Source organism: Aulonocara sp. 'chitande type north' Nkhata Bay, linkage group LG5 (assembly GCF_057382095.1).
Source record: "Aulonocara sp. 'chitande type north' Nkhata Bay isolate Kocher_YH1m ecotype deep benthic linkage group LG5, A_spYH_male_GT1.1, whole genome shotgun sequence".
Classification (NCBI taxonomy): Eukaryota; Metazoa; Chordata; class Actinopteri; order Cichliformes; family Cichlidae; genus Aulonocara; species Aulonocara sp. 'chitande type north' Nkhata Bay.
This window is the reverse complement of record NC_141348.1, coordinates 48,934,042-49,078,220: the sequence shown is the minus strand read 5'-3', so window position 1 is coordinate 49,078,220 and position 144,179 is coordinate 48,934,042. Positions and strand designations below refer to the sequence as shown.

The following is a 144,179-nucleotide window of genomic DNA, read 5'->3' as shown; positions in this document are numbered from 1 at the left end:
CGCACTAAGAAACTGCCCCAATCTTTATTTATACTTCAGTAGGTGTGTGTGTGTGTGTGTGTGTGTGTGTGTGTGTGTGTGTGTGTGTGTGTGTGTGTGTGTGTGTCCTGCTGATCAAAGGGTCATGAGAGCACAAAAGGTACATCCTTGGTCAGGAAAGGGGGTAGTCTCCCCCACCCTAGATAACATGGTGAGGAAGTCCAGCAGTTCATCTATATGTAAAGAAGCACTTAAACTAAAACAGACATAGCTACGTTAATCCTGCCGTAAAACAATAAAACAAGGTATGAGCTCTCATGCTCCCAGACGTGGGGGTGCATTCCTGGGATGCACCCCAAGCCTGCAGCCTGTTAGAGATCACACACAATTAATTATATGCCTCTAAGTATACATGGTTGAATATTTTCTAATACAAATAACTACATGCAGTATTCTACCATATGCAAACTTATATCACTAAAAGATTATACTGACTACTAAATACAATTTTCCATTGACAAGATGGATCAACCACCCTCAGGTAAAGTCCAAAATACCAGCCAGTCAGCAAGGTAAATGACAAAAAAAAAAAAACCAACTCCAGGAACCAGCACAATAAGTCACACAAAAAGATCTGTTAGGAACATAAAGAAGTCATGGTAAAGTTAAAAAAAAAATCGAATAATGTAATGTTTAATTTTTTAGAAGTACAGGAGAAATATTTGTTGTTTAAAAATATTTAATTTACTTCAGCAGTTGAAATTACAAGTTATGCAGGCACAGGCTTTTAGATTAATGAAGGCTAGAAATGTAAAAAGAGAAATAGGGAGGAGTGCAAAGTGAGCAGAAATTATAAAGTCAAAGAGGAATGACGTTAAAAAATGGAATTTGCAACTGTCAGTTTTATATTTGATTTGCTTCACTGACTTCTTCAGAAGGAGACAAAACACTGATGGCTTTATTCTGACTTTATTTAAAGATTATACATAGCTTCTCCTGAGCGACAGAATATGTTCTACAGCAGTTTTTACAGGCAGAGTGACACTGCTCAGGACCTGCATATTTCCATGTGTAAAATCAGATATCGATCCCTTTACAGAAATCACAGTGCAGGTTTACCATTTATCATATTATAATTTGTTGGATTTGTTCAGAATGCCATATTTATATTGTGCAAAGGAGTTAATAGATTTCAGTAACTTTGTGTGTTGTGTGGGTCACAACATTAGGAGTACCAGTCATTATAATTTAATGCTGTATGATATATCAACATTTACTCAGCCTCAAATACCTTTATAACAATGTCAGAAAAACCTTAACATTTAATTTAAATGTAATTTAAACTTTATAACAGATGAGACTTTATGGTGCTGAGTTATAAATGAAGTGATTCTAAAAACTTTGTCTCACTTCACTTGTTCCAAATTTTGTCCTGTTACAGCTTTATTCCAAAATGGATTAAATTAATTTTTCAATTCAATAAGAAAAATGAAAATTTGGTAGAAGGGTAGAAAAAAGTGACTGCAACACTGAAGGACCCAGTGAGCACAGAGGCATCAGTCATCTGTCAGTGGCAGCGCTTCAGCATTGCTCTGTGGAGAGGAAACTCTTCAAGAAGAAACATTTCTGCAGCACTTCATCAATCACATCTATAAGCAATGTTCCCTCTAAGCTGCATGCGCAATTGCACACTGCTGGCACGGTCTCTGCGCACAGAAAATCTGCGTTGCGCACAAAAAAAATCTTAAAACGATGCCACCTTATCCCATAGTTCAGCCAATAATGCAATTCACATTCGTATATACGCAGCTAATCAACGTCGTTGACAGGCCATGAAAGCGTCCTTATCAATGTTTCCTCTAGTTTTTCATGTGTCTGAGCGAACATACAAACTCCCTGAGCGGCCCCTTGTGCCGGCTTTATTAAAAAAAAAAGTTGTGTTTTTAAAATTGGAGTTCAAGTTATTTTTACTTCCAATAGTGTTAACATACTACACAGGTCATGAACAAGAATTTTTTTTTTTTTACATTTTCATTGTAAGTGGGCTAAAGCAGTCAATTAAAAGTAGTCTAACATAAATGTAAATGCTGTAATTTGATTATTTTAATAAACCATGTGACTTGGATGGATTGGATGCTGGCGTGACCACAGTGCACACGTTTGATGTCGCTCACAGTGGTCCAAGGGACCGCTCAGGGAGTTTGTGTGTTTGCTCAAACACATGAAAAATTAGAGGGAACATTGCCTATGTGGTAGAATGGCCAGACAGAAGCCCTGTAAAAGTCACATGACAGCCTGCCTGGAGTTTGCCAAAAGGCATCTGAAGGACTCTCAGACCACGAGAAACAAAATTCTCTGGTCTGATGAAACAAGATTAAACCCTTTGGCCTGAATGCCAAAAATAATGTTTTGAGGAAACCAGGCATCACTCATCACCTGACCAACACCATCTCTATAGTGAAGCATGGTGATGGCAGCATCATGGGGCCGAGGGGGAGGGGGCTTAAGTGTTAAGCAAGGAAGAAAGAAAGTATTAGCAAACTGAAATGTTATATAAGCCAGCTGGTAAAGCGTGAGACATCAGTCACCCCGTCTGTCCCCCGTGAATATGTGCGCAGGTCCTCACAAACATCTCACCCCCAATATCCTGAAAAACCATCTACCATCAAAGAGGGCAAAATACACCACCATGAAATCCAGAAACCAAACACCGTAGCAAGGACAGACAAAACAGCAAGTAGTTTGGTGGCTCATGTTTGTTGCATTCCAAATTATCAGAGCCTGAACACAAACACACAGAATTGTGACAGAAACCCACACAAGCAGAAACTCCAAGTAGCTGCAACCTACAGCAAAGACCAAGCCGCTGTGGGCACCAGCATGCCAAGCTAGAAACATGCAAGAAGGCCTCACCAGTGTTCAAGGCACCTCCCAAGATCCAACAGGTGCAACCAAGGCACAAGTGTCACAGAATGACCCAGCCCACAGAGTGCCCATCCAGCTCGCCACCTCCTGAGAGAGTGGAAGGTTTCCACCCAACTCTAGAGGACTGGGCATAGCACAGGGGGTTAGATCAAGGGGAAAGGAAAAGAAAGAAGAGGAAGTTCCCAAAGCCATCAGACCTTGGCATACCATTTCCCATGGAGCCACCAGGAGAGGCACACTGGGCGAGCCCCCACCACCGAGAACCACAGACAACCAGATCCAGTGAGCACAGAAGGAGGAGAGAGAAGCAGGGGAGAAATGGGGAGAGACACAAGGGGGCAACAGAACAGCCTCTGGTTGGAGGGAGGGGATGACATTAATGCCAGGCAGCCCGATCTGTGATTATTTTGGTGGTATTTAATTAGTTGTTGTTGTTGTTGTTGTTGGTGTTGTTTTAAATCACATTCTAATAGTCTGAGGGTTAAGGTCACTGATGACGACTGAGACTTTTTAGGGTTAACCTTCAAAGAAATTCACTTAATTTAAAACAAAAAAACAGACTCTGTTTTAATGATGCGGTTGTAAGAGGAGGAATGAGTCAGTATGAAGTGACATGAAAGACATTTCTTCTGTGAAATCACTCAAACACACTCACAGTAATCTCATACACTTCACAATAATTTAGTGATGAATTTAGAAAAAGCTGGTGTGACACAATTGTTAAAGACATAAAAAGACATCCTTAGGAAATAAGATCATGACAAACAATTATATGTTCTAAACCACAAGTGAAAAGAAAACAAACTCATTGAGCCAAATGTACCACTGAGTGTTTTAGTGATAACTCGGCAGATTAGATGGAGGGAAAAAATGTAAAAACCCAGCAATGTTACAGTCACACATGTGGAAGAAAATAAGGGCACTAATACAACTTTGGTTCTACTGTTTTTATTTTTCAATTAAAATTATAATGAAGCTAAAAGATAGGACACTGTCTTCATCATAACAAATTATTAGAGTCAAATGATATTAATCCTATTTGAAGATTTTGGATTGCAGGATAATATAAACCTGTAATTATTCATTTTACACGTTTCAGTGAGGTGATAAATATGTTTGTCCAGATGAAGCTTCCATGAAAATGCAACTAAGACAAAGTTAGAGTGTCACACGTAACTCTTCTCCAAAGCATACGCCACACAAGATGGTTAATTTGGGTAGCAGCCCTTTACTTGCCACACACAAATACACTGTGGTTTTTGCTCATTCAGCCTGGGACACAGAAACTCCCCTGGTGGCTCACTGCTGCCTTCTGCCTCTCTGCTTCTCACTGACAACAAAAAACACAAGTCCACGTTAATCCCCTGCCCAGGCACACATGCTCTTCGCTCCACCCCGTGAGCACACTGCATCACCCCTCCTCTGCAGCAGGTCAGAGACCACGCCCCCGCCACACAGAGATTTAAGGGTTGTTGTTTTTTTCTCGTACCTACTTGGTTAAGATTCCAAGCAAGTGTCGAAAATGTGATGTCAACAGACTGGATGCCACTGATTGGCTAGTCAATGGCATCACCCACTAAGACGTGAGAACATCTCCTTCACAGAATTATCTATGCTGACATCACTCAGGTCGCTGTTTAAACCTGCTGTTTGTTGCTGACATGTAGTCACAGTTGGAATTTTTTTTCTCTTCTTCTTCAGGGCTCCCCGTATGGGCTGCTGCACTCATCGGTGTTATTGGTGTTATTGTTGGTGTTGTGGCTGGGCTTACATTTAAAAAACACTGTGTGAAGAAAGGTGAGTTTTACTACTGTACTATAATATCACAAATTCTTCATGACTCCCTGATGTTAGGTCTTAACCTTTTGATTTATGTCAAAGAAGATAAATACTTTGTTTGCTCCATTCAGTGGGTGACCAGTGTAGTTGTGTGCTTCTTGAATATTTTGATTTCCTTCCTGCAGGTTCACAAAGAAGAGAGAATGGTGTGGTGTAAAGTGCTCTTGATTCTAAACAACCTTCAAAAGTGTGAAGTGGTGGTACTTTAAATCTGTTTTTCCCCCCTTTGATACATCTGAGATTTTAATCAGGACAGGTGAACAAGTTGGTTTGAGTTAACTCTTCTTCGTCTTGGCTCAGGACATTGCTCCTCCTGACTCCTGACTACTTTCCCATTTTCAGCACAGATCTGAGCTGCATTTGAAAGCTTTGCTAATGACATGAAGATGTTTCAAGAAATCCTCTTTTAAATGCACCAAAGTACAAGGTTTTACTGTAGTTGCCTAACTTTAAGCTTAAAGTAATCAAAGCGTGCTTCCAAACAGTAATTATACTGTCTTACTCAGATATTGTTAGAAGAACACATTTTGACTTTTGGCAAAATGGCAAAATGACTTCATGTCATTGTGATATGTGTTCTTACATAAAAGTGTGCAGCTCTATAAATAATTTGCTGACCAAATTTTCTCTGACATTTCTTGACACATGCTGACCTCCCAGCCCATTGTTCCTTCAGTGGGCTGGTTTCAGTCATTATGCAAATGTACTGTTTATAAGATTGAAACCTGCAGTCAGCTGAGACTGAAGACGTCACCTGATGATGACGAAACGTTTCTCCCACTGAAAACGTCCAGATGAACAGAATCAACTTTTGGAGATTTCTCTGACATTTATGTTATTAATACGGACAGTGATGGTTTGTTTTCATCATAACAGATTAAGATAATTGTAGCTCTAACAAAAATTGATAAATAATAAGAAATGCAAAATTAAATTTACCTAAGATAAAAGGGACCCATAATGTTAAGACTTGAGATGTTAAAATATCAGGTTTGTCAGTCCAAAGCTGTCATACAGATGGTGAAGAATATAAACTCATATTTAACTCAGGTTAGTTAAACATGTGTACTCATGTTGGAATACTTGATTAAACTGAACCCGCAGCACTTCTCTTGTAAATCAATGTGAGTATTTTGCAGTGGCAGGGATAGTTCAGTAGGTAGAGTGGTGGCCCCATGATCGGAAGGTCGTGGATTCAAATCCACTGAACGGCTACTGTGTGGTATCCCTGAGCACAAGGTACCGTCCCTACACACTGCTCCCCCAGCGCCCAGTGGCTGCCCACTGCTTCACTGAGTGGATGGGTAAAATGCAGGGAGGAATTTCCCCACAGGGAACAATTAAGAATACATTATTGTCATTATTATTATATAAAAATATTTCTGTTTGCCAAGCAGGTCTGTCAGGTACACTTGTGCTGTAGTATGTTGTTGTTGGCTCCGTTGAATTTTTTTTATTTATTTATTTTTTTACAAGTTATATTTATGCTGTTAATTGTTGGCAGATTTTTTTTATATTCATGCCATTTCAGAGAGCGCTTAAGGGTGCACAAGTCTGAATAAGAGATGAAACAACAAACTTCTGTGTCTACTATTTTGTTTTTGGTGTATGTGTTTCTTTAAAGATTCATAAAGAGAGGAAATGTATTAATGTCTTAGTCAAATTTCAAAAAAATTCTTATTTTGAAGCAGCTGTGCTTTGATAAAAGACATTTTGAGGCCAGGAAACCATTTTAATAAAACATATAAACCCAGGACTCTTATCCTCTATTGACTGATTTCATACACAAAATAATATCTGGTATATGTAGTGCCTCTAGTCAAGACCAGTACAATATCAATTTCAGTAGAGATCCTAGACATTGAGGTGGTTTTGATTTAGAGATTTACAAAAGGGGGTTGTCTCGGAAGTGAACAACTGGGATCTTTATTTCCTCCTTACAAATTGTCAACAACATATACAGTCACAGTCAACAAGTTTGCATTCTACACAAACAGTGCAGAAGAGTGAATTTCCTTTTTATCTTTTGTTCATTTAAATCATTTAACCTCTTTCCCTCCAAAAAGATCATTATGAAATATTATCCATCATATATAACCAAATATTTCAGGGTATTCTTAAATTCCAGATGTATTGATAAAAAATGGTATTTCCTATTAGCTCATTTTCTTTGTGGAGCTAAGCTGGGCATACACTGCGATTTATTTATTTATTTATTTATTTATTTTTCCCCAGTTGCGTTATTCAGCTCCTGCTCAAACTGTACAACAGAATCACAGAGTGCTCACATTTTGCATCCAAATTTGAACTTGGTGATAAAGTGTTACCAAAATTTATATTACAAAGCTAATATGTAACACAAAATCTGTCTCTCGCTCTCCCTCTCTGTCTTTCACTAACACACACACACACCATCATAACCATCAACTTTGCTAAATTGCTGATGAAAAACATAATTGAGCAGCAATGTCCATCCAGCTCTTTTCACATTTGGTGCAGTCGTGATCATTTTGTGAGGCCAGATTGAAAAGGCTAGGATGAGCTTGCCAAAGCTCTACAAGTTGTGCCTCCATCGCTTGTGTCCAGATCACACGCTGCATTGTCATGCTACTCTCTTTTTCATTTCCATTTCTGTGTTTGTGCATGCTTATTTACTGTCCGTCTCATTCAGCCAGTTACTTAGACAAACTAGCCTGTTCACATTTCGCAAACTTAAATAGCAACCCAGGCACACAGTGGAGAGTGAGTGGAGTGGAGAGGAGAGTGACAGAGAAAACAAAAACACACCACATGGTCAGAGGGCCAGGGTGCGCCAGTGTCCGACAGCGTCGCCTCTGTCAGTGCGCCCCAGGGCAGCTGTGGCTACAATAAAGCTTGCCATCACCAGTGTGTGAATGGGTGGATGACTGAATGTGTAAAGCGCTTTGGGGTCCTTAGGGATACAGGCCATTTCACATAGCGATAGGTGGCGCTAATGCACTGGGAAGCTGGTTTGTCAACCAAACTCAAAGAAGAAGAAGGAGCGCTTCAAACCTGTTGAGAAGACGCTCCAGTTCTTCAAGAGACGGTTAAAATTATTCAGAGACGAGAAACGACATGTGAGAGGACTTGAATAAGGACACGAGGTAAAGATTGGCTTGTTAGCTGCTCACATTTTAACTGACGAGTAAGGTTGTTTACAAGACTTTTAGGGTTAAATTCCCGTTGTTGGGATAAGCGTATTTGTAATCACTGTGTTGTTCGATGCTTTCGATCCAGCGATTAATATCAATCTGTGCTAAAATCATAACAATGAAGTAAGTTTTATCTCAAAACAAGTCTAATTTTCAATCAACAAATTCCACCAAATTTCTCTAATTAACGCATTAGAATAGAATAGAATAGAATTCAACTTTATTGTCATTGCACATGCACAGGTACAGGGCAATGAAATGCAGTTTGCATCCATTCAGAAGTGCTTTAGTGATATAGATATATTACAATATATATTAGCAATAGTATAGATATGTAAGTATATTACAGAAATGGGTCTATTATGTTATAATGTACACGGTATGAAGTATGTTGTGAATATTCTATAACTATAAGTATGTACAGGCTGTAGTGAGTACAAGCTATGTACAGGCTATGAACAGGATATAAATATGAAAAACTATACAGAATATGAAATAAATAACTTTACAGAATCTGAGATATACAGCTATACAGAAATGGGAACTGTGCAAGTTGTAAACAGTTGTAGGGTTGAAAATTATCGTATGTACAGAATGATTATTTACACAGAGCTATACAGTAGTGCAGTTAAGATAAGTGAGGGTGTAGATAGTTTCTACAGAGGCTATATAAAGTGCTAGTGGTTGTGAGTGGTGGTTCAGTCCATGTTATTATTGTGTTTGAGGGTACAGTTGTCCATTGTGGGTGTGTGTATGTTCAGTCCATGAGTTTAACGTGGGTCAGATGTCAGGAGGCAGAGTTCAGGAGTCTGACAGCTGTGGGGAAGAAGCTGTTCCGGTACCTGGTGGTCTTAGTCCGGAGGCTCCTGTAGCGCCTCCCAGAGGGCAGGAGGGTGAAGAGTCCATTAACGACTCTTTGTGATGGCTTTCATATTTTACAAAAACTAAAAGGTAAATGCATAATACACTAATATACAGACACATTTACTCATTTCAAATAATATGATCATCACGCTGTTCTCAACTGTTGTCGGTTATTAACCAAATATTCTAGTTTAAGCTGTGTTCAGGTGGCTCTGTGTGTGAACCCTGGCATGTCAGAAAAAGTTTGAGAACCACTCCTATAAAACGTCCCAACCACACCTTTTTTACAGGGTTCCTTATGGCTCTGACAGTAAACGAAATAAAAATCTTTTCATGTTTATTAAAATGGAAACAGCTAATTTTTAAAAACTTTTTTTCATTCTTGTAAGTGATCATTTTTATTCTGGCATTAAAAATGTGCATCCCATACACCTAATGCTTTAAGGTTTCCTCAGCTAAAACTTACGACACATTCTGTCTCCGGTTTCCTTATACAGCGGTGATTATATTGGAAGTACACCTGTTATTGTAAATAAAACAAACATGTATACACATAAACTGTTTAGGATTTGTCTCTTAGTGGTAAAGGGACTCCTGATATATTGTTAAGTAGTTTACAGTGTCAGAACTGAGCAGTGAATCCTTAAATGGAAGAGGTCGCGATTTACATCATTGCCATGCGACCAAACAGTCCGGTTGTAGAAGCAAATTGTGCTGGTTAGCTTTTTGTTTTTTATAGCAAAACGCTGCAGTTTAAAATTAGGAAAATTAGTTTAAGCTTTAGTTTAGTTTAATACCTGCTTGTTAAACCCTGGGATTTTTCAAAACTACTTTCAACAGTGGTGCGCAGAAATCTGGCTGAGTATTATCTTCAGAGCTGTAAGGAAACGGGGATTGGTAGGGGAAGAGGGGTTATGGATCCGGTTTACGCCTGGTGGGTGAAATTAGGAACACAGGATAATAAAGAAGTTGCTGTGTTCTTTGATGTAGAAAGGCATGTGATATGCTCAGGAGAGAGGGTTTAATGATTAAATTGTATGGTGTAGGAATAGGAAAAAGGATGTTTAATTGGATATGGGCTTTCTTATATGGCAGAATCATTCAAGTTAAGATAGGGACACGTGTCAAAGCCATGCAAAACAAAAAATGGAACCTCGCAGAGAAGTGTAGAAAGTCCAACGTTGTTTTCTGTTATGATTAATGATATTTTTAAAGATATATCTGATAGTTATGGTAAATCACTTTTCGCTGATAACGGAGCGGTATGGGTAAGGGGGAGGATTGTTGTCTATCTTTTTAAGAAACTTCAAGAGGGGATAGATAAGGTGGAAAAGTGGAGTTGTAAACGAGCCAAAATTTGTCAAAGAGCATAATTCAGTTGTTTCATGTTCTGAACCTGAAAGCAGGGTTTGATCTTTGCTTTCATTCTATAACACTGGGCGTGTTTTTCTACAAAGGTTTGAACTTTGAGAGTTTAAACAAGAGAGAAAAGTGTGAAAATGTTCATGCCTGTCTGAGAAAAGCGTATAAAGGTTGTAGTGAGGGGTTTTACAGCCTTAAAACATCTATAATCATTGTAAAAAATAAAGTTGACTACTTCGCAGATTTCACCTATCGCAGGTTATTTTTAGAACGTAACTCCCGCAATAAACGAGGGAGCGCTGTAGATATAATCTCACAGAAGTTAGTATCACTCTGCAAACATGTATATAACAGAGTAACTATATTTAATGTAACTCACCTGAACAGATAACACCAGCATATTTATGGAGTCTGCTGCTTTTTATCTCAGATCTTCTGCACTCAGTTAGAGATGTTTCATTTCCTGAACACGTCACATTATCAAACCAGATTTCTCCGGATCCTTCACCAAAGTGCGTGACATTAACTGGTGTTCCATAGTCCAGCTCATTACAGACTACCTGAGCATCAGTGAAGTCCCAGCCATCATCAGAGACTGTTCTCCACGAGTTTCTGTGGTAGATTTCAACTCTTCCAGAACACAGAGTCGACCCAGCTAGCCTGACCCCTGAACACAAAACACAACGAACATGTGTGTATGTCATTGTTGTCATTAGTGGCTGTAGCTCAGGAGGTAGAGCAGAGCGCCTACTGATGGGAAGGTTGGTGGTTCGATTCCTGGCTTCTCCAGTCTGCATGCCAAGTATCCTTGGGCAAGATACTAACCCCAAGTTGCTCAGATGCATCCATCGGAGTATGAATGTGTGTGAATGTGGTTAGAGAAAGTGCTTGTGTGAATGTAGCATGTTGTATGCAGTACTTTGAGTACTCCGGGAGAGTATAAGAATGTATAAGAATCAGACCATTTACCATGTTGTTTTAGGTCCCAACTAGGGATGGGTGGCACCGGTTCTGACATAAACGGTAGTAACCAGACCGAAAAGCAGCGCACGTTTCGGTGCTTTATTTTCCTGAGATGTCAGACACTTTGGATTCTAGCCAATCATTTTACCTTTCCAAGGATAGTGGGCGGGCCCAGGTACGTACGTTCTTTTAGAGCAGAGCTACAGATTAAAAATGCCCAAGGCGAAGCGGTCAAAAGTCTGGCTGTACTTCACAGCAAAAGATGCAAACTCAGCAGCAACAAGTGCTTTAAGGTGCTACTGTGATACTGTCAAAGGAGGTAACACCTCGAATCCGATGAAGCACCTGGCGACGCATAGCGTTTTTTAAAAGCCGAGAAATGCGCCGTATTTGATAGCTTGCTGCGAGACCTCACACCGAGCACATCTACTGTGGGTGTGGTGCCTGTTATCAACCCGGAGTTAGCAACATCCCCCAAGAACCCGAAGAGGAGAGTCCTGGCCCTAGCCCTGCCAGTGTAGCAGAAATGATGAGGATGATGATGCAGCAGCAGCCGTTCTTCTCTGCGTGAGGAGCTTAATGTTGTTCGTGTGTAATTTACGTTGAGTAGGCTAACCACGTTATTACATTAATGCATGTAAGGTGAACTAGCAAACATCATCATAGCTACATGCAGCTGTCTTCTTGTTTGATGGCAGATGCTCCCTTCACCCTGGACAAAAAGGCTAAAATGACCAAAGAAAAAGTGGAAAACAGCTAAACATGAGAGGTTTTTGGACAAAGTTTGTGTTTTTTCCATTGTTTAAGCACCGGTTCAAGCGCCATTTCAAAAGTACCGGTTTGGCACCAGTATTGGATAAAACCTAAACGATACCCATCCCTAGTCCCAACGCACCCGAGCCACAACTCAGGCCTGCAACGAGGCGTTTGCTAACAGAAAGACTGTTGCAGTTAAGGTGTGTGTGTCAGTGAGAGTGTGTGTGTCATGGCCCTGTGTCGGTGACCCAGTGTTTTTGAGTTTTGGACACTTCCCTGTGTTTCCTGTTTTACTTTGAAGGTCCTGTATTCTGTTTTACTTCCTTGTCTTGTCTAATTAGGTTCAGCTGTGTTCCCCTGTGGTGCGTCATTCCCTCCTTACCTTGTGTGTATTTATAGTGTGTGCCTGTGTTCCTTGTCGCGTCGTCTGTGTAACCTGGTGTAATTTCTGCGTCTCTCTGCCCAACATTCTCCGTGCCATTTTTGCTCTTCATCCCGTGTTTCTGTGGTTTCAGGTTTGTTCTTTAGTTGTTCCCAGTTTAGGTTGTGTTTTAGTTTTGCCCTCACTTTGTTATGTTCACCTTCTGTAATAAAGCTCACTCGCATCACAGCCAGTGCAGTTTGGGTCCTTCCTTCACTACACCACATGACTGCTGCCACAGCCATGACAGAGTGGGCCCACACTATTATTTAATTATTTGGTTTCAGTTGATGTTAAATACTTTACCATTGCTCAACCAACTTTATTAATTTTACTTCTTTTCTTTTGTGTTTTTGGAACTAATCAGTCACTAAAGCAGTGTTAACTTTATTAACCTGCTAGTGTGTGGTTTGTTTCCATATAGTGTAGTTTAGTGCATATTTCATTTCACAAGCATCAGAAAGGGGGAATCAGCACTAAGTAACAACAGGAACCCAGGGCCCCTCTCAGTAGAGACAGGTGTCACATAATTATAACATAGCTGTGTGGACAAAGTTGTTTTCAGTTTTATAGCTTAGAGAACAGTGGATGTTTTTCTCTGTGGATTACAGCTGCATTCATATTGAATAGGAAACATTTCATACCTGAACTGCTGGATAATAAAACAGATTTGTTTAATGTACAGTGCAGCCAAAAACATGTGTTTACAGTATCTGACACACCGTGCGTAATCCAAACATCTCTCACCTAAACAGATGACACCAGCGTCCTCATGATGTCCAGTCTTGTTACCGAAAGCCTCCATGATCGTACTTACGTAGAGATGTTTCAGTTCCTGCGCAGCCCAAATAATGAAGCCAGATCGGCCCGGTTCCTTCACCAAAGTGAGCTTTTGTAGTGGCTCTCAGTGCTGTTCCACAGTCTAACTGTCTGCAGACCACCTCAGCATCTTTTAAGTCCCAGGCATCGTCACAGATTGTTCCCCAGGAGCCATTGTGATAGATTTCAACTCTTCCAGAGCAGCGAGTCGACCCAGACCCAGCTAATCTGATCTGACCACCTAACAGAAGAGAGAAGAGCGTGCACAGTATTTATGTCGTGTTATTTACACCAAACTTTATCATTTAGACTCATTTTGTCAAACACGACTGACCTGCAGCAGCTGACACATAAGAGACTGTAGAAAAGAGAAATAAGGCTGATTATTCTCTGGACTGTAAAGTGAAACATGCTGAGATAAGAAAACTACTCAGTGATGTCAAATGCATCTCACAGGTAAAGACAGTGACCTGTGCTGTCTGAGGAGCATCAGAGTGAAGGACGTCAGAGTGCTGCCATCTTGTGGTTTAAATGTGCGCTTACATAATCCTAAATCTTAGCACGGAGCTTCAGATGTTTGTTTCTGGCCTTCTTCACTGTTTTTTGTAACTAAGAGTAAATGAGTTAAAAGTTGGGGGCAGGTTTTCTCTCCTCTCTCTGCCAGGTGAAATTCTTGGTGAGCTGAATTGTGGAGCTGCTCTGTTTCTGTAAAAAACCAAAGAGATGTATCAAAACGTATCTGCCTGCTCGCCTTCAACCGCATCAGCCTTCTGGAAAACTCGTGCTCGCCGCTCCTGACCCCCCTCAGTTCTGGAGAAACAGTAAAGTAAGAATTCAGACTCAGTTATCAGCAGAGGCGGAGCCAGACATTTGAAACACCCGGGGCTTAGCCCAAAGAGTAGTATGCATGTGGGATTTTTTTTTTTTTTTTTTTTTTTTTTTGGGGGGGGGGGTGTAGAAATGACTGAAAGATTAATAGGCTCTGTTCAAAAAAGAATGACTTCATATAGGGAAAAATATATATCACATGTGCAGGACACCTTAAACTAGTTTTTTAATTAAGCAGCAAGGCAGAACAAGGTCAGGGCTGTATCAAGACACGAGGACTAAACCCCAATTCAACCAGACCCAGAACTGATCCAGAATTAAAACAGGACTACAACAGTTCAAAATCAGGACTACTGAGGACTTAACCAAGACAGAACCAGAATCAGAACTAGATGATAGTAGCACTAAAAATCATCATAGACCTGCACTACACTTATTTTTTAATTCTACCAAAGTACACTATTTAGATTGAGAAACGTTTATATAATTATTTAGCCTTGTTGTGCAAACAAGCCTGCATAACTTAATAAATATAGAATTTGAAAAATAACAAACCTAAAAAGAAACACTAGGTACGAGATACATGAGGACCTATGATACGGTGATACTTTTGGTAAACGACCATGTGACTAACATGTGTGTCTCACCTGCTCTTGTTCATCTGTTCTGTCCTCGTTCTCCTCTCTCTCCCTCTTTGTGCTGACAATCATCAAATATACAGTTGAAACCAGATATTTACAAACTCTTCAGATAAAAACACTTTTTTAATTGTAACATCAAATCAGACTAAATGTTTATTTTTTTAGATTGATAAATATAAAAACATATTTGTTAACTTTAAGAGTAAAGAGAGAAACTGTCTGTATTTCTTAATTGCAAATGGCACCAAATTGTATTCAAACTTGAGCCACACTTATGGAGCTCCACAGTTCTGTTCCTGGTGTTTTGGTTGATATCTCTTGATTTTCCCATGTCACAGAAACAGGCTCTGTGTTTTGCCTTATATGCATCCACAGCTGTGCCACCAGTTTACTCACATGGACTCTACTAACCTATCAGAAGCTTCTTCAGCTCAGAATGGAATCGTCTGCAGTTTTCTTATTAATTAACAATAAATTTAGTGTACATGTACTCCTACATTTGATGAAAGTGATAAAAATAGCTCTGTCTCTCTTTATTCTGAAATTTAACTAATTCAAAATATATTTCAATATTTATCTAAAACAAAAGTTTACTCTAAATTGATGTTGTACAGTAAAAATGTTTTATGTTTTCTCCCTAAAGTGTAAATATCTGGTTACAAATGTGAATATCCTGCTGTGTACTGAAATTCTTCTTGTTTTGCATAGAAATATACTGAACAACATACAAAGCATAATATATAAAATAACATTTACCTGAGTTTTTTCTTTGAAAGAAGCCTCTAATGTCCATTCTTATGTTTCAGTACATAACTGAAACCGATTTAGTCGGGGAGGGTAAGAACTGAAAATATGAAATAAACACACGTAAGCTAAGACTCTAAAAAAATAGCATTTGTTCGGCTTTTCATTTCGCCATTTGTTGATTCACTTGAAGAGCGAGTAACGTAATATTGGTCAAGTGATCAGTTTGATATCAATCTTTCGTGATGCACCGTCATATTTACATTATTTGTACGGTACGAATGATTTGCTTTGGTACCTGCTCAAACTTAAGCTCTCCTTAGTATGGCTGGCTCCGTTTCTCCAACAGCGCACTCACGGGCAGCAGCTGCCCCGCCCCCTCGCTCAGTCGTTTAGTGCCTGAGCTCGGATCATACCAATATCAGGGGGGGATTCACGCACAGTCGTAAATTCCCACAGTGTGCACTATGTGCTTCGAATATTGTGTGTACTTTTTGTTTTATACAGTTGTCAGCCAGGCATCTAACTATGAAAAAATTACACTCCAAAATACCCCGGGCTTCTGACAAAACAACCCGGGCTTAAGCCCCGTAAGCCACCCCCACGCTCCGCCCCTGATCTACGTTCTTTGATTCCCGTTGAATGAATCTTCTGCTGTGGCTCACTCTAAACACTGAGTCACAGGACTGCTTGGAACACTGCAGATTATCTGCACAGGTCACTGTGGGCCGTCCTCACAAACACTCACCTGTTGGAGTCCTGGTTGTTTCCCTCACTGCTCCGTCAGCTTTGCAGAGCCCTCGCCTACCCTCCTCTGCACAAGTCAGACAAAATGTAACCCAGCCTCCCATTTTTGAAATATTGTAATTCATTACTATTACTGAAGGTTACTCTCCACACCAACACCAACCAGATGTTTAAATCTTAATATAAATGAGTAACAGTAGGTGCATATTAGGTAAGGCTGCACTTTTTGCAGCGACCTCGTATATAAAACAGGTCCGCAGCTCTGAAACGTAGTAAAGGGACCTCTGGCTGATACGTCGGGTTCGTAGCTGAAAACTAGCTTAACTTTGTTGTGTTGGTCAACTTTGCTAGTGAGAGACAGAGAGAGGCGTTGAAAGGCTGCTCCAACTGAGCTTATTGTTTCAGAGGAAACACGAACACAGCGTACAGTCGAGTCTTAACAGCTTATTTACAGCTGGACTGGTCAGGCTCTCTGTTTGGCTGCAGTGGTTATTATTATATTTACATGCTTCCAGCTCCTGTTTCTGCTCCGTGACAGCTCCTACTTTTCCTTTTTCTCCCTCCCTCGCTCACAGACACATCACGGGTATGGCCCCAAAAGTTGATTCTGTTCATCTGGATGTTTTCAGGTCAGTTCCTGATCCTTAATATGCAAATTCTCATGACCTCCCAGCCCATTGTTCCTTCAGTGGGCTGGTTTCAGTCATTATGCAAATGTACTAATTATAAGATTGGGGAAACCTGCAGTCAGCTGAGACTGAAGAAGTCACTTGGATGAGTGATGAAACATTTCTCCCACTGAAAACGTCCAGATGAACAGAATCAAATTTTGGAGATTTACTTACCTGGATGACTGAGCATCAAGACGTAATAACGGGTATGGCAGTCCATTCTCCCTCCCTTCAGGGCGATGCCTGTTGCCTTCAAATCATTTTTTGAACAATAATTTTTTTAAATATTTCTTCACGACATTGTGAGACGTGAGATTGAGACACAGGCATCAGAGCCTCTTAATGTGTGTTTTGTTTGGGTTTCCACCTGCATGGAATTACTAAAAATAGAGAGGACACAGCCGAGCATATGAAACAGGAAAAGAACGATGTGTAATCCATTTATTTCAACAAAGTAACTGTATTCTGAATACCACCTTTTTAAACAGTGACTGTAACAGAATACAATTACTCATATTTTGTATTTTAAGTATGTAACGCCGGCACATGTACTCCATTACTCCCCAACACTGTTCATCTCCTCCCTATTAGCTTATTGTAATTCTTTTTTCCTGTCTGTCAAAGGTTTCGTTAAATCACCTTCAAGGGGTTCAAAAAGCTACAGCGAGGCTTTTAATCCATAGTCATGAATTCTCTCCAATCACTCAGTTGTTAAAGTCCTCGCACTGGCTTCCAGCTGGATACAGATATCAGTTTAAAATCCTCACTCAAAGAGAGGCCCCACTTATATCATCGAGTTTCTTCATCCTATTGCACGGACCTATTTGAAAACAAAACAGGAATCATGCTTTCCAAACCGTAGCACCAAAACTGTGGACCAGTTGACCTCCCCCTCTACGCACCATTGACTCTGTGGCTTCTTTTAAAAACCAGCTGAAAACTCCTCTATTCAGACGGGTTCTTGTGTAATGTGTTGTTCTGTCTGATGTCTTTAAATTCCCTGTAAAGCACTTTGTAATAGATTCCCTTCTTAAAAAGTGCCATACAAATAAATTTTACTTACTGCTTTCAATGACCGGCGCACAGTGCAAACACTCAGATTTGCAGATTTTTCAAAGTGGTCCGATTGATCTCGAAGTGAACTGACGCGTGACTGCAAAGATTCAAAGAGATGAAAAGCAGTGAGTAGCTCTGTGTCAGGTTTTTAGAGTCAAACCTGAAGTTGTCTCCTGCTGCAGAGTTCAGATCGACGGTGGATGTAAATCCAGTGTTCTCTCTTTTAGCTCTGTTTTTGGTCTCCACCGGCTCCTTTCCTCTGTCGCTGCTCCGCTACAGCAGCTGGGCTAATTACAATAAATAACTATTACCGTAGCTTTAACTACATCTCTCTGTGTGCAGATGTTTGTCTGTGGAAAGCTGCACTTATTCTTCAGTTTGGAGGGAAGAGACGTGTCAGGAATGAGTTCAGTAGGTCAGCGCTCAGCTGGAAGCAGCTCCCGTCTGTCAGACTGTAAAAAGAGGAAAATGTTTTTCATTTGTCTGACAGGTGTGTTGATTTCACGCTTCCACACCACACGACTGCACACACTCCTTTGTGAACGTCAGCTCACACTGAAGGCAGAGGTGAAGGTTCTGTCTGCTCAGAGCAAATCCAGCATTAAAACCACTTCCTGTTTAAGAACTTTGTACATCACAGGGAAAAATAAGACAGGCGAGGAACCTTTGTCATGTTTGCAGGTCTTCCAGCTCTCCTGCTGCATGAGCAGCTGAAATCTTACATTTGACTCAGACTGAAGAAGTCACCTGGATGAGCGAAAATGTTGCATTTATTAAACCGAATCAACTTTTATGGCATTTCCTTCCCTAAATTATCGAGCGTGCATCAAGAACTTCTTGCAGTTAGCATTTCGTTCCCTTTACGAGCAGCATTTTTAACAAGAAGGAAAAAACTCTAAAACAGGTGTTGGTCTGTTCAGTGAGCTTTAGACAGGCGTTCATACAGTGAAAATAAATACTGGGACAGGTGGATAATGTTCTTTGCTGAATGTGTAGCTCTACAAATAAGTTTATTGATTTATTTTTTAATAAATAGGTATAAGTACTTGAACTCTTCCACTTGGGGCAGGAACTTGTCCTGCCCCAGGAACTGGTTCTCATTCCCATCTGTTCACACTCGGCCACGAACCATTCCAGTGCGAGCTGGAGGCCATCACCCGATGAAGCCAACAGAACCACGTCATCTGCGAAAAGCAGAGATGAGACCACCGTTCCTAACCTCATCTATGGTCACGAGCTGTGTGTAGTGACCGACGACAGAAATGAGCTTCCTCCAAAGGGTGGCTGGCCCTTAGAGATGGGGTGAGAAGTACGACCATCTGGGAGAATCTCGGCTTCCCCTGGACCGGCTGGAGGAGGCGGCTGGGGAGAGGGAGGTCTGGGCCTCTCTGCTTAGGCTGCTGCCCCCCGACCCGGCCCCGGATAAGCAGAAGAAGATGGATGGAGGTATAAGTAGTTCACAGCTTTGCAGTGAAGCTCTTACTGGCCAGACTTGGCTTTACTCACCTGGCTTGTGCGTCCCGTCATCAGTGTGACTGCAGTGATTTGACCTGTTCTTTAACCTTCAGTCTGTTCATGTTACATATACAACATGACGGACTTCAACTTTATGACAGTAAAACATTTACAGGTTCCAAACTTCCTTCTTAATTTTGCCAGATTCTGTGGGAATGATTTGTGATTTACAGTCAAACATCACGGAGGCGGTCTCTCCTGCATGAAGTCCAGTTGCTGGTTTTCCTGAGTGGGTGCCTGCTGCCAGCAAGCTGACTCAGTGCTGTCAAAGCCATAACATCCTCCACAAACATGGTGTGGAACAGCTGTGGGCGTGTCCTCATCTCTCCAGGCTATCATCCACACACAAATACATTTAACCATGTCACCCAAAATACCAACAGTCATTCCATAACTACATGGCCTCTATGACACGTCACGACATTCAACAACAGAGCCTTTATAGGCACAAAGGAAGTTAATAAAACATGTAACACACTGAGTCTATTTCAGGTTTTTGCTCTTTATGTACTGAATCACACTTGTTATTAATCCACAGCATGTCTTTATCCTGTCTTCCTTCTCTCACCCCAACCAATCACAGCAGATGGCCCCGCCCCTCCCTGAGCCTGGTTCTGTTGGAGGTTTCTTCCTGTTAAAAGGGAGTTTTTCCTTCCTACTGTCGCCAAAGTGCTTGCTCAGGGTCATGTTTCCCGCTGTGGAGCGCACAAACATTTATGGATAATATTGTTACCTGATTGTTACCTGACATTTGATCAGTCCTGTAGGTGCGGTGAATACTGCTGCAATATGATTGGACAGTCGTTGTTTACAGCGAGCATATCATATTGAGCAGGCCGAGCTTTGATAAATCTGAGCAGCATCCAACTGTTCTATATCCGTCCGTCCAAGTCAGGTCGATGGAGGGGGGCTGAAGGCTGTCCCAGCTGTCATGTCAAAGATTTTGTACCTGCAAACATTTCATGGCTCAGTCGGCGTCATCATGTTTTGGTTTTGTGGTCGATGTTGAGTCACGATTACAAAATGCTTCCAAAATCGTAGAGTTTGGTTTGAGGTACTTACCAGGCGTTGCCTCTGCGTCCAGGTTAGAGTTTCTCTCCAGGGAAAGTTTGTGTTTCAGAATTGCTTTCCACCGTCTCCTTATTGATTAGACGAAAGCGGCATAAACAAAACCTGGTAGGTAGAATGAGAAGAAAAACAGACTAGTGGTGACTCAGACTCACACACTCGTTTTCTCGCCGAGCTAATTAAATTCACACTTGAGCGCTCACATCCCTGACTTTACGATGCCGACACCGGGAACAGAAATAGGGTGGCTGTAATAGTCCAACCGTCGTTCACCCTGCAACAAATGAAGCTGGATTTAGACGTACATAAACATACCTCGCTTAGAAGTGTCCTGTTTGTTTTTATACCATCTGTATGGCCGTTCTTCCTGAGTAACACTGAAAAGGAAGAATTAACCCTGAAGCGAGCTCACCGAGCTGCAGGCCTCAGGACCGACCTCAGCAGCTTCCTGTTCTCACTGCTCAGGCTCTCATGTCTGAGTGGACGGGGACGGCGTGTGACTCATCAGGTCATGTGATTGGATGTGTTACGTGTCACTTTGATGTGTGTCTGAAAACATACTGTAAATGATCTAAAATAATTCCCACAGAAAAGAGCTGCACAGTATCAAACAAAAGCCCAGGTTTGTGTTGCTCGTCTCTGCTTTTTATTTATTCACTGGTCGCACCGTTTGCAGTCTTCTGCTGTGATCCGTGGATCCTGAATCCTGCCAGAGGGCATCGGGGGAACAGCTGCCGTGTCCTTTCAAGCTCTCGGGGTCTTCCTGAGGCAGCGCCGGGTGCACGCCTCCTGTCAGCGGGGCAGATTAGGCTCAGTGATGTGCTGAGCTGTGTTCGTGGCCTTATCGTCCATGCTGTATCACACGATGAAGCCACCTGTCAGAGGGAGCTCCAGAAAAGTCACCTGGGGTTTAAGGGGTCAGTATGAAGGTCTTTAAATGCCTGAGGTACAAAATCCGTGGTGGACTCGCAGTTTGAAGCTACTCACCACTGAGTTGTTGATGAACGTCAGAGCTTGATGCTTCATGGTGTGGACCAAGTGTAAAAACCTCAGGCTGAAACTGACACCGGTGATCTAAGGAGGGCAATAAAACGCCGGCTGTAGTCCTGCTGAAATGTCAGCTGCATAATAAGTGGAGCGTGGAGAGCGTTCGCTGGATACTCGTTAGTGTTGTCACACACGGAGCGCTAATGAAAGGCTGTTAACTGTAAAAGGCTGCGGAACAAAGGGAGTCGTGGTCGCGGACCAGAGCGGGGAACACGCCTGCTGCAGGAACGTGGGTCAAACCCACAAACGAGAAACTGTTCGACATGAACAGGCGGGAGAGAGAGGCGTGAAACGGCCGCAAGACAACAGGAGACGATGGAGAGTGAAGAGAGCATGAGTGTGAAAAGTCAGTGAGAGCAGAGAAAGGACAAGTTCCCTCTAACAAAGGCAGGAAACCAGAGCGAGGACGACTGCGGCAGACTGATTTATGGAGCTCACAGATGATGCAACCAAGTGATGCGAAGGTGGACAGCTGAGGTGAAGAAGAGTGGCAGGAGCGAGTGTGTGATGACGAGCCAGAGAATGGATAATAATCTGAATAATGTTGGCAACTGGCTTCTTCTCAGATAGTGTTTATTCACACGCCGCCTGCCAGTGAGCACAGAGGATTGTGGGTAAGGACTATGGCACAGTAAGATCCTGAACACAGACACGTTAAAGGCTGCAGAAATCCATGAGAGTGAGGATGATGCAGAGGAGTCTGTTTATGTTTAGGCACCTGAAGTCAGCACGCCACAAACTGCAGTTCCTCTGATGACCACACGAGGCTGGCCCCCAGAGTGCGTCCACCCCACAGACCCTCACGTTAAAATGTTCAACTTTACAGCAGAAATGTAAATGCTGTGAAGCATTTGTTGTTGTCGTTTCGTGTCTGCTGTCTTTTTGCACCTCTTTGGCTTTTTTCGTGTCATTTAATACACGTTTCTTGTCGTCAGCGCAGAGGAGGGAGGGTGGATGAGCTGGACAAAGGATGATGACGATGAAGATGTCAGGCGGGAGGAAACGAGGAAGAGCTCAGAGGAGGTTCGTGGATGTAGTGAAGGAGCACAGAGGAGGATGCTGGGAGAGGAGGTGGTGACGCCTGCGTCTGAGGTCATTTCCTGTTTGTTCTGTTGTTTATCTTTTCCAAGCTCGTGTTTTATTTCGTTTTCAGGTCATCTTCAGTTTCTTTGACATTCTGTTTGTGTTTTTGTATTTCTCATACTGATGTTTTTTTTTCTCTGCTGACATTTTGCATCTTTCTGTTGTTTTTGTGACTTTTGTGCATTTTTCTTCCTTCTGCTGTTTTGTCTCATTTACATCTTTTACCTCTTAGCCGCTGAGCTGTGTCTTTTTCTCGTTGGTGTCTTTTTCTTTCTTGTGTCGTTTTCTGCTTGTAGAGTCGCTGACTTTGGTGCTTGTTTGTCTTCTTGCTGTAATTGTGTTTCTCCCACTCACCGTGTGGTTGTTTCTGGGTTGTTTAGAGTCTTTTGTGATAGTTTTGCACCTTTTCTTGCATTTTCTGTCTGCCTCTGGTCACTTTGTGCAGTTTTGCGACTCAGACATCAGAACAAAAAAAAATGGCAATAAAAGCAAAAAAAAGTGTTCAGAAACTGAAGGAGACACAAAATAAAATACTGTGAAACAACTGGAGATGTTATAAAGGGAAAAGAAATGCACGACAGCAAAGCTGAGAACTACAGAGGCGGTCAGGTATATATTTTTGAACACACATATAACCTATGAGCTCGTTCATAATTTAAGCTCCTGTGGAGCAGGTGGAGGAAAATGTCTCCGCAGTGACGTCAGCAGAGTCTGAAACTATAGATTCAATTATATGGTTTGAACCGAGAGCCGGCTGGACACGACTGTCATTACATTGATTCTGCTCCTGCAGCCACAGTCCATTTAAAGTAAAAGGAAATTACGGTGCACTGCGAGCGGGGCGCTGTCATTTCTGCTCTGCTTGTGTGTTTGACACACGTGCACGCACTGTCACATCTGCGTGCACGTGCAGCACGTGTGGATTTACGGAAATTGCTCAAACCCGCCGTCGCGGGCGTCCGAGCGAGCCTGTCAAATGATGCCAAGTGACGCACGGCGCAGCTGTAGTCAAGGAGATTTGCTTCAGATTTAGCACTCTGTGGATGCGAGCAATAAATAAATAAATAACAGCAGGGCGGCCGGGTGGTTCAAGAGGCCATCGGTTACATTAAAGGTCACCCCGTCGCAGCTTCGATCCGGCTCAGCCATCCGTCCCATTATTACCACAGCAATAATCCAGTAATCTGCTAATCAGGAGCTGTTCGGGCACAGCGTGGAAAACTGAGAAGCAATAAAATGGTAAGTAATTTGCAGATAAACACATGTGACTCAAAGTGTTACTATAGCCTTCTGTCTCACTGAAAAGATGCCCACTTTCCTCAGAAAATCCACAAATAAAGCTGGAAATGTTTTCCAGAGGATCGAACACAGAAACGGGAAGCAGTCCAAATCCTTTTCTTTTAAACAAACATCTTCCAAAGTGTCTGCATCAAACGATTAATACCCCTCTGTGATATTTGTAACGATACTTAAAGCAGACTGTCATCTTTAATTAGGACCACGGCTGTCTTCAGTTTATAATCAGCCTCTTTAAATGGAGACGAGTCCTCTGTGGGCGAATTTCAATCAGTAAAGACTCGTTTGAAAGGCATAAATATACATTAAGTGGTTTATTTGATGGCGCATATGATGAAGAAGGTTTTGGTGATCAGACCACACAGTGAAGTCCTTATTTTAAGGCGACGATGGTGGTGGAGCTGTTTTTTATTTCAATTTAAATTATGTATGACATTAAGTCTCTTCTCACCTGAATGAGTGATGATTGAACAATTGAGCAATAATTGAACAGCACTCTGAACGCTGCCTCACTTACTTCCGTCCGACTTTCATCACAGAGCCAACGTCTGCACACTCGAGCTCCGAGATCTTGACACGTTCAAATATCACAAGATACTCGGCGAGTTCAGCTCAGACGCCGTCCCAGAGGTGAGCTTGGAAATCAGGCTGAATTCAAAGTGAAATTAATTTCACTGACTGAATATTCTGAGTGGAAACAGCCTGGCTGATTTTCTTTCTATTACCAACCACAGCAGTGCAAAACAGACTCGGCAGCTAATTAGGACCAAGCGTAAAAACATATTCATGCATTCATATTCATGTGGTAATGCAACACACAGTTTGCACTTCGTTTGGTGGCATCATTAATGTGCTGCTTACACACAGGTGTCAAACCTCCACACCTCATGCCTTTAGATTTTGCTTCCAAAGAGCCGGACTGTCTTTTTTGTTTTTTGTTTTTTGTTTTTTTTAAGTGAGTTCTCCAAATTTCACAACTCTTTTCCCGTCCTGACTCATTTGAAAGTATATTCTTTTGTTTATGAACCTTTGAGTCATTCAAGGTCAAAACGCCTAACTCACTGGAAGAGCCAGTGTTGCATCTACGCATAAGATCAACCTAAAACCTAATCAATGTTAAATTAGATCTAAATTAGATCAAAGATAACGCAGTTTGATGAAAAATAGTATTTTTGCACCAACACAGTGACTCCCAAAGAGCTTTTAGCCTGTAACCTGTTATATCTCTGCAGCGTGTGCAGTGTGTCCTTAAACACGTGAAGAAACTGAAGACGTGGAAGAGTAAATGAACAGCATCTGAAATTCATGTTCTTAAGAAACGGGAAGAAATCCGGCAAAGCCCTGACACAGGACCTGAGAGATGATCTGCACGTTTAGCTGATTATCAGAAATGTCTCAGTGACTGGCAGCTGTCAGGAAGCCGTTCTTAATAAAGGAAAACTGAGGCATGAAAATTATACAAGAACTGAACTGAAGATCAGAGGAACAGGTCTGATGGAGAGATGGATCCACATAATGGTCAGTATGTAGGAGGAGGTCCAACACTGAGAGTCTGCAGCCATCTGTGAGGCCGGGCGGAGGCTCTGTCATGGTTTCAGCATCATGTCAGTCAGTGGTTTTGGAGATCTTTAATAAACTGATGAATTATGAACTCAGAAAAGGACCACCAGAGTCTGATCTGCTATCTGTAAACTTTGATTTTCAGCAGGACAATGATGCCAAACCCTGGCAGTGCAGTGAAATAAAGTGGATATAAAACACACACAGTATCAGTCGTGGATGGGCCCCCCCAGAGCCCGGGCCCCAGCATTACTGAAGCTGTGTGGGATCATCGTGACAGAGACATCCTGTCCTTGAAAATGTTTCTAGGCGACCTTCACGACTCTGACTTTAAACACAACGCCTCTCATCCATTGACCGCACCTCTCAAGCATCATCTTTGTGTAATGTGTGGAAATGTAAAGTTTCCATGACTTCTTTATTACTTTTTTCCATTAGAAACGAGCCCACTTCAACCCCAACGTCAAATCAAATCAAATCAAATCACTTTTTATTGTCACATCACATGTGCAGGCACACTGGCACAGCACATGCGAGTGAAATTCTTGTGTGCGAGCCCCACAAGCAACAGAGATGTGCAAACACAACAACACAAACGAGCAAAATACAAGAATGGCCAACCTGAAACTAATAAATATATGTACAATATATAATAGTGTATGCATTTCTGGATGTGTATACTAAATATTTTCCTACGTGTGTGTGTGTGTGTGTGTGTGTGTATACACATTTTTACAAATTAAATAGTAAAAAAATAAAATAAAATAATAATAATAATAATAATAATAAAATATATAAAATATACAGAGTTGAATATGTGCGTCCAAACCAGCTTTCTGATTCTGAAATCTCGACCCTCTAAGGGACGATAAAACACGCGCAGACGAGTCCTCTGCGTCTGCAGCGCTCCTGGTGTGGGCAAAGAGGTACTGCAACAACATCCATCACAACATCCATCTCTCTCCTCCTCTCTCTCTCCCTCTCTCGGTCCCTCCCCCTTCTCCTCCTTGCTGTTACCGGACAGACCGGAGCAGCATCCCCGCGTTACTGTAGCCAGGCTTCCTTCAGCTGTTCCCGCTGCACCTGCGTGAGCCGCTCGCCCCTTAAGTGAAGCGAACCCACAGCGCGATCACAGCAGCGGTGCGTGGAACCCGGAGAGGAGGAGACGCGAGTGACCGTGGCCGGGATGAAGCAGGAGCGCACGGACCGTTTCCTCCGGTAAAAGAGCGTAGCAGGAGCCTGGACATCACCGGCGGGAAGCGGAGGCGGAGGAGGGGAGGAATTCGGGGATACAGCCATGGCGACGGGAGGAGGAGGCGGAGGTGGAGGAGTGAGGCGCAGGAGGAGGAAAGCGGGGCTCCCGGGGTTCTGCTGGAAGACCTGCTACTTCCCGCTTTTGTTCTGGGTCGTTTCCGCGTGCGGGGAGGAGAAGACGTTCATCGTGGAGGTGAGTGAGGAGGTGTGCGTGCGTGTGTTAACGTGGGGTAAACACCCACGCCGTCATCACTCCCCGCGTTAACGCGCGCAGGCTGGAGCAGAGAGTCGTGCGGTCCTCGGGATGTTTTTCACGTCCGTGCCCCCCCCAAAAAAAAAAAAAAAATCATCTCCCTCCCCAGCCTCGAACCTCACTCTAAAGTGACAGCCCCCCACCCCCCGGGAGTCAGAGAGGGTCTTTTGTTCCCATCCTGGGGGGATGCCCGCTGCCTTTACTCGTGAACGCTCCTGGTAGTTTTTTGTCTCGTCACGCGTGGATCGCAGATATCTGGCTGTCCTCCTCCTCTGGCTGTGCGGAGGAGGTGGAGGAGGAGTAGGTCCTAAATGATGAAGCAAGTGTGAGAAACTCTCGGCTGGGACACGCGCGTTTTGGGGGAGCTGATGGACAGCTGTTAACCCCCCCCCCATCATCCCCTAATTAGAACTGAGGGTGAATGTGCGCGTGCAGGAGAGCGCGCGTGGCACCAGTCAATAAATGATGAGCGCGTACAGTGAACAAAGCTCCAGCAGCACAGCGAGCCCCTTCCCTCGGCCTCCACACTCCAAATATAGCCTCCCTCCATAATTCATGGAGCTGGCTGGGAGTCGGAGGAGAGGTGCGCGCGAATGCTCAGACCTGTTCTGCTCGTGCACGAGGGCCGGGCTTTGTCTCGGGCCGCACAGAAAGTTCAAGTGTGGAGAGCGCACGTGCGGTCCTGCGATGTTTGCTGAGAGGCAGGATGATACCTGGCTGAGCGTTTGGGTCACGCGTGATGAGAGTGGGTGTTTTCGGCGCGTGGTCTTTGTGAAGTGACACTTTGGTAGAGACAAAGGGGCGCCCGTGGCTGTGCCGCGCGCGGCTGTGAAGTGACAGACCCGTCTGAGCTGCAGCGGTTCCAACTGAGACAAACAACCAATGAGCCGCCGCCGCCCCCCCCCCCACACACACACACACAAACCCGCACCATCGTGACGTGTCGCAGAGCTGAAGGTGAAGTCTTTGTTTAAGGCTCCACAAACCCGAAATATTGTAATGACGCTGATGTGTGATGAACAGAAACACACGTCTCCTCTGACCCGCGGAGCTCTGCAGATATTTGTCTCTTTTTATTTTCCAACATTTTCTTATAAAGAAATAAAAATAACAAAAATGAATACGAGTTACTCAGGACGGTGTTTGTTTCAGCTGCGTTTACTCAACACATGCTGCAAAAACATTATCAGTACTCTCAGAATAGTTGTTCAGTTTCATTTGAATGCCTTTCCACAAATGTTCCGCTCAGGGTGATGTCCCCTAACATCTCGCTGAAAACTTAAAAGCCCTCTAAATTTTAAATGTTAGTGACTTCATGGAATAAAATGGAATCTGGTCTTTTTCATTGTTTTTTCATGGAAAAAATAAACATCAACGACTTTTTATCAGTTTTTAAAAGTCACCGCTGTTTGCCTTGTTTAAGTTTCAGCTGCCTTTGGTCAACATTAAATGTTCGATGTGACATACAGTCTGTACCAAACACAGACTGTATGTAAAAGATGGAAGCAGCCACAGCATTTTTAAGCTGTGGCTTTCTGACTTCGCCATGTTAGTTTTCATGGAGCCACAAGTGGCCACATGTGTTTCGCAGTAGTGGATTACTAAATTATCAATACTAGCTATCTTAGTTAACAAGCTGCATCCATAGGCTGTCAATCAGAGAGGCCACGCCTCTAATAATGCAAAGTTTAAACCTTCATTCAATCTAAGCAGATGAAAAACAACAGATGTTATTTATAAAAACATTTTCAGGTCCTCTACAGTTGTTCTGAAAGTATTTATTTATTTATTTATATATATCAGGCTGTAAACAAGTTTATTTGAGCCTATTTATTGCAGCCTCTGCTGGACGTTGGAGGAACTGCAGTTTTTGGCAGTTCATCACGTCATTTGTTTCTTACTGTTAAAATCGATGCATTGTTTATATTGTTTGCTAAGTTTTTGGGGGTTTTTTACATTTTGAGGCTTAACAAACAACATGTTTGTGCAGCAGCTTATTGCAACATGCCGTTAAGTTTCAGGTTTAAACGACTTCTAGCAGCGGTGTAAATAAGTGCACGTATGTGCCCTGAACTCTAAACTGGTACTTTCAGGATTACAGGGTTATTTTAGAAACAACTGTCAGATATGAGTGTTTAGTTGGAGGACGCGGTCGGGGCTGAGAAAACCACTGAAGCTCGAACTACTGAAACCCCTGCAGGGAAGACGTGGGGAGGCAGCGGACGTGGAACCGGGTGACTCCTAACAGCTTCGGTCTTGAAGCTCCAGCCGTCACATGGATTGTGGAAGTTGTTTGATTGCTGATGTTGTGTGCGTGTGTGTTTCTGCCTGAGCATGCTGAAGTCTTTGTGTGACAGCTGAGGCTGCAGAGGTCACATCTGTGCAGGCCTTCATGTTTTTCTGGGAAGCTTTCGATCACGTCACAGGTGCCGTTTATTCATGTGTCTGCTTCACATGCTGCTGCTCATCATGTGAAAGTTTGAAATTGTGAGTTCTCCTGCTGGGATGTAATGAGGTTTGCAGTCTCAGTACTTGGAGGTTTGGGAGGAAGGCTGTGCCGTGAGTCTGTATTAGCTCGTTTGATGAAAACGATGCGTTTCCTGATATTTCTAATCCCGCAAAGAAAAGCGAAGCTTATTTTTGATTAGTGAACACACAATGTTAAAATTAAAGCTAATTCTAAAACAAAAGGGCTTTACTTTAATTTCATTCTCATTAAACGCCCTCTCAGGGTGAAAGAGAAGCAAACGAAGCAGAGGGTTATTCTGCACACTTCTGTCAGCAAACCCCCCGAACACTGGTGCAAAATGTAATAAAGAAATTGCAAGTTTACGCTGAATCACAATTTCCAAGTTCTCCATATTAAAAACATTTGGTCTCACCCTGAAATACACAGGCACATTTATTTTGTCTTTGCAACTTAAAGTGACTGCCTTCAAATAAATACTGATGCCTTTAAATAAATGAATGACATTTAGCTACTCCAGCCTTAAATATACTTCTCTATGCAGGAGAAATCCTGTGACATCACTGATGTGAAAACAAAACACTAGAAAGCTTCGTTTTGCTCATTTCTAACCATGAAATGTTGCATATTGATGACTTCAAAGAGAGCAATTAATAGATGAATTAAATAAATAAAGTTTTTAAATGGATTGTTTTGCATGGATGAACTTTTTCTTCATTATAGAGACATTAACCTCCTAAGATCTTCCACTGCATTCATTTTTAATTTCTCTTTGATATTTGGGCTGATTGGGGCCCGATGAATGTAAAAACAAAGAATTACCAGATTTTATTTTTTACCTTATTTTTGTTTTTAAGAAAAATAAGAGCCACATATGAGGATATTCGTTTAAGATTTTGATAGAACAGTAGCAGCATAATGTCCTCGTAGGTGGATATCAGGCCCTTCTAGAGCAAAATTGAGTATTTTGGTCTAAATAACCCAAAATGTGTGGACGCCAGGTCCTAGGAGGTTAAAGCTCTTAATGACGTTCTACCTTAAATGGTAAAAACACGGAATTGAGTTTTTATTTAACGGTTCTTCTTGAAAAAATCTTTTAAAAATGCAAATAAATGAATAAATGCAGATGTGAAAACCACCACAGAAGCACTCATTGAACTAGTATCAAAGTTATCGATCTCTCGACACTCAGCCGTCACTCCGAACCCTTCGGCGCCTCGTGGCCGAGCAGCGACCTTCAGGCTGCCGCGGTGACACAAACACGCAGCCCTGCAGCGGTGGGCACGCCGCCGCTCAGGAGTGAAAACACAGATGCTTCTCTGTGCAGACAGGCAGAGAAAGAGGGGGAGCGGAGGCAGAAGGAGGCTGACTCGCTCGTCCGCGCTCCTTTGTCTGTTCGCCTGTTTACACAATTGGTCAAATTTCTGCAGCCTGCAAACCTACAAATGTGTTTCAATCCAAGGATTTGCGACTAGAAGAAACAAACAACTGTTGTGTGGGCCGGCGCTGCTGCTGCTGTTGTGCTGCTGCTTCATAAACAGATGATTAACCCAGTGTTAACCAATGTCAGGTTAGCAGCCAATCAGCTGAGTCACTGTTAAACAAAAGATGTTTCTGGGTGCTGAAGACACTGAGCGGTGCAGCGTAACATTCATGCCCCTTTGATTCAAAGTATCTTTGCTGGGATTATAACGCTGTGGATGTGGATAATGACACCAGTGGTGGTGACGTGGCAGAAATAATGTGAAGATGACGATGAGGAGAACGTCCAGGCCTAGTTATCGTGATGGCAGCGGTTTGTTGTTATGACGGGGAAAGCACGTTTCCAAACCTCTCTAGGCTGGTTTTTGTTTTTCTCTTCCCTCCCTGGAGGAGAGGAGCGCTGGGGGGGAGCGCCGTCCCTGGAGGCTTATAAACACCACATTACACCTGAGAAATGGGCTAAACGAGCCTGCTGTGCTGTACTTACCCGAGCCCTGTGTGGGCGGGTGTGAATTCGCACCTGTTATCGATAAGCTTTGTCCCGATTTGCCATCGCTGGAGTGAAGTGCCGACGTTATTCTTCAGAGTTTCCCGATCCACAGTGTTGCCTCGGTCTTCCTCTCTCCCGTCCATCTCCCTCCTCAGCCATTGTCTTCCTCACCCACCCTTTGCCGCTCGCTCGGTGCGAGCTGCAGCTGTAAATAAGAGGAGTTGTCACTGTGCATTTGATGAAGGTATTGTTCTGTCGGGGTGCAGCGAGCCGAGGACAAACTACATTTGAGGAGCCGTTTAAAGGACTTGGAAGCAGAGATGCGGTGGATGGTTGGCTCAGCTGAACTCAATCAACCTGCCCTGTTTAATAATTTACGTGCTTTTCAAACCGCCATGATATAAATTCATAATATGCACGACTGCCTGATGTGCTGCTCCTTCTGTGCACAGTCTGATGTGTCACTGGCAGAGGAAGGACTGTCACCGGTCCTCGCTGTCGTGATTGACTGGCAGAGCTTCTTAATGTTCTCAGCAGGATCACAGCGTGTTCACACATAAATGCCTTTTGCCAAACCTTTCCAGGTATACATCAGCAGCAGTGTCTTGACACATTAGCCATGTTTACATGGACGCGCGTAACCGGATCAAAGGTCTGATGGGAATAAAAATGCTTTATGTAAACAAGCCAGTCAGAAGATTTTCAACATTTCCAGGTGGTTGCGTCAATCATTAATTGGATTTGTGCAAACACTTCTTCTCATGTTTGGAGAGAATTTATCCTTACGGTGCAGGTCAGTTAGTTTAGTGGTAGACGTGGTGGGAGTGACAGAAAACTGGTCTGTGTTAGTGTGAGAAATCCTGACAGTCGGAAATCACAACTTCTACTATTTCTGGGAAGATGGACAATTCTGCACGTATCAGAATTATTGAATCTGTTGAAACCTTTGATCCACAAAACGCTCGTCAGGATCGGATCACCTTGGAGCTCTAATCTCAGTTTTAATCAGATTGTGCACGCGTAAACATGGCTGCCATCCAGGGAAACGGCCCCCGGCGGGAGCTAACGTCTACAAAGACGCATCGGTCTCACGACGCGAGAGAGGCGGCACAACGACGTCTGAAAGTTCCAAATATTTTCAGATCTCGATTAATTGCTTGGATCATAAATGCGACTTCCAGGAAGTAAACTGTAGTTTGTAATGCGACGATTGTGGTTGCACCAATGCACAAAAACCGAGACGTGCTGTTGACATCTCAGCTTCTTCGTTGTGTTTCCGTAAATGTTCATGAAATGTGAAAATGTGAAGTTTGATCTGTTTTTACTCCATATTTTTATTTTAACTTGTCATTTTACACCATGCACGGTCCCCTAATCTGGAGCTCTGAGCTGTTCCCTTATTTAATGCTGCAGAATCATTTGTCCCGTGCTACGGTCACATGGGGGGAAAAGGTCAGTGATCACAGTCAGATCGAAGGAGACAGGTGGAGACAGTCTGTCTCCCATCAGTTAAGTCAGTTTGATAATATGATTATTAACTGTGACAATCAGTGAAAACCACAAATCAGCAGTTATATGGAACCTTAAGCAGAACCCAGCTGTGTGGAACCCGTTCAGTCGAGTGCAGAGATGAGTTGTGTTCATCAGCACAAACTCAGATTAACTGCAAACCGTTTCCAGCGTGTCTGCGAGTGATTGCAGTCGGTCTGAGTCGCACCATGATGTTGTGGCGACAGGTTGCCTCTGACCTGTGCAGCTGCTTTATGATTGAAAGTATTAACTCAGAGATTGAAGATGCTGCACATTCAGATCTTTTAATATTCTGTTTTTTTAGCATCTTATGAACTTTTTAATGAAGGTTTATAAAATCAAGTTGCACACAAAGGGGCCTAACAATATTACAGAGGTTTTTCAGACACGATTCCCAGCACAGAGGCCGATTAATTCTCAGTCAGGTGGCTAATTGATTAAATCGAGTAATTGTTTCAGCATCCAGTAAAGCTGGTGTCGTGATGTAATCACAAGCGTAAACAGCAAAACACCAGCAGGACTTTAATGGAAAGCCATTGTGTAAGACATACAGCAGTCAAGAGGCTGTTAGATGGCTGTTAATACCACAGCACTGTGTTTTCTTGCATCATTAGGCTGCAGCTTTAGATGAGAGTCCTGCAGCGCGCTGGAGATGCTGAGCAGGACAGAAATGTGAGTGCCGTTCTAATTATAAATGAATCCGTGCGTGCGGCGAGTAAGAGCATCTTGCCTCTCCGCGAGTTCCCCGGGTGCGCCGCCGAAGGATTACGCTTGATCAGTGTGGCAGCGCAGGAAGAGGAAACCATTTCACACCAGGATGTGAACTTAATTACGCTCTGCGCCTGCAGCTGGGCGCATCATCCTGGTGTACCTCTGCAATGTGCATCGCTATCGTAAACTAACTGATCTGTTTGTCAGGAATTTTTACTGTGAACTTTCAAAAATAAAGCGAAAACACAGGCGTGACGCGCAGGGCTGTAAGCCTGTTATCTGATTATGGTGCGTCTGAACAGAGCTCAGAAGACTAGCATTTGGAAGCTGACAGCAGTTTGAACAAAGCAGAAGTACTTCCCACATCCCGTTGTCCATCACTCAGACCTCCTCTTCCCTTCTGCTTCATCCATCCATAAAATCTCCATTGATCTGTTGATAAATCTGTTCATCCATCTGTCCATCAATCCTGAGACGGCACTGCTGACATCGAGCCTTCGCTGCATGCTGAAACGATGCTGAAGTGATGCGGTCACATCTTTGCTGTTAGACGTTTTGGATCTTGCGTTATAAACTGGATTAGCAACGTACGCTTTGATCCGATTGATCCAACCGAAGTGCAAAAATCAAATCGCATAAAAATACCAGAGAAGCCGACCGTTCATCCCCACAACCCAGCGATCCGCCCCTCACACCGACCTGATCTACAATCTGAAGACCGAGGAACACATTTTAAGAAGTGCCTTATTTGGGGAAAACATAAAAGACGGTAGCTGCAGAACGAGAACAGCTTTGCTCATCGAGGCAGGAGGAGAACAGCAGCTTGTATAGTTGAACATGTGACTCGGCGGAGTGCACGTTTAAAATGAGCGTGAGCTCCATGGACCCTGTTGAACAGCCGCCCTGAACCCTTTTACATTCTCAGCCATTCCCTGCAGGTTGTGCATTAACTTTTTATCGAGTGGACATGAGCAGCTTCAGTCTTTCATCGGTTTTTATTTTTTAAAGCGGGCGCTTGGATTAAATTTAAATTTTCATGCAAATGACCTCTGAGCTGCTTTGGACCTGTTTCACTTTAGTTCTACGAACCTTTAATTCTTTATAACATTTGGTGTAAAATAATTCACTCTCACATAAACACAGTAGCCACTTCATCTAATAATGCATGGCTGCAGATACTTTATTAAATCTGATCTCAGTTCAGCGCTGTGTCTTTCATCATGTAATAAACGATTACTTTTTATGATGGCCTGTTCCTCAAACATCAGCGGGATCACATGTTTTATTGTCATGTGAGCACCAGCATGCATCAGAAGCATAAAATGATGCCGTCAGAATATACATGATAACTACAACAATAAATAAATGGGTAATAATCCTCGTGAGAGCAGCTTTAGGCAGTGAATGGATGGATACACCTGAGGCCTGTCAGACACCAAAATCACATTTTTATGTTGGTATATTTTAAGTTGCTTTGAAGTTTGAGAGCCGCGTTTTTACCATAACAGCTGAACTTGTTTCTTATTCATGCAATCTGTAAACAACGCTTAATAAAAGCTCAGCTGCTTAAAAATACGCTTATAAAGTTTGAAGCTTCAGTCAAAAGAAAAATGAAGTTTCGTTCCCGTTCCTCTCGTCATATCTTTCTCATCTGTAAATCTTCTGATTAAAAGCACCACAGAGGAGCTCGGCCTTTTCAAGCAACAACAAACATTTTACCAGAAATGACGCCTCAAAACGATAAATCTGCCGATGGTTGCTGATGGCTCCCCCGTCCCGTCTTCCAGTTGGATGTGGCCGGGATGGCCTGACAGGAGCATCACCGGTATAGCTGCGCACCTGAAGGGCTTTTTAAATTATTGAGGATGTTGTGGAGGTAAAGCTTCTGCTCCCGTTGACTCACGAGTCTCCTCCGTTTCCACAGCTTTGATTCACACCCTGACTGATGCTGGATTTTCGCTCACGCTCGCAGCTCTAGGGAAGTCGATCCATCGAGGCGGATGCATCTGAACGGCTGCTGGCCGCATTTCCACGAAACGTTTCTCAGATGTACTCGTGTGTGTTTTGCTGTTGTTGCGCAGCTGCTGCAGAGGTCTTCACTGTGCAGCGGGGAGAGGTACCTCCAGGGTTACCCCTGTGTTTTTGGTGTTCGCCCACATTACAGGGCCACATCTGCACAGAGACTTATGCTGCACAGCTAAGACTCACTCCATGTACGTCCAAACATATGAATATACATTTGTAATTATGTGACCAAAGCACTTGACGCGAACATTCAAACAGTGCTTATTATCGTGTCTGTTGCTGCTTTTCTAATATTACACTTCTGATTATCTAAGTGGACCTGTGCATTTTAGTAATTGGTTATATTCTGTCTCTTAGTTAGATTAATAAGCACCGGGTGGATTTATTAAGTTGATAACCAGCTTCATGTGACCACTTAGCCTGATTGCTGATGTTAGGATCAGTCAGATATATCCCGTGTATCTGGAGCCTGCTGTGTATTTCCTGTGGTGTTTTTCTTTTGTTGGTTTTGCAATGAGGTGATGATCCAGACACCAAAGGGGGCAGAACAACAGTTACAAAATCAAATACTTTATTTTCTGAAGTCTTGCAGTAAACAGAAGGTGCTGTGGGTGCGAGGCGGGATGTCCAAAGGTGGTGCAAAGGATCCGAACTCTGCAAATAAATTGGAAACAAGACAAAGACTGAGGGAGCGCGCTCAGACTAAACTCTCAGAGAAACAGAGAAAGGCTCCGGTGAAGTCAAAGGAGAACAAAGGATGTAAAAAAAAGAGAAGCCACATGAGGAGCTACCCTTCAAAGGAAGCGGATCCAAGATCACACAGAGGAGCAGTAAGAGGCAGACAGGAAGCACAGGAAGAGGAGCAACACCAGCCCTGGATTGGAGAAGGTGGCGATGTAGGAAAGCTGTTGTTTAACATCTCCCAGCTCTGCGTCTCCCTCCTCTCTGTCTGACAAAGGCGAGCAGCTACGCTACATCCTGCACGCTCTGATCGTCCGGCACGTGTGTCGCCGTGTACGGCGTGTGAGCGTTATATGAAACCACAGACATGAGGTCATAGCTGTGAGCCCATCAGTCCCACCTGGGCGTTCCTCAAAAGGGTTTCATATTACATAAACACGAGTGTTTTCTACGTTAGACGTCACGTTGAAGTGCAGCGTGTGAGTCCATGTGTGCTGCAATTGGTGTGATGGAGGAGTAATTATTTACTGTGAGATGTAAACAAACATTTCCTGAACATTCACAAACCTGTGAAAAGCTGCCGGCTCTGGAACATCTGACAATTTATGACCCTTGTTTTTGTGCTGGAGCGTCTGTAGCCTGCTCACTGTGGATGGTGCTGATCACAGTGTGTTTACATGTAAACGCAGAGGCACATAAAACCAGACCTGTTTTTCTGTGAGGGCAAAAAAGTGGCAATATTTACATGACTAAAAATAGGACAAATATGAGAAAACAACAAAATCAAGCAAAAAAAAAAATGTTGGTAACACTGACCTGTTTTCAGCACTAAATTTGTTTCCTCATTTTTAACGTGATGTCGCACATTTGTGTCTGGACTCATTTCAAAGTCACACTTTGAACATTTTGTCCGAAAATGACCATATTTGGACAGGAAGCCATGATAACTGCCAATCAGTGCTCAGGAACATCCAAATAAATCCACGCCTCACAGTTACCATGGGGCGTGGCCTTTTGTAGGACCCGCCCCACAGTAACTGTGAGAATCTGAGCTTCAGACTCACGGGGATTCTTGTGCATGCACTGATCTGATTATCTAAAACTTTGACCTTTCACATGAATGTTAGTTATGGAAGTCTTTATCAACAAATCGATCCAGCTGTGAGCTGAGCCGGGAGACGGCTGAGTGGAAAGAAAACCTCTCAGGTCCCACAGGGGGAACCTCCCAGAATGCATCGTGCCTGAAGAAGTGCTGTTATTTTCAGTTTGTGAAAGTTTGGCATTTGTGAGTCTGAGCACACTCGCCAGCAAACCCACTGCATACACCTGAAGCTCGGATTGGCCCCGTGGGAGTTTAACCTTTGACCTCTGCTGTGTTACTCCTGCTTTCTATCAGTACAGCTCAGAGTCAGCATTTCTGAAGCTTGTGCTCACGCTCTCCTTCGAGTTGGCTTTCTCCTGAAGTTCTTCAGCTCACCGAGTCCGTCACTGAGTGATCGACAGATCCGACAACAGTTTGCATTGTTCTCTCTGAGCTGCCCTGCAGGGTGTTGGATTAAACCACTGACAGCGCTTTTGGCTCAGTCACGGATTTCTCTTCACGCGTTTAATGCATGAAGATGATCATCTTCAGTTTAATTTGATTTTTGGCCTCAAGGTCCGTTTATTCATGTCGTCTGATTTCTGTTCGTGGTGTGTGGGAAGAAGGGGAATTTAGTTTGCCCATCCCTGTGAGCACAGACGCTGTTACTGAAACATGAAGCAGCAGCTTCTTCAGGCTGATCTGATGAACAAACGTCACAGAATGAAGCTTCACGGCTCAAAGTTAAGACATCAGGCCTCCACAGTCAGGGGTGAGAGGTGTTGTCCATAAAGGACATTAGCTCGGCTGACATCGTCCACTCACCAACCTCCTCTGTGGAGTCTAGGGGCCTGGCCAGGACAGAGCTGGCACTCATTACTAGTCTATTAATCTGTGTCTTGTCCCTCTCCATCAAACAACCACATAGAAGCCTGCAGAGGCCGTCGCTGTGTCGTAAAGTGTCCTCAGTCCCGACTCCCTAAAAGACGTCAGCGTGTCCTGCAGACAGAGCAGACCTGCAGATCTTTCATGCTGGTTTTCTGAAGCTTGAAGTGACAGTATTTGGAGGGTGGAGTACACAAGTACACACACACCTTTTAATCACCTCTAAGCAACAGATAATTAAAATCCTAGAATTTCGCCAAAACTGGAGGTCAGACTTTGTGGACGTGCTTTAAAATTTACTGCACAGCAGCCACATTATAGGTCAGATCATTTAATTACAAAGGCTCCAACAGCACAAACGGTCCAGTTCAGGGTCTCCAGTTAGCTAGCGGACCGCTAACAGCTACGGCCATCTTTGTCAGCACACCTGCCTCTCTCTGCGGTCATGCCGGCATCTTTCAGCCTCAATAAAGTTTAAATTGGGTGAATGAAATCCCGCTTTGCCACCTGAGATGTTGTATGAAGGGGAAATTAGCTACAAAGACCAAAACATGTTTATTTCTCCTGTAAATTTCAGGCATTTTAACATTGGGTCTGACTCACTGCTGCAGCCAGCCTCAAGTGGACATTAGAGGAACTGCAGTTTTGGGCGGCACAGCGTTGGCTCCATTTTTGAGCCCCAGAGGCTGCTTGGAACTGACCGAATGTTACTGCAATATGTTTTAGAGAGAGGCTTGGAAAGAGACGCGCGTCCTGCAGGGAAGTGTGTCCCTAATCAAAGTTGAGTGATAGATTTGTGTGTTTTCAACAAATCCGGGCATTTTATCAAGTGGAAAATGGAACCAGGATTTCTGTAATGAAGGTGCCAGTGTAGGTGTCAGGAGAGGAAAACAAGCACAGAATATAAAATATACCTTTAATTCTGCTAATTTGATTGTAATCTGGCTTTTGATGGTCCATCAGGGGGTGGGAGAGGTACAGGAGTACGGCGTGTGCTGGTTTTCTGAGGAAGCAGATAAACGAGCAAACCTGGTGATGAACATAAGTGAATACTGTCAGCTTCAAACACTGAAACATAGAGAACAACAGGATGTGAGTAATCTGTAAGTCTCTGCACACAAGAGAAAGCTTCGTTCCATATTTATTTATTTTTCTATCAAGTCACATCAAATCAAAGCTTCCATCGAGGCTGCACGGCACCAACGGTTGGAGCTGGTGCCAGGAAGCCAAAAATAAAGCCCCCGTTCAGGCTTTTACAATCTCTTCAGGTGCCCCCTTCAAGCCACAGCACTCATATTCAGCTGACGGATGAGAAGCCACAATCAGACCGACCCCCGAGCTTCCGAAATATTAGGAGAAGCTGTTTGGAATTTCTTTTTGATCATCTTCGGCCTCGTTGCCCTCATCTTTCTAAATTTCAGTTGTTTATTTGAATCCTTTATTGTTGCTGTTTTAAATCTGTTTTTGTTTTTTGTCGTTCTTGTTGTTATTGTGTTGTTCGTTGTAGTTTTAAGTGTCTTTGTTGTGTTTCTGTGTCTCTGCGTTGCCATTTTAAGTCTTTGTTCCTGTAATTTTGGATTTCTTTGTTGTAGTTTTCGGTGTTCAGAATTTCTTTGATGTCTGTTTTTATTTCAAGCGTTTGTTGCTGTTTGAGTCTTTGATGTTGTTGTTTTTCTTGTCTTTGTTCTTTCGTTGTTCTCTTGTCTGTTGTTGTTATTTTTGAGTCTTTGTTGCCGTATCTTTGAATCACGTTGCTGTCTCTTTGTTTCTGAGACTGTTGGATTTTGAGTGTGGTCATGTTTTGGGGGTTTCCTGTTTCATTTCAAGCTTGTTTCTTGTCACTTTGATTCCTTTAGTTGGCAGTTTGAGCGTCTCCGTTGTTGCTACAAACTGTAGTGGTTGACACATTTCCATGAAGAACTGGGACTGATGTAAAAATAATCTGCTAAATCAAACGTGGGCTGACTTCCTGTGGATAACAGAGTAGCTGAAAGCAGTTTTTTGTGGCTGGTTGAGGCTTTGTTGGCATTTTGAGCCTTTTTGTTACCGCGTGAGGTGCCTGTTGTGTTTTTGGGTTTCTGTGCTGACATGTTGAGTCTTTGTAGTTTTAAATCTGTTGTTTGGAGCCTCTCTATCATCATTTTGTGTCTCATTGTAGTTTGATTCTATCTGAAGACTTTTTTTATGTCACTAACGTGAATTATTTGAGTCAGTCTGGTTCCTGATGGTTGAACAGTTAGTGAGGGAGACGCATCGTCCTCATCCTGGGTGGAAATGATGTCCTCTTGTTTGTTTCTCGACTCAGTCGGTTTTTACAGTTTCCAGGGTGAAAGCCCTGACTTTGTACCACATGATGAATCTGATCGCATCAGGGATTTGTCTCTGGATCGTCTCCTGCTGCGTCTCGCTCGTCTAATCAGGCTGAAGAGGCAGAGTGCAGAAATGATGGGAATAAATTTCATTACCAAACATCTCAAATTCTTCCTCTTCACTCCGATCTTTGTTCTCCGAGGGAATCCTTTCTGACAAGACACAATGCCGACTTTTCATTTTCTGCACAAATATCAAATTGCAGCAGCAGACATTAGCTCTCTGGGACAGCGAGCGCTGATTTCATTCATTAATCACTCACCGCACGGCACCGCGCTCTGTTTTGACTCATAAATTGTGCTGTGGAATCATATTACTGAGCGTGGTGTTTGTAAAAACAGCAGAAGGTGAGTCCAAAAGGATTCACTTCCCTTTCCTGACATTTCTGATCAAACATCATCCCTGAATATTTTGGTGCTTTCATTTTCATGCTACAGTGAAAAGGGAAGCACTGGACCTCATGCTTTAGTGCAAACTGACGCTATCGTCTCTCTGCCATAGCTCAGACAGACTCACTTCCTTCCATTATGTGCATCACTGATACTGAACCAGTGCACGGTGCCAGCCGGTATGTGATGGCACCATGGGGAACCACTTTAAAACAGTTCTATGAGAAAGCTCCAAGTCTTAATAGGAATTATGGAAAATTTCCCATAGCATCAAAAAAATAATGATTTATTTTTTTAGGGGCATTTTAGAACTAAAATGCTAAAACATCTGCTTTTCAGATGTTTTAGGGTTAATATCAGGTCCTGTGGCTCCATGAATGTGAACTCTGTAGAGTGGAATATGTGTGTGATCTCTCACAGTGGACTCTGAGGCCTGTGGAGACCACATGTGTGATATATTTTACTTACAGCTTCTCATACACAGAGAACACAACAGTCTTTAAAACAGTCCAGATTAAGTGAATAGCTTCAGAGAGATTAAAGCTGCAATATGGAAAACCTATATGAACGTCAGTGTGATATTCCTGACCACCGAGTACAAATGCAAACTAGAAAGAGCAGCTTTCTCCTAATAATACAGGCCTCTCGACTAACCTTTTGTCACGGCTGCACCAGCGTTAGGTGCACCCAAAATTTTCAGCCTTCATTTAATAGCTGTCCATAAGTTACCGTATTTTTCGGACCATAAGGCACATTAAGCGAAACAAAACAGTCAGATGAGATAGCATAGGTAAGCATGTCTCCGAACAGGAGCCATTTTGTGGTCCTTATACACACATAATATAATATTACGTTGAATCACAGTACGTATCACTCCGCGAGGCTCCGTAATGCTCCAACAATCCATCAAGCGGTGCGGCTTCGTAGCTTAGCAAAGTCGAGCTAAAATGTTTTGACAGATTTCTGAGCGCCGTGTAGCACATGACATCAGTTCGAGGTCAGTAAGCACAACCAGAATTCATACATAAGGCGCACTTTTGAGGAAATTAAAGGATTTTAAGTGAGCCTTATAGTGCGGAAAATACAGTACTGAACATGTTCTTGTGCTTCACTGAGCTGAAACTTAAACTTAAAATATTATGAGATGTATCAAATAAAAAGAAAGTCAAAATTAAAAGTGCCTCAAAGGCTTCGAACTGAACATCTTAATATCTGAACATCTTACCGTGGGCGTGGGCATCTGAGAGGCTCCGCCCTTGACTATCTCTGATTGGTTTACACCACGATATGGGCATAATGCATGTCTGCTGTTGACCACACAGAGACTTTCAGAGTTGCAGAGACTGTTTTTTCAGGATGTTTAGTGCAGGGAAAGATTTGACGGAAGAACTGAGATGAATCTGAGCTCTCTGCCAGACTATGCACAAAGTAAAATGTATGAAGAAAATGGCAGATTAATAATCGTCGGCTTCTCCTGGTGATCATCAGAACAAGTAAAACACGCTGGTCCTTTTCACAAACTAATATTAGAGAAAATATGCAGCATGCTAAACACCCGCTTATCAGGCCGTGCACGGTGTTCGGACGGGGGAAGCGCCTGGCGGGTTGCACCCATTGCACTCAAGCTGCGACGGTAAATAGTTTAGCCGGGGGAGACGAGGTCTATTTTTATCGCAGCAGACAGACGGAGGAGACACACTGGCAGGCTGACGCACAGGTTGAGGCTTCGGGGAGAGACGGCCAATCAGGCTCCGAGACGGACAGGGACGCAGCCAATCAGGTGGACGGGCAGACAGGTGGACACAGATGCAAACAGACAGGCTGTTACAAACCAGGAGGAAGAAATATCAGCGCCCACAGCACATTTTAAGTGGCTTTAGTGTTCCTGCAGGGCCGGCGTGGGCACATATCAGCTGTTAGTCAGTTAATCAACGAATCAATCAGAAGAAATGTTCATAAAGACAAAAATATCTGAAGACTTGCTTCCACCAAGATGTCTCATTTTGTAGTTTTTCTTTGTTGTGTGTGGCTGCAGAGTGAATCTGTCGAGGTTTCAGGCAAACACTTTAATGATTATGAGGCTGCGGTTTGAAGTGCCGTTGAGAAATTACGATCTGTCCCGGTTCTCGTTCCGGGCCGTAAAACAAACAGCACATTAAAGAGTGAAGCCTCCTCTAATATCTTATTCTAATCTTGCATTAACAGCGCATTAATGCAGCTGTGCCTTCGCTTTGGCTGCGTCTCATGCTTACATTAGCCGATCTTTTCATTACCTGTCTTTAGCGTTAAGGAGCTCACTGTGACTAAAGTGGTCTGCATGAGAACCCTGACCCAAACACGGGGCCCTAATGGAGTTTCATTAAAGGTCAAAGAAAGTATTTTCTTCCTCTTTCCAGGCAGATCGATCCGTGTTTGGAGTTAAAGATGGATCCAGACAGACCCTAGAAGACTGGCAGCTGTAATTGCAGCAAAAGCTGGTTCTACAAAGTATTGACTCAGGGGGCTGAATAATTGCGCACACCCCACTTTGCAGTTATTTATTTGTAAAAAATATTTGGAATCATGTATGATTTTCGATCCACTTCTCACGTGTGCACCACTTTCTTTCACGTGGAATTCCAATAAAATTGATTCATGTTTGTGGCTGTAATGTGACAAAATGTGGGAAAGTTCGAGGGGGTCGAATACTTTTGCAAGCCACTGTACATCAGCGGGCCTGAACAGATTCACCTGTATTTGATTAGAGTTGGGCATAAACAGCTTGGTTGGCTCCTTTTCACCATGATACTGTCGTTCATTATTATTATCATTATTACAGCTAAAAGGAGAGCTTGATACAAACAGCTGATGAAGATGAGTTCATGGTCATTTTTGAAGCATAAACTGTAAGTAAAGAAAAACCTCCACCCTTAGAAATGAGATAATTTCTTGCTTTTTTGAGAAAGATGTCACACAAAGATGTTGCACAGTCCTCCACTGATAAACAAATAGACAGATTAATTTATATTTAAAAAAAGAGTTATATCCATGGTCGTAACTGAGGAGCGGGGTTTGTCCGGCCCAACTGTTGTTTTATGAGTTCGTCGAGTTCCTCCCATAAACTGTATTTAAAAGCTGGATGTTTGTCATTGTTATTGGTATTTTTTTAAACCTCATGTTGGCTTTTTCATTTTTTTTATTTGTTTAATTAGACGTATGAATTTGGCAGCTACAATTTAGTGCAGCAGGTAAAGGATTACGAAAACGTCCAGACGGTCTGTTGTATCATCAGTAGGGATGGGTATCGTTTAGGTTTTATCCAATACCGGTGCCAAACCAGTACTTTTGAAACGGTGCCGGTGCTCAAACGGTGCTCAAACCGGTGCTTAAAGAATGGAGAACACAAAATTGGTCCAAAAACCTCTCATGTTCAGCTGTTTTTTTGTAAAAAGATAACAATGTTAGCCTTTTCTGCAGCTATGGGGCATATATGGCATCACTCTTGGCTGGAAGCAGTGCTTAAACAATGGAAAAAACACAAACTTTGTCCAAAAACCTCTCATGTTTAACTGTTTTCCACTTTTCCTTTGGTCATTTTAGCCTTTTTGGCCAGGGTGAAGGGAGCATCTGCCATCAAACAAGAAGACAGCTGCATGTAGCTATGATGATGTTTGCTAGTTCACCTTACATGCATTAATGTAATAACGTGGTTAGCCTACTCAACGTAAATTACACACGAACAACATGAAGCTACTCACGCAGAGAAGAACGGCTGCTGCTGCATCATCATCCTCATCATTTCTGCTACACTGGCAGGGCTAGGGGCCAGGACTCTCCTCTTCGGGTTTTTGGGGGATGTTGCTAACTCCAGGTCCGATAACAGGCACCACACCTGCAGTAGATGTGCTCGGTGTGAGGTCTCGCAGCAAGCTATCAAATACGGCGCATTTCTCGGCTTTTAAAAAACCCGCTATGCGTCGCCAGGTGTTTCATCAGATTCGAGGAGTTACCTCCTTTGACAGTATCACAGTATCAGCTTAAAGCACTTGTTGCTGCTGAGTTTGCATCTTTTGCTGTGAAGTACAGCCAGACTTTGACCGCTTCGCCTTGGACATTTTTAATCTGTAGCTCTGCTCTAAAAGAACGCACGTACCTGGACCCGCCTACTATCCTCGGAAAGGTAAAATGATTGGCTAGAATCTAAAGTGTATCACAGCTCAGGAAAAAAAAAAGCACCGAAATAAAGCACCGAAATGTGCGCTGCTTTTCGGTCTGGTTACTACCGTTTATGACAGAACCGGTACCCATCCCTAATCATCAGATATTTGCATTAAAATGTTTCAGAGCAGAAATGCTTTCCAGACGTTTCGTTTATTTCTGCTGTAAAGGTGGATGTTTTAACGTGGGACTGACTTGCTGCTGGAGCCTCCAGTGGACATTAGAGGAACTGCAGTTTTTGGCTTAATTTTCTTAGTCAATGTTGTGGAGACATGAAAATAAAAATGTGGCATTTTTGAGCCAACTGAAGACGAGTTTTGGCATCCTGATATCTGCCCTCGCATCCTCCTCTGAATATCTCAGAGAACAGTCACGATTTTCTGCTAAAAATGGTATGAAAACGTGATTTCTTCTGCTAAAATATCTGATCATGCTGTCTAATGTTCATCTAAACACCGTGTTTAATCAAAGCTCAGTGGAAGTGTTCATGTTGCGTCTCGTTGACAGGAGCCTGGATGTGAATCCCGGTGTCTCTGCTGTAGAGCTGTGTGCTTTGTATACATACATTTCAAAGCAGTAATCCTTTAGCCGGCAGCCTCCTTCTTCGTTTTTCATAATTTAATGTCAGAGTGAAAGATGAGTCACCTTCTGTAAGCCGGACACTTTACTGTAGGCTACACCTTCTCATCAGCGAGCCGAGCAGAGGGTGACTCAGCTCAAAGTGACTATTGACCCCTGAATAATGGCTGCAGAAATTAGAGTTCACGCTTCATTTTGTTTTGATTTGTATTTTGTTCTCTGTCATCTTCAGCGGCCTGCGGGGGGTTTCTGAAGCTCAGGTTCAGAATCAGCCGCCCCCCACAAGCAGCAGCAGCAGCAGCAGCATTAAAACGGGCTGCTGCCTCAGTGAGGCCTGAATCATCAGCATGCAGCGCTCACTTGCAGCCTTCATGCAAGTACAATATGATTTAGCACCATTAAAATATTGAAATTAAAGCACTTCTCTTGTTGTTATTGTGTTACCCTCGTGGTTTTTATTTGCGCTCATATTTATGGCTTTGTTATTTTATGCTCCAGTAGCTTCATCTTACTTTCCTTCCTTCGTTCTCTCCTTTTTCCTATTTTTCTTCCTTCCCTTAAATGTCACCTGCATTTACTCAAAAACTGACAAAAGCATGAACAGTGAACAGCTTTTCAGTGGGTGGCAGGTCCGCTGTATCCCTGCAGAATGTGGTTATGGCTCAAAGAGACGTCGTCTGAATGCAGCATCTCCAGAACGCCCTGATCTCAGCATTAACGGAGGTTATCCGTGCCGGGTAGACTGCACTGTTGGAAATAGTTTATTTTGATGCTGTTTTTTTGCAAATTGTGCACAATAGCATTTATTTTCATTTTTCCCACAGTTTATAAAAATTAGTGTTAAACTATGAAGACAGATTTCCTGTGGTTGGAAACTATTTTGTGCAATTTTTGTGTTTACAGTTTTGAGGGATAAACCTCTGAAATTTCTGTAACTATGTGTAGAAACCAAATGATTTTCAGGTTTTTGTAGTTTATTGCACTTTTTTCCAGTTTATCTAGTTACTATGGACTTAATGCATACATGTTATTAAAACTTGTGATATAACGGTTGTATTGATACAGCAACTTGAAATGCTCCAATAACTGGCACTACAGCTGTTAAAAAGATAAAGATAATGTTGGACTTTAAAGAGTTAATTGTCATAATGTCCCACAGAGGAAACTCAGACTATCCTCAGCGAATCATCTGCCTCCATCTCACCCTATCCCAGCATCCTCTGTGGTCATCCTGCCTGTCAGCTCCATTTGCCCAGTAAATCCACCGTCTCTTCTGTGCACACGTCCAAACCGATTAACTTCAAATTCAAAATGAACCGCTATTTCTCCAAAAGAAAGATTTCCCAGTTCTGGTGTCTGATATTAAAATGATTTGCACATATCAGCATTTAGCACAGCGTCACGTTTCTGTCTACATACTACAGCAAATACTACAGCGGTGGTTAAAAAGGCCCAGCAGCGTCTCCACTTTCTGAGAGTGCTCAGGAGGAACAACCTGGAGGAGAGGCTGCTGGTGACATTTTACAGAGCCACCATAGAGAGCATCCTAACGTACGGCATAACAACATGGTATGCAGGGTGCTCAGCTGCAGACAGGAAAGTACTGCAGAGGGTCATCAACACAGCCCAGAAGATCACTGGCTGCTCTCTGCCCAGCCTGGAGGTCACTGCAAACTCTCGGTACCTCAGCAGAGCTGGCAATATCATCAAGGACCACTCTCACCCCAGCAACCAACTGTTTGAACTATTACCGTCAGGCCGACGGTACAGGTCACATAAAACCAGGACAAACAGATTCAGGGATAGCTTCTTTCCCAGAGCTATCACCGTAGTAAATAAGCACAAAAACAATTGAACCTATTCCATACCGTCACTGTCATTATATTATGCTGCTATTCATACTGTCATTATATTAATGCTGCTATCCTGTATATATTGTACATACTATTGTTTGAGTACTTACGATTGTTTTTTTGTACTTTTTATATTTTACATTTATATTTATTATTGAAACTTGCACCAAGGGAGTGGCACTCCAATTTCGTTGTACTCTGTACAATGACAATAAAGGCTATTCTATTCTATTCTATTCTATTCTGTCTCTGCTGCCTTCTGGCTCGGCCTCCCTCGATGAAAAGACTGTGACAGGTGTAACTTGTTGTCAGGTGTTTCCTTCTGCATGGATTGTCCACAGATATCAGGCCAGTGGGCATCTCCCATGGTTTAAACTGCCTCTCCACACCTGACAGTGAGGGCAGCCGACAGCAGACAGACATGTCTGAAACACGTCTCATTTATTCCCTTCAGTAGACGTAAAGTTACTGAGAGTTCTAGTATCTGATATTTCAGACCCTGATTGTTGAGCAGTAGGAACGTCTCTCTGTTACCAGAATCAACCCTTGAAGGCCATAAATCATAAATCTTTGCCTTTTTCTTTTAAGCATAAGCAGCGTTGAGGCTGGAAATGTGCCGCTGCCTGCCTCAGTCCTCCTCTCTGGATAACGGTTCGAGTATTTTGTTCATTTACTAAAAGGCGTGCCGCCGTGGCGTCGGAAACTCCCACAACGTCTAATGAATCACCGCTCGCCTGCTGCGAGAGAGCATTTGTCCCAGTCAGATAAGAATATGAATTAAACATGTTCACGTGTGGAGGGCTCAGTGCTGGAGGTGATTTATGCCGCTGCAGTCCCGCTGTGTGAGGCGCATACATGAAGCACAGAGGTGGTTTCGTTGTAGTTTCGCTTTCCCAACTTAGACTCTTCACAGCGGATCATCGTCCTCTCCCTTTTCCCGTTCACTCACATGTGCTTCATTTGTTTTAATCTCATTTAATATCCATGATATAATAAGACACGTGTTCTTGGATAAGTGCAACCAGTGACAGAAGATCCATCCAGGTTCTTCCAGTTACCAAAGTGAAGTCTTAGTGGCAGTTGGCAAAGCAAGAATACTTCCCAGTGCCTCCTGAAGGATCCCGATTAGCTCCCAGGCCAGATCCCCAATGAGTGCTGGGTCCTAACTTCTCTGAATTGGACATGCCCAAAGAGTCTCCGAAGGAAGGCGTCCCGATCAGATACCCGAGCTACCTCGGAGGGTTCCTCTCCACTCTGCTCCGAGCTCCTGGAGAAAACTCATTTCGGCTGTTTGCATCTACTCGCTCTTCCGCTCATTCCCAGATCTCGTGACCAAAGTTGAGGACTGTAGAATGATACATGGGAAATAGGAGGCTCCGCCTACACTAATCCACCTGTCAGCCTCACCTTCCACTTTTCCTGCCACATGTGAAGAACAGACAGTGAGATTTGAACTCTTGAACTTTTCTTGTGAGTTTCAGAGACGCTAAAAGTGTTTTTGATCAGTCCGCAGTTCAAAGAAGTATGGAAGCAGCTTAAAGTGAATTATACACGTAACGGTCACTCGATTGTGGCTTCAGAACGCCTCCCGCTGAAGTTCTATTCACTTCCATTCAGAAAGCACCATCTTAGTAGAAATACTAAGCCTGTCATTTCTTCAGCAAGCAATTATGGCCTCCATTGATAAATTCAGGCTCTCTAATATGTGTGCCGCTCGTCCTGTGGGACATTATTGGCCCATTAATTAGATTTGAAGGCTTACAGGAGGCTTTGCTGTCCGCGGCGTGGTCGTTGGTTGACAGCTGTGTGACAGAAGTCGGCCCGGACGCTGTCCTGCCTCCAGCTGACGGAGCTTTTATTTAAGGGATTATTTCTTTCTACAAAGATGATTACTTTACCTGTTGTACTGTTGTTCTAGCATCACTCTGGTCTGAGGTAGAGAGGTTTGTCCTTTCAGACTGTGAAAGCTAACACCCTGCACCAGTTATCTGGTAGTTTCTGGATTCAACAGGAAATGATGGCTCTGAACAAAAGCTGCAACTCTGAGCTCTTCAGTGAAAACACCGGGTGGCACTCGGTCCATCTGTGGGCTGGATAAAAGCCCAGAGAGGGTATCATGTCAGAACGAGACCTCGTAAAGCAGAAGGACGCATGGGCTGTCAATTTGACTCGGTTTCAGTTCAGAGACAAAGAAAATCTTTAAGTCATGAATCATTATTTTAAAATGGGGACGTGTTTAAAGTTATGGTCAGTTTAAGTGTTCAGAAAATAAATGTAAGTGAATGTAACGTCCTCTGAAGTGATGAAAACGTGTGTGTGTGTGTGTGTGTGTGTGTGTGTGTGTGTGTGTGTGTGTGTGTGTGTGTGTGTGTGTGTGCGCTCACCCAGCAGCTGCCAGCTCAGAGGAAGCAGTTTGAATTAAATAATTCACCAGCTGCTATTATACAACAATTACTACACTTCCATCAAAGCTCTGAACACACACAGACGTACACAACCACATGGATGCACATGTATGAGGACTCACAGACACGGTGACCGGTGCAGTACGGGGTCCTCAGAGGCCTCACAGAAGCAGAAAGTTCAGTATTTCAGTGCGTGTGGATTTAAAACGATCGTAGCGAGGCGCTCGGAGGACAACTTCAAAGAGGCGTTGAGATCTGAATCAGGTGTGTCTGAGGCCTGACTCACGCTCATTGATGTGGACGAGGACAGCTGCGCACAGCTGCACACCATCAGTTGCTGTTGTTGTTGGGGCGATCGTGGCTCAAGAGTTGGGAGTTCGCCTTGTAATTGGAAGGTTGCCGGTTCGAGCCCCAGCTCCGACAGTCTCGGTCGTTGTGTCCTTGGGCGAGACACTTCACCCGTTGCCTACTGGTGGTGGTCAGAGGGCCCAGTGGCGCCAGTGTCCGGCAGCCTCGCCTCTGTCAGTGCGCCCCAGGGTGGCTGTGGCTACAATGTAGCTGCCATCACCAGTGTGTGAATGGGTGGATGACTGGTTGTGTAAAGCGCTTTGGGGTCCTTAGGGACGAGTAAAGCGCTATACAAATACAGACCATTTACTTTTTTCATCTCTGCCCGGATGGCTCATGCACGGTCGCATGCACTGCAGTTAAAACGTGTAGGCAGGCAGCTCTGCTCAGTGACAACACATTGCAGGGCACATGGACTTTTGCTTTTTGCCACTTGGACCCGAGCAGACTGTTATTTCCATTCGAAGCAAAGGATGGCCTTGTGTTACTGGCATGTTTTTAGAAAAGCACCAAGGGGAGAAAAGAGGAGTACAGCTGACAGCTGGGCTCAAATAACAGTAACATATTTCAGGAAACACCTCTAAGGAATATAATTTCACTCATTTTCCTCCTTTATTTTGTTCTTCCTCTAGCGGCTGGTTAATTCTGGATGTACTGACCCTGTTTCCAGCTGCTCCTGCAATGGATGACATATTAGTGACTAACCGTGTGTCGTGGATAGGCTGATCTCATCCATCAGGTCATCCTGTGGCTTATCCAGGTCCAGCTCGTGGGTGCCGCAGTCTAACCCTCAGTTTGTGACCGTAAATGAGGGTAAGCTTTGCTTTCATGCTCAGCAAAAAGAATTACTTTATCCTCCGCTTCTAGTAGCTGCTGATGGTTTAGAGATTTTCTTTAATATCTTAACCAAAGGAAAACTTTGCTTCACATTTGTCTTTGAGCGATGCAAACACTGGAACAGAAAATAAACGCACCGGCTCTACTTGAGCTCTCAAAGGGCTTTTTTACAACATGACTCGTTCGCTTTTTTCTGCGCCTGAGTGCTTTCAGTCTAACATCAAACACTCTGATGGAACCATCAGAGAGAAACTTAGACCTCAGTATCTTTGGCACGCACAGCAACCAGGGATCGAACCACCAACCTTACCGTTAGTAGACGACCTGCTGCACCTCCTGACCTGCAGCTACCCACGACTGTGAAATAACGACGAGGGTGAACCGAGCGGGATTCAAGCTAAGCATTTCTCAACTTCCATACGAGCGACTGAAGCGGCTACAAATAAATGTATATGTTGATTGACATTTGACCTGGTAATAAATCAATTAGGTCACCTAGGCAACCAGAGCTTGGAGCTCCTACAGGTGACCAGCCTTCAAAGAGATGTACGACGAGTGAATCACAGCTTTAGGGCTCACGTTTGTTTCAGAGGCCTGGAAATATTTCCCGGTCCTCACAAACCGAACGGGCTCGTTGTTCTCGTTGTGTCTGTAATTGCAGAGTTTGGCGTGCACGCTGCTCCTTACTGACTCGTTTCCTTCTCACAGTGAAACGTAGGCCTGCCAGATGCTGTAAGAGAGTTTGTGTTTGTTGCCCGGAGCTCAGATATGTTTCTGTTTTTTATTGCCTGAGCAGATGGGACAGGATGAAATCACATGAATCAGATTTAGATGTTTTGTTGCAGTGGAAGTTGTCATCGCCACAGATTTATTGCAGGGGAGCTTTTAATTGGATTGTAAGCAGTCAGTTTCCTCTCAGCTCATGGACCATGTGGCACTTTGTGTCTACATTTACACTTTGGATTAAAAGCAGATCGGCACAGAGTCTAAATAAGTTAGCTAAACAGCGGAGTTACAGACCAGCTCTCACATCAGAAACCCTGCATCTCAAATCTAAACACATGTGAGCATCAACAGCAATTAGCTGTCCAGTAAAATGATTGATTATAATACAAGAAAGACACGCTCATGCTGACTCGTGTTTCCTCTGTTCAGACTAGAAATATGGAAGAGCATCTGTGCTTTCAGGATATGTTAAACTAGCTGCACTATTTTAACTCTTTAAAATGTTATTTGATAAATAAAACCATTATTTAAAATTATGTTTACAAATTTAGATTTTTTTTTATCTCTACTTCTGTTTATTATGTTTATAGTGATTTAAATCTTTATCTTTGCCACATCAGTTTCACTTATTCTATCATATTTCTGACTCTTTCCTCGAAATCTTGTGGTTTTAATCTCTTCAGCGTCACCTAATAATTCATTGTGTTGACTTATTGGCTTAAACAATGACCTCACGTGCTTTGTTTAATTGCAAATATTGTAATTTAAGCATCATGTGGTATGTGTTATGATTTGATGCTATATAAATAAAATAATTGAACTGAAATCTCACGATTCTCCCTTTTATGGAAAAATGTTCCCTAATCTGTCTCATGAGTGGTTCAATAATCTTAAGTTAACGTTGGTCAAACGTCGTGTTTTTCACACTCAGGTTTTATCTTGACTGACTTTAATGTAACATCATCTTAGTCGTGTTTTCCTGCTCGACGCGTCTTCGCTGGGGGAAACGGGCTTCCATAAATGCCCTCGGTGTTGGAAAGCTGTGGTCGGGCCGGCGTTCGCTTTTCTGGGCCCGGACTTGCTGGGAGAGGCTGCCTCGCTCTGAATTATTAATGACCTACTGTAGAGAACAGCTCAGCCTCCCCCCTCATTACCTCACCCGCCTCTCGTGTCCTCTCCCTCTGAAACCTTCTGCCTCTTATCTCTCCGTGCTGCTGTTCGCTCTTTCAACAGCCTCCTTTTTATTTTTCCATCTTTTCTTCTTCTCTCCTCTTCATTTACCCGCCTTCCTCTCTGCCTTTCCTCGCTCTCCCTCCGGAGGCTTGTGAGATTGTGTTATGTCACATTAAAGAGACAGGCGGCTGCTAAATGAAAAATACGACGTAATAAGACTCATCCGAGGAAAACTGTGGATTCAGCATCGATTTTGGATCGGTGTGAATTCGATTTTCTGGGATTCGGAGGAACTGGCTCCCCAGTTTCTCTCCGACATGTTCAATGTCTTCTTTTCACTCACCCTGAATCTTTTTTGTCCGCCTACTCGTTACACCTTTTTTCTGCGTTTTGAACTATTGTTCCAATAAATTGTGGTGTTTTGAGGCCACAGGAACCTGAAACTTGATGTAAAAACTGAACCAGCTATTGGCAGCTGCATGTTGCTGCAAACCTGCTGATGTGCAGGAGTTATTGTTGAATTACTTGAACACTGAGGGAAACTTTAATGTGCGATTGTTCTCTGGGGCTGTAAGCACAGCCTGTTTTGTAATATTTGAAGGGTTATATTGTTATGATCAAAGGTTTCCTCAGCAGGTCAGAGGGAGACCTGTGAGACCCTGCAAGGAGCGTGGATTTGAATCCAAATGGCAGCTGTCAGCTTATTGGTGGGAAGGTGGGGAGGGGCGGTGCTGCGGGCGGTGCTGCGCTGACATCATGAAACTCAAAGAAATGTCACATTCAGCTGTCTGCAATTATTTTATAAACGTGTGTGTCTAAGGCAACCAACATGACAAAATAACTAGCACACCTTAGTCTTTAAGTTACACGACCTGGTTACATTTGGCCTGCGGTTCAGCACCATGGACACTACCACAGCTTTCTATTGTGCATATGGACTCTAGAGAAGTCTATGATGTATGTTTAATATGTTTCTATAATTGGGAATTAAGAAGGATCTACAGTAAGTCTGTTGTGGCTCTACTGTCTAGCAGGTTAGTCCTGTGTAACCGACCTCTTCTGTCCGTGTTTCTCTCAGACGTGGCTGAAGAACTACGGCTACCTGCTGCCTCACGACGTTCGGACATCAGACCTGCGGCAGGAGAAGGCCATGCAGTCTGCCGTGGCCGCCATGCAGCGCTTCTACGGCATCCCTGTGACGGGAGTGTTGGATGAGACGACTATCGAGTGAGTAATCGGGACGTTTCCGTAAAAGTGGGAAAGGCAGGGCACTCCTCGTGCAGGCGGGGACCGTTGCATCATGAAGGGCATGTGGTGTAACATCTTGGCCAAACCAAACATGCGTATCATAAAAAATGAGATTTCCATACCAGATCAGTCGGAGGTAGATTTAATAGCCTTCGGTGCTGTTGGAAAATCTGCTACTGTTGGTCAAACACGAAGGACGAGGAAAGGGGGGAAGGCGTGTTCACAGGCAGCGAGAGAGAAATCTGACAATCCCGTTAGTCAGTTTTCATCTCTTGGCACTATCATGATCATGTGTATTCAATAATCAGTAAATATTGTATTAATACTTTAAATAACTGTGTAAATGTTCCTTTTGTATGGCTAACACACAAACGACACACACTGTATTATACTACATGATATTATTTCTTTGCAACTTTGCTCATTTCTCAATAAGTGAATCTTTATTTTTATTCACAGTCCAAAAAAATACTTTGGTTAATCTGGGTTTTGGTGCTCCTCACTTCATCCTCTACCTGAAACAAAACAGTAGCTCCTGCGCCTTTAAGGCTCTGCTCCATGAAAGCCTGCTGTGTTCTGATTGGCCAGCTTCCAGAAGCCTACTGAGGGGCAGCACCCACTGCCTGTGAGCTATGCTTCTTGACTTTGGTGTGTCTGTAGCAGTGATCTCCAAACGATGGACCACACTTACATTTACCGTTGAATATTTCCACTTAAGAAGAAACAGAGAAGCTTCATTTTCTGATCGCTAACGTGACCACCCACCAGTGTAACCAGTTTAAAGTGTTACACTCTTCTGTTTTTGCTAACCTGAGCGTCTCTAGCTGCTCTGCATTTACTAGCTTGTCTCTGACGGCGTCCGCCTGCTGTTTGCTGCTGAGCGCGTCGTCTGAAGCTGTTCTTCAGATGTTTTTGAAGCGTCTGAAACAACGCTGTGAAAACGATACGACTGAAGCAGAATGTAAAGCGTGAGCCAGAAATTCAAAACAATGATTTAAAGAATCCGAGGAGCTCTGCGAAGCTGAGCGTTGACCCCCTTTTGACATTTCACAGACACTTAATCCACCCAGAAGCAAGCAGCCTCACTGCTTTCAATTTAAATGTGCTTCCTCTGCTTCAGCACACAAACTGCTCTCCACAAGTGAATCTGCTTCCTGTGGGTGCTGCTCATCCTCACATCATCTTCAACAGTCTGCTTTTTAAAATGTTTTAGCAGAAATCTAATGGCTGTCGTTATGTTCCAAGAGTTCTTTGGAAGATCGTGCATCTCCATTAAACTCAGAGATTATCAGTCTTATCACTCCCCGATATTCAGTGATCAGCTCTAAATGTTACAGAGTTAAAGCGCTGAGCAGCACGAGAGGCGGGTGCCTAAAAGTCACCAACACTCTCCCAGCTCGATAACTTCTTCCAAACGTCCTCTACACTTAACATCAGCATAAAAACTGTGTCCCGGGAGCTTCCGAGCACATCCTGTATGTCATTCTTATTTCTGATGGGAAAAAGCAAAGCTTGCTAAGGAGAAGTTGGTAACCAGAGCGTCAGCAAACATTCGAAAATATCTCAGCACACTTGGTTGCCCCCTGTTGATAACAGTTTTAGATCAATTCTGTAGTTTCATTACCAAAAGTACTTTTAAATGGCCTCACAGTTTACACGTAGTTTACATCAACATGTGAAAGCACCCAGGTTCAGGCGTCCAGTGAAATCGATTCTTGTGTCAAAGCAAATATGTGAAACTGCCGGCTGTGGTGCGCTGCTTTGGTGAATAATGAACAGCTAAGAGAAAATAAAAATGGCTCTGATGATTAGCAGACATGAGATCGTTTAGTTGGTCCTGTAACTGCAAATGCAAAACTAATTCATAACCATCTCCAGCTGTGTCTCCCCTAAAAACAAAGCTGCTTGGAATAAACACGGTTCACTGAAATTGTTGTTCAGCTGAAACCACCCAGTCTGTGCCAAAACACTAACATGTTGCTGTTGTGTTCAGGTGGATGAGGAGACCTCGCTGTGGCGTCCCAGATCATCCTCACACCAGCCGGCGGCAGAGGAACAAACGCTACGCGCTGACGGGACAGAAGTGGAGAGATAAAAGGATCTCGTACAGGTGTGCATACCTGACTTCATTTTCCATAATGAGCTCTAAGATGGCAGTAACTGAGCGCTCTGAGCTAACATGGCTATTAAAGAGGCCGACACATGTTAATGGGATGCTGAGTGAGTGTTTCTTTTTCTTAATTCTCTGTTTCCATCTTCATCCTCCCTCTTTCTCTCCCAGCCTGGGCTTAATGTAAATCAGCTGCGTCCCAGGGTACCCTGAACACATCACGTATCCATACATTACATCCACCCACCTACATCTCTCCGTCTTTATTTCTTTATGGACGTACGGTAAAACCCTCGGCTGTGTGATCCAACCAGCAGCTCGGCCGTGTAATGTGGGTCTAATGCAGATTAGAGCCATCCCACGGGACTCTGAACGCATCCCAGCTCCTGCCCACTTTTTCTCTCTCCCGTCTCTCTCTTTGTCTTCTACTTTAGTTCTCTCTGCTTCTTGTTCCCCGACTGCGTGTCTCTCAAATTCAAATCCAGCTTCAGTGCCACGAATCAAACTGAAACAGTACTTGTGTATTTCCACAGTTTCTTGGTAAAAATGACCAACAGTAAGTAAACACTGCTGCCCTGAACGCCTCAAATTCAAATTCAAATTTTATTTGTCACGTACACAGTCATACACAGTACGATATGCAGTGAAATGCTTGGACAACTGCTCGTGACCTAAAGAAAACAAAAAAGGAAAGGCTATGAATAAGATAGGAAATAAATATGAAAAATAAAAAAGGGTAAATTTAACTAGGAAGGAATAAAATATAAATTAAGGTTAAAAATGAAATAACTGTACAACACAAATTAGAATGAAGGGTAAATTTAACTGGGAAGAATAAGATAAAATATATAAATTAAAGTTGAAAATAAAATAACTGTACAACAAAATACACAATATAGAACTATATAAGAATGTATGAAGAAATCTAAATAAATAAATACACAATAACAGCAGCTGTACAAGTATTAACTGGAAATGAAGAATATAATGTCCAGTGTTGTGCGATCCACATTATGTCTTGTAACGCTGAAAACTAACTTAAAAAACAAAGACAAAGAAAAAGTGGTCGGAGCAGTCGTGACGGCAGCCGACCTCACCGGCGCCATCTTGTTCTTCCTCGTTTCCATTCTCTGTTTCTAGTTTCCGCTCTGGGGACCAAAAATCCTTTTTTAGGGAACTTTAACTGTTTGTGGCTGTTTTTAATAAACTGCCTCGTCGTAACTGTTAAAAGCAAAATGTTCCTTATTGAATGGGGCTGTGGTTAGTTTGTATTTGTGTATTTATCAGGGGCCACGAGAGGAGAAGCATAGCACCAGGTTTAGCTTGTCGTGGAGGTCAGCAACAGTTAGTGTCTCGTTCTCTCTCGTTGAGCTCATTTAGTGTTCAGCATTCACTGTTATCTGCTACGACTTTCCAAATACTCCAGAACTCTGTGGTTCTGCTCGATGAGCGGCACTTGTGAGTCCAGGATGAACCTTTTTTCCCTCTCTTGTTTCAGTAGAAAGGGTTTCTGCAGAGCTTTAATGCAGTCCTTCCTGTAAGTCTCAGTGACATCACAGCATCCTCCATTTTGATTTGAAGTGTGATGCGAGCAGCAGCCTCCTGATAGCTCCACCTTCATCCACCACGAGTTCCCTTTCGGTATCTCTTTGTAGAAATCCTTGTTTCTCTGTCATTTTCCAGCACCTCTGTGTGAACATTATTTATATCTCTGGTTGGTTTTGTCGTATCGTGTGTTCTCGTTTCCTTCTGGTTAAATTCATCGTCTCTGCTTTTCTTCCTCTCGCTGAAATTTTCCACGTCTTTGTTTAATTCTGTTCTTCTCCTGCTTCAACATCTGAGATCAAACAGTTTCTTATTTAGATGTTTGAATCCCCTTTCAGCCTCCTCTTGCTTTTCCTCCACCCCCGTCTCTCCACACCATCCCACTCAGAGTTTTATAGGTCTAATGTAAATTACGCAGCTCCCGCGAGACTCTGGGCCCATCCCAGTTCTGCTGCTTTACTGGGATCCACTCTACAACGTTACATAAAACCCACAGCGTGCGATCGGCGCTATCCGGTTACCCCTTACTGCATCTGAGTCTCCTCGGGCCTCCTCGTGTTTCACCTGTTATCTGCTGTCGCATTCTCGCAGTGTTGTCTTCAGCTCGGCTGCCGTCGCTCGAGCCGTTTGCTCCAATCATTTCTAACTCGATTGTTCTTCTTCCGAGGCACCGGCCCATCTCCAGAGCCAGACCAGCCTCCTCCTCTTCCACTCACACTCTGTGATATGGAGCCAGTGTTTAGGCTGGTTGTGCTCCATCATTTACGGTCCATGCAGTATTCATGTTCACCTGCCAAGCTGCGCTTCGGGCCACCTTACTGTCACATCCAGGATCCTTTGCATGAATTATGGGCGTACCTCTGGTTCACTGAAAGTGCAGGAGCTGAGCTTAAGCTTCCAATGCTTCATTAACTGGAAGCGGAGAAACTATGAATGATCTTTGCAGCTCTGCAGGTTGAATGTGAGCAGCCCTTTGCTAAAACCCGAGTATCACGAACTCGTTTTCATTCGGACTGCAGAACGTTTCCATCCCACACACAGAATTACAGGATAGTTTCTCTGAAGGAGACAAAACTGCTCTTAAAATCTGTGTTGAGAAGAACGATGAAGAAGCTAACGCTGGTTACAGGTCTGTCTGTTCCAGAGAGATTCTGGTTTGCAGCCCTTTGAATGTGAGAAATGAACTGAGCGGTTCCAGACTCATTTGTATTTATGCATTGATCTGAAGATGTCAGGCTGACTGAGCCACTGTAGCAGGAATTTTAGCTCAGATTAAACTGTAAGATGTTCCAAGCACTTAGTGAGATTTTACTCTTCATTGTAGCTAAAAAGCAAATGTTATTTATCCAGGGTCAAATCACAACAACAGTCACCTCAAGGTGCTTCATATTGTAAGGTCGACCCTACAATAACACATACAGAGAAAAACCCAACAATCATATGACCCCCTATGAGCAGCACTTTGGCGACAGTGGGAAGGAAAAACTCCCTTTTAACAGGAAGAAACCTCCGACAGAACCAGGCTCAGGGAGGGGCGGGGCCATCTGCTGTGATTGGTTGGGGTGAGAGAAGGAAGACAGGATAAAGACATGCTGTGGACGAGAGACAGAGATTAATAATAAACGCTAAAGGTTTAGATTTAAGGCGGTGAATCATCCAGAGGAGCTGCTTTTGGAAACTCAGCATACGTGTACATCTACACAACAACTCCAGAGAGTAGCAGCAGCTCCCACACAGTGTGCTCCTAACCTTATTTTGCTCTGTGTGTATCCAACACATACCCGGCTCACATGCTGCATCAAAACAATACGATCTGAAGGTGGTTGCCGTTCAGTGCGCTTACCTGAGTGACAGCGATGAGCTCAGACAGGAGGATTTTTTCTGCCTCTGCTCTGCATTAAGAGGAATTTCAGGGCTGCATGTAATCACACCCGCTGTTCGATACTGTAGCTGCAGGATTATGCAACTGCGCATCTCCAAGTGAAAATTTCCAGTAAAGCCTCCGTGCAGAAGGCAGATATTAAGAAGAATCGAGAAGGCTGGAAAGAAGAAGAAAATACAAGTGAAGGCCAAAGCAAGTTGAGAGAGCACTCAGAAGAATGTTTCCCCTTTTATGCCGATGCCTCTGCAACTAAGCAAATTCATTAAAAGTCAATCAAAGGACAGAAACAAAAGAAGAGAATAACTGCATTTAGAGCTGCTCCGACTGAGCTCAGCGATGGATTGCGATCAGATAAAGATGTTAAAGCTCCTCTAAAGGACGAATCCCTTCAGCCGTGTAGAAATTTGTGTTCTTTGTGAAGCATTTCCATAAATTCTGATCCGTATATTAGTGAAGTATCCAGACAGCTGCTGAAACCTTTTCCATGAACTTTGATCCAGACGGTGAATTCCCAGATTCACGTGACTCTTCCCTGACATGCAACTTATTAAATAATTCAGAATTCAACATGTGGTCAGACGTTTGGTGTGATTTCGCATTATGGATTCTTTTCTCATTCTCTTGTGGTGCTTTGTTGGTTATTGTTATTATTATAACAAGAGATTAGTTCTTAGGTTTGTGTTTAGTGTAGGTTTAGTTCTGTGTCTAGTCTGCGTCTTTGTGTAATGGTTTCTTGTTTCCTGTTTTATTGTGAAAGTCCGTGTCTTATTTTGCCTCCCTTGGCTCGTGTCGTCAATCACTTCCAGCTGTGTTCCCCACCTGTGTGTAATCTCAGTGTTCTTCTGTGTGTATTTAGTCGTGTCTTCTTTTGTTGTAGTCGCTGGTCCGCCTGCTTATCTCCTGTGAATCAGCTGTGTGTGTCTGCTATCAACCGTCATGTGCTTCCGGTCACCCTTGTTCGTGTTCATGTTTAGTAGTTTAGTTTTTTCCAGTATAGTTTAGCTTTAGTTCTGTTTGCCATCTTCCACTTGTGTCTTATTTTTATAATAAAACTCCTTCGCACCTCAACGAGTGCCTGCTTGGACCCTCCTTTACTTTCCTCCACACGGTTCATCCCTTTCACTGTGACATAAAATGTTTTCGCAGCACACATATTCATGCTCCATTCAGGATTTATCCTCCTCACTTTGCACCATCAGCAGGTAGATATTAAATTATTCCAAATGAAAATCATTTTTGTGCCTAATCTTCTCTTTGGTGTTTGCAAATTGTGCTAAAGCTAAGCTAACTAGCTAAAATTATTTTACCTGGTTCAGTAACTTGCATCGTCCTGCAGCTAATGCTAATGCTAATGCTCGCCTACGTCTTAAAAATGTTGTGGATGATGGAGGAAAGTATTGGCTGTAGGAAAGAAATATGTTAAGGATATGTTTAAAATAGAGGCTGTAAACACAGATGATTTCAGAGTGGACATGCAGTACTATGCAGATGCCTCATTCCTTTATATCCTGCTGGTAAAACAGGAATGTCTTTAAGTATATTTGGGAATAGCTCTCCAGGCATTCTGAGGGACATCCAAAGCTCTCCTTTGGGTGTTTCAGCTTCTGCTTCAGGAGTGTTGAGGTCCGGGCTCTGTGGAGGCCAATCCATGGCTGACAGTGTTCCACTGTGTGTTTTATATATTGGTATGCTTTTATGGCACAGGCCGTGTGTTTGGGATCATTGTCATGTTGAAAAATGAAGCTGGTGCCAATCAGATGTTTCCAGATGTTTCTGCATGGTGGATAAAAATCTGATGTTACGGTTCTGTGTTTATAATTCATTAGTTGTCCAGCGCCACTGGCTGACAGGGCGCCCAAACCATGAGCCGTGAGAGAGCCCCCACCCTGTGGGAAGAAATTGTTAATTGCAAACGATAGTGACCTGTCAGCATTGTCAATTTGGGTTTTTCCCTTTTAAGGATTCAGTTTCCGATTCTCCAAAGAACTCCTGGAGTCATCTCCTCTGATTTCCTCTTTTTCTCGCCCATTACCTGAAATCTGTGCAGCACATTTCATTATCTAAATGCATTAAATGTGTGAGACTACAGTGTCTGCATATCCAACCGAGTGCTAGACGTGTGTGTGTTTCTGTGTTTGTGTGTGTGTGTGTGTGTGTGTGTGTGTGTGTGTGTGTGTGTGTGTCAGACAGTATACCATCTGTGTGTTTTGGCCACAGGTCATTTGGCCAGTTTCACTGCTGTAACGTTACACACCATTTACTCAAATCAGACAACTGCTACCTGGCTGTCTGTCTGACACACACACACACACACACACACACACACACTAATCACCAGGCTTTAGGGTGGGAGTTGGATTTATAAATAAACTTCGTAGAGGATTTGCAGGCACAGTAATGAAATGCAGTAAAATCTCCTCAGACGTGCTTCTGTCCACTTCAAACAGATCTTATATGATATTATCATGTTGTTGCACTAATAGAGCTGCAACTAATGATTATTTTTAATATTGATTAATCAACTGCACCTTTAAATGTTGGTCAAAAAACTCCAAGAACCAAGAGAAACGAGATGTTTGCTCGTCATGTTTGGAGATTTCCTTGAAGAATTATTACTGAGTCGTTAAAATGATTTCTCGGATCAGCTGATCGTTGATTCTCTTTCATGTGTTCAAAGAGCAGCTCACTTCAGCTCCAGCACAACAATCCAGGTTGATCTTGTTTTGTTTTCTGATCTGGTTTCAGTGAAGATGAACTTTATGTAACTCGCAGTGAGCTGCTGTCACAGCCGTCACTGTCCACACGATTCATTTCCTGTTATCTGACCTCATTTTGAATTCCTTCTGAACACCAAACCAAAAAATGAAGAAGCACAAACTTTGCTATAATATAGGTTTATTAATGATGTTTCCAAATGACGTGATTCTGATGACATATTGCAGATGATCAGTCAGTAAAATTCCAGTTGTTTGAGTTTTCATACATTAACCTGATGGAGGAGGCCCCATCTGTGCAGGCTGCTGCGTACACGATAGCTGAAGCTTATCAGGTGTGGGCTGCAGGGGCAGGACGTACCTGTCCCCGGCCGCCGCCTCCTGTCACCACTCGCAGTTTGTTCTCAAGGTTTTTCAGGTTTGTTGGAGTTTAATTCTAATATATTCTCGTTGATGAGAAGGTTCTCTCAGTCTGGGTGTTATGTCTGTTTTGATTTCTATAGATTTCCTTAATCCTTTGAGTCTGTTTGTATTAGAGTTTGCTGGTCCTTGGTGTTCCCTCTGGATCTCGTTGCCCTCCTGTTTCCCTGATTAGTCCATAGTCCAGTCTTCCCTTCAGTTTGGATTGTGCATGTGTTTGTGTGTCCCTTGTGTTTCTACGATTTTATTAAATTCGATGACATGTTAAATAATCCAAGTCAAGTTTTCCAGGCTTCTAGTTTTGTGTCTTTGTGTTTTTTCCAGTCTTTAATCTTCGGTTTCCTCCTGTGTGACCTTTGGGTGTGTTTTAGATCTTTTTGTCTTCCCTTTGCTGGATTTGTTTGCTTCACTCACTGATTACTTGTGTGTGACCTCTGCCTGGATAAAGGATTTGGATTTTACTGTCTGCCTCCAGTGCGTTCTCTTTCTCGTGTTCCTCACTCATAACCTTTTCAGCGTGGGTGGCCTGCTGGTTGGACACGCCCAAAACATACCAACAAGGAGGTGTTTGGGTGCAGCCACAGCAGATACTGAAGCACTGAGGTGGATCCTGTCCATGTGAAATATGAAGCACAGCTTAAAGCTCCTCCTGAATCTCTAACGAGGCGCCCACACACCTGTGACAGGAAGCTCATTTCTGCTCCATCTTATTCTTTCAGTCGCTACCCACAGATCGTGCTCACGGGTGGGCGTGGCGACGTAGCTAGCTGACAGCTTCGTGCTCACGTCTCTCTGTACTACAGCCTCGCTGTCACAGCAAACCAGTCTGCACTGCCCGACACACGGACGAAGACCCAGAGATACCTGAACTCCTCCACATGGGGTAGCAACTAATTGTGAATCCAAAGAATTGCTGCCCCATGAAGCTCCACCCTAACGTGGTGTGTGGTTCTGACCTAAGCAGCTACGTTGCTGAGGGCATCTTTCCCCTGGTTGGATCTCCCAAGGTATTTAGGCTTTGGAGAGGGAACAGGGATTCGTGATGACTCCCCATCGTGGAGTCAGGATTCAGGTGGAGGCCCATCAGCTGTAGGAGAAGCTCTCTGGATCCTGTTTATGGAGTAGATGGGGGTCAAAGGGCATTAGTCCAGTTTTGAGGGGCTTGTTTGGTTTGAGGGACGTGCCAGCGAAGCACCATAGCATGACTCATGACCAGCTGCATTCAGCGGTGAAATAAACTCGTTTTTGGCGTCTCATCGAGTCTCGATCGGCATCTGTCTTCTAGATCGTTGGAGACGTTTTTTTATTCACTCCATCACAGCTCACAACAACTTTTAATCCATTTCCAGGGACTACCTGTAAAGTGCTATAAACATTTCTATTTCTTTGCCAGCTGGACTTATTTTTCTCACATCAGGAAGCTGCTGTGCTCATGAATGAATGTTGAGTTACAGCAACTGTGTAACTGTGCTGATATTTATTTCCATAATGCATGTTTCTGGTCGGGAACAAAGCCTTTGCTCCCCCGTCGAGAGACAGATTGTGTGAAATGAACTCAGCCGCCTGCTTTGCTGTTTTATCCCGCCGTGTTTTTTCCTTGCTCTCCCTCTCCTGTCCTGGCTTTTCTTTTCCATCCTCCACCCTCTCTGCCTCTGCCAATTACTCCCATCTGTCCTCTAACGCTCCCTCGCTCCTCGACTCACTCTCCCGTCTCCTCCGACAGTGTTGGAAGGTGACAGCAAAGGTTTAAAACGCTGCTTTTAAAGACGCTACATGAAAGTGTTTCCAGTGACAGTGAAGTGAGTGATAAAACATGTAATGATATACCTCCCATCCTCTCTCTCGCAGCAGCAGAGTAGCTATGGGTGGCACATCGTCTCCTGCAATTACTCTATAATGACCTTTCTGCCTCGTTCGTCTCTTCCAGCCGAACACGCATCAGCCGTCGTGCCAACCGCGCTGCTCGTTGACTCACACTGAATCCTAATCCGCTGATTTCACTAAAGCGTGTACAGGTCTGGATCTTTGCATCAACAAAGACACTTTTTATTGTCGTTGTTGTTTTAGCCGATGCTTCCTTGCACATGTTGTGTTCTCACAGGTTTTACAGGCAACGCAATCATCACAGCCGCACTCACTGACCTCTGCTCACCTCACAGTGAATGTGGGAACACGCTGTTTATTTGAACTGTGGCGTCTTTTTCTTTCTCGCAGCATATCCAACTTCACCCCCAAAGTTGGAGAGAAGGACACCCAGAGAGCGATTCGACAAGCCTTCAATGTGTGGCAGGCCGTCACGCCGCTCTCCTTCCAGGTGAGACGTCCAGATACACGCCTGAGTCATACAGGTCGAAAGCTGGAACATATGTAGCGCCCGATCACAACAGTCGCCTCGAGGCACTTAATGCTGTAAGAGAACGAGAAATTTGCTTTGGACAGAGAGGTTACATCGCACACACACACTGCACTCCTCCATGTAACCTTTAAAAAAAGCTAAATATTACATCGATTAATGGGGAGTTTTTTATTATTCTAAACCAGTTCTTCTCATGCTCTGTGTTCATTAATCATCTCGATACTATACAGTACAATAACAGAGAAAACCCAACATCAGACGACCCCTTGTGCACAAGCACTTGGCAACAGTGGGAAAGAAAAACTCCTTTAACAGGAAGAAACCTCCAGAAGAACCAGGCGTCCGTCTGCTGTCGGTGGTGACGGGAGGAAGACGGGACAAAACATACACTGTGGAAGAGACACAATGACTAATAATAACTAATGATTAAATGCAGAGAGTTGTACATGGTGAGTGAAGAAGAAACACTCAGTGCATCATGGGAATCCAGCCCTAACTATATGCTTTAGCAAAAAGGAAAGTTTGAAGCCTAATCTTGAAAGTAGAGATAGTGTCTGTCTCCCAAACAACGGAAAATATGTCAGTAAATTCTAAACACCACAGCAGACACAATAACATACAGGTGAAACAAGAGCTGCTATTATGACTCTTTTCATCAATCGATAGTTTGGTTTCTGGATCAGGTTCACCTTTCTCCAGTGCACAAGGAGCAGAAGATCCTTCGACGCTGTAATAAACAGAAGAGCTTCGTAGTGCTTTGGTTTGCGACCTTCAGCAGTGTCGTCGTGGCCTCGAGGTGAAACCCACTGATCGAGCACTCGAGCTGTTCTAGCAATCAGTGAATAACCTGTGATATTATCGTCTGGTTTATAATCTGTGTTGCTCACTGTGGCGTCATGGCTGGGTATAAAAACACGTACCCGTAGGTAGCTTTAGTCCAGCTGCTGAAAACAGCTGTTCAGCTGAAACAGATGTGCAGAAATCCTGTTGTTTATCAGCCCAGAAGACGTTTCAGTGAAGGAAGATGTCTTTGAGCACGGACGGCTGATTCCCCCATTTTTGGACACACCACAGCGAAACGTATGTTGTTAAAAGAGTAAACCTCTGATTACAGTCACTGTCATTTTTATATGAAATAAGTATCTGTTGGTGTGCAGTAGAAGTCAGGCCGTCGTTTCTGAGGAGGAAGCCTGAACGAGCGCGTGAAACTCACAGTATTTTTAATCTTCTGAAATATTGATTCCTTGTTTGTTCCTCTGATCCCGCTCAGGAGGTGCCGTACTCGGAGATCAAGAACGAGGGCAAAGAGGCTGACATCATGATCTTCTTCGCCTCTGGTTTCCACGGTGACAGCTCCCCGTTCGACGGAGAGGGGGGCTTCCTGGCCCACGCTTACTTCCCCGGCGCCGGCATCGGAGGAGACACGCACTTTGACTCCGATGAGCCCTGGACGCTTGGCAACGCCAACCACGACGGTTAGCCGAGTCTTTGCCTCTTTGACCTTGGCGCTCGCGCCGATTCCGCTGAAACATGCTGAGCGACGGTTATGAAACACCAGCTAATGGATTAAATTATCATTTATTTTCTTCACTAACTTTTGCAAATTAAATTCCTCGAATGTGAAGATGTCCTCAGTCGTCGGCGCCGTATCTCTGAGCGCTGCTCTGTTTAGTCACTGGATGAAAAGTGGAGGCCAAAACACACTTCACTTTGTAGTTTTCTTCTTCTTCTACTATCTCACTTTGACAAATGACTTGTGCCAGATTCCCTCTGCTTGAATAACTAACGTGTTGACAGAGAGAGAGCGAGACGCGGGGAGGGCGCACTGATAGAGCGGGAGAAGGAATCTGGTTTGAAAGATTAGCACAAACGAGAATTAGCTCTGACAGAGAAGCTCTGCGTTCCCACATTACAGCCCGAGTTTCTTTTTTTCTCTTTCAGGCTGAAATAAGCATCCAAGGACACGTCCACGCTTTCATTTTAATGAAGACTTTTATTCAGACGCACGTATAAACGTAGCAAACCACTGATTCTCCTCCTGCAGGCGCTGTTTCTGCAGACAGCAGGGGTCTGAACATCAAATGATTAAACATAAAGAATAGATGGGAGGCGGCTGTGGCTCAGGTGGAAGAGCGGATCAATTGCGAGGTTTGTGGTTTGATCCTCAGCTCGACCTGTTTATAAGATGGTGATGCAGAACAGCTGCCCCTGATGCACGAAACAGCTAAACAAACCAAGTCTATTTAAATGTTTTAGACGCTGTCCAGCATTCAAAGAAAATGGCTTTTTACTTTATCTTAGATTACAGTGTGCTTATAGCATGTGGCTCGCGTTACCCACTGACTGCATATGAAAGATGGGTTATTGTGGGGGTGTTGGCATTATCTGCTCAGGTTCTCTAACTTGATTAGTTTCACAGTGAAATTAGCTGTAAAGATCAAAGCTGCATTCTGTGTCAGGCTGAAAACATATTTCTGAGGTAACTTTGGACATTTTTACACGGAGGTCTGTGGAAACTGACACTCAGGACCCGCCAGCCTCAACTGGACATTAGAGAAACTGCTCGGATTCAGTTATGAGCCTGCACTGAAATCGTATCATATGTCTTTAAATTCAGAAAAACATCAAAGAAACTCAAAAGTGCACCAAAGGAAATAAACTCAGACACAGAAAAAAGTGCAAAGAAACAAAATGAGTTCGAAGAGATACAAAATGATCCAATCGAGATATAAAACAAACGCTGAGAGACAGAAAAGATTTTTGTGCCTCTTTAACATCATAACTATAAAGAACAACCATAAAGAGATTAGAAAGAGATCAGAGATGTTAATGTGACTGCGTCCTTGAGCAACACATTGATCCCCAAATGTGCCCAGATGGTAAGACCAGCTCCTTGTGTGGTCGCTCTTTGCTGTCACTGTGCTGATGGCTAATTAAGAGCCAAGGATGGGAAGTGCCTTGAATAAAAGCTTTGAGACGCCGGCTTCACTTTTAATCCCCGGAGTTTGATTTCTACCCAAACTGTGTTATTTCCCGAACCTCAACCAAGGAGGTGCTTAAACTTGAACCAACAGCGAGTGAAGAAGAAAAGCGTCTTACAACTAAGACGTCAGCATTTTAAAGAGATAAGGTTGGACATTTGATTGTTTTTGTTGTTTTTAAATGAGTGAATGCAGTAGTTAGGCAAAATTAATATGAAACTGGTAGCTTCTACCCCCAGAAACTTAACCAGATTCACACAAACACTGACTGTTTAACTGTGGCAACTAAACTATTGTAACAACGTTGGCTTTTACGTGTAACAGTGCTTCAATGATCAGTTTCAAACCTGTGATGGAGGCAGAGAGCAGTCGAGCCGGCCGTGAAAATGCACCAGGTTTTTACATAAAATGGTAAAATTATTGATTAATCGCTGAATCTTCTCTCAGCATGTGTCTGTGTGGTCACAGGTCCTCTCTGCACGTCCTCAAAAAGCCTCTTTATCTCTAAAATCCCTCCACACACACACACACACACGCAGTAATTGAAAGATTAGAGACGAGATAGTGAGACGGGGAAATTCTCAGACTCTGTGAAAACTAATTCACGGTATCAGCTTCTGAAGGACGTTGGGAGGACGAACGGACCTCATTTTCACCTGGGCTTAAAACCTGACGAGGGACGGTCTCCATTATTAACCTGCTGACTCCTGCAGGACAGAGCTGAGGGCACGAGTTCCCACGAAGAGGCGGGAGGAAAACTTTATGAATGAAGTGTTACGTGTAACTACATGTATTTATAAAGTGTAAAGGATTCAGACGCACACTTTTATTCCCTGATCTTTCTTGGCTCTTTTCTGTTGTTGTAAATCCCACAGACTGTCTGTGAATCTGCTTTTCAGCCAGCAGCAGCGGCCTGAAGGAGCATTAGCCGACCTGTGAGGCAAACGGGTGTTTACACCTGCAATAACTTCAATATATTTAATGAGGCCCTGAGAAATCTTTGCCTCAGTTACAGGCGCACCATCGTGAGTGGGTGTGAGACGTGTCCACAGGACATTTTTACAGCTGAAAAAATGTTTTATGCTCTGTTAAAAAAACTGCAACCAGATCAGTTTTACAGTCATGTCGGATTTTTTTTAAATTCTTAACTTCATCACACCCTGTGCATGTGCGGCTGCTCTGAGCGGGCTTTTCCCATCACAGCCAGGAGCGTTGCTGGATGAGGATTTGGGGCAAAACCACTTATTTACAATTTTTTCATCAGAAAATTACATTTTCGAGAGATATTTGCAGACAGTTGAGATGAGCATTGGAAGTATAGAAAAGTCCGGTTCTTCTTGATTGTGTGCACGGCTGATTGTGTGCACGGCTGGTGTTCTTGGCTCTTTGGCTGGTTTCTCCCGTTCTGTATCCCATATTAGAAAATGATTGTGACACAGAAGGAATCTCAACTAGAAGATGATGCTGTCGCCAAAGGGAGGCAAACGTAAGGTCCTTCAGACATAAGACCTTCTGTCACAGCTGCGCTGGCAGACCGTGGCGGTGGACGACCCAAACGCAGGACTCTTGTGCGTTTTATTTACAGTGGAGTAAATAACAAGAACACAATTAATCCCGGTGAGCTCCCTCTTACTCCCGTGTCTCTCTGCACTCCCCGTGCGTGCTGCCCTTTTTGGCTCCACGCTCCTCCTGCAGGAAACAACAGAGGCAGCCGTCAAACACTTACTCCTGCGGGCATACACAACCAGCACGACGCTACACTTAGACACGCACTCACTTGGACTTTAACTCAACGATCCAGCGTCGAGGAGCTCTCAGCTACTCCTATGTAGCTCCCCTGACAATCCTGATCAGCTGCAGGTGTGTGAGGTCCTTATGTGTGGACACACCCACCAGGCCTGAAGGTGCCCGTCACAGCCACACCCACACACACACACGCGCGCACACAGATGCCTATACATACACAAGCATGGAAACAGGACAGCAGCACAGTGCTGAAAAGACACAATATAATACGAGTCCACAACTGCTCATGGACCCTGGTTCGCTCAGACCCAGGGTCCCTGACACTTACATACGCTGTCAGTTGATTAAACAGCCACCGATCCCACGTGGTGATATGAGCATTCAGCATTTACCCAGAATGCACTTTCCCCCCAGAGTTTTTAGCTGTGAATGATCAGAAACAGATCAAACGTTCAGCGTACCAATGCCTGCTTCTGTTCCTCTACATCAGGGGTGTCCAACTCCAGGCCTCGAGGGCCGGTGTCCTGCAGTTTTTAGATGATCTATCACAGCTGGTTCAAATGGCTAAATGACCTCCTCAACATGTCTTCAGTTCTCCAGAGGCCTGGTGATGAACTAATCATGTGATTCAGGTGTGTTGACCCAGGGTGAGATCTAAAACCTGCAGGACACCGGCCCTCGAGGCCTGGAGTTGGACACCCCTGCTCTACATCATAGACGTTAAACTGGTACAGGTTATTGAAACTGGGATATATCCTATGATACTGGTGCTCAAAGCTGGTCAAAGAAAAGCAGACTTTTTCTTTAGACTCTTGGTGCATTAAAAATTAGCTTAACGTTATTCAGCCCTGAAAATCTCATGTGGACATCTCCCGCTTTTTTATGATGGCTCAGAACAGACGTAAAAAATGAGGTGAAATGAACTTTGAGGTTCTGTAACTGTAACAGTTTCTCCTGCATGAAGCTAAAACGTTACATTGTTTCATTAAATATATAAAGGTAAATAAAAAGTCTGATTCTGAGAGGGTACGGCGGCTCTCTCTGCTTTCAAAGCTTAACCAACGCAACAGTTAATGTTTCTGTCTCGAGTCGAGGGGAGGACATGTTCTTCCATTTTTACGATTTACAGACTTGATTGTATAGGCGATGACTCGAGGGTTAAATAAATCTGTCCTCTCCTAATTGTAAGACTATTTCAAAAAGGACTTTATTTCTAGACAGAAGTTGGTAACGTTGATAAATTGTGGTTTTATGAAAAATGTGCAGTGTGTTAATGATTTTTGCCAGACAGGAAAAAATATTCTTGGCGGGTAATTTTGATCGCTGGTATAAGATGAACTCATTTCGACGGGTTCCAGTTTAACAAAGCAGGCTCTGTGGACACGTCAGACTGGGACTACTTGAGAAACAGGTTTCATCACAGACATATCAAACATCGTCTTTATCACAGGCGAACAGACGAGTGCAGGGGCAAGCGTGATAGAAGAAGTCGTTATCCTCACCGCAGGAAGGCAGACCGACCACGAGGGGACGGGCAGAGAAATGGAGATCGACCGCAGGGGGATTTCCTCAAGCCGTTGTACATGAAGTGTACGTCTTGTGCTCTGAAATCATCTTAATCTTTCCTGCAAAGTGGAAGAAAGAGAGGGGAGATAAAAGCTGCTGGAGGGATGCGGGGGGAGGAGGAGGATGAAAAGGAAAGCAGTGGTGAGAGAGGGGGAGATAAAAAAGAGGGATGAAAGAAACTGCAGCACACAAGGACAGAAGAGCCAGAATCTGTGAAGGTGTGAGAAAGTGAATAAAAGAACACAGTACAGAGTAACGGCAGCAGGAGGCATGAAGATTAAGCCAATATTGTAACAACCTTACTCTGTAGCCACACGTACTTCTTAAACCTGGGTGCAAAAATTAAAGCATTCATGCAGTGTTCACATTTCTCACTGGAACATAAAATAGTCAAATCTGTATCTCACTGTTTTGTATGTTTCTATGCAGATGATGTAGTTCTGTATTTCACTGCCCATTCTGCTCAGCGGCCACAGCAAACATGCAATGTTCCTTTAATCCAGTGGTTCTCAAACTTTTTACATCATTCCCCACATGGCAGGAAGAAATATTTTCATTTTCTAAACGAAACAATGACAGAAAAGCCGAACTGCAACTTTATTTCAATAATAAACTACGGTGGCCCTTTGAGGCCAAACGGACTGCAACTTAAGAGACACCAGCAATAAGAAAAATGCTGCAAACGCACAAAAACACAACGGAAATAGGAAAAAACAGATTTACCAAAACACAAGGGAAGTGTTTCTGGGGAGACAATAACCCGACGGACCAGTTGTAGGAACCAAAATATGCTAAGAATTGCGCTGAGAGACACTTAAAAGAAGTGGAGGATCCTTCGGTTTTTTGAGGAAAGAAAACATGAGAGGTGTGTTAGCCTAACTATTAGCCTATCACACTTACCTAGCATGTTTTGGTTCCTGCAACTGGTCCGTCGGGTTATTGTCTCCCCAGAAACACTTCCCCTGTGCTTTTGGAAATCTGTTTTGGGGCGCACCTCCGCCTGTCAGAACTCCACACACTTTGAGAACCACTGCTTTAATCGCAGGTCTAACACTTGTATAAAGATGGACTCAGTTTTGGAGAAAGCCGGGAACTGTCCTTCTGGAATTATCCTCTCAGCCCCACGAGTGACTCTGACTATGGCTACAATGATTTTTCAGTATTCCAACATGGAAAAGTCGGGTATTCAACCGTTCACCTGCTACACTGATCCAGCTATGCTCGGACCAAGATGGACGCGCTGGTTAACATCCTTCGAGTTGTTTGCTGATGGGAAAGGTCTTATTTTGACGGATGATGCTACAGACGCGATCAGACAGCGGAGACGCGTTCTTCTACTGCACATGGCCGGACAGGATGTGCAGGACGTCTTCTCCACTCTACCACAGACGGGAGAGGCAAAGGATTACAGCGCTGCGGTGACTGCGCTCAACACTTACTTTGTTCCTCAAGTGAATGCAGCATACGCATGCCAAACTTTCCACAAATTGTCCCAAACACCAGGTGAGACTGTGCAACAATTTTGTACACGTTTGAGGCGAGCTGCAAAAGACTGTGACTTTCAAGCTGACAATGATAACCAGATACGGGACGCTATCCTGAGTAAATGCACTTCTGAATATGTACGGAGAAAGCTGCTTGAGGAGGGTCCAGGCTTAACCCTAACTCGCACGTTAGAGGTGGCTTCACACTGTGAACGCGTGGAGGAGCAGATGGCGGCGATGAGCGTCGCCGGGGAAAAGAAAGGAGAGGACACGGTCAGCTGGATTTTTACAGCAAAGAAAGAGAAGAACAACAGACCAAAAGGAAAAATGAAAGATGATAATAAAACAGACAGACAGACAGTGTTACAGGTGTGGTTATACTGACCACATGGGCAAAGATCCCAAATGCCCAGCACGAGGACAAACATGTCACAAGTGTAATGGTGAGGACCACTTTTCAAAAATGTGTCGTACAAAAAGACAAAAGAAACAAAATGTGAATGCTGTTGAACAAGATGATTATGCATTTATTGTAAATGATGATAATGTACCTGAGAAACTTACCTTTTCTGTTGGGGGAATAGAGTTGAAAATGTTAGTTGACTCTGGAGCTACAAGTAATGTGATGGGAGAAAACATATGGGAAAAGCTAAAAGCTGAAAAGATAAAATGTCGCTCATATGTACCCATAGAGCAGAGGAATTTATATGCATATTCCTCAGCACAGGCACTCACGGTTAAAGGTGCATTCAGATGTGAAATCAAGATTGGTGACAGGACTGAAGAGGCTGAATTTATTGTGATTAGAGGTAATGGTGAACCACTCCTGGGGAAAAAGACTGCCATAAAGTTAGGAGTGTTGAAAATAGGTGAAAATGTGGCGGCTGTCACAGATTTAAAGCACACTCTTAAAGAAAAGTATCCAAAAGTGTTCAAAGGAGTAGGAAAGCTAAACACCAAACAGATCAGCCTGTACATTGATCCAAATGTGAAACCAGTAGCACAGCCACTGAGGCGCATACCTTATCATTTGAGGGATGCAGTGGAGAAAAAGATCAATGAACTAATCGACATGGACATTATAGAACGTGTAGAAGGACCTACACCTTGGGTAAATCCTGTAGTGGTACTCCCAAAGAAATGTGACAAAGATATCAGAATGTGCTTAGACATGAGAAAAGCAAATGAGGCAATAATCAGGGAAAGATACCCCATACCCACTGTGGATGAAATCTTGCAAGGACTAAACGGCTCTGCAATCTTCACCAAACTCGATCTCAAGTGGGGATACCATCAACTAGAGCTTACCCCGGAGTCAAGAGAGATAACTACATTTGCAGTGCACAACGGAGTATACCGGTACAAAAGGCTAATATTTGGAGTCTCATCAGCTAGTGAGCAATATCAGCATGAGATTGCCAATGCACTAGCTGGCATTGAAGGAGATGAGAACATTTCAGATGACGTAATCATACACGCGCCAGACCAGGAAACCCATGATAAACGCCTGCATGCTGTGATGAAGAGACTCTCTGACTGTGGCCTGACGCTAAACTCAGAGAAGTGTCAGTTCAACATGGACAGACTTGTGTTCATGGGAATACTGCTGACACAGAAAGGCATTGGCCCGACTGAAGAAAGAGTGAGAGCTGTGGTGGAAGCCCGAGAACCGAAGAATGCTACAGAGGTGAGAAGCTTTCTTGGACTGGTAGGCTTCAGTAGCAGGTTCATACCACAGTTTGCTACACTCTCTGAACCACTAAGACGTTTAACTCGAAAAGAAACTATGTTTACATTCGGGCCAGAACAAAAGCAAGCATTTGAAAGACTAAAGACTGAGTTAGCCAGAGCAGGTACCCTAGCCTATTTTGACAAAGAAGCCCCAACCAGAGTCATAGCAGATTCAAGCCCTGTAGGCTTGGGCGCAGTGCTAATTCAAATACAGAACGGAGAAGAGGTACCAGTGTGCTACGTAAGTCGGAGTTTAACAGACTGTGAGCGAAGATATTCTCAAACAGAAAGAGAAGCCCTAGCACTAGTATGGGCATGTGAGAGACTACATCCATATGTGTATGGCAGGAAGTTTGACCTCATCACAGACCACAAGCCATTGGAGGTCATATACAGCCAGAAATCTAAACCTTGGGCACGCATAGAAAGGTGGGTTCTCAGACTGCAACCATATGACTTTAAAGTAGTGCACATTGCGGGAAAGCAAAACATTGCGGATTCACTGTCAAGACTGCTGGCTGACACCACGTCCAAAGAGACACATAAGCATGAATCTGACAAATATGTGAGATTTGTTGCAGTTAATGCTACTCCAAAAGCACTCACAACAAGAGAGGTTGAAGAAGCCTCTGCTACAGACTCAGAATTAACAGAAGTGCGAAGAGCTATTGAAAATGGACACTTTGAAAAATGCAAAACGTGCACCCATTGCAAATGAACTGTGTGTCGTCGGCTACATAGTTTTGCGGGGAACTCGCATTGTATTGCCAGAAAACCTCAGAGCTCAAGCACTGTCACTAGCTCATGAAGGACATTTAGGAATTGTTGGAACCAAACAGCATCTCAGAACAAAAGTTTGGTGGCCAGGGATGGACAAAGCTGCAGAAAAATTTTGTAAATCTTGTCACGGATGTCAAGTAGTAGCCAGACCAGATCCACCTGAACCACTGAGAAACACACTTTTACCGGATGGACCATGGCGAGATGTGGCGGTAGACTTACTGGGACCGCTACCTTCGAACCACTCAATACTTGTACTGATAGATTACTACAGTCGGTACTATGAGTATGATGTAAGGTCATCTACAACCGCTGAAAAAGTCATTGACTCTATTGACTGTATATTTAGCAGACATGGGCTACCAGTTACCATCAAATCTGATAACGGCCCACAGTTCAAATCTGAGCTGTTCAGAGAATATTGTGAAACTAATGGAATCAAACATATAAGAACTACACCAAAATGGGCTCAAGCAAATGGAGAAGTGGAACGGCAAAATGCATCATTGATGAAAAGAATCAGGATCGCACAAGCCGAAGGACTTGACTGGAAGCGAGAGCTACGAAAATATGTAACAGTGTATCGCAGCATTGAACATCCAACCACAGGGAAAAGTCCCGCAGAACTCCTGTTCAACCACAAAATGAGAGGAAAGTTACCGAACATCAGTGAGGCAAAAACAACGGAGTTGGACGTGCGTGACAGAGACGCTGAACAGAAGGGAAAATCAAAGATTTCTGCTGATGAACGAAGGGGAGCCGAGTATTCAAAAGTTGACTCGGGAGACACAGTGCTGGTTCAACAAGACAAAGTGGACAAGTTTACAACACCATTCGACGCAACACCACACAAAGTTGTAAGCAGAACTGGAAACCAAGTCATTATTGAATCACCAACAGGAGCTCGCTATCACCGGAATACCACACATGTGAAGAAATACGAGACAAATGAGACCAGAGAAGGACACTATGACACAATACCTGAAAGGGAGGAAGGTGAAACACCCACAAAGACTGACACCTTCACTCCAACACCACAAGAGGGCTCCCAGGGGCCCGAGAGACCAAGTAGATCACAGAGGGCTAAAAAGATACCCGAGAGGTTTCGTGATTTTGTGGTGAAATGAACTATAATATGTTAAGGTGAAGAGGTAACTTAAAGTTGGCAAGTTTCAAGTTCATATGTGTATTTTGACATGTATATATTGAAAAAAGAAAGGTACATGTGTGGTGAGACAGTTAGATTATATACTTGTTAGAAAGTAAGACGAGAAGAATGTTCAGTGTTGGAAAAAAAAAGACATCAAAGTTATTACAACTAAAGTTTGAGTCTAAGGAAAAGGGGGATGTCATGTATTGATATGGCTATGCCTTAAGGTGATGACCTTTGAACCGGAGGTGGTTGTCCGGAGGAAGCCCCGTTAAGTGGCTAGTTGTAAGATGGACAGTGTTCAATAAAGCAACATAAAGACCGTGCTTTATGTCCTGATTCAATTCGGAGTGCTCTGCCTAATTTAGTAATAAGGTGGGCACACAACACTCTGTAGCTTTGCTTTCTGTTGCTTTGGCGTTTTTAACTTCACTCGATTATGTTCATTTCATATCTCACTGTCTAAAGTCTTGCATGCCAGTTCAGGAAAGTTTCCCTGCTTTCGAGTCGTGATCGTGTTTCTGTCAGAGAAATGTGTCCTCACATAAATTAATTTTTCTCATTCTTGATCGTGACTTTTCTGTCGGTCTGTCAGAAATAGCACGTACTAATATTGGTCCTTCCAGCTAAAATCTGTGAATACGTCGCTGAGTGTGTCCTCAGCCACGTCTGGGTTTTCTTTAGAAAATGCTGCACGTTTTCTAATTGAGATTCAGGGTTTGTTTTCCTCTTCAGTCAAACAGGAAACTCTGTAATGGCTGCCAGAGGTGGACGGGGTGATTGGCTGTTTCTCCATAATGCTGTGCTGCTGCAAGTTTGTATAAAACCACTGGATTCAGTTAAACACAGCAACTTGTCAGGAAATAAAAATATATAACTGGACCCCGTTAAACTTCAACAGGAAACACAGAAATTTCACACTGACATCACTTCAGTCTTTTCTAAAAAATAAAACAAGTTGTAGAGGAAGCCCTTTACCCGTTACTGACTCTAAAATGACTGGTTTTAAACTTTAGGAGACATGCTGATGAGTGTATAGGTCAGTAAAAATCATTTCTCCTGAATAGAACAAACGAGACAGGAAACAATGAGTCGAATTGGAAGAGACCTCGGGAAGAGGAACTGAAAATGAATAAAAGGATTGACACAAACGGTCGTCAGCGTCTGCTCATTTCCATCTCCATTAGTCTGTAAGTCAGGCGCAGGCCACCGAGGCTATAATCTTCAAACAGAGTGGCCTCGGTAAAGGAAAAAGATAATTATGTTGTGTAATTTGGTTCAAACAGAGTCAAACCAATTACAAAGCTGAGGGAAAGTATTAATTTGAGCTCCGCATTCAGACAGTAAGAAGTCATTAAACACATGACAGCAGCTCTGGATCTCTGCTCAGAGTCTGGCTGTAATAAAGACCCCACATGAATACACGACGTCCGGGAAAACAAGACCTTCTGTTCTCCTTCGTAATTTTACTTTTGATAAGTTGTGATAAGAGCACACGTAACAGCGTGAACTGTAGAACTGGAGCTGTTATTCTGGCTGCTATCAGGTGCTTTAATTGGAAAATTGAAACCTGAATTTAATTGAAAACTATTGAAAAGTCTGTTTTTTCCAGAACCTCAGCTTGTGCTTCGATCACATCCTTCAGTTTTTTCCAAAGACTTCCTGGACCTCAGGTACTTAATCTGAATAAAATCCTGTTTATTTACGTCTGCATATGTGAGCTCTGATGAATTGTTGAGACTTTGTGAGGATGCATCACACCTGGTTCTGCTGTGGTGCATAAACTGTTCTACGTGAAACGACCATAAAACTGCACAAAATGGCCAAAAGTAACACAACTAATGATAACTAAGAAGTCCAAAACAACTACCCAGGTGTGAAACGGCCACGTAATGACTAATTAGCACCTGACTCATGAAAAGCAGTTACATAGAAAATGTGTAACACCCACAAGGAGAGTTTTAGAAATGACAGGAGGACAACACGGCTGTAAAAGATGCAAAGTGAATAAAAAAAGGGAATAAAAAAGGCCAGAAACAGACTGAAATGACCAACAGTGACACAAACTGACAACTAATTATGGCTAAAAGATACTAAATAAATATACACAATGGGACAAATTAAAAAAGCAGAGTTTTGATCCACTCACATAAGGTTTCTAACATGTCGCGGAGCATTAATTGTGCGCATGAACATGGATTGTTTTCACATTTTCATCTCACTCTAACTAGTTTATATGCAGATGATCCAGTGCTGTATATTACTGCCCATTGTGCCACAGCAAACATGCAGCGTTCCCGTCATCACAGGAGCATTAATGAAACAGCCTGACTGCGGAGCATCTCCACTCTGATGGCTTCCTGCTCCAAATTCAACATGTTTGCTTGTTCTCCAGCGTATTTTAGTCTCGAAAACAGCCGTACATTATTTATACATTTGCAGATTATGAATTTAAAGTCGCTTTCTGTGAGACTGTGAACTCTGTGAATTTTGCAGGCAAACAGTACGGCGCGCTCTGAAGTAATCCCCGTCAAGCAGCAGCCTTTGAAGAATTGGACTTTAGAAACAGGAGCTTTGGATTCACCAGCCTGACAGTCGCTTCCATTCACCGCCAATTCTGCTTTTGATGTGAGATTCATATTACACAGCTGATGAGTCAACACATCACAGGCTAACTTTAGCTCACTTTGCCGGCGCCTTTGACGCCGTCTTTGGTCTTTGCTGTTTACACTGGGGAGGCTTTGTTCTGATTCAGACAGGAGGGAGATGTTGAGGCTTTCTCAGTAAACTGATTCTCTTTTAATGAACCGGCAGCGACGGCCTGCAGGCAGCACAGAGATGCTCCTGTTTTCTGTTTTATCACCTGATTTCTGAAACAAGCTTTTAAGGCGCTGTGAGTGATGTTGAAAGCGATGCTGCTTCTCTGCTTTGCGTTCTCTAATCTCATCATTTTTTCCTCCTCCTCTTTGTCGCCTCTCCCCTCTAATCATCTTCCTCTCTTTCCAGGTAACGATTTGTTCCTGGTGGCGGTGCACGAGTTGGGGCACGCGTTGGGTTTGGAGCACTCCAACGATCCCAGTGCCATCATGGCTCCTTTCTACCAGTACATGGACACGCACAACTTCAAGCTGCCGCTGGACGACCTGCAGGGCATTCAGAAGATCTACGGTGAGCTCTCGGGTTTAGTTCTGTGTAGGCTGTAGCTCGGGAGGTGGAGCAGATCGTCTACTAATCGGAAGGTTGGTGGTTCGATTCCTGGCTCTCCTTGAGCGAGATACTGACCGCCAAGTTTGTGTCAATGTCAGCGAGAAGGTCCTTAAGAAACGGTGCTTGAGTGAATGGGTTTAAGTCAGTCATTTGTTTAAAGAAACATCGTTAGTTTGGGTTTTTGTCCTTTTAGTTGAAGAACAAAAGATTTTCAGTCACTTCTTTATTTCAGCTTTTCAGACGATTCAACAAACATTGACGTCACTTTTGTCTCCAAGTGTGAGAAACAAGTAAAATCCCCCAAATATCCATCCAGGTTTGATTTTAGCCAATTCCCTTTTTTAATAGCACATAGACAGGAAGTAGAACTCAACAAATGTCAAAATAAAAGCCAAGAAAATCGAATTTGAATTAAAGACACTTATTCCAAATTATTGAAAAAAATGAAGAGACTTTCCTCTCATAGATGTCTGTTTTGTATCCAGCTGAGGACATCATTCTGTTTACGGTGTACTGACGCCGACAATTTTGGGTCAGGATGACGCAAAATACACAAATATTGTGTGAAGATAAAAGCAGAAGGACCGCGCAGTGAATCGAAATGTAAACTCGAGCGCTCTCGTTTCGTTCTTTTCTTTGCGGCGCTCCAGTTTATCCTCCTACACACTTCAGCCTGCAGCAGTTTGGAATCAGTTTAATGTCAAAGAGTCGGTGAGGAGCAATAAATACGAGTTTCATGGAATATTTGATGGACAGTGTTTGAAAAGTAAAGTTAAAAATATCACCGTTGAACAAAATAATCATGGTTACAATCTTTGTTGAGCATGAAGCTGTGGCTAATTGTGTGTTTGATCTCTGACCCTGCCGACGTGTCCTTGAGCAAGAACGCACAGGACAGAGCATGAGCAACCTGAACGTCAGCATCTCCTCTAAACAGCCAGCGGCTTCTCACAGGGTTTTGGATCGTCGCAGGAAATAACCTCTGCGGTGAATAAAAGGTTTACGACACGTTTCAGGAGGATGAGCTTCATAAACTTTTTATAATTAAACTTTTTATGATTTCATTTTATGAAAAGCCTGCATGCCTTAAGCAGAAGGAAGATGCTGACGTTATAGATGCATGGTCAATCCTGAGTCTGTGCTGTGCAAACGCCTTCTCCGGGACAGAGTGTGTATTTTATAGCAAAGAGGAAAATATATGAAGCTCATATTAGAGCTCTTCACTTTGAAACGAGGGATCTTTTAAGTCACTGCACATTTTCATTTGAAGAAATTTGCCTGCGTTAAATGAAAAACGTGATGTTTTGACTCTTTTCTGCCTCTGACTGGTTGAACAGGTGACTTTACGCTAAAACAAAAACCAGTAAAATTTGAATATGAAATATTAATTGAAAAAGCCCCGAGTGCAGCTGCAGGAGTGTTCGGCGTCCGTCGGCCGGCAGCGGAGCTCGAACGTGAAGAGCCCGGCTGATAAGCAGACCTGAGCCGTCTTTGCCTGGAAAGAAAACGCGAGTCTTTCCCTTTGTGTTTACACCAGAGACGCTGTGTTGCATTTCAGAAAAGGCGCAAAGCCTCTCGTTTCACTGAACGTTTCTAAGTAAACAAAGAAAAGCGAAGGCCTGTCAGCGGCAGGCGCGTTTCCTGACAGGCTTTCTGTCTGCGCTGAAGTAATCACGACAGCTTCTGTTGTAATGTAGTGTAACATTTATTTGTGATGCAGAGACACAAAGAAAAGGCAGGGAAAAGAAACACGTCTGCTCTGTTAAAGATAAGAACATTTCTATCTGCACCATCTCTCACAAAACACCCAGGTAGCTGAAATCTACTGTATCTGCAGCTTTTTTCATCACGCTTCTCTTTTTCTTTGCTTTGGTTTCCTTTAATAATCAAAGCAAGAAGGTTATCTCGGCCCTCAGAACAACTGAGCCTCACATTAAAGGTCGTGATACACAGGTGACATTTGAAGTCAGCGTTGAAGGGAAATACCGGCCAGAACTGTGCAGTCGGCGGTTTTTCTCCGCTGCACTTCATTGTTCAGTGTGGATAACAAAGCCTGTTATTTTATCTGCTCAAAGTTCATCCTGCTGGATGTGCTGCTCTCAACACCAGCCGCCACAACAGCACCGCACTGTTCATTTTACAACGAGACTGTTTCTGTGCAATTTACCGACTCGTGTTGGTACGCTTAGAAAAAAGAGAATAGATTTTCTTTTCCTGTTGGAACATTGAGCGTCTTTGTCATGGACGGATCTGCAACAGAAAGAGTTTCTGTTTGTTTTTTAATAAAAGGCAGAGGAAGTGGAAAAGAATGAAAATAAGACGGACACCAAACAATGCAGACTAAAGAAATGAAAAGGAGAGCAAAGCAACCACAGCAGAGGCCTAAAATGATCTATTTTTGGCTGCTTGGCACAAAACAACAATAAGAAGATGCAAAAAAATCACCAGAAGTGTCACAAAGCAGCACAAAGAGACTCGCAACTAGAAAAACCCAAACACAGAGAGACACAAAGGAAACATAAAACCACACAAAACAACCACAAATAGACACAAAAACACGCACGATGGACAAACGAGATGGGGTGGAATGAGCCGCACTGCTGTTTCAGGCGTCTCGCTCCCGTGTCGATGCGAGGCAGCGATTTAAGCAAACAGATTTATAATCCGAGGTTTTCCTTCTGCCCATAAAAACAAATGAGTCATTGAACCAAATGTACTAGTTGTGTTTCTGCGGTCTGCATAATGCTGTCTCACAGGCTCTTACATAAGAAGTCGTGTTCGCACAGCTGATGACCAGTGACTCATGCTGCTGTGGGTCTTTGAGTCTCAGTGCTCTTAATGATCCTCTGGAACCAATCACGGTGCCCGACTGATTCATGCTGTGATTGACGTGATTCTCCAGGCATCCCCACAGCCATGCTGGAACCCACCCGGCCCTTACCCACCTTACCCTCTCGACGGACGCATTCGACCTCCGAGCGCAAGCACGACCGGCATTCCCGTCCGCCGCACCCGCCCGGTAACCGGCCCGCACTGCCTGGAAACGGCAAACCCAACATCTGCGATGGCAACTTCAACACTGTGGCCTTCTTCAGACGGGAGATGTTCGTGTTCAAGGTGAGCGGAGACGTAGCGGCGCAGACGCCTGCTGCTGGTCTCTTTGACAGTGTTCAGTAACAGTCGCTCATTTTTGAATTCTTTGATTACTTTTTCACGTTGTTGACAAAGCCAGAAACTTGTAACAGCTGACGAAGGTGACAAATCAAGACAGTTAATGTTATTTTGGAGTGAATCAGTTTTCACATTAGTTTTCTTCCCTTTGATTAATTGGTGAATCTCCAGTAAAATAAAATGATAGATCATTTCAGCTGGCAGGCTGACGTCGTCTCCACAGATGAAGTTCAAGTTTTCAATGAGGTGTTATTGTTGTGAAATCAAAATGACAGGATGGTATTGTAAGATACTGTGCATGCATAATAATTATTAAAAATGTCGTTTTTGCAAGTTGGTATGTGGTTGCTAAGCAATGCGATGACATCATAATATCTGGTAGAGATAAGAGCCTTCAGGATGCTCGATGTACCCGTCTGCCAAGTTTGGTTGCTCAGCTCCCGATCAGGCAGCAGCTCGCAGACAAACAGGCAGAAGATCGATGATTCATCACATTTCTGTTCTTTACGCCCAAGAAAACCTGTCACTGTAGCTTTCCAGGAACTCTAACTCCTGGATTTTTCTTTTCTGTGGTGATTTATTGGGATACATTAAAGACCTGGTATAAAATATCAAACTCAATCTTAATTCTGATTCATCAAAGGTTGTATTTTCCACCACAAATGCAACACAAAAGTTACATTACAACACTTTTAATTGTTTTTAAATAATTTCACATAATTTTTTAACTACATTTCCCAATTTAGGAAAATATATAATCGCATTAGTCCTATTATTTTTATTATTATTTTACAGGTGATTACAATGATGAAGCAAGTAGCACAACACGTATCAAACACGTTGATAAATAATAATCATCATCGTCATCATAATAATTAAAATAATACTAATTTTATATTTAAAAAAAAATGTAGGACACAAATTAAAAATATTTTTGAAAATATTCAACAACAGCATTGAAAACACCAAAACAATGTAAATTATGAGGGACTCCATTAAAATAAAGCAACAACAAATCTCATATCACATTAAGATATCTCTACAATAACATAAAATAACTATTTTTTAAGTATTAAAAAACAATTAGACCACTGGGTAAAAGCAGAGCAAAATATTTTAATTTATTATTTATTTTCCAGATTTGTAAATGAAAATATGAAAAAAGGCCAGAACAAACATTTAGTGCCAACTGCTTTCCATCAAATAACAGAAACATTAAAACGTCTAAATAAGAAATATTTAAATGCATCAAACCAATAAAAGTCTTTGATATCTCATCCTGTTAAAGAACCTGAGTGCTCGTTCCAACACGAGCTTATTGAACAGGATGCTGTTGTGTCTGTAATTAATGGCTGTTATCTCCTACAGACGGTGAGTCACACAGCCGTGGGTTGCTATAAAAAACAGGGTGTCACTGGGGGATTTAGATAAAGCTTAATTGAACATTACGGGAGGAGGATGCAGAGTAGCAATGATGTTGGAAGTATGGTTGAAGTTTATGTCTCATAATCATTATCCATAAACGCAGGTTTGGACGGCGTGGTCCAGATTAGTGTTTAGGAAGGTAACGATGGCTTTAACACTGCCAACAGTATGGGTTTGGACGCCACCGCGGGGCCGCTGGTGCTAAAAACGACCACTCTCATGGTGCCGTCAGATGAAAGAAGCAGCCCAGTGGCATATGGCGCTATCCAGCCTATGATCATTAGCATCAGCCATATGCTTCCAGTACAGTTAGTAACCAACCGATGCAGCTCTGTAGGCGCTTGCATGCCAGCACACAGCAGGCGTGCACATTTACAGCGTGTTGCATGTAGTAGTATAAACTGTATGGCTTTATTTAATTTTATATTTTAAATGTTTAGATATTCAAAGCACCCAACAGGCCAAAGACTGTAGAGAGATGAGCTAATACCAGCAAGCTTGCCAAGTAACACACACAGATACCTGCACATCAGTGTGACGCAGCATATAAATAAAATATTAGGATGTGGAAGGTCTGTTTGTGCAATTAAGTACAAAGTAAGATGAATTTTTAGTCACTTAACTGCATTTGAAATGAGTTTAAATCATGAGACTAATTTTAATTCTTAATATAGTTTTTAAATGTGAGTTATAAACAGTTTACCACCTGTAGCGTTTGTATAAACAGGATGCTAGCCCATAGAGACTCGTATCATTTTAATATGGGCGTCAATGAGGACTGACTCATTTTTGGAGACAGCCTCGAGTGGACATTAGTGGAAGTGCAGGTTTGGGTGCTAAAGCTAATTTTACAGCAAGACGTGATTGATGTGATGCTCCAGTAACTTAAAAAATAACAATTTGATATGACACAAGCAACAAATCCAGTTTTTTTTATTTCTCAGAAAACTCATCACCACTAGCACTGCTAAAGGCTAGCTAGCCTAGCTTGGCTTAACCGTTGCCCCTGCAGCCTCGAACTCTTTTGCCTCATACTGGACAGTGCCGAGTTTTTAAAAGTCCAACATGGTGCAGAGTAATGTCACACCAACCAATCGTTAACTTTTGTCTTGTAAAACTTGTAATGCTTCTTTAGCTTAAACATAAATCCTTCTCTGGATCTCACCTACTGTTCTTACAGCCTGCAGTTAGCTAGCTAGCCCTACCTCTGTTTTGAGACAGAATCTCATCCTGAGCAGAAGAAAAATTCATTTTGGATGTCTTTGATATTTAAACTGAATGTTCGAAAAGGTCACAGACTCGTCTGGCTCTCTGTCCTTCCTGCCTGTCAGTGAGTCTCTCTGTTTTCTGTCAGTCTCAGCTGGACCTGTCTGTCTGCTCTGCTGGATTCATTCCCATTGTGACAAAAACAGGAGAAAATCTTCAATCATCACTTAAAACAGGATCCTGTGGCTGCTAGATCAGCGGCCAGCATGGATTCTTGAGTCAAACTAAGTCAGAAATGTAAAGTAGTACTAATGTATGCTGTCGTATTCTGATCGGCTTCCTTTTAAAAACACAAGGCGGGTAGGCGGAGCTTCTGCACCTGAGATGACTATGCTGGATATGTCCTCTCTGTAATATCATACAGGCTCAAGAGTTTTAAAAGCAGGTTAAACTGAGTGTTTAAAACAGCGCACTGGGATTGCATCTATTATTAGAAACCTCTTTAATATGAACGCCCACCACTAAACAGGAGAAATATGACAGGAAACAAAGAAACACAAAATTGGGCCACTTTAAAAACTCACAAACCCACAAAGCTCATTTTGGTTTTCCTTTGACAAATAAAGTTGATGCCACCTACAAAACAGATGGTGGCACTAACATGTAATAAACAAAACAAAGCTTTTCTCGTGTGCCCCTGAATGACACAGACAAGCATCCAATAAATATCAATAATAGTTAAAAATGAAGCCGCCATTTCCACGGAAGAACTGGGTCCCTGAATGCACCATCATCAGTCAGGAAAACAAGCATCTTTTGTCTCCTTTAAACTGGAGGACGGGGGCACGCGAGGACATAAAGAGCAGCGAGAGCTGGTGGGCGTCTAAAAGGAGACGCTCATTATGGGATGTTTCCTCTGTGAGAAGCACTCATGGCTTCTTTGCTGAATGCAAAGCATTGATTTTTCTTCTCTGTTTGGGTTCAGACAGAAAAGCATTAGCGTCCACTCGATGATGTTAGGCCAGGCGAGAAGCAGTGCGCGTGCGTGTGCACCCGACTTATACTGACAGTTATAGAAAGCGAGGACATTTTTAGGCTGTTCCTCTGTGGAAAAGCACTGAGAGTCCCCACAAAAATAGAAGCACAAGCGAGTGTGTGTGTGTGTGTGTGTGTGTGTGTGTGTGTGGTTGCGCGCGCACATCATTCAGCGGGGGGACTTAGCTTGGCTGTGTCCTAGATTCACGAAAGCCAAATGATAATGAGCTCAGATTGATGCTCGCCTTCTTCTCCTCCTCTTCAGCTCCCCTCTCTCCTCTATGCTCGCCTCCTCTTTCCTGCTGCCTCCCCTCCCTGTAGTCCTCCTCTTAACTTGCATAATCATTTCTTTCACATCTCAGTCTCTGTCTCGTCTTTGCTCGTCTTTTGTTCCAGTTATTTCTTCTCCTCTTACCTTCACAGTGGTTTCTGTTGTCGTTCTGAGCTTCTCTCTTTTGTTGAAAACATTTAAACACATTCTCCACAAAAGCTCCAGATAAAAAAATGAAGCCAACTTTGTTAACGATGAGAATATTTGATAATAACTGTTGTGCTTCAGCTGTTACACATTAAGCACTTCCGGTTCTGCTGGAGGACTTGACTGTTGTACCGTCACTAAGGACACATCTTCTTTATCTCTGCCAGTTTTCGCTCTCCTCTCACCGTCCTTTATGACCAGCTGCATGACTCAGATTCTCCTCAGGTCACCTGTAACTCCTTCTCACGCTTGTCTAATTATGGAGTTCGGGACGTTGCCGCCGTTTTAGCACAGCGCTCTGCAGTGATGAATTGTGGGGCTTTTTTAGGACCGGTGGTTTTGGCGTCTCAGGAACAACAAGGTGCAGGAGGGCTACCCCATGCAGATCGATCAGTTCTGGAAAGGCCTGCCACCTCGCATCGACGCCGCCTACGAGAGGACTGACGGCAAATTTGTCTTCTTCAAAGGTATGTGGAATAAAATTTGAGGTATACAAATAGTTTCCTTTTTCCTACACTGACTAACAGTTAATATCGGTGCGTCACAGTCCTGCTGGAACTAGGATTTTATTTCTGAGGGTCCAAACACATGTATAGATAACTGTCGTATTTGTTAATGGCATCAACAGATGGAGGAGCATTCTAAGAGTAGGCACGGGCAGCGATTCACTCCTTTTGCCTTTGAATTTTATTTGACCCTCAATGAAACTGTAAACTCACTGAGGGACATTTGGTTCATGTTGTATTGATGTTACGTGATCTCATTACTGACCAAACTTATTTATTTTGCATAATTTAGCAGCCGTACTAACAGGCATCACACGCTCGGCCTGTTTTCTGAGAGCAGGTGTATAAAAATCAAAAGCCTTACATTTAAATTCAGCCTGCTGTCGTGTTGACGGTCGGCTTTTCGTGCACCACTTCAAATATTTTGAGATCTCTCAGCAAAGTCACGTTATGCTAAATCGTTCTTGTGCCTCTGTGATGGAAACTCGCTGTCCTCCACTGTGTCAAAGCAGCGATCCTTAAGTGTCGTTTACCTTTTTGAGAAGTCGACAAAGTTGCAGGGAGGTAACTCTGTGATGTCGACCAAGTGGTGAGCAAAGTGTGTGCTGCTGCTGGTCCTCTTGTCCTTTCAATGTTGGATCAGTGCATTTACACCCAGAATAACAGTGTTGGGAAGGTTACTTTTAAAATGTATCCCACTACAGATTACAGATTACATGCCCCAAAATGTATTTAGTAACGTATTCTGAATACCACCTTTTTAAACGGTAACTGTAACAGAATACAGTTACTCATATTTTGTATTTTAAATACGTAACAGTGGTACATGTTACTCCCCAACACTGCTGAATCATTTCCACATGAAATTCAGGTCAGTTTCTGTTAGCGTGACAGTGACAGACATCCTGAGGTGCACAAAAGATGATGTTGATAAGAACATCAGCCAAATCTAAATCAGATTTTTTTAACAGTTGTGTGATGTTTACATGAGAAGGTATGCAGAATTAAACAGAGGAATATAAATTCAGGTCTGACTCCTTCCTCCACCTTCAGTCTGAGCTTAAAGATTTCTGTCTCTCATTTTCACTGAGGCTGAATTTACCTGCTCTAAAAAAATCTCTTGATTTTACCTGATAAGCTGAAAAATTCTCCAGAATCTGCCACCTGCTTCAACGCTATGAGGCTCTGTCCTGCTCTGTGCATGCCCGCCTTCTCCTGATATTTAATAAAGTGTGAAATAGAGAATGGTGTGGCGGCGGGGAGCACCCGGCCCAAAGGCCCCTCGTCCCCTTCCTGCTGACTGTGTCTCTCGTTTTCTTTCACTCTTTCTTACGTTCCCGTCAGCACTGACACACTCTGTCTTTGCATCACTCCTGAGGACATCACGTTCACTTGTGTTCAAATCTTAATCTTAGATTTGCGTCACACTGATGAGAAAAGAGCCAAAGAAACACGTGATTAATGATTAACAACAAAAAGCGCTGCAGGCCGATGGCAGCAGGAACGTCTCAAACGGACAAGGAGGTTCATCCCAGAAAAACGAGGAGTGCGAGGAGCTGACAGTCAAACGGACTCTCAGGAAAGAACAGTGAGAAAAAAGTCACGTCTAACCTTCAAAATAAAACAGGAAGTGCACTGATAGAGGATCAGACCCACTCTGGCTGAGGGTTTTTCTCATTTCTCCAATTTGCCCCTCCTCGTCTCCTCCTGCTTGTGAACCGGAAATCAATCTCAGCACGCCATGTTGGAGGACGCGTGGGCGTGTCCTTTTAAGTGTTTTTTACCTTCAGTATGTAAAAGCAGAATCGATGGACTGTTTAACCAGCTCATCCTCTGTTCACGTCGCTGATGGGAGGGGCTGAGCTGGGTAGGATAGCAACACAGATCCAAGAAGCAGTCCTCCTCCTGACAGGATCTGGATGTGTGGGCGCCTCATGCCACAGGTGAAAAGGACACACCTGTGCGACCTCCTCTCTGCTCCAGGTGCTTTTTAGGACGTGCCTCAAAATCAACTGTCCAGATTGATTTACGTGTCACAGGCAGGACGAGAGGAGAGAAAAACCTGCGGTAACCCGACCTCACCCCACTGAACATTTACAAGGACTGAGTGACGGGAAGCTCTGAGGAACGCCGTCACGTCATATTTTCATTTGCAATAAAACGTTTGGTGACAAATTCTCAAGTAAATGAAATAAAGTGAAGGATTTTCAGCCGTGCTCTCAGACTTTTGGACCCCTCGTTCATCGACGTCTTCTGCCAGCCAGGAGCAGAAATTAATAGCTTTGCTCTGTCTGAGCTCTCAGCTGCTGACTCTCTCTCTCACACACACACACACACACACACACACACACACACACACACACGTTGGGTATTCATATCTTGTGGGGGCATCTAATTGACACAAGCCCCTCCCCTAACCCAACCTAACCATAACCTAATTGTAACCCTGACACTTGAATCACATTTTAAGTCTCAAAAATGGCTTCAAACTTGTAGCAAACCTACAAGTCTTGGTCCCCACAAAGATGTGAACACACACTCACACGCACTGCAAAGCTTTATTCTCATGTTTGTGAGGACGAACACATATTTGTACCAAAATGTTTAAATAAGTCTGAATCAAACTTTCCAGTTTAGAAGCCTTCAAGTTAAAGGATGTAAAAGACATTAAAAAAACATCAGAAACTGTAATTTCCTGCTTAAATCTACCCATTAATTCATAATGTACATTACAAACTGCTTTAAATGCCTGCTGAGTAGCTATTAGTGTCTGTAAAGGACATAATTGAGATTCAGTGGCTTTGTATTAATCTTTGTTTTTACTGTGTGTGTTTTTCCAGATGATCAGTACAGGCTTCCTAAAGGAGCGTCTGTCACAGCAGGATATTTAATCAGCCTTTAAAAGGGGCTTCGTGGAGTACTTTTATTTATTTAATGTCTCTTTGCCTTTTCGCCCATATCCTTCTTCTGAACAGTGAGAGCTGAATATTTAACAAAGCTACAGAGCAGCTGTTTTAATCTTTGTTTTCTCGCTGTAGTGGAAATCGACGCTCTTTAACCACGGCTGTTAAATTTCACAGTCTTCTGTCCTGTGCAACCCCACCGCCAAAAACAAGAGTATCTATAAAGATTCTTATTTATGATACGACGCCGGGGAGGTCGTGTTTTCGCCTCTGTTAGTGTTCCTGGCAGCTAGCGGCTTTATTTTGAAACCTACAAAGAGAAAAGCTGGCAGACGGATCGGCTGTCTGCCAGAGAACAATCGATTGTTCATGATCTATATCTGGAATTTCAAATATTAAATAATCATTTGAGAAACTGAGGGAGAAACACGTTTTCTCAGACTGTTTGGAGGATAAATAATTTAGTTCAAGTCAATAAAGTTTGAGAGCAGCTATTTGTGCTCAGAACCACAGACTGTATAAAGAAGATGGAGGCAGCCAGGTCGTTATGGTTGAATCTAAGCGTAAAGACTAAACCTGCTGGGTCTGTGGGGCCTGACTCACTGGAGCCCCCAGTGGACATCAAAGGAACTGCATTTATGGCAGTTCTGTTGCTGCTTCTGTAAGATCACAACACAAACTGAAAATATTAAAATGCTCACTTACTTCTTCACGCTGGTTCCAGGTGATAAATACTGGGTGTTCAGGGAGGTGACGGCTGAGCCAGGGTACCCTCACAGCCTGGTGGAGCTGGGCAGCTCCCTCCCCAAGAGTGGCATCGACACGGCGCTGCGGTGGGAGCCAGTCGGGAAAACGTACTTCTTCAAAGGGGACCAGTACTGGCGTTACAACGAGGAGAAGCACACCACCGACGCAGGATACCCCAAACCCATCACTGTGTGGAAGGGAATACCGGACGCTCCGCAGGGGGCCTTCATCAGCAGGGAGGGATGTGAGTGGCAGCTAATTATTCTTTTGGTTTCAGGCGTGAGACGAAATCCGGTCAAATTGGAGGTATCCTTCATCGATCTCAGCGTCGCCTCGTGCCCGACGGCAACACTGGAGCTGAGAGATTTCAAAACACGAGAAAAAACAATGGTTTCAGTATAATTTAGTTTTGATTCTGTGTTAATGTTCAAACTTTTCTGACACTGATTTTCACACAAGCTGAAGAAGAATTTCTACTACAGATCAAACAAAAGGTTTTGGACATTTGATATTAACGCGTCAGCGTGTCAACGAGCTAAACGAGCTAACCGTGCTAAGCCATTGACGCCGTGCAGCCCCACACACGGGGCGATCCGCGGTACCTCGCTAACAGAGATTTGCCGCATTAATGCATTTATGGCGTTAATGTCATTTTAGCGAGATTAACGCAGACAGCAATAATTTCTTCCAACATATTTACCGTTTGTCTCCTACATTTGTTTTCTTATAAACTTCCTTGAATTAAATTCTATTTTTATGAGAGTTTGACTCCAGTCAGTTACATAATATACAGACATCAGGTAAAAGCAATTTTAATGCAAAAACGTTACTTTTAACATAGCGCTGACAGAAAAATACGTCCATTTCCATTTTCCATAGAACTCAGCTGACTGTAAACTGAAGAAGAATTGCAATGCAGAGTCACAATCAGCAGCTTATATTTACACTGAGGCCACGTCCACACGTGCAGTTTTGAAAAATATCTCTGTCCACATGTAAACAGCAAAAACGCAGTCAAACGTTGTCAAGAACAGGCCAAATCCTAGCCGTGTAGAAATGTTGGCCAATCAGAAGTCTAGAAGTCAGGGCAGGAAATAGTAAACAGGCTTTACTTCTGTGCTACTTTTCAAGTCATCATTTCAAATGTCAATAACCAAAAACAGCATTTTGGCTGGTGTAGACTCACAACTTAGGAATGAACCAAATGCATACAGCATGCACAAATTTTAATTTAAAACAATTTCATTTATTCAAAAGCGACGACGTCAGGACTGTGAGAGCGTCTGTGTTGAATGTTCACTCTGACGCCTGTCTGTGTAAATGGAGGGACAGTAACTGTGTGTGTATGTAAGCGTGGACAAACTGCAGATAGATTGACAGCAGCAGTGTTTTGTCTCTATCTGCTAAATCTCCGTTTTCCTCGTCCACACGTAAACGCAAAAACTGAGTTTTTGAAAATCTCAGTTTTCAGTGATCAAAAACGCCGTTTACGTGTGGACGAAAGGTCCAAACGCATATAAAAATCTGCGTTTTCAAAAATACTCGTGTACGTTCGGACACCTGAGTAAAAACCCTGTTAGTCAGCTGTTTATGCTGCAGGGTCATAAAATGCAGCGACAGAGGTGTGAGACACAGAAAACTGTCCATCGTCACTTCCTTTCCTTGAGCGGTGACCTTGTGACCTTGCGGCTTCCTCTGTGGAGTTGAGGCCGATCTATGCGCGACGTGGTGACAGGACGACACGGCCAGCCGGGTGTGGTGTCAAAGATGAGAAACCGTCCTGCAGGGACTTTAGAGGCAACAGACAAATGTGTGCGACTGTGCGTTGGTTTCCTCGGGGCTGTTCGGAGGTGATGGAGCAGACGAAAAGGCAGACGGCACAAGAAGCCCTGTGGGTGTTTTCTATTGTTGCTACTTCGGCATGTGATCCCCTCACAGTGGAGTCTGTGGAGGAGTAAACATACAGAGCTGGGTTCAAACCGTGTTTTAGTCGCTGCGTCAGAAATTCTTGCTTTGCCAGACGCTGCACATCATCTTGCACAACTTGATATTGAGAATTTGTTCCAGAGCAACAACCAGAGTGATGTTTGACACCTCGTGTCCTCAGAAAAACCTTCAAAGTCAGTCTTTACCGTCGCGTGTGTGCAGACGAGCAGCGTGTCAACATGTTAGAGCAAACGTTAGCTTTTATTACAAACTGGATCTGGTTTGTTTACCACCAGTTAAATGATGATGGGCTCTAGTGACATCATAGCTGGCACATCCAGTAACAACAAACAGGATTTAAGTGACCGTGGAGACGAACTGATCCATCGGGAGGATCCATTGAGCCCCGAAGTTGTTTCATTTTTTAAAGAACGTCCAACCACCTGCTTCTGTTTTTACAGTAAAATCTGAATGCATGACTTTATAAGATGGTCTCTTTGCTGAACTGAAGGGCTGCCTCCACACGCCTGAAGAGGAAACAGCTGATATTTATAAAACAGTAATATTAGTTAACAAATGCACTCTTCTCTTTACGTGTCGCTGAGTGTTTCCTGTTACAGCATCCGTCTCGCAGGCATTGCATAACATCGTCCTTCAGTGAGAACATCCACTGCTGGGACCAGAATATGGTCGCTGCCTACAGCCGCCACATCACAGCAGAAACGATACTGCCTCTAATAAGATCCACCACCACAGGGACACACCAGAGCTGCAGACGGATGAGTTACAGTTTCAGAGTGGAGGACGGCGTTTTTCTGTGCCGTGCATGGACGTGTTCGTTCCCTCGGAGACAGTTTTTGAGGAGTTTCCTGTTAATCGCTGTTTGGTGTTAGTAAGTGCAGCGCCACTTCACCCGAGAAACCTCGAGTGTTTCTGACACTGAACCAGTAGCTGCTCATGCAATATGTGTGTAATATGGTTGAGAAGTGTTTGTTTTGTGGTCCTGTGGTACCACAGTAGATGTTTAAGATGGTTCACAGCTGGAGCTCTGAAGCTTGCAGGGCGATGATCCAGCGGCTATGTTGAAGCTCACGATTCTTCTTAATTAAAAAAGCTAAAAGGTTGGGCACATGACTCTGACATCGTAACGTCCAGCAGGTCAAAATCAAATAGCTTTAGGGGTTAGTGCTGATTTCTATTTAGCTACATGCTAAACAAACAGCGTTTTGGAAATTACAAGATGCTATATTTAAAGTGCGTCAAATATGTGGAAATTCCATATGAACAGGTATGAAGTTAACTGCACAGAAGTCGAGGTGGTGGAGCCTCTGTGTCCTGCCTCAATGACAAACACAACAATAACTAGTATTACTGGAGCGTGTTTGTTTGTGATAACACATTAGAACCATTTATATGTATGTACATCTAAACTATGGCTCATGTATTGTGTGATAAACTTTAGTTTCATAATCATCGCCTCTTCGTCTCTGATGTCACCATCATCAACCCGGGGATGCGACCATTGGCTGGAGATCCTGAATTTGAGTCGCAACTTTTTTTCTCTTGTCATTCATTCTTTCAAGAAGCCTTTATTTATGTTTGCTTTATTCTAATATATAAAAAGATAACAGATAAAGAGATGCAAGAATTGTTGGAGGGCAACAAATGTTGAACACGTGTTTTCTCGAAAGCAGCAGAGTGTCTTGAATGTCACAGTTTTCCTTTTGGAACAAGTTTTAAGGAGACTTGACCAAAGTCCAGCCAATGAATAGTTTGCAGTCAGTCTACAGCTTTGCCTCAAACGCTGTTATTTTGCCACTGGTTTTGAATGCAATCAGATTAGCTTGGTTTAAAGTAAAGAAAGCGAGGAACAGCTCCCAAAACTCTACACAAACCTACAAATGCACTGCCAGTCCTTCCACAAACTAAATTGGACTAATCTGAAAAAACCGTTCAATGCGCCCATACCCAAAGATACCTTGTGTGTCTCTACCAAGCCACGTTTATCAGGCACAGCAACATATCCTCAAGTCTTTTGGGTCCCTGTAGTGTCGGAGGCCGTTGGGTAGTTGCTTAATTTGCTGTACTTTCAGTGTCTTCTGTTTATTTTTGCTTCAGTAAAAAAAAGTTCACCTGACTGATTCCTCTGCTCTGGTCTTTCATTGATATCACTCTCCCATCCTCCTGCCCCTGCATCTTCCCATCCTCAGACTACACCTACTTCTACAAGGGGAAGGAGTACTGGAAATTCGATAACCAGAAGCTGACTGTGGAGCCTGGATATCCAAAGTCCATCCTGCGTGACTGGATGGGCTGCGACCAGTCCGACATGGAGCGCTCCGGCAACAACGGTAACCCTGGGGAACGCCAGCTGCCCCCGGATGATGTCGGCATCATTGTGACCATCAACGACGTCCCCCCGACAGTCAATGCCATCGCCGTGGTGATCCCTTGCATTCTGTCGCTGTGCATCCTGGTGCTCGTGTACACGATCTTTCAGTTTAAAAACAAAGGAGTGCAGCAAAACACCATGACACAGCACTACTATAAATACCCTGTTCAGGAGTGGGTATGACAGCCAACTTGATTCAGAATAGGTCAAAGGTCGTGGATTGAAGGACGGTCGAGCTGTAGTCATGCGTTAGCTAGCTAATGTAGGCTAATGGCCAAAAATGCTAGCAAAGGACAAAACGCTAACGATTGCTTAAAGATGTAGGCTCACTCAAAATGTCTTTTTGGGAGTGGATTCAGATTTCTGGCTCAGAGTGGGAGAGATTTGTTTCTTATAGCACATCCAGAACGATCTAAAAGACTTCAAAATGCATCTTTCTGGTTGTGCTTTCACTTAAAATGGGATCGTATGAACTTTGAAACCTTCTTCTGCGACGTACAACACACCGCTCTCCTGCTCAGTGAAAATTTAAAAAGAGTGGAGAAAGAAAGATGCTCCTCTAAGCCAGATATCACCTCCAAGCTTGTTTTAACAACTTGTATATGTGAACTGCTACAAGTCAGATGAAATTTAAAGAAAAAAAGAGAAACAGTTTCAAATATCAAACTTGAAAATAGAATATAGGTAGAAAGGCCATAACAAAAAAACCAAGGATCTCTCCGTGGATCACTGATGTTTGTTTGATTTGCGTTCAGCTGTTCTGAGATGTTAAACTGTCAAAGAGGATCTTTTTCTCTCTTTTTTCATCATTCACAAAAAACATCACTATTGTCTTGGTCCATCTAAAATCAAAAAGCAAATGCACTGGTTTACACTGCCTGTTTACACTGGTTGGTTTCTGCAGGCGTAGAATAGCAAGTCATCGGCGTATAGACGTGGAAAAGCTCTACAGCTTAGCAAAATGCTAACACTAAACTTCTTAAACATCCTCTCAGATTTAAGGAGCTCTATAAATCCATGAAACGCCTCATGAGACATTTTTTAATGATTGTAGAAAATATCATTCATGAAGCACCATGAACCAGGAAAAAGGATTCATGCCCTCGCTGTGCTTTTTACTTGAATCTTGTTTCCTTTCATGGCATGTAGCAGTGGTGCTAACCACAACAGAAAGTTCAGAGTTCCTTTAAAACCATTTCTTTGACTTAACTTTTTTACCAGCAGGAGATTTTCTTTCTGTCCCTTTTTATATGTTATAAAATATATCGGACTGTTGTTACTGGACACGCAGAGAAAAGCTACTCGTGTTTATGCAGCTACAAACATATCACTGGGTAAATTGTAAGGGTTTATTTTTGAGGAATGAACTTTAAAGTAACCTCATGTCTGATTGGCTCTTCCTCTTCTGAACATACATGTGATTAATAATGATTTCAGAGCTTCTCTTAAATGTTACATAATAGTCAGTATTTATTCTCACCTTTGACTTTGTGTTTTACCACAGCACGCACATCAAACTTATTTTAGTTGTGACCCAATCAGAGTGAAAATAAGACGGCAGCCTCTTTGTAACTAGAAAAAATTTGTGAATGTTTACCGGTGTGGTGACCGATTACTTACGACTGCACGGGTCACCTGGTGAGGGATACTTAGGCTACGTTCACACTGCAGGTCTTAATGCTCAATTCAGATTTTTTGATCAAATCCGATTTTTTTGTCTGCTCGTTCACACTACAAATAAAATGATGTCACACACAACGCGCTCTGTTCAGACCCAGAGCAAACAATATTGTTTGACTGATGGCCCTTAATGTAAAGACTTCGGACTTTACGTTTCCCAATTTTTGCTTTAAGTTATTTTGTTATTCACATAATAATGTAAATAACCTAATAATGATCCTTGTTGCTGTTTTAGAGGAGCGGTGCTTCAAAGGATAGCTGCAGATTTCTGTCAGAATCTGCAGATTATACAGTACAAATAAAATGTTCACGTTTCTCCAACGTTGTCTTGTCACTAACATCTACGCTGGATGTCCAGGAAGCGTTCGCGGTGTCTTCTCCGGCGCTGATAATTGGCGTCTGTCTTGTGTCGGTGACGTAAAAGACGGATTTAATGCGACGTGACCATCAAACAGCAGTCGCTTTCTGAAACATCGGATAGGTATCGGATTCAGGACCACATACAAAAGTGACCCAGATCGGATTTGAAAATATCGGATTTGTGCCGTTCACACTGTCACACCAGGATCGGATATGGGTCGCAGAGGGTCAAAAAAGTCGGATTTGATGCGCTTTCGCCTGCAGTGTGAACGTAGCCTTAGTATCCTCGTCAGTTCAACATAAGGAGAGACTGAGCATGAGCATTTCTGCAGGATGCGGTTAAACCAGATGCAACCTTCAGTCTATTAACACGATGGAAAAATGATTTGGTGGAAACTTTACCAAATTCGCAGAGATGTTTCTTCCAAAGCATATTTTCAGTTTTCTATAAATGTCATTAATGAAAGACTAATTACAGTGAAGAAAGGGAGGAAACACAAAGTTAAAGGAGAGGTTTGACTGCAGGGAGCTGGAGAGCGTGGGTCTGCATTAGTATGCCGGCTGCGGCGCCGCGACATTGACCAAGCTTAATGAAGTACTTCTGTTCACAAAGCTCTAATAGGGGCTACATGCCCTTCGCATCCCTCGCTTTAATCCGACTGTCTTTTCTCGCTGTCCTGCTGTAATTCTCCTCATCCGTCCGGCCTCTCGTCTCTTTGTCCTTCTAATCGTTTCCCCCTCGACCTCCTGAATCCATCAGGGCTCCTCTCCTGTCTTTTTTTTTTAGGATTTAAATCCATCTGTACGAAGGCCTCTGTCACGTCCAGTGAGCACCACTAACTCGATAAATTTGATTTGACAAGCGATTTCACCGTGGAGGCTACAGTGTGGTGTGAAAAAGTGCCAATATTCCTCTTCGTCTTTAGCTCTGACTTGGCAGGTTTTATGGTTTCAAACATCTTTACGTGTTAGCTTTGTGCAAATATGCTCAGTCAACTCACAATATGAAGTTATATGGATGCATTTAAAGTGGGAAGTTATACGATATGTGTTTGGGTACATTAAGGTTTGTTAGGACAGACTGAAATCTACATCCAATCTGTTTCCATTTTAATCCTTTGAAATGAAAAATTTTAGGGCGTAAGTTTGGACGTTTCTAACAGCTGCCGAGCGGGACGCCAACATAAAGATGTCTGTGCTGTTTGATGAAAAGTTTTATCCATCTGGCCTCGCAAAGGCAGCGATGTACCCTCAAAGAAGCAGATTTGAGTGCTGTTATGTAACACTCCAGCAGCGCTGCGGTGCTAACTATAAAGGCTGCTTTATTTAAACACACAAGCTGCTCATTTAAATGCCATTAACCCTCCTAACATGACTCATAATGGGTCGCGCGGAGGCCATTCTGCTCCCCAAAGGGGCTTTGGAGTCCCCCGTCTGTGACATCGCACCTCCAGCTAAAAAACACCGCTGGGACATCCCGACTGAGTCACTGTTTATCCAGACGCAGCTGAACATTTATACAGGCCTGCTTTAAGCCCAGGCAAACACAATGTCCCTGTTTTATCTTGTTCCTAAAACACTTAATGATGTGATTCCTGCACAAGTAGGTGCAACAAACCTACTCGAGACCCCAAACATTTAAAAAGCTTTCCCTCTCTCTACCCTGCCTTCGTCGGCTCATCCACAAAGCTCTCTGTCCTGCAGTAATTGAATGTGTTCGCGGCGTATATCCTTGCAATTACTCGCTGCTGTCGAGAGCAATTCAGCACACGCAGCATTCAGCACAAATCGATGGCGTTCAATACCCCGCAGCACTATTTCGACTAGGTTGGAAAAGTGCATATCTGTTCCTTGAAGGTGTCCAATAAATGCAGAACAAGACATTCTGCTGCTTTTTTACCTTTAAGCCTGTTTACAGCATGCAGAAAAAGTCTGCTGGGAGGGTCGTGTAGCTAACGGAAACACGAACGTCTATCCAAAGAAAATTGCCTCCAGGACCAAACGCGTCTTTTCTCTTTGTGCTTTCTCAGCTCGATGGTTTGAACAGAGCTCCTCGGCGGGTGAAATTTAAAAAGAGGAAAATTGAAAAGCTGCGCTCTGAAAAGTAATGAGAACGACGGGGTCACGTGTGCTGTCATCAGTAGGTTGGGTGTTATCGGAGATTTCCATGTACAAATGCTGCAAAAGCAAACACGGCGGCTCCACTAAGAGTTAGAAACGATCACCGTTCTCACAGGCGTACAAGAAACTTTAAGGTTCAGAACGTGAACCAACTTCAGCGGCTGTGCACCGACAGTTTGACTGCTTTTCTGTTGGGATATCACGAAGTACCGCAGTCGTGCAGAGGACAAACAGCTGGCTGTACAATGAACAGAAGGTTAACTTCGATACTTATTGATATTTGGTCAGATGACTTTATTTGTCAGTTCTTGATGACCAAAAAGGTGACTTACTGTTTTTCATGGTGCACTTCTGTGTAAAAAGAAAGCAAAGTTTCTGATGGCTGCCCGGGTTTGACTCGTGCAGACGTTTATGCTCCTCGCTGTGACCTCAGTAAACACTTTGTTGTTGACTCTGTGGTCACTCGTCTCACGTCTGAGTGATTAAAACACGTTATGGTCATTATATGGGTCACGTTGTTAGTCAATAACATGCAGTCAGATCCTCCTCTTGTTGGTCAAAACGTCTTGATAGCAACGAGGAAAATGCTCAGCTTGAGGCTTTTTCAGCAGGTCAGTGTTTAATACTGTTGTCACACTGAAATCTTAATTTTAAAAACGGAGCTTAAAGACATGCTGCACATGAACAGAGCTGATGAACTGTAAACTGCTTCGACGGGTATATTAGCTGGTTGCCTTCCTGACTTTTCTGGAGGAAACGTGGGGCAGATGTCGTGTGATCCTCGAGCTTGTTAAGCTGGTAGTTGGCTGTTTGTTGTGGTTTGTAAATAGCGTAGCTCCAGGCTCGGCGCTGTCATAGCTGCTCTGAGAGACGAGGAGGAGATAGAGAGTTGTAGTGTTCTTGCAGTGTCTTCACCTTGAGGGAGTAAACATTTCATGCCGCTAACACTAACGAGGGGTTCCCACCCCGCTTCAGCGCACACGCGTGTAATAATAACGGTCTCCTACGTCATTCTTCTCGCTCTCGGTGCTGATCCGCAGTCTCAGAGTGCTGTTATTTAGCTCGCACACAGCATTATTACTAATGTCAGTGTTGTTGTCATGTACTTACTGTATGTATGACGGTAGCAGGCAGATTAAAAATCTCTTTACATCTTCTTACATGTCGCAGGCCGCCGAGTCGCTGCACCGATGCAGTTGGGGATTAAGTGCCTTGCTCCAGGGCACTTCAGCAGTATTTGTTCATGTTGAGAGAAACACTTTTCATGCAGTTCTTGGTGCTGGTTTTTCAGCACTTTTCGGGTTAAAGCTGCCAGCTTTACGGTGGGTCGCTTGACTCGTATTTCTTTTTCAGGCTCCTGTGAAGGTTGACATGAGTGACTGAGGGCTGGTTTCACAAAGACAGACTTGTAGTCTGCTTACCTTTAACGTCAGGCTCAATTAGACCTCTGAATGCTGCCTCTCAGTCGGACTAATCAGATGTGAAAGGCTGAAAACTTTTAAATAAATAATAAATATTCTAATGTAATATTATGAGGTCAGTGAACGTGTCCATTTGAAATAAAGTCATACTGACACTAGCTAGTTTAATTTGCTAAAATTTGTAATTTAAAAATTCCTAAAATTAGATTTGTATTTAACTATTAGAGTTAATGTTCTGATCCTAAGAACAATGTTTTAGATTTTAAAGTCTAAGTGAAATATTTGGTTTAGTTAAATCTGCTTATTGTAATTATCTGGTGTCATTCCAGTTTAATTTTACACTCATGTTTATGGCTGTACTGTATTTACAGCTTTGTCTCAAAAGGTAAACTATGCATTAATGCAACGATACGTTTTATCTAAAAGTTACCTATGACTGTGATTTTACTTTTTCAACCACAATAAGATGAAATTTGCATCAGGCTTATATATACTTCTACAGTATAATCTCAGATTTAGCTTTCAGATTACTACAGAGTGATAGTCTCAGTAACTCAGATATTGTACTTTTTTAAATTTTCTGACAGGTATAAGGAGGTTAATTTGGATTTAATTAAAACTGGATCAACAGCTAACCTTAACTAGCTGAACAGTGAAATTTAAACGTTTGTAGATCTCATAGATTATTTTTTATTTTTATTTAAAAATACAGATTTTACGCTTTAACCATAAAAAAAGAAAATCTAACTAAAATCTCTTTGTAAAACCAGACCTTGTGTTCATTCATCCTCATCAGGTTGGAATAGTTGTACAAAACAAATTTTTATGGAGGTTTTTTCTCAGTTAAGCAGCAAGTTCAGCTTTTCGAGTGGCCTGCAGTACTTCAAGAGAGGATTCAGTTTTCACACAGGAGGGGTGGTGAGCTGGTAAATTTTCCATCGTATTTTACATGATTTAAAAATAAAGATATTTTTAAATCATGCACTCTTTACTAAAGTTTCACCACCACCTCTACTTTAATCCTCTGGGAGAAAAGTCTTTGTATATATTTACTGAGATTTACAGAAGAATAGCTGTTTACAGTGTTCTCAGCAGATGTCTGTTTGTGCAACGTGAAGAAGGATACAGGAAGAAAACATGCTGTTGTGATCAGATTATTCATATTAGTTATGGGACATGCATAGAGACAAGATATATGTACATGAGATTTTTAAAGTATGTGAAGGACACTGTCTGTCCACAGCTCTTTCAGTTTGAAACGTATTTATTCAGCTCAGTTCTGTGTTTGTCACAGAGGGCGAAAGGTCCTCTTTTATGGATATGCAGACCTGGGATAAACTGTCTTTGAATTGTGTCTCATTTCTGCTGCCGTTGTTGGATTTGTCAACTTTGGCACCTGGTTTCTCTTCTTTCCACATTCCTACTCTCATGACTGTCTGTGTGTCAGCTTCAGTTTAACAAAAGGAGAAACTTGGTCGCCAGGAATGAAAAAAGATCAAAGAAGTGAACAGAAGTCTGTGTCATGTTGTCCCAGGTCTGCGGACGATGTTCTGGTGGCTTCGGACAACAGTGAGTTGCCTTTAAAGGTAGACTTAGTTATCTGACACCGCCACTCCTGATCTGGGTGACACTCAGAGATGGTCGTTCAGAAGAAACGGCAGCAACGAGACGCTGCAAAGCAACATCTTTGATTTTTTAAAACGTTTCTGAGAAATGCAGCTATCGTGGATGTAGTAACACTTTATTTTACAGGTCCAACGGTTTCCTAACATTCCCTGAAATTAAATATAATCTGAAGATTTCAGTGCTGTACATATCAAAACACTGATACACTGTCTAACAACAAATCTATAATAATCTTCATATACAATACATAATAAGTATATCATTGCCTACTTATACCTCAAATAAAATCCAGGTCCGTATGCAGTATGTGTTGAGCATCAGTGTAAAAGTGGTCAAAGATTTAGACCAGGAAAAGCAACTGGTTAGAAAATCTGCCCACTTAATGGCTTAAAAGTAAATAATGAAACCTTAAAATTAATTTTAAAATAAACAGGGAAGTAATAAACTGATGCTGATGTAACAACATATTGAGACCTCCCTGTAGGCCGGTACACCACAGCCAGTGTTCGATGGTGGCGTCTGTGTCGAGTGTCAGCACACTGGCTGAAGTCATGCGCAGGTTTTTATTGCATGTTTGTTGAGTTTAGATCCTAAAAAATCTAAAAGCAACTGCAAAGAGTTTGGGTTCCTTTTGTGGAACAGATGATCTTACATTAAACACTGCCTCGATCCAGCTGTAGTTGTGATTTGGTGCTATATAGATGAAACTGAAAATTATTATGAGCTCTCCAAAAGTGGATCCCAGTGGGAGTGGGTGTAAAGAAAATCGAACCAGGCCAAGAATAGATCCTTGAGGGACACCACAGGTGACGGAGAACTCACCAAGGCTCACGGCTTCTTCAAATCAACGTCACAATATATTACAAAAATAATATTAATATATAACTTGAGCTAGAAGATGCTAAAGTCAGCAGGGGCCTTGCATATACTGATTGCACGAGGCTTTCACCTGCTCATTGACCTGTTTAAGTAACAAATCCACAGAGGAGGCAAAAACATAAGAAACACAGTAAATCGGTGTGTTTTTGCACCGAGCACACAAAGCTGTGCAAATATGCGACAGTTCAGGGACTCCAGACACACGGGGAGCAAAAGGCTCCTGAATTCACCAAACGCTCAGCAGATTTCAAACCCAAGTGCTGCAGCACCTCACACAAATCCCATTATAGGCCCAATTATTATAATGACCTCTACATGTTATCCATGCAGCAGTGCTTTAACTTAAATTCTACATTTGAGAAATTGAATAACAGGGAAGGCGGTTGGAAATTACGCAAACAATGCTATGCACAATATTTTCAATACATTATAAAAATATGGTTCCAAAGAATATCCATTTATTATCCGTACAGTGTGCAGCAGCTAAGGTGAGAGAACTGGCAAAGATGGCGATAGATAAAAGATTTTTTTTAAAGATTTTTGGGGCAAAAATCATGAAACTTTTTGATTATTTTAGTTGACTTTGTCCCAACGACCATTAAAGTGATGTCAGATGTGTTTCAGCATGACTGGCTCCCAGAATAGCTTTGGTTTGGTCCACATGCCGAATCCTACAGAGTCCACGGCAGCAAAACAAATATGAGGAGCTGTAATAATATAGAAATGTACTCGGGTTTAAATCGATCTTTGTGTTTCCGATCAATAACACGTTAGCTGCTCTTTCTCCTGGAAATCAATCACAAGCTTAACAGCTAATGAGCTCCACTGTAATCCTCTCTGTGCTCCATCCTGACCAGCAGGAGAAGCCGAGGCTCCGATGAAGCTCTGAGTGAAGATGATGGATGGACGCAGTAACCACAGACAGCCTCCAGTTCCTGATTACAGGTTTACATCTACAAAGTCCTGTTTCATGACACGAGCAGAGGTTTAAAAACGTCATGGTTTATAACCTCAACCTGAAACTTTTTGATTATAAAATCTCATTTGTTAAGTTAATAAATAATAATGAGTTTAGATATCTGAAAAAAGATCGTCTTTATCCAAATATATATATTTATCTCACAATCTTTAATTACTTTGAGCAAACAGGTTTACATTGTAGCTTATTTTACATTGTTTATAATGTCAAAAATCAGCAGTTCTGTAAGACACTAAATGCTGCTTAGAAAGCAGCTGCAGTGAAAATACCTCAGAAAGGACCTCAAATATTTTTTATTTCTTTTATTCAATCAGATAATCCCATCGAGGCTCAGCGCACATTTACAAGAGCAGTTTCAGACAGTATAACAAAAAAGTTTGTATAATTAAATTCATATAAAAGGAAAATAATTAGCTGAAAATTACTCTTATTGATGGTGTCAAATGCGAAAATTAATTATAGATAAATATAAATCATATTTTTTAGTGCTGCTAACTTACAGGAAGTAGGAAATATTTATTTTGCTGGATTTCATATACATACGTTTATTCAAGTCAAATGTTTTTCATTCAGTGCGGCGCCTACAGCGTCGGATACGCCGCAGCTGATTAAGTCAAACCACTGAAATAGTTCAAAACAACCAGATAAATAAAAATAGGATGAAGTCACAATAACACGACGATGAAATGATGTTTGTTAGTTATGCTCACCTGATCTGTTCAAAAGAAAATGTTACAGAAACTATGAAATCTTTATTTTATGTGAAATATCTATTTAAATCGTTTCCATTGCAGATTCTTTTATATTTCTACTTTGAATGTTTCAGTGTTTGATTGACTCAGAATGAGCTGAACACACTTTATGTTGTGATTGAGACACAAATCTGAGTCGTATGAAGCTGTGGAGCCTGTAAAATCCAAAACAACACGTTTTACTGCATCCAGAACCGTTTTTATCACGACGAATGCAAAAACCTGCTTTCTTAAATTCCACCGACACAAACGCGTCGCTGAGGTCTGGGAGTGGCGTCACGTGGCTGAGTCTTCCTTTAACTTGCCTGTTGTTGCCTTTAGTTTCTAACCTTGTCTAAAAAATGTAGGAGAATAAAAACATATCAAAGGTAGTCTGGCAGACTTTTTGAAGATATACTGATGTTCTCTGGATAGTTTCACTACTACTATTACTTCTAGGGAGATTTTATCAGAAATAGCTTTAAGAGAGATTCGCTTCAGTTTGTTTTTCTTATAGAGAAAAAGACGTTTTCTGTAAATACAGTTTGGTTTTTCTTTGGATTTTTGGGTTTTTATGACTAAATGGGTTGATTATAAAATTAAAATGAAAAAAATCGGACCTTGGCTTCACTTCTTTACAAGCGAACTAAAGCACAGTTTGGTTTCTCTCGTGTTCCAGTCGGACATCCTGTAAATAGAACCTTTTCTATCTTTATTTCTCTCTTATTTAAGATGAACCTCATCATCCTTTGCACACGACGTTGTACCATTTTTATGACGATGCTTATGTCTGATAGGCATGTTAATGACTCGAGAAAATTATAATTGCGGTTTTCTTATTTAAACACTTGACTGGAACAGAGATGTTTGTTGTTGTTTTTTCTATGTTTGCTTTGGTTTTATTGTCCACGCTGGTCATATACCAATAACACCTGTTCTGTTAACAATGAACTGTCAATAAAAGTGAAAACTTCATCGTCTAAGACGCGTCTTTTACTTTTTTGCAGATCAATAACTCGTCATGAGTCATGGATTACATCTCTGATGGGCCCAGAGTTACATTTGAAACCCATGAACCCTGCTTCTGCTTGAGGTCACTTCCTGTTAAAAGGGAGTTCTTCCTCCCAGCTGTCACCATTGGGGGATTGTGTGATTGTTGGGCTTGTCTCTCTGTTGTGAGCTTTTTGCTCTATAAAGCACATTATGAAGATAATGTTTGTCTGAGTTGAACTGAAATGAGCTGATTGGTGGACGCCCGAGTTTCCCGTGAACATGGTAACACTTCTGACTGACTTCTGTGTCGCTGCCCCGCAGGCTGTTTGAGGGCATCATTTAATTTTTTCCTGCTGTGCTCCTTCTGTATATCAGGAACGTCGTTAATCTAACTTTTGATCTTTCTGTGTTCGCTTTAATGCCGTTTCCCTGCTTCATCACGACTGTGTCAGACAGCTGCTGCATAACAGACATATTTTTATTGATCTAAAAAGGAAAACAAGCCTTTTCCCTGTGTTTTCTGTACATGCATTAATCTGCACATTTCATTTTTTTTTAATAGTCCTGATCGGGGATGAATTTTTCGCAGGTTCGTTAACTGCTCCGGAGCATCTGCAACACGAGCAGGAAAAATCTAACAGATGTGCATCATAAATCTGCCTTGTGGTATTTTGCAGAAATGCCCCTTTAGGGACACGTATGCTGCTCTTCTGATGAAATGCAATATGTTCAGCCACCTGCCCAGTAATGTGACGGAGCAGACGAGCTCAGACACTGATGCCTTCCAACTCCGTTTTAATTTCATGGAGATTTAATGTGTCATTTGGAGAAAATTTGACTTCTTTTATTACGTCCAAATGGATCATTGGGTCGTTCATATGCTTTTGACTTCATACGCTTTATGGCTGAAACTGTAATTGCTCGAAATGGGTCAGTGCATCACCATTTAGCAAGTTAAGGGTTCCCCTCGGAGGTTTTTGAGGAGTCGACCTGCTAACGTCTCACAAGGACACGCGTCCACACTCTGCTATGGAAAGACTTACGCTCTGTCCTCCTGCCTCACTGAACAGCTGCTATTTTTCTCATCTTGAAGGTCAAATGAAAAGATGTTTCTTTAATTGTAAACTTAACTGAACCCACCAGGAGAACGTGAAGAAGCAACATCCATGATGTTCTGTCTAAAACAGATCCCCAAAGTTAAAACAGCACCAGGATTCTCTGGTGTAATGCCATTTTGGACCACAAGAGGAAGTAGTGAGTAAGTCTGCCCAACATGAGCGTTATCAAAGTTATTGTTAGCTTATATTTGTGCAAAATTCACATTTCTGTTATTTGTACCAGAACTGTGACACGTGAAAAGGGCGTCTTCCTGTCGTAATGTCTGTGATGTAGAGACACAGAAGCACGCGTTGCTACGTTATTGATCTGATTTCTCATAGTTCAGCAGAGGAAACCAAAAAAGTGCATTCTGGGTAAACTTTAAAAGTTCTACCACCATGTGAGACACTGTAGGCGGCTGCTCAGGACGAGTTAAAGCGCATGAAAGGACATTTTAATACCAGGCTTATCTTCTAGTCCTGATTCCTGCTTTCTGACACAGACTGGACCCATCAGCTGGGTGGGTTATAAAGCCTGTAAACCCCGTACAGGGTTAGGAAGGAGGAATCGATCCATAGCACAGAGTTTACAGGCACTGAGTCACTGCTGGAGCCTCAAGTGGTCACAGGAGGAACTACAGTTTAAGTTTGTTCATTCGTTTCCTTTTCTTCCTCCCTTCCATCATCTTCTCTAATGTCTTTCCTTCATCCTTTCTTTCCTCCTTTCCTTCCATACTTCTTTATTTCCATCACTGATTCTTAATTCCTTGCTTCCTTTCCTTTTTCATTTGTTCCTTTCCATTTGTTGTTCCCTTTTCAACTTCTTCATCCTCATACCCTTTCCTTTTCATATTTCCTTCCTTTCTACTTCTGTCATTCTTCCTTCTGCTTCCTTTTCCCCTCTTTTCTTCCTTATTGTTTCCTTCTTTATTTCCTTTACTATTTCAGTCGAGCTGTAATATCTGATATAATAACCAAACTGAGGCTCATGTTGTCTCCGGCTGGGACGTCATCCGTCTTGTTTCCTGTAAAATTCCCCGTCTGTTCACACCAGTCGGGGCTTTTGTGACGTTCTCCGAACGACTTTGTTGAAAAAAAGGAAAAAGGAGCCACTTGTGTTAGAACCCGAGCTCATATTCATTAAACTTAAATCATTCGGCGCCCCGTCCTCTCAAGCACAGATGATTTATAACCACCTGAAGACTTTCTCATAATTATGAGACAGTAAGTGTCAGATATGCAGCATTAATCTTATCACAGACTTGAATAATGATGTTCCTGATGAATCCATCACGTCTTCAACTGAAACGTCTTTAGGTCTGCTGATTAATGTCGTTCCTGCTGAACTCTGAACACGCTGCAGTGTGTTTGCATTTTTACAGCTCTGAGTGAAACAAATTAGACCCAAAGGTCTCCTTTTCTTTGTTCCCTTCTTTTCTTCCTTCTTTACTTCCTTTCATATTTGCTCCCTTCTTTGATTTTCCCTTTCCTCCTTCACTCCTTAATTCATTTGCCCTTTCTGGTCTCATTCCTTACTTCTCCTTTGCTATCCTTATTTCATCCTTCTTTCCTTCCTTTGTTCCTACCTGCTTCTTTGTTCCCTTTCCTTCTTAGTCTTCTTCTTCCTGTTTCATTCCTTCCTTAGGTACTCTCATTTCCTTTCCTTTCATCCTTCCTTTCCTCTCTTTCTGTCATCCGTTTTCCCTTCCTTCCTGCCTCTTCCCTAACCCCCTTTCTTCTTTCGTTTTCTTCCTTCCTTTTCTTCCGTTGTCAGCTTTCTTCCTTTTTTTGCCTCCTTCTCCTTTCCTTACTTCCTTCCCTTTCCCAATCTCCTTCTTTCCTTCCTTTCCCTCTTCCATCCTCCTTTCCTTTCCTTTCTAGTCTAATTCTTTTTGAACATCAACAGCTGAAGTGAGCAACCTTAGTTCAGCTCTCGCGTCTCTCTGACCCACAGAGCATGACGAGCAACACTTCTTTACTTTTGTTCAGTCTTTATTGGCATGACCAGAAATCCAAGCATCTCCCACACAGTCCACGACTCTTGTGACCCATCGTTTGAAATCCTTTTCCATCCCTTCCTCTTATCATTAGTCTTGTTTTCGAGTTGAAGGAAAGTGAAGTCCGGTGCATTTGTTGTTGTAGCAGCACAGACGCAGACAGATCCTCCAGTGTGCGTCTGTTTCATCACGAGCCCAACACACGGGGACCAGTTCAGTACCAGTTAGTGCACGAGATCATGAAACACATGCTGTCCACCCTCCTGTTTCCCATCCTGCACTGGGGCAGCTCTCCTGGCACCTCTGTGGAAGAGAAACACATTTCAAAAATGTTGAAATTTGCATGAATTTCAGTGCGCGGTGACATTTTACTCCTGTAAAATGAAAATCTGAGTACGACCTCTTCTGAAAGGAAACAATCTTTTTTATAATTACAGGTCAGCAGTTACTAAAAATACACCAGATTCTTGGCGTGAAGGCAGGAGAACAAACACATCGCTGTGCTTCCATCGTGGAGTCGAGCGTTTACCTTCAGGAGTCGCGTCCTCAGTTGTGTCACACTGCTCGTGTTTTTCAGTTTCCTTCTCGGCCTCCTCAGCCTTCCTCTCGTGGCTCTGATCACTTCCCATCTTTAGTCATGAAAAAGAGTCCCGCCTGAGGAAAAGCACACAGGTGGAAGCTGAGGTTAAAGGACTTACAGAAGGAAAACACTAAAAAGATCTTTTGGTTTCAGTCAGAGCCGAATGAGAAGACGGAGCAGTGACTACCTGAGAAGTTTTATCATTTAATTGGGGTTAATAAATAGCAAATATGGCAGGTTGAAAGAAACCGCAGAGTGAAGAGGGTGAAAAGTCAAAGGCTTGTTACCCACAAACTCTTCTTCTATCTAAACTGAAGAGGCGGTGCAATGTATGCAGTGGAGGGTGAAATGAGACGGGGAGAGGACAGAGATAGAAAGGCCTTGATAGCGAGGAAGAGAGCTACAGACGGAGAGGAAGAGGACAGCAGACATCACCGCCACTCCTGGTTATCAGCTCGGACATCCCTAATCCCGTCCAGGACACCAATCCAATCAGACAAACACAATCAGCTCGCCGGACGCAGCTCGAGGGATCATCTTACTCTGCTCAACACGATCGCCGCGAGCTGCCCAGGCTTTCCCGGCCATGTGTAATGCATGCTGGGAAATTACACATAACCAGAAGGGCTTTTCAGCATCGTGTTACCCTGACGATAAAGCACACGAGTGTGTCGGTGCTTCACGAGCTGGAACAGTAAGAAAACACCGCCATCATCAGCTAAGTTCATTAACTGTCTGAACAGAAGCTGTTTGGAGAGTCTGAATAAATCATGCAGTCTCATCCACTCAGATCTGAGAGTTCCTCTGCAGTCCTCCCCTGAAGGCCGAACCAGAGCCAGTTCTGTCTGGTAACAGGAAGCAGCATCTACACCTGCTGCTGACGTCCTGTGGACCCACAGCAGCGCTGGGATGTTTGTGCCCTGGTTGGTGACCGTTGCTGGAAGCTGCTGGAGGATGGTGCTGTACCAATAACCTCCACCCGCTTGCTTTGGTTGGTGTCACCCAAATAAACTATGGGCAACCGCTGCAACGGCCGGCGGCTGCCAGATGTTTGCAGACCGGTCTGTGTGACCGAGTCCTACCGTTAAGAAGTGCTGATGTTAAATATGATTCATCCTTAGAGAAAAACAACTGAACTAATCGTTCAGCTTCTGATTGGTCGGCCTGCGGCTCCAGACGCTCCAGACTCAGACGCATGAGCACCAGCTCGGGGACAGCTGGGACGTTTCTGGAACAAACGAGAACAAAATGCTGCTGAATATTTTCACACTTTTCATTCAAGGCACAGAGACAAACGGAGTCTCTAACACCGCCGGCGAGCCAGTGGAAGAAACGGCGGCAGTAAAACAAGAAGATATTAACTGCCTCACAAATGTGTAATGACTGTGGCCTTCTGGCTGGACCCCGAGGCAGTAACTTGTGATAATTTTCACATAAATGTGATTATGAGCCTCTCCTTTGGCCCAGATCTAAATCTAACACCAGAGGAGGCTCATCTGCTGGATGAGCGTTAAAGTGGAGCACAAAGAAAGAAAGAGAACAGCTGGATTGTTTTAACAGTAAAAATGCTGATGGCTTCGTTTCAAACACCTTTCATCTGAACCAAGTAGATAAAAAAGAGCTTTACTGGAGATTTGTGTACTTTGGTTTGTTTTGCATATATTAAGAGTTGCTTGCTGCCATCAGGCGCCTCATAAAAGTTCAAAACGTGACTTCAGAAACCAACAGGTGACATCATGGCGGCGACCTCCATCAAAACAGCCATCGACTCCAGTTGGGCCAAGACATTCAGGCCCATTTCTTAAGTGATGGCAGCTCCAAGAAACAGATGTTTTGGGGACATGTTGTTGGTCAGTGAGGAAGCGGCTTCGAAACACAAAGTGGAAAATGCCCAACCTGAGTCTTCATATTAGGACGCCACAAACCAACAGGTGATGGTGCGGCGGCCACGTTCCATTTTTATAGAACTATACCACAAAAAAAGGATCATGATACTTGTTCCTGGATAAATAAAGATATTCATAAATCTGCTGTTTACTGGCTTTATTCACAGAGCTGACCTGATGATTCAAATAATCTGGCAACCCCCAAAGTTCTTCTCATTAATGGGTTAGAAATGAGTCATGTCAGAAAGCAGTCCCGTTAAAATGGAACAAACGAGCACCGAACAAACTCATCACAGCGACGTGTGTTTCATAGCTGAACTTCAGAGTGTCTCGATCAGCATTCAGAGCGGTCGCCTCGCTTCCCTCCTCGACTCTGTGCAGCACGGATCACAGCGGGAGAGAAAGCCGAGCTAAAAATAGCTCCCTCCTCTCAGATATTGTTTTGTTTTGACTTGTGCGCCTCCTTATCTCTGCCGCTGCCCTCTTCAGCTCACGACAAACCGATTCGGCTTTTCCACAGCCCGAGGGCTCCCATCTGAACACAAAACTACATGTGACCCACAGAAAGCAGCTGCTGGCTGCAACAGCATAACGCTGTGGCAGGTACCTCCGATCTGACAACTCCACAGAGACCAACGGTGAATGCAAAATGATTTTAAATGAGCACAAAGAGGCAAGCTGACTGAAAACAGACACAAAACATGCACAAAAATGATCACAATGAGGCACAAAATGACTAAAAACGGACAGAAACCAACATCAAAGACGACAAAGTGACATCTAGGAGACATAAAATGACAAAATGCAGAAAAACCACAAAGATTTTCTGTAAAACAACTTAAAAAAGAAAAAATGACACAAAACAGGTGCAAAAAGACCACAAAGAGACTGAAAATGACTGTGACGAAATGCAAAAAGACTCAATATTTCTGCAAAACAACAAAAAATGAACAAAGTGACAACAAAGAGACCAAAGTTACACAGAAGGCCGTCTCTCTGAATGCTGCTATACTCGAACAAACCACGCTGACTTCAGTTCTCGCTTTTTTTCTGTCAGTAATGAAAGACTTTTGGCACGAATGGGGTCCACCCACTAGGAAATAATTAAGATAAATAATCTCTCAGCAGCAGATTAATTACAGCCTATCTGCATTACTGATTCGATTAAAGCCAGAGTGAGTTTGCCTCAGTTTTATTCTCTCTCTGCTCTGATGAACGGCTGTCACCGATTCAGGACTGTGTGGCGTTAGCTGACAGACGTTAGACGCTGCTTCATGCGTAATAGATCCACGACTTTAATATTTTTACTGTAAATGTGCTGAATGTTTCCAGCTTCTTTATTCGCTGATATACGATACGCAGGTTAAAATCCCACATCAGCCTTTTCTGTAAAAAACAAGACCAGAAATCTCTGATGTCTACTGGAAATACTGCAGCAAAGGTTTATGATTATAAAAGTGCTTAATGTTGTACATGATCAGATTAAATCACACATGCTGGCTTTGGCTCAGACTCGAACTGTCAGCCTGCCAGTTAGTAAGAAAGCAGTCTGTGGGAGGCAGAAACAAATGACTAAGAAAAAACAAAAATGATGACTCAAGAACTGAAAATGAGATGAAAAAGACTTTAAATCAGTATAAAGAGATACAAAAACAACTTAAACTGCATACAAAACAGCCAGAAAGAGCCTCAAAATGACTAAAAATTGGTAGAAATGACGTCAGGGACACAGAACAATTAAAAACTGGTGCAAAATCTGCACAAACAGACACAAACCGAGAACAAAGACACTCAAATGTCTAAAAATAGGCTTGAATGACCACAAATAGACTTAAAATACACGCAAAACAACAAAAACAGACCGATGACTGAAAAGATGCATGAAAACTAAAGGCGCGCGAACTCAAAGACCACGCCCAAGCTGCTGCAGGTTCATGTTTCCCTTCTGCAGGAACACCTGTGCAGATGTGGGCGGAGTCTAAGAGGACAACCCCGGAACCAGAAGTGTGTTTGTTTGTGTCTGTGTAGCTGTGCCTCATCAGACCTCCACGGCCTGCTCCTCATTACAAACACCAAACATGTCCTGACTGTTTAAGCATCGTGTGTCACCCATTATGAGGGGATCACGCGTGTTTCAGGCTTTCTAACTCCGTGTTGGTGACACGTGTGGGTCCGCTCCAGCCTGCAAACATGTTTACATCTGATCGCTTCGCCTGCAGAGAGCACAGGAGCTCCGACAGCCGCTCGGGGAGCACAGATTAATTTTAGCCCACCTAATCGACCCCCACGAAGCCCGCGAGACCCTCCGTCTGTGTCGGCCGCCGGTTCCGATTAGTTTGCGATGTTTCCAGGCAGAGAATCCCGATCGACGTGTCGGCGGAGTGAAGGCTGTGGAGATCCTGATGGAGGAAGAAGGATCACTCCGCGGAAATCTCCAAGCCAACGCGGAAGTGCCGCAATCTGCAATTCCTCCAGCGTGGCAGCCCCATAGACTTCCACAGTAAAAGACAGAAAACGTATTGTTGTGATCAAAGATACAAACAAAGAGAAAAAAAAACAGACCAAGCTGAACACACAAAACACAAACAACAAAGTAAAGAACAAAAGGTTTCTGCAAAATGATCACAAAGAGACCAGAGTGATTGAAAATAGACAAAAATAGAATTTATGACAAGGACACGCCAACAACAACTGACATCAGACACTGAGTGATCACAGCAGTAAAACTCCAGACGAAAAATGACCACAAATAGCAAACCAGAGACGTGCAAAATGATACAAACAATGAGATGAAAACGGTGAAAAAATAGATGCAAAATAAGTGAAAATAGAAACTTAAAATATCCATAAACAGAGAAAAAGCTCTTTAAGCTCCTCTAACGTCTGCCTGGGCGTGTTTAATCAACCCTTCAGAGGTCCAAAGAGAGACTCTTCTCCAGAGATGGGCAGTAACGATGTAAGGGATTACCATTGCACAAAAGGTAATTAGATTACTGTTACTTTCCCGTAAGCACGCCGCGCAAGAGTGTCTGATGACAGTGACGTAAGCAAGTGCGACGTTGTGACAACAGCTGTGTGCAGATCAACAATGGATCACATATTGATTGTGGGAGAGAGTATGAGCGTGCAGCGTTTAAAGCGTGGAAGTACTGACCTTACTTTGAGTTTGATTCCATAAAAAGTGACAAAAACATTAGTGTCCGCTGTGCGTGGGAAGAAAACTTCTTTTTACAGCGAAAAAAACCCCTAAACTTCCAACAAGCACCGAGTAGCTACGACGTAATGGGAAACTCACAGAGACACTCGCGGATTCTTCCACTGACCGCGGCACACCTGCACCAGGGTAAACCTCCGCCTACCCCACTCCTGCTTTACAGGTGAAAATAGAGCAACAGGACCGCTGAGTCTTTGACTTTATTTATTTTCTGCTGTGTTTTACTTGCATCTATTTGAAAGACTGAGTGTAAACACAAAAAAAAATTATTTTATGTGCTGGAATGTGCAGAAAACAGGTTTAAATGTTAAACTAATTTCTTCCAGTCAGTGAATGTTGCAGATAATTAAATGTTTGCTTGATGCATAAAGTTAAAAGATTAAAACTAATAAAACAACTTTTAAAAAGAGACTTTTCCATTTGATTACATTTTGTATGATGATTATGTAGAAAAAGTAGAATTGGGCTGAAAGATCTATCACTTTATCACCTCTTCAGGTTGTAAATCATGTTTTTAAAAAGTAACTAAGTAACTAAGTAATTAATTACTTTTGAAAATAAGTAATCAGTAAAGTAACGTGATTACTTTTTGGGGGAAGTAATCAGTAATTAGTTACTGATTACTTTTTTCAAGTAACTTGACCAACACTGCTCTTGTCCAAAGATGAGGTGGATCGTTGGCTGTGACAGGTCCTCGGATGTTTTTATATTTCTGTGAGGAAACTTTTGGAAACACTTCACATGAAGATGGAAGTCTAAATGCACTCTGTGCCCGCATCAGGCACACTGGGCGCACCTGCGCAGGTATAAACAGACTTTAACGCTGGGGCGGAGTGATACCTCTTACTTCTCTCTGCCGCTCTTTGTTCCCTCCGCCCTGGTAACCCACCCCTCACCCATCTCTACCAACCTGCTGCTGTGACGTCACGCAGGTGGTGAGCTAATGGAAGTGTCACCAAAACAAGACGTCACGCGGAGAGGCCGACGTGATAGGCTGAGAGAGCAAACCACGGCGCAGCACGAGGACGGAGGAGGAGGAGGATGGCGGTTGCTATGCAGGTTGTTGAGGAAGAAAAAACAGTTTAAAGATTTTTTTTCATGTTGCCTCCTCCTGTGCTCGTGCACGCGCTCGCAGGCACAGAGACATGGTGTAAAAACCTGCTGTAAAAATAACTAAATAACTTAGAAGGCAGAACACCTTCATTTCAGATCATCCAGAACAGCACAGATTATTAATATGAAATTAAAAAAACAAACCTGAATGTGTAATAATTTAGTGTCAGAAATGAATTCATAATTGACATGATTTTGTTTCTGTATAAAAACAGCTGCTCATCATGGGATGGGAAGAAGGGTCCACACTAAACACTGACTCTGCATACATTTCATTTAAATGACAATAAAGTTCTTTTTAAAAAAGACAATCATGATTATTCTTTTGATATCTCAGAGATGTATCAGAAACAATCTAGATTTAAAAGTGAAGCAGCAAAGTGTCTGAAACATAGAATTTGTGCCACTGACAAAACTTTAGCCCAAGACTGTTTAACCACAGAGCCTCGCTCTGCGTGAGGCACGGTGACAGTATGAGACAGTAACAGAGGTAATAATTATCATTTTAATACCACACTTATTATTTTGAATGTATCTTTCGGTGTAGTTTTGCATTTAATTTTGCAGTTTTCTGCATTTATTCCAGTTTTACATCATTAGTGTATTGTAGCTTTACACGACTAAAACTTCTCAGGACTTTATTTAATGTATTTAACGAATGATGGCATGTATGTGTATGTATATATATGTATGCGTGTATGCGGAAATATGTGTGTGTATGTATGTACGCATGCATACATGTATATATACATATGTATGTATGTGCGTGTATGTTTGCAGGTGTATGTATAACTTGTCCATATCTTTCTTGTGTAAATGTAAATTTGTCTGTGATTGTGTAAATACTTACACTATTGTGTACTTCCCACACATAGAGAAATGCCAAACAGCCTTTCATTGTTCTTGTAACAGTGACAATGAAAGCTATTCTATTCTGTTCTATTCTAAAAGTAATGGGTAAAAGTCAAACTAGGGTCAAAGGTCAGAAACTAGCAATATTTATAAAGCAACAGATAATTTCATGCTTTGCATTGGGACCATAATAAAATGAATCGTCACTTTCAAAAACAATGAATAAAAAAAATAAATAATTTATTGTGTTTATTATTAACAAACAGCAGTTTGTGGACGTTCGGGAACGAAAAGAGACACGTCAGTGTTTTTGGACGGACTTTATGAATGAGACATAAAATAAAAAAATTAAAACGAAACAATAAAAAAATATTTGAATCCAGCTTGACAGTAAATAAAAACAAAGATATATTAAGATTTTTAAAGAGGGAACCGCTGTTTGTTTTAAAAGTGAAAAAAAAAACATGTGTTACGTCTTACGTCACCACGTTAACCCCGAAGCGGAAGTGAACACGTGGGGTTGAGGCACGGCACCACATCGCATGTTTGGAGGCCACGAGTCTGTTTCAGGTGATTTCTCCTCTTTTCACGTAAATTTTACCAAGTTATTGAAGAACTGACGTCACGGCGTGTGACGTTTAGGGTGTCCAGTGATTTTAAAAACGTTTTAATGAGACCGTTTCCGGTCTGAAAGCTAACCTGAGGGAAAGTAGCCGGTTAGTTAGCCAGTTAGCTGGTTGTCAGCGCTCGTAAACAGACAGACAGGTGTGACTTCGGGCTATAAACCGTCACTGCTGGTTTTCAGGTGTTTCACAGGTAAATCATCCACCTCTTCCTCCGTCTTCATCATGGCTGTGAGAGCCGCCTTTGAGAAAAACAACGAGATCGGCTGCTTCGCCAAACTGACCAACACGTACTGCCTGGTGGCCATCGGCGGCTCCGAGAACTTCTACAGGTGAGTTCACCTTTGAACAAGCGCCACACTTTGATAACTTTGAGGTGAAGTTGGGACCCAAAGTTACAGCCAGATGTCATCAAGGTGCGTCACATTCCTCAGCCTTTATATAACGAGCTGTTTCCCCTGCTACCGGAGTCAGTCCAGGTGATCCGGTCTCAGTCAGCTGTGTTATAATAATAAACTTAATAATCTCCATCCATCACCACTTTGGTAAACACCTAGGCGTTCCCTGGCTCCGCCCCCAGGCCTCCTCCCTGTAGAACGCCTCACCTGGCTCCTTTCAATGAGGAGGAACAGCGGCTCTACTCCGAGTCCCTGACCGTGTGACAGTGTGATTCTTTCAGTCACTACCCAGAACCTGTAGGTGAGGGTGGAGGTGTAGATCTGCCACCAATTCAACAGCTTCACTTTCACACTCAGGTCTCTGTTCACCAGAACAGACCGGTACAGCATCCACGTCGCTGCTAACGCTGCGTCAGTCCATCTGTCATCTCCCACTCCTCCCTCCTCTCACTTGTGAAGACCCTGAAATATTTAAGCTCCTCCAGTTGGGGCAGTAACTCCTTCCCGGAATGGGCACTCCGCCCTTTTCTTGCTGAGGACTGTGGCTTCAGACTTGGAGGTGCTGATTCTCATTTCTGTTGCTTCAGACTCTGCAGCTAACGCTCCAGTGTGAGCTGGAGGCCACCAACAGAGCCACAGCATCTGCAAAAAGCGGAGATGAAAGTCCAACAAAGTGGAAGCCTCGTGGCTACTGATGGTGATCACTGATATCAGTGTTTCACTTGGTTCTTGTTGACGTATATTTTCCTCGTCTGTTGGAAGTAATCTGATGTTGTGTGTTCAGTGTGTTTGAAGGGGAGCTGTCAGAAACCATCCCAGTGGTTCACGCTTCCATAGCAGGCTGTCGCATCATCGGGAGGATGTGTGTGGGTGAGTAAAGCTGGATAAATGTGTGCAGTGTATGCATCCTTCACAACACACCACTGCCTGCCTTCATCTTTAAACATGGCCGTCGCACTCCTCTGTGCTCGGACCGCTGCAGTCAGACTCACTCGACTCGTTCCCGTTTGTTCAGGAAATCGTCACGGCCTCCTGGTTCCCAACAACACGACAGACCAGGAGCTGCAGCACATCAGAAACTGCCTCCCAGACACCGTGAGGATCCAGAGAGTCGAGGAGAGGCTGTCCGCGCTTGGTAACGTCATCGCCTGCAATGACTACGTCGCGCTGGTCCATCCCGACCTTGACAGGGTGAGACAATCAAACGCGCCCCATCCCTCGGCTGTTCTGAGGGTTACATCGTTTTGTTTGGCTGGAATAATTCACGTTTTACTTAAATTAGTGAAGTAAAATATGAAACTCTTCTGTACTCGCCTGTGAAGCTTCTAACAACCTCATTCAGTTCACTCAGATATTTTTTTCAAGCTGTTTCGGTTTAATGTTTCAGGCTGTGCATTTACTCTACAGACACTGTATTCAAAATATTCTTCAGCTCATCCTCTTCCTTAAAGGTCACCACCTGCCACACTGCAGCAGGTTTAGTTCACTAAATGATTTTTCCAATTAGAATTAAAGCTTAAATAAATTCATTTAACTCTTTTTAAAATTTCACTAATTTTTCCAACTTGGAGGACAATCGTCATTTCAGTCCTGACCAAAATAGTCGAGCAGATGTTCATTTGAGAAAAAAAAACACTTTATTGAAATTTAGCTGAGTCAGAGGTTCTTAGTTAACAGCCAGGCAGCTGGAAGTCCCGCCTCCCACAGCCCAGTCTGTGCACAAGCATCTTCCTCTGTTTCATATCGAGGATCCTCGTTTGGCTCTGAGCAGATTTCACAAGAAAGAGTCCAAAGTTTCCAAACCGGAAGGTTTCAGCTGAGGAGGGAGGCCAGGAGGAGAGGGAGGCCAGGAGGAGAGGGAGGCCAGGAGGAGAGGGAGGCCAGGAGGAGAGGGAGGCCAGGAGGAGGGGGAGGCCAGGAGGAGGGGGAGGCCAGGAGGAGGGGGAGGCCAGGAGGAGGGGGAGGCCAGGAGGAGAGGGAGGCCAGGAGGAGGGGGACCAGAAGGAGGGAGACCAGGAGGACACCCGCCGTTTTTTATCTTTCCTCTGGGTTTGCATCATCGATTGAAGATGACAGTGTGCCGTTATCACTGTGTGCTGTTTGGTCTTTGTGTCCTGCCACACTGAGTGAAATTGAGTGGAGACTGACTCAGAGTCTGAACTCTGTCAGAGCTTCAGACACCGTCCGAAACCGTCACATTTACTGAGGTCTGCAGCAGCGGTCCCCGGGCCCCGCCCCCTCTGTGAGTCGTTTGGTGCCGACCCGCGAGAGTTGAGAGGTGTGAGATTTATGGGTTTCAGGGTTTTTATCGTTAACTCGGTTTCCCTGGGTCTTTTCCCGTGTTGTCTTATTTTGAAAGAAATATTCACATGTTACCATAGCGACCAGAGAGCATTAAGGGGCAGAGAGGAGGATGTTACCCTCAGTGTTGTTGGTGCGTTTCAGGAGGGCGCTGCTAATAAAGTTACACAGTGTTTATTATTATATTTACAGAATACCACAGCTCTTGTCTCGGTCGTATCATTTTGTTTTGTTGTAATTATCCGCGACACCTTCAAGGCCGGTCCGTGAAAATATTGTCTGACATTAAACTGTCTGTGGCTCAAAGGTTGGGGACCGCTGCTGTACATCCTGTAGTTTGGTTTCTGGAGGGCGGACGTCTGCGCTGTAAATAAAGCGTGAGAGTGAGACATCTGAGGCATGTGACCTGAAACTCTGGCTCGTGCTTTCTCAGCCGGCTCAGTGCAGGAGCTGTGTCACGGTCCTCGCTGACGTCTCGCCGTATTTGTCCCCGTGCAACTTCATCCACTTCCCAAAAATGAAAATCAGTTGAGGAATCAACACTTGGACACTGGAGGTGATCCACTTCCTGTTGCAGAGGCGCAAGTACAAGGGTACATAACAGGACCTAAAAAATGTCTCAAGAGAGGCCTGATTTATCAGATCGTGTGAAACAGGTTTGCCTTGTTTTTAGCCGCCTGATGGGGTGTAATGTGCTACAGCTGCCAGAAGGTGGAGGTAATGCACCTGAAAGCTGCTTGTATGCTGCTCACACTGTGTGTTTGTACAGAGAGAGATTCAATAATGGCGCACTGAGGTCATTGAAAAAACCAAAGAGGACTACAGCCAGCGTTTTATGTCAAACATTAAATTAAAGCTTGAGAGCGAACAGCGCCGTGTTTGTGTGTGGTGGAAGTGAATACAACAATCTGTGGCTGTGAGAGCAGTATGGTTTTCCCCGGGTTCATGCTGACACTCACTCTGTTCCCAGGAGACAGAGGAGATCCTGGCGGACACGCTGAAGGTGGAGGTTTTCCGTCAGACGATAGCGGAGCAGGTCCTCGTCGGCTCGTACTGCGCGTTCAGCAACCAGGGAGGCCTCGTCCACCCGAAGACGTCGATAGAAGATCAGGACGAGCTGTCGTCGCTGCTGCAGGTGCCCCTGGTGGTGAGTGCAGCCCGCACGCCGTCACGTGAACTCGACGGTACGAGACGCATTGTAATTTTTGTCACCGGCTTCCTGTTCAGGCGGGCACGGTGAACCGGGGCAGCGAGGTCATCGCGGCGGGGATGGTGGTCAACGACTGGAGCGCGTTCTGCGGCCTGGACACAACCAGCACGGAGCTGTCGGTCATCGAGAGCGTGTTCAGACTCGGTGACACGGCGCAGCCCTCCGCCATCGCCACCAGCATGAGGGACTCGCTGATCGACAGGTAACGCACAAACACACCTGTACTCACACGACAGCGAGGGCTGGTCCTGCGCGCTTGAAGCAGGATCACTGCCTGCAGCTGTTCCTGCCTCTGAGGGACAGTAACTCTGATTCTGGAGCTCGCAGGTGGAAATGAGGTGACGTGTAAACCTTGTAGTCTGACCTTCCTCCTCTCTGCTCTGTTTCCCATCAGCATGGCGTAGACCCGCCTCCCGTTTGCCATTGAGGAGCTCTGCTGCCTGAAGCTCTGCCGCCGGACTTCATTTCTGCACCTCAAACTTCTCCTTCCACACAACACGACTCCCTTTAACTCCAACAGCCTCCTTCTGTTTCTCCTTTCGTACTTCCAACACCTTTTCCCGGGTAGAGTAAAACATCCTGGCAGCTGAAACGGTTTCACAGGACCGGGGACGGGCAGAGAGGGAAATAATGCAGAAATAATAACCCTGTGGTTACACAGTGACGATGTACACCTGTGCTGGATGTGATTATTGACCCTGATGCTTCAGGTACAGAACGGCTCGATTAGTCTCTTAAAGTCAGTCAGAACACATTTGTATGACGTGTTTCTGTGCACTTACTCTGAAATTATTTCTGGCGGTAACGATGAGAGCGCAGTGTAATTAGCAAACACAGGAAACGCTCCTGCAGAGATGGATGTTCTTCCTCAGACTGTGTGACGAGACAAACTAGACACGGAGGAAGTTTCTTAATGTCTTGTGTGTCTTGTATAAAAAATAAAGCCCATCATCTTTTTATCTGTTTGCTGCTTTTTCTGTTTCTCCTTTCAAAAACTCACAGTGAGGATTAATAATAATAATAATAATAATTGACCTCACAGCTGCAAAACCTCCATAAGAGGTTTGTAGGAAGCCGGAGATGATGTGCAGCTCCTGGAGTGCATGGAAGTGAAAATTGTTTTAGAGGGCAAAGGTCCAAGAAGTCGAAGCTTTTCCCTCTAAAACGAATCTGGTGACCCTCAGGAGGGACTCCACCCTCAGTTTGGACAAAATTGTCTAACAGGAAATGAGGGCGAGATTTTATTTCTGCACAATGATTGCTTCTGTTTTTTTAATACTTGGACTCACTACAACACACGAAGGTTTCTCAACAATGTTTGCAGATTTTTTTCTTTCCTTCTCTAAAGTTTTCAGGAGTTTCGGTGAATTCTGACCTGAGGTGTTTACACCTGCAGCAGCAGACTGTCCAGCCTGAACCCTCAGAGCAGCTCGTTGTTCTATGATACGTTTCTGTTTTGTAGAGGTTCACACATTCACCTGATTCAATCCCAGGAGGAGCATCTGGTGTAAAAATCTGCTGCATCAAACATGGAGCCCCCTGCTGTGGTGACCCTTTCTAATGAAGCCATGCACAGCATTCCCTTTATAATATGAAAACTGTGAGTGGGAGGACCTCGAAGTGCAGACAGGTTAGTTTTTCCCAGCTTTTTTGAGCCTCTGGGAATGTTCACAGTATGAGGCCAAATTCTGACTCGGGTGGGAACTTCCCTCTGTACAGAGCCCCCTGCAGGCTTAATGGTGACATCTTGAGCAGTTTATTATCATTATCAGTAGTTTGCTGTTACTTAGAGATGATGTGTTTTCCCCACTCGTCTCTTTAGTTGTTGTGCAGATGGTTTCATGAGGTTTGTACCTGCAGCTCATCTGTGAGAGGATGAATATTACAAACACTTTTTCAGCCAAACAAAATGTTTCGGACGATTCTGTTGCATCACTCCTAAAGGTGTCAGGTTTCTTGAAGTTCATCTGACGATGTCAGTGTTTCACCGAAGCTGCTCTGAAGTCAAACGTAAGTGGTCCTAATGAGCACCATGACATCACAGCTGTGTCGATGGAAGATGTAAATAGGGCTGGGCTATATCATACCGTTCACGTAATACCGGTGTAATTTTGGGCAAGGATAGGAAAATGAAATATCGCGATAGAATATGGGTAAAAAGCGCATGCGCAGTGCCTTTGTTTACATACGCACATTGCGGCGACGCAGAATGAGAAGAGCGAAAGCGGATCATAAAATGAAACGTTTTTTATTTTATTTTTTTATTAGTAATATAAACATACAAACAAAATGCACCATATATTACAGATTCAGAGAACAGATATTTCTTACATATTAGCAACTTTCATACATAGTGAAAATAAAATATAAAGATGGGGTCACATAATTTAACAGGTTATTAACTCACTAAATCAAAATCTCCCATAAAGGAAACAAAAAAAGCAGCCTTTTTCTTTTTAACTAAAGTCAAAGATTTAACCAACAAGTTTAAGTCGTTTTTCCAGTAAGCTTCGTAAAATGAAACGGATGAACCAGAACTGGTTTGTAAAAGTGCTGCAGCTTCACTGGTGTGGAACTGGTTTAGCTTTCGTCCGTCAGATACACAACAAAGCACTATTTTTGGTAGCGCATGCTAGCGGGCCGGTATTACCGTATTGTTTGGAAAATACGGCGCACTTAAAATCAATCCTTTGATTTTTCTGAAAGTCGACAGAGCCCCTTATAATCCCGTGGGCCTTATGTATGAACTCTGGTTGTGTTTACTGACCTGGAAACGATTTTATGTGCACGGCGCTCGAAAATCTGTCAAATGTTTTAGTACGACTTTGCTGAGCTACGAAGCCGCACCGCTTGATGGATTGTCGGAGCATTACGGCTATCGTAGGCGGAGTGATACGTACTGCGCTTAAACATAATATTACCGTATTGTGTGTGTATAACCTCTTTTTAAGTTTTGTGCATATTATACATGGTTATGCTGAGGATGTGTCGGCCAGTTTCCACTGAAATGCCTTTTGGTTAAACTGTCAGCGAGGAATTTGCACTGTTACATTTTTATATAACTTTAATGCACATAAAAAACAGCTGCTTGTTTAAGTGAAAATACATTGATGGGTTTTTTTTGCACTAATAAAGTTGTGGAGTTGTAAAGTATTTTGTCTGGTGTCAATTATATTGTCAGTTATATCGTTATCGCAAATTTTTAAATGTATATCGTGATAAATATTTTTGGTCATATCGCCCTGCTCTAGATGTAAACATCGCTTTAAAGGAGGCTCTGAAGTGAGGAGGGCACCACAGCGACTCATCTGCCTCCACCTCCTCCTGTCTCAGCTCATTCATCGCACTGACCCTCTGCATGTCCTCCTTCACTACATCAACGAACCTCCTCTGAACAGCTCCATCCTCTCCAAACCATCACAGCAGGTCTCAACACCATCTTCTAAACCTTCCTTTTCACTCTTGTTCCTCTCCTTCTGTCACAAATAACCCCTGATACTTTTGTGGACTTTTCTTTGGCTTTTAGAAATCTGGTACAAAGCAAAGACAGCACATCTCTCCTGTCTGAGCTCAGCTGCTTTGACTGACTGTAAAATAGACAATATGTGTTTTAAAGCCTCAGTTCCATTATATACCACAGGGTCGCTCTGCTGTTGTCCCCAGACTCTGGAATGGTCCAACAATTAAGTCAAAGCAGGTGGAAACAGGTGTTGAGGAACTTAAAATGACAGAAGTGAAACATGGTTTTTGTCCTTTGTGGATGTTTTCTTGAGGATGGGTGGGAGTCAGACGTGTCAGGATTACTTGACTATTAAGGGTAACTTTCCACAGCTGTGACAGGTTTAATTATAAACGGTGCTTCTGTGTAAATAGTCAGTGGCTGCTGAGCCAGGAGACAAGAACAGAGCTTCACGAGATGAAGTGAACTGTAAAAATCAGACAAAGGATGTAAAAAGTAGAGTTCAGTGTCTGACGAAGGAGTGGAGGATGAGTAGTCCTGCTGATTCCAAACCAGAGTCAGAGTAAACACAGTCAGACGACAGAGTACTGATGTTTCTGCCAGAAAGCAAAGAAAACTTCTCAGGCTACTTCAGGTGAAACACAGACTTCACAGCACGAAAGCAGCGAGATGGTTTCAACACCCGCACAAGACGAGCCTCCAAACTTCTGCACCAAAGTGACGAGACCAGAACTGAACTTTGAGATGAGTCAGCACAGGCTGGAACAAAGCAGGGAGGTGCAGCATGTTATCAGACACTGCTGCTGGACGAGCCGCAGTCCTCGGCCTGAAAGCTGCACGTAGCGGTGACACTGATCCAAAGCACGCAGCCGAGTCGACCCTTCAGTCGCTGGATCTAGTACGATGGAGACAACCCAGGACCTGCAGGCGAGTTCTCCCACCTGAGAAACTGATGCACAACTATCGCACAAACCTTTGAAGGGGGGTCGTCTCATCATTTATTGCTACAGTCAGGTCCACAGTTTGGTGTCCAAAAACAGTTTCTATAGTCTTGCCTCTGAACACCATCGCAGTCAGCAGACGTCTGAAAGTGACTTCACACAACAAAGCAGAAAAAAGCCGAGTCATCATTTTAAAGGCAACTTTTTATTTATTTATTGGCAAATAATTTGAATTAGGTTGTAGCAACGCATCTATGTACACCCTCAGTACAGTGACAACGTCAGAAAGCCTAAAGAAACACACACTCTGTAATACAGCTCGATTATACGATCCTTTAAATGAACACGGGTCTTTTTTTTTTTTCAGTTTCAAACATATTTTCACTTACTTTCAGTTTTTGGTTTGGGAGACATCAAAAAGGACTAAATGGAAACAATACAATCACATCCAGAGCTTAAAATCAACAAACATTTATAAAAAAAAAGGAAAGTAAAACATGCAGGTTCGTAGTGCAGAACTTTTTTTGTCAGTGAATTCCTGTTAAAGACGGAAACGAGGAGCAGATACAAAAAGAGAGTTGTTATACAGCAATTACTAAAAAAACCTACACCAAGTCTTTTTTTATATATTTGTATTAATCGATGTGCAAAAGAAGCTCATTCAGATCCTACATTAAATACATTTATTATGTGAATGCTACCGTGGTGTTCTTACAGGGAGGAGGCGCCGCCGCAGCACCTCAGCGTGTCAAAATAAAAGCATAACAGCCTCCCGCCGTGTCGTCCCTCCCGTCAAACACACCCTACTCCGAGTGTCTTCGGGACCTCGCGCCGTTGTGCTTACGGGGTCGTGAATGAAGACAGACGATATGAACGGCGAGTGTTTTTCAGCGTTAGTGTCAGGAGAAATATTGCACATGGAAAATTACTGTGAATGCTAACAGCTCGATGAGGATCACAGTAATCTTGAGCCCGATTGTCAGCCGATGGTTGGCCAGCGGCGGCGCGCTGAGCTTCGGCTGACAGGAAACAAACTGGGAGCTACAAACACAAACGAAACTACGTTTCAAACAACAAAAAAACAGATTCAAAATGAGTTTAAAAAGGAAAAAATGAAACTTCTCAGACTCTAATCTTCTAGCTTACACATCTGCTGATGCACTGATCAGCTTTGACTCCTTCAGGCTACACCCTGACCTCCGCCTGCCTGGTTTCAAGTTTGATACGTGTGTAGCGTAACGGAGGAAAAACCGATCGGTTAATCAATCACGCATCATCGAGACATCGTTTAAAAACTTCTTTATCACTAGTCGGTTTGTGTCACCCTTTCAAAATAAGAGAACTCAGCCTGTGGGGGGCCAACAGAAGAAGGGAGGAAAATCCGATCGGATTTTTTTTTGAAGGAGACACAGGATATTCTCTGGGTTTCGGAGCTACTGGCTGACCAAAGTGAAGAAGGTGCTCGACTACGACAGAGAGAAAGAGAGGGGGGTGGGGGAGAAAAGGCGCTGCTGGAGGCGGAGTTTCTGGTCGTCCGCCCTTTCTTCTCTCACAGCACCCGAGGACATCCCCGCTCTCCCTCCCTAGCAGCGGCCGAAGGTCTCCTGCGAGGCGTAGACCATGTAGAGGAAGCCGTCCTCATCTCTCTCCTGCTCGTAGATCTCAGAGATGGACGTAGACACCGACACCATGCTGTGCTGGTTGACCAGCAGGAAGAAGGCCTGCGTGGGGTTCAGCTGCAGTCGGCGCCTGGAGGAGGGAGAAGTGGAAAATTTATCCACCCATCACTTCACTTTTTAAGGTCAAGCTGGAGATAAGATCAGTTATCTGAACTCCTGCAACTGACATATCCTTCAGCCCTGCAGTGGGTCACAGAGGTGTAACCAGTGGGTGTGGCTTCACCTCTGCAGCAGGAATAGAAGTGAAACTGGGAGATGAAATGATCTCTGCGGGTTTTCCAACACTCGACTGTTTTTTCCAGCTGTGGCAGCGCCTCCTCCTGCTGCTGTTTCATAGAGACTGAGGGTTCAGAGGGTCGTACTACGGAGCGCGGTTAATGGCTCGCTGAGCGGTGCTGAGGTCAGAGATTTGTTTCATGAAAGCGGCTCTCCTTTCACCTGGCTAAATCACCATGGTAACTGATGCTGAGCACACCACCTGGTCAGCAGCAGGTTGTGTTCATAGTTTGGGTTCCTGACATGATGTACGAGGCACCGCCGTATAAAACGTCTACATTCTTGCCTCTGAATAACACGACCACAGCCGCCGGGCATAAAGCGCACACTTTAATCCCCGCCTTCCTCTCCCATCCGCTCGGCTCAAAATAAAGAGCGCCTAAAATCACTTAGAATTGATTGAGAAGTCGATCACGTGAGTCCTGAGAAGGTCCAGGATGAGCGAGCGCATTTTTCTAAAGGTCTTACATCGGCCGCCCGGCTCTCTGCGTATTGATTTTAATATCCTTTTATGTTCGTTTAGAGCTTTTAATCAACAAGCAGCAGCCGATTCACCGAAGGCTGAACCACAGATCACTTTCACCATCGATTCATCCGCTGATTATTTTTAAGATTTATTTTGTCCATAAAAGTCTCCAGTTAGTGAATTATTACTCAAACTTGCTGGTTATCATTTCCAAGACTCTTTAATCAAAAAACCTGCACATACTGAGTCTGCATCAGGAGCAGCTTCACACATCTGAGCTGCAGGTAATCAGCTGTTATCTCTTATCTGTGGCTTCTGGCTCTTTGATGAACCCATCTGACACTTCTGACTTTGTTCTGCTCGGTCCTTCGCACAGCTTCGCATCACACCACATCGTTTCACCAGCAGAGCTTTTAGGCTGCAGACTCTTATTTTGAAAATTAACAGGCTATATGCTGTTCCTGTGTTGGACCTGTCGTCATCTGCGGGGCTTCGGGCAGCACAACATTACAGTTAAATGAAGAGCCGTTGTTTCCTGAGCAGAGTCTCAGAGGAGATCGTCGAGGACCTCCCCGCTGCACCAAACCCCTACAGCGCCCCCCTTGGGTGGTGGGCCCACTGGGGTGCACCAAGCCTTCTTCAGGCTAAGCCCAGCTGTGGCTCTAGGGTGAGATCCTGGTGACCTTGTCCTGGGTGGAGTACACTGCACGCTTGATATTTTAGTCATCACAGGATCTCACACCGAGGCTGAGACAAACGTGTGCTGAGCACTGAACTGAACCCTGCTTCATTACAGAAACTCTGACGGAGCTTTTTCTAAACACTGAGGATGTTGAATCGAGGAACACTTCTGCATTATCATTTTTCACCTCCCTCCTCTTTCATTTTCCACCCTCAGCCTTCACTTTAGAGGCCAACACTTTCATCTTGTACAAACTCCAGCACGCTGACCATCTGTAAATCCACTGATGCACGACGGACCTACAGCTAATTCACTCTTATGGCTGATTGACATTAAAAAGATCTTATTTCTGCCTCCTCAGCATTTGGATGATAATTATTACCAGTGGCCTCACAAACCACAGATATATTATGGTTTATTATATGTCTTTACTGCTGGACTGTAAATTTTTTAATTTATTGGCCCATTATTCTGTGAACAGAATGAGCCTCTCCTCCTCATCAGGCAAACTGAACTGTGCCAGATCCACCGACCTGAAACTGCAGTAAATGTATTTTAAACACTACAGACTACAATGCACGCTCACTGACAGCTGCACACATGGCAGCTAATAACCTGCAGTGCTGATGCTGGTGCAGCTCTGCTCACCTGATGATTTTGACCAGCTCGCTCATGTTGACGTGGTCCGGTACCAGGAACTTGGTCTTGTCCAAAACGGGTAACTGTTTCTCTCCCTTATACCGTTCAATGATCACCTGCAGGCACAAAGCACACAGACGAGTGTCACTAAGACAAAACCTGCCCTACAAACATAGACTGTATACAAAAGATGCACACGGCCACCATGAAGTCTCTGATTGGTTTAAGTTCTGCTCTGTAGGCTTGATTTTAGCATTTTAGCTGCTGCCATGTTCTTTAAAACTACACATGACCGTATTTGAACTGAACCTCAGACTTCTTCTAGTCTAAGCATGTCGGACATTTTAACGTGTTCTTTCTAATGGCCAGCAGAGGGCGACTCCCCTGTTTGTCGCGCTTGCTAGCCTCAAGTCTGTCTAAAGAAAACACAATGTTCATTTTGTAAACAACAGTTGCACTTTGCTTGCAGACAGTAAAGACGGAAAACACTCTGCTTTAAAGTTTCAGAAATAGGACTCAACAACAGGTCACATGACGTTAATCATGTCCATCTTTTATGTACAGTCTGTGGTTGAAACCTGATTTTCTGGCTTTTTTCCTGCTGTATGGAAATATAACGGCACACAAATGTGTAACTACAGAGGGAGTCTGTGAGCTGTAAGACTTTGAGGTAATTATTTAAAGTCACATCTGAAATTTTAGCTCACAAAGACAAAATTTACAAAACTTGATTTCAGATTAAAACCTGTTCTGGGAAATATGATCTAAATCTTTAAATATAATCTCTGACTGGAAGACATTTTTAGTACAAGGTCAACTGTGGACCGAAGCATCACATCGATCGCTCTGAAGTGAAGACTGGTTTGATTCGCTGCTTTCAGACACTGCACCCTCTGCTTCCTGCACTCCGGTAACCTCCGGTTCATCCCAGTGGAATCATCTTTATTTCCACTAGAGATGGACCGATCCGATATTAAGTATCGGTATCGGTCCGATACTGACCTAAATTACTGGATCGGATATCGGAGAAAAATAAAAAATGTAATCCGATCCATTAAATATCACGAAAGCACCTCACAAAACTTGCAACACCCCGTAACTCACCTCAGAACGTATGCATCACGTGATAGAGCAGCTGTGGCATGCAGGACCTGTCGGTGGTCTGGATAGCATGTGGAGCTTCGCTAGCAACCTGGCATTTCATCTCCGACAAAGTTATCCCCGAGAGAAGTAAAGCAAGTGTGTAAGTCCATCTCTGAATGTTAACAAGCGACTGCCTCTCGCTCTCCGCTGCTACTTCAATCATGAAACTGCTTAAATCAGCTGATCGGCTTTTCTGTTGGAGTCCATGTCTCTCGTTTGTTTTTGGTCCACTTTGCGCCAGAAAGAGCAAACCAGCGGCTGAACAACAGCAGCACGTTTAAGCTTGATAAGCTGTTGTTAGAATTTATTTAATATTACTTTCTACACCAGGATCTTTTTCTACGTAGCTGACGGCTGGTAACTGTGCAGGGGCGGATCTAGCAAAGTTTAGCCAGGGGGGCCGATAGGGCATTAACTGGGAAAAGGGGGCACAAAGACATACTTTTCTTTCTTATTCTCATTTAAAATGTCTAGCTTTTAATAAATAATTATCTGACACCCAAAGTTTTAATTTGATGTAAAATGAATAGAAGTCAATTACTGTATATAGTGACTATTAAGTCTAATATATATACCCTAGTAAGCTATAGTACTTTTTACTTTGGGAAGGTACCATCTGTGCAGTCTGCAATTTTGTTGAAGAAAGATGTTGAATCTATTTAATATTTCTTGAAAAATAATTGATTTCTGTGCATTTTTTTTCACACTGCATCAAATTAAGGTTGATTACGTCGATTAAGCATCATGAGGTGGCGCGTGAGGGGTGGTTCCCTATTTTTTATTTATTTAATTTTGTTGTTGCTGGGAGTTGGAACCCTATTAGTTAGGTTGCTTAATATTTACGCTAAGTACTCTTTAAAATACCAGAATAGGGAGGATGGTGTAGGTCTAAGTTTATTAGATTGATCAGTATTGCTGAACTATGAAATATTTTTTTTGTATACAGGTATAACAGAATAGCTTTAGTGTAGTTGTTGTTTTAAACTTGAGTATGAACTTATACAAAATGCAGCAAGATATTTAAAAAACAGTTTTGTTGATTAAAAAACACTATATCGGATTCATATCGGTATCGGCAGATATCCAAATTTATGATATCGGTATCGGACATAAAAAAGTGGTATCGTGCCATCTCTAATATATATTAGAGATGGACCGATCCGATATTAAGTATCGGTATCGGTCCGATACTGACCTAAATTACTGGATCGGATATCGGAGAAAAATAAAAAATGTAATCCGATCCATTAAATATCACGAAAGCACCTCACAAAACTTGCAACACGCCGTAACTCACCTCAGAACGTATGCATCACGTGATAGAGCAGCTGTGGCATGCAGGACCTGTCGGTGGTCTGGATAGCATGTGGAGCTTCGCTAGCAACCTGGCATTTCATCTCCGACAAAGTTATCCCCGAGAGAAGCAAAGCAAGTGTGTAAGTCCATCTCTGAATGTTAACAAGCGACTGCCTCTCGCTCTCCGGCTGCTACTTCAATCATGAAACTGCTTAAATCAGCTGATCGGCTTTTCTGTTGGAGTCCGTGTCTCTCGTTTGTTTTTGGTCCACTTTGCGCCAGAAAGAGCAAACCAGCGGCTGAACAACAGCAGCACGTTTAAGCTTGATAAGCTGTTGTTAGAATTTATTTAATATTACTTTCTACACCAGGATCTTTTTCTACGTAGCTGACGGCTGGTAACTGTGCAGGGGCGGATCTAGCAAAGTTTAGCCAGGGGGGCCGATAGGGCATTAACTGGGAAAAGGGGGCACAAAGACATACTTTTCTTTCTTATTCTCATTTAAAATGTCTAGCTTTTAATAAATAATTATCTGACACCCAAAGTTTTAATTTGATGTAAAATGAATAGAAGTCAATTACTGTATATAGTGACTATTAAGTCTAATATATATACCCTAGTAAGCTATAGTACTTTTTACTTTGGGAAGGTACCATCTGTGCAGTCTGCAATTTTGTTGAAGAAAGATGTTGAATCTATTTAATATTTCTTGAAAAATAATTGATTTCTGTGCATTTTTTTTCACACTGCATCAAATTAAGGTTGATTACGTCGATTAAGCATCATGAGGTGGCGCGTGAGGGGTGGTTCCCTATTTTTTATTTATTTAATTTTGTTGTTGCTGGGAGTTGGAACCCTATTAGTTAGGTTGCTTAATATTTACGCTAAGTACTCTTTAAAATACCAGAATAGGGAGGATGGTGTAGGTCTAAGTTTATTAGATTGATCAGTATTGCTGAACTATGAAATATTTTTTTTGTATACAGGTATAACAGAATAGCTTTAGTGTAGTTGTTGTTTTAAACTTGAGTATGAACTTATACAAAATGCAGCAAGATATTTAAAAAACAGTTTTGTTGATTAAAAAACACTATATCGGATTCATATCGGTATCGGCAGATATCCAAATTTATGATATCGGTATCGGTATCGGACATAAAAAAGTGGTATCGTGCCATCTCTAATTTCCACTAACAAAGCTCAGTGAAGTGTGGTGTGATTCAGTGTGAAGCAGCTTACGGGGATCTTGTTGGGGTGCTGCTCGCGGATCTGCTGGACCTCTTTGCACCGGTCAGCTGTGGAGAAAAGACACAAATGGTCACAAAAACAAAGTTCATTTCTTGTTCAGTCGAACCAGGAACCATCCTCGCTCTTATTTTGAAAGTCCAGCCAATAACAACCAGCTAACTCTGACTTCATGTCTGCTTCCCTACAGTGAGGCTGGACATGTGGGTGTTGCCTCGAGTCCTGTAATCAGACAGACTCCAGCTCTACCAGCTGGTGATGGCAGCCATCCGTCACCTCTGTAGGGTCAGTTTAACCAGAACCTGCTTCATGTGCCGCTGCGCTGAGCTCACCAAGGATACTGTGGCCATGATGGTGAGTTCATCAGCGGGGCAGCTGGTTCCTGCTCTGTTGTGCTCCAGGATTCTCCTGGCTCAGTATGAGCTTTTATGAATGCACTGCACACATAAGCACGAATTCATTTATTATCTAATAGAATGTGACTTTGTGGAAAACACTGGATATTTTCATTATCTGTATTATTTAAAGTTCTCTCCTCTCCAGATGGAGACTGAGTTTGTGTTTTGTCAGAAAATCCACAAGACGTGACAAATGTTGCGTTCCAGATGAGGGAAAAATGGAACCGCAGCTCTACAAGGCTACAAGTTTGTGTCCTCGCTGCATCCCTGTTGTGTACTCTAACCTCCTGCTTCCTCGCCATATTGTAACGTTTCATTTCTAGTGTGATGTGTGAATGCATTCAGAGATCACAGAGCTGTTTAGTGCAGTGCAGAGAGCCATTCCCCCACACAGCTGCAACAATTAGTCAGTGAACAACACGGTTGTCAACTGGGAGACAACGAACCAGCGACTGAAAGATCATTTTAGTCGGTTTTCAGGTAAAGACCACTTAAAGCTTCTTAAAAGTGATGAAAAAAAAATGACATGAGAGTAAACTAGGTGTAGTCAGAGAGGATCTGTTTAACCACGTGGTTAATTAGCATCAGTCTCTTTGGCTTCTTCTTTCACATTAAGTCTCTTTTATTTTCAAGGCAGAGCTCTGGTGTTTGCATCTCTTCACAGCTTTGCATATTATTATGTTAAATGTCTCCTTTAATGCTCACAGGCTTTCCTTTCAGTACCCATTTCAAGCTTTGCAATGTTTTTTTTCTTTTTTTACTGCCTCACTATCTAATTTTACAGCATGCTGCCCTCTCTGAACCTCCTACTGGCCTATTTCAGAAAAACTGCTTTTCCTTTTTCAAATACCGGCCGGGTTCAAAGCTCAGGTGGCTCAGAGCAGCAGCAGCTGAGTGTGAATGGCTCCTTTGTTTCAGTGTGGAGGTGTTTATTGGAAGCCAGCTACAGTCCTGCTCCAGGTTCTGCAAGATCACCTGTCTTTAGTTTGAATGTAAATATTCGTCCTCACTTGGCTCCTGGAGTCACACCTCCCACCTCTAAGATCAGGCTTCGCATTTTCCTTTCTGATCAGCTTTATGAAGTTAGGGCTGGATCAGGTGACCCCGAACGATCAGCCTCGACTATACTTTTCACGTCCACGAGGACACAAGTGCAAAAAATTTTGGTATCAGACGGTGATAGTTGATTTTTTGTGATCGTGAAGACTCGTCCACAGAGAATTTGCATTACAATGCACCAACTACCATGCACCCCAGGCAGCGGCACAACAGGAATAATTACTCAGCCGTTGTGCTTCCAGCTGTGTCGGCAACTGAATACAAACCAAGGCTGAAGTCTGTCTTTATTAATCACATCTTCTTCTTTCTTCGTCTACCATCAAATTTCAGGAAGAGGATGCTGAAATAATGATACATCCTTTTCTTAATGGCTAGCAGAGGGCGACTCATCTGGTTGCAGATTTGCAGAGGTTCATGAGAAAACGGCCTGCTCCCTTGCTGTGACCTCAGTAAACTCTTTCCTGTTGATAGGCTCAATCCAAACAAGATGGCGACGGGGCAAATGCTCAGCTCAGGGCTTCATAACAGGAATATATGATGCTGCAGTCGCGACGCCCGTCTTCAGTAATGTTTACACTGAAATCTTAGTCGTCCGAGAGCGACTCTTTAATGACGCGTTTAAATATTTGCTGAGTGACTTTTTTGAAAACATTATTGTATCTGCTGCAATGAACAGACGACTGGCTGTTCTCTCTTCTGTGGTTTGCTTTGCCTTCCATCAAAAGGTGGAGGCAGATGGCTGCTTCTCCCTGAGAATGGTATCTTCCTGTTAAATGGGTGTTCATTCTCCCCACTGTTGCCATGTGCAGTTCACAGGAGATCCTCTGATTGTTGGGGTTCTGGGGGTGTTTACCCTAACATGAACTGGTGCTATATGAATAAAAGTGAACTGGAAAACGTATTATAGTAACTCCAAGTGTGGTAAACATGTCCCCTGTTGTGTAACACTTCTGTAATGTGTGTCAGTGTGACACAATTCAAACAGCTGCTAAACAAACAGCACGCACAGGTCTACGAGAGCGGCTGAAAGCAGGTTATAAGCACAGAGCAGAAGGCGGTGAATGCAGCGTTTCTTGCATCTCTGCTTCTCTGTAAATGGAAAGATTATGCAACGAGCCGGACTCCGGGCTCCTCCCTGCCCGGCTCTGGGGGGCTGTCTCTCGACCTCATATTTCAACATAAATCGCTGAACACGTGTGTTGGGATAATGTGTCAGCACATGTTGTTTTTCCTTTCAGCAAACACAGACCAGTGAGGTGATCCGGCCGTGTAAACGGAGGCCTAGCTGGCTGCGAGCTAGCCGGACAGTGACCCAGATGGCCCTTTAACACCTCTCGGCCCGGAGGCTGCTGCCTCACACAGTAAAAACGGGATTTTCACCTTTGATTCGCGAGTAAAGAAATACTCTGTTAGCCTACCCACCCTAGCTCCCGGACACTTGTAGCAGCTACAGTAACACAGCACCGACACCCTTTCACTGCACTTTAAATACAAAGAGCTGAGCTAGGCGGCTAACGGGCTAGCAGCTCAGCGGCTGTTTGCAGGCACTTAAGCCAGCTAAATAACACCTTTCCCGGGGCTTTCTTACCAAATGTCCTCCTTTGTTTGAAGGGTCTGTCGGACGGCATCTCGGTCCGGGTTATTAAACAGTTATACACAAATGAATAACGCAGTAGTTACAGCCAACAGCGCAGGTCCGTCTCTTCGGTTCGAGTCTCTGGTTCGTCTGAAGCCAAAACAGCTCCGGACAAACAAAGACAGTAAACCGAGCCTCTGACGTCACCCGCTGCATTTAAAGGGGCCGTGCATCGATCCCTGAACCCAGAGAGCAGCTTTGCATTCACGTTAACAGAAGTGCAAAGTTTAACTAGTTATACAAACCAGCCCGTGATTCACACGGTGGTTTAGAGTTTAACGCGACACAGCAGTGTTTTCATTTTGTACTGAGAGGAAATGACGAAAGGTTCGTGAATCAGCTGTAATGTCAGGCTGTGTTTTGCTTCAGCAGGGGCGTTCCTAGGTTTGTTTTAGAGGAGGTGGGGGGATGGGGTGTCTCAGTGATCTCTGATGGTTTTGTTTGTGTTCATTGACATTTTCATATACTTTTCATCAGCTGTGTTGATTTTATCGATTTTTCTCCATCTATGATGATCTTCATCTCGTTGTGATTATGACTATTTTGTGTTCACTCGCTGTTATTTTTGGATGTTTTTTACTTTGTTTATACTTTGTTCCTTTGATGACTTTTTATAAAGAGAATTAACGAGATATGTGCTGTAGTGGAACGTAACTCGAGTACTTTACTAAAGTTTTAAAAGTTAGAATATAAAACCCCAATTAAACAATAAAATAAAATTGAATAAAACGTAAATTTGAAATAAAGAATGCAATCATTTGCAGATCTCATAAACTCGTACTTTATTCGTCCATGGGAGATGAGCAATGAAAGGCTGGGAAAGTGAGCGGTACTAAAAACACAGCTGGAGGAACATTTAGCATGTCTGTGAGTCACTGGCAATAGATCAGTAATATGTTTGGGTATAAAACAGCATTTAGGGAGGCAGAGGTTTACCTGCAACAGAAACTGCATCATAAAAACGTGGAACATTTTCAGAATGTTGCTCCTGATGTAACATTTGAAAACACTGAATATCTCCTCATCTAGAATACATGATATCACTGAAAGATTCTGAGAATCTGGAGAAATCTTTGTGTGTGAGGAACAAGGCTCGGAACATTTTTTCAGTTAAACCATATGACATGTTTTCTATCTTCTATTGTACAGAAAAAATGGGTTTGTTAGATCTGCAAATCATTGGATTTTACAGTTTCCCAGATTTTCTGGAACTGAGGTCATGGTTGAAGTCAAAATATTTCTATTATGTTGCTTTTGACTTTTCTTCCGTTATATTTTAGACGCAAATATTTTACTTTGTACTGTGTACAAAGCAGTGTGTAAGAAACGAATCTTGTAGCTGAGGATGATTTTAAAGCGATGCACAAAAAAATGAAAGGACTGTGAAATGTGAAAATGATTGCTTTTAGCAAACGCATCAGCTGAAACCTACCAGCTGACTCTGCAGTTCTCCTCTGCAGTGATCTGTCAGACATGAAGACTGAAACACGGCCTCAGAGTCCTGAAATCAAATCTTTGGCAGAACAACAGCAGCAGACTTTTAACTTCCAGAGGTTGAAAAAAGCTTTTTTTAAACTCTTGTTTTGAGGCACATCGAAGCATTTTTAAACCAGATGTAATTGCTGACTCTACACATGCACTCATGTCCTGTTATTTTCAATAATGATTCAAAATTAGTGTCCCTCCTACATTGTAACCCTAACACCAAGCATCATTCAGCTGCTGTTTTTCTGCTGGGTTGTTTTTGGATGTTTTTCCTTGAGGTGACACGTCGACCTCTTTTTGTCTCCTGAATGTGTAACCAAGCAACTGGATGATATTTCAAGTAGTTTTATCTGCTTCCTCCTTTTTACCAAAACACTCAAATGAAGCACTCTTAGCTGATGATAGATGCACGAGTCTCTTATTGAACAAGAAAAAAAAACAACCCAAAAACCAGTAACGAGACAAAGACACAGGACAGTTTTCAATTGTTGTATTTCTTAATTGTTACAAATGAACAGAAACTTGACGCAAGAGCAGGGACGTGTTTGTAGTGTCGCTCTCTGCTCACAGGTGAAATACTGCTCCTTAACATTTTAACCATCAAAACAATAAATAACAATCTGCAGTTTTCCTTTAAGGTGAGCTAAATAAAACAAAGCACGTCCTTCGTTCTGCCTCGTATACTGGACCTGCAGACCAGCGTGCTCTGCTCCAGTCATGTGTCTGTGACTTCACTGGTTACTCGTGTATTGGCGTGCACGTCTGGCTGCTTGCTACACATGAAATAAACGGTGACATGAGACGCGCGTGCACGTAAACACACACACACACACACACACACACACACACACACACACACACACACACACACACACACACACACACACACACACACACACCGACCGAGGAGCTGGAATGCTAAAACATGGAAAAAACACACAACCCAAAAATCCTCTGCAGGCCGACTGACCGTCCTCGGGATCACACATCCTGACCTTACAACCTTACTTCCCATGAAAAAGCTTCTGCTAAACACAAATTTTGATTTAATGAAAAAAAAAAAAGAAAAACTGGGCCGTTTAGATGAGAGTGATAAAGCGAGCGAACAGCCAGACGTCAGCTCCTTCATCTTCAATCTGATGGATTCTGGATGACGATGAGGAAAAAGTCTTTATCTGTTAAGAAAAAGGCAAAAAAATTAAACGACTTCAGGAACAAAAGCATCTTAAATGTTCACATCCAGCCTTTTTAGCCAGGAAATAATCTGAATAATGGGCATTTTAATATTTTAAAATGTAGAGTTTTAATAAAAACAGCTGATCTCGAGTTTTACTAAACTGCTGCTGCAGCTGTAAAATAATCTTCACGGCCAGATGCCGACCTCTCTGGACTTGAGAAGTTTAGAAAAAAATCCTGCCCATTTCTGGTTCACATGGCAGGTGGCAAAACACAATTCTTATGGAAAGTTATGTAAACAGATAAAAGGCATCATTTGAATGCCCGACTTTCCCCCAGAGGAGGAAACTTGTTTCCCAAAAGCAGCGACTGCAGGGCTGAAAGATGAAACCGACACTGAAGAGCCACAAACTGCAGCTCACGTCCACCAGAGGCTCCAGCATTGAGTCATCCCGATACGAAAACCACTTCTATGGATAACTGTGGATTATAACAGCTGAACGGGGGCTGAATTTTTCTTATAACACTTCCATTTGGACACCAGTAAGACTCAAAATTAGGGCTGTGGCCTCTTTGACAGACAGGTAGATGGTGGCTGTCTGCTAGGCTTCAGCTCAGCTAATGGGAGCGTGTTTGAGCCTTTTGAAGCATTTATAAGTCAGGTTAACTGGAATAACAGCGTTTCATTTTTGGTGAATGGAATTCATTTAGCAGTAATTCCCAGCAGATGCTCTCACCTGGAGCGATCATGATCTCGTTCTTCTTGGAGCGCACGCGCATGAAGGTGAGGTCGTTCTGGGGGTCGATGTCTCGGATGGTGCTCCTGGCCTTCATCACCAGCTGGTGGATCAGCCCGGCGTACTGCACCGTGCTCGAGTTGTCCAGAGTCGACTTGATGGGGATTCCTGAAGGGAAAACATTTATGAGATGGACATTCACACGTGGACCCAGTAACCACATCACACCTTACTTTACTGGTTCTCTGCTGCTGAAACTGAAGCGTGACAGTAAAATAGATCTCAATTACTCAAAAAAAAAATATTTTTTATTAAAAATGGGACGAAGAAGGAAAATACTTTTGTCTTCGGTAACATTTTGTCCTGTCAAGTTACAGGTAAAGTATTTAAATTCATAATTTGATGGGATTCCAGCTTTATTATGTACCAAGGAAAATGTAAGTGTGGTAAATTAAAGGAACTGGGGTGAATAAAAACCAGCAGACAAAAACAAACACATCATCAATAATAACGTCATTTCACAGAGTGAAAAACGTGCATGTGAAAGTTCATGTATGAAACAAGCATTCCTGGTTTTTATGGGATTGTCACAGCTCGAAGGATTGTTTTCCACGAATGACAATTATGTTTTCCTTATAAACTAAATGTTGTTTAACTTGTTATTGATCAGGTAGTGAAACAATAATCAATATGTGGAAGGTTTATTTTTAGTATTCGTGAAGATGAGTGAATGCTGCTGCAGCACTAAGGATGCTTCTCGGGTTTATTTTGCACTCTATGTGATGATTACTGTAGTGTCTGCAGACGTTGTGATATTATTATCAACATACTTTAGGTTGTGCTGCTTTTAACATATGAAGGCAGTTTATTCAGGACAGAGCAGTGCACCATGTTTCAAGGTGCTGAGAACATTATTTAAATGTTTGAATTGAGTCTTTTACTCATCAGTGTGATAAAATCAGTCCCAGAAAGGTCTCTGCCAGTGGCCTCTGTCTCCATGCTGGGGGTCTCGGTCTGTGAGGGAGTTTCCTCCTCCTCACTTTGTTTCTTTCACTGTTCACTTCTGTTTTCTTGGGTTTGTATAAACTGATCATGAATCGGCTTCCCACACACGGCAGTGAGATTGCTCCTTTTTATCTCTACAGCCTACATGTGTTTGCTCAGCACAAACGGGTCATGTGACGGCACAACAACAAAACACAATGAGACAGAGAGGAGGAGGAAGAGGAGGAGCAGGAGGACCCTGTTTGTAAAGGGATGTCTACTTTCTGAGGAAGCACTCTGAAACTAAGTATCACGATCTGATACTGACACTGGTACCGATATATCAATATTTGGATCGATCCAGGGTCAGTCGGCTGTTTCAGGTGTAACGGGAGGGGAGGAGCCAGAGATAACACGTGCAGGGAGCAGGTTAGGACAGGGTCACACGGTCTGTTACCATGGTAACCGATTAGGGAAGGGTCACAGTGTCTTATCATGGTAACCGACTATAAATTTAAGTTAGGTTTTATTTTTCCCGATAGAGACCTAAAGTTTGCCTCAGTTTTAACAAACCCGGAGTTTATTAAACCTGAGTTCTGGATCAGACCCCGGAGGACTTATAGTTGCTAAACACACGGTGGCAGTCACAATAAGAAACACGCAAAGAGCGGAAAGGTCTTTAAAAGAGGGGATGAAATGACATCAGTGTCGTCTCACCCTCTGAATTGGCGACGATGATTCCTTGAACCCCTTTCTGGCCCTGAATCCTCTTCAGGGTTTCTTCTACTTCAGCCTGAGGGACGGAGACAACAGTGATCAGTCATTTCATGTGAGCTGATAAACGGATTTAAATCGTTTAACACCGCAACAAACACAGAATTAAAATAATCTCCCAGCGAGCGCGTTTAAAGGTAACACAAAGGGAGAAACGGTTAAAAATAAACCGACAACGCCCGACTAGCAAAAGCAAACTAGCTTCAGTTAGCAATTTATTAAATTCCGTCCTGTAAAACTGATAAATTACAGTATGATGGCCAAATATGTGAACAGTTTCACCAGATACTTGTCAAACTGTCCTCTTATCCTACCATTTTCGTTTTTTTGTGGAGAAATTCGTGCCAAAAACCCTCTCAAAGCTCTGCAAACTAGCAGGCAGCACTCCGGTTTTGTTGACGGCAAGCGAGGAAGAAGAACCTCCGGGGCAACTGCTACGTTTACTGTCCAAACCGAAGAGTCGGATTTCTCAACTATGTTTTTCACGGGCTCTTTTATTCCATTTCGCCTCGATAAATTCCATTTTTAAGCCCTTGTTTTTCTTTGTCATATAAAAATAACATTAAAAAAGTGGGACGGTCTGCATCGATACCATAAAAAAATCACACTGTTTAGTCACTTCGGTTAAAAACATAGCATGTGATTTCAAAGTACCGGGGCATCCCAGGTTAGATAAAACCGTAAAGTCACGCGGTTCTGATGACTCTGGTTAAGAAATACAGACAAGATAAAGCCTCTAATTCAAAATCATAATACAATAAAACAACAGAATAACTGTGATAATAAACTAACGAAACTAAACGCATTCGCAGTGCAGAAATGTCCCGTGTGAGAGACATGTTACTGATTTATTTCTAATTAATTAAATAATTGTTACCGTACTGTAGTTCAGTGCTAAAAAAACAAAAAACAAAAAAGGAGAAACATAGGTTATAGAATTGTACTGTACTCATATTTTTCTCACTTATTTTCATTAATTTAATCTCAGAGCGTCAGATTTAGTAAAGTTTAAACAGCAGATGATAATAAGCTGATAATAATAATAAGATAATAAACACATTAAATATTATATCATATATACTGCATATACAGTATTTTAGAGCGCTTTATAAACATGGGCTCAAAATGTATTAATTAATAAAGTAAAACTTGCACTTTAGTTTTTAATGTGGTAAAAACTACATATTCATATCCCTGTAAAATGTCGTGCAGTTCAACAAAAAAAGTATAATCTAGTAGGAAAACTCTGGAAAACTCTTTTATTCTATTTTATTTATTTATTTCTGAATGGTTTGCATATCATTGGTGGGCGCGGCCACCCTGTTTACAAAATGACAGCGTAAAGTGAGACCTGAGCAGCCAAGACTGGACCGGAAGCTCACAGAAGTAAAACCAACAGGAACGCGATGGACGAGAGTTTTAGTAGAAAATGAGAAAAGGAACTTTAAAAAGGCTTTTTGAGACCTTTGGAGCAAAGTCATCAAACACTTTAAGCATTTTCAACAGATTTGACTGGTGTTGTTATTCATGCCTTTATATAAAACAGCAGATCACTATTATTAAAAAACTAACTAGATAAATAAAGATAGATGTGGAAAACATTTTTATAACCAAAAACGATTTTGTGACGTATGCTCTCCATACAATAAAACCCACAAAGTTTAAAAGTGACACTGGAGCCAATAAAACGGAACTAAAACTAAACAGTTCAGACAATAAAAACGAAACTGAAACAATGAAATTTAACTGAAACTAAACCGACTTTAAAGAAAAGTCAAAACAGAATAAAAAACACTGAAATTATGAAAAGAAACACCTCTAATAAATCCGGCTGTAGTTCACACACTGAGCGCACACCTCACAGGAAACGTGACACACTGTATCCCACACAGAAGCTTTTCTCTTTGAAAACTGTAACCGGAAGTTGTGGTATATTGTTACCGTGACCGCGCGCGACTTGTTGTTAGGCGCTTCATTCACGTTTAACGACCGTGAGCAGCGGAGGAATGGACGAGAAAGAAGAAGATGTGGGTGAGCATGTTCAAAGGGAGCAGAGAGCTGCTTTTGTTCCAGCGCTCTGCTCCTCTTCAGCTCTTTGTGGTCTTTAAAGTTGTCAGGAGCGTCTGCAGGCTGAGAGCTCAAAACGCTCATGATTACCCGGACCTCTGCACACTACACACACTCACCAGTCTGCTCATTATCAGGGTTTGAAGATGTACTTGGACAACTCACGATAATC

At 43.0% G+C, this 144,179-nt stretch overlaps 4 protein-coding genes, 2 long non-coding RNA genes and 1 pseudogene across 9 annotated transcripts in view; 4 read left to right on the top strand and 3 right to left on the bottom strand.

The window, feature by feature from the left end:
• The window catches only part of LOC147331626 (uncharacterized), a 10,390-nt gene extending 3,669 nt beyond the window's left edge, over nucleotides 1-6,721 (top strand). The window contains exons 2-3 of the long non-coding RNA XR_015129203.1: nucleotides 4,606-4,701; nucleotides 4,869-6,721. This is a non-coding gene — a long non-coding RNA (uncharacterized LOC147331626). The remainder of the gene's footprint in view (nucleotides 1-4,605; nucleotides 4,702-4,868) is intronic.
• Nucleotides 6,722-26,648: 19,927 nt separating this feature from the next.
• LOC147331625 (matrix metalloproteinase-24-like) lies at nucleotides 26,649-99,247 on the top strand. 2 transcript variants are annotated; one of them, XM_086294055.1, is made up of 10 exons: nucleotides 26,649-26,804; nucleotides 54,172-54,320; nucleotides 56,335-56,451; nucleotides 65,227-65,326; nucleotides 66,639-66,843; nucleotides 79,813-79,974; nucleotides 82,916-83,130; nucleotides 87,657-87,795; nucleotides 91,462-91,728; nucleotides 95,621-99,247. In XM_086294055.1, exons 1-10 carry the CDS (start codon nucleotides 26,655-26,657, stop codon nucleotides 95,983-95,985), a joined length of 1,869 nt encoding a protein of 622 aa, XP_086150181.1. In that variant the 5' UTR covers nucleotides 26,649-26,654; the 3' UTR covers nucleotides 95,986-99,247. The 2 variants fall into 2 exon arrangements, with proteins under 2 accessions (XP_086150181.1, XP_086150182.1); XM_086294056.1 differs by lacking the exons at nucleotides 26,649-26,804; nucleotides 54,172-54,320; nucleotides 56,335-56,451 and adding an exon at nucleotides 60,941-61,080.
• A 5,737-nt stretch (nucleotides 99,248-104,984) lies between these two features.
• Nucleotides 104,985-114,585, bottom strand: LOC147331624 (uncharacterized). Its single transcript, XR_015129202.1, has 3 exons — nucleotides 114,426-114,585; nucleotides 110,216-110,340; nucleotides 104,985-109,989 (listed from the first exon to the last, which is right to left on the bottom strand). It is a non-coding gene; the product is annotated as an uncharacterized LOC147331624 (long non-coding RNA).
• Nucleotides 114,586-117,795: 3,210 nt separating this feature from the next.
• Nucleotides 117,796-122,822, top strand: LOC147331623 (eukaryotic translation initiation factor 6). The gene is made up of 7 exons (XM_086294054.1): nucleotides 117,796-117,901; nucleotides 118,137-118,286; nucleotides 119,137-119,222; nucleotides 119,368-119,543; nucleotides 121,624-121,800; nucleotides 121,881-122,065; nucleotides 122,258-122,822. Exons 2-7 carry the CDS (start codon nucleotides 118,180-118,182, stop codon nucleotides 122,265-122,267), a joined length of 741 nt encoding a protein of 246 aa, XP_086150180.1. The 5' UTR covers nucleotides 117,796-117,901; nucleotides 118,137-118,179; the 3' UTR covers nucleotides 122,268-122,822.
• A 3,631-nt stretch (nucleotides 122,823-126,453) lies between these two features.
• LOC147331622 (microtubule-associated protein 1 light chain 3 alpha) lies at nucleotides 126,454-136,879 on the bottom strand. Its single transcript, XM_086294053.1, has 4 exons — nucleotides 136,737-136,879; nucleotides 133,686-133,741; nucleotides 130,016-130,122; nucleotides 126,454-128,013 (listed from the first exon to the last, which is right to left on the bottom strand). Exons 1-4 carry the CDS (start codon nucleotides 136,774-136,776, stop codon nucleotides 127,848-127,850), a joined length of 369 nt encoding a protein of 122 aa, XP_086150179.1. The 5' UTR covers nucleotides 136,777-136,879; the 3' UTR covers nucleotides 126,454-127,847.
• Nucleotides 136,880-138,744: 1,865 nt separating this feature from the next.
• LOC147331621 (dynein light chain roadblock-type 1-like) lies at nucleotides 138,745-142,893 on the bottom strand (annotated as a pseudogene). Its single transcript, XR_015129211.1, has 5 exons — nucleotides 142,890-142,893; nucleotides 142,255-142,408; nucleotides 141,884-141,959; nucleotides 140,183-140,350; nucleotides 138,745-139,444 (listed from the first exon to the last, which is right to left on the bottom strand). The product of XR_015129211.1 is annotated as a dynein light chain roadblock-type 1-like (transcript).
• A 938-nt stretch (nucleotides 142,894-143,831) lies between these two features.
• Nucleotides 143,832-144,179, top strand: part of LOC147331620 (protein SSUH2 homolog) — a 20,412-nt gene continuing 20,064 nt past the window's right edge. Inside the window, exon 1 of one of the 2 annotated variants that reach the window (XM_086294050.1) lies at nucleotides 143,832-143,971. In XM_086294050.1, coding sequence (XP_086150176.1) covers nucleotides 143,947-143,971 — 25 coding nt within the window. In that variant the 5' untranslated portion in view covers nucleotides 143,832-143,946. The remainder of the gene's footprint in view (nucleotides 143,972-144,179) is intronic. The other variant, XM_086294051.1, reaches the window with a different exon arrangement.

Coding starts and splice junctions, on each gene's coding strand:
- LOC147331625 (XM_086294055.1), top strand. CDS start 26,655: ATGGCGACGGGAGGAGGAGGCGGAGGTGGAGGAGTGAGGCGCAGGAGG. Junction 87,796..91,461: donor CAAATTTGTCTTCTTCAAAG/GTATGTGGAATA, acceptor CGCTGGTTCCAG/GTGATAAATACTGGGTGTTC. Junction 91,729..95,620: donor CTTCATCAGCAGGGAGGGAT/GTGAGTGGCAGC, acceptor TCCCATCCTCAG/ACTACACCTACTTCTACAAG.
- LOC147331622 (XM_086294053.1), bottom strand. CDS start 136,776: ATGCCGTCCGACAGACCCTTCAAACAAAGGAGGACATTTG. Junction 133,742..136,736: donor CAAACAAAGGAGGACATTTG/GTAAGAAAGCCC, acceptor TTTTCTCCACAG/CTGACCGGTGCAAAGAGGTC. Junction 130,123..133,685: donor AGCACCCCAACAAGATCCCC/GTAAGCTGCTTC, acceptor TTGTGCCTGCAG/GTGATCATTGAACGGTATAA.
- LOC147331623 (XM_086294054.1), top strand. CDS start 118,180: ATGGCTGTGAGAGCCGCCTTTGAGAAAAACAACGAGATCGGCTGCTTC. Junction 118,287..119,136: donor GGCTCCGAGAACTTCTACAG/GTGAGTTCACCT, acceptor TTGTGTGTTCAG/TGTGTTTGAAGGGGAGCTGT. Junction 119,544..121,623: donor TCCATCCCGACCTTGACAGG/GTGAGACAATCA, acceptor CTCTGTTCCCAG/GAGACAGAGGAGATCCTGGC.